Below are 116,300 nucleotides of genomic sequence, written 5' to 3'. Positions count from 1 at the left end.
GTAGTCAATTTTTCTGTAAAGAACCAGATAGTGAGTATTTTTGGCTTTATAGGCCATCAAGTATCTGCCATAACTATTCAGTGATGCCGTTGTAGTGCAAAAGCAGCCACAGCGAATATATAAATCAGTGAACATGGCAATGTTCCGATAAAACTTTATTTACAAAAAAGCAGGTGAAAGGGAGAGGTGGATTTGGCTCATCGAACATAGTTTGCAGACCCCAAAAGTAGTGGGAGGCCTGTGAATCAGCACCTAAGTCTGGTCCCAGCTCTACCTCTTCCAACTTGGGTGCAAAATTCATTGAGCTTCAATTTCTTTACTTATCAAAGGGACATTCAGAAGAGAGGTTTGCTTATTGTTTTTCTTGAGATGGGAAGGAGATGCAGGCTTGTTTGGCTCCATGAGTATAAGAAGTCATATCCTGCTCCTTCATGAACTCTGGGAAGTGCAGAGTACCTAGGGAGTGTGGTCATAGTACAGGGGGCTCCCAGCTTTGCCAAGACTCCCCAGCTTGACACGGAGGCATCAGCTTAGCCCATACTCAAAAGACTCTGTGAGCTTAGATAGTAAGGTTGGGACCAAGACTGGAAATCAGTGGTCCACCCCTAAATATTCAGGGATATTAATATATCAGATAATGTTGATGCCCTGCCCATATCTATTTACCTACTTGTAGTAGCTGCCATATCCTAGCTTCTATAAATCTTGATGAATATCAACTCACAACTTTGTCTTTCTTCGGAGGACTTCTCTCAACCATAAGGGAAGCATTTTTGCCTGGGAGGCTATGAATTGATTCCCACTCCCCAATCATTAACTTACTGACACAGGGATAAAAGATCAATTCCCTTAGCTTAAAGTGGAACATAGTTTGTCCTCCAGAGTTTCTCTGTGGATCAGTCTAAAGCTAGACTCCAACCAAGACACATTCTTGCTTAACTTTATTCCTGCCCTTTCTGGCTTCTGTTACTCCCTTTCTCCTACTTCAGAAGTTAAAGGCAATTCTTTAGCAGGTATTCATGCTAATGGGTTTCCCTGATAGCTCAGTTGGTAAAGAATCCGCCTGCAGTGCAGGAGACCCTAGTTCAGTTCCTGGGCTGGAAAGATCTGCTGGATAAAGGATAGGCTACCCCCTCCAGTATTCTTGGACTTCCCTTGTGGCTCAGCTGTTAAAGAATCCACCTACAGTGCAGGAGACTCTGGTTCGATTCCTGGGTTGGAAAGATCCCCTGAAGAAGGGAATGGCTACCCACTCCAGTATTCTGGCCTGGAGAATTCCATTGACTGTGTAGTCCATGGGGCCACAAAGAGTTGGACATGACTGAGTGACTTTCACTTTCACTTCATGCTAACAAGCTACTGGGTCTAAAGTTCTTAGGCAAGAACATTTTACAGAACAGAAAAACAAAATTATGGAGGGATTCACATATTACATCATAGGTATACCATCTGGCCCCCAACTTCATATTTTATATCAACCAACATTCCAGGGAAATGGAACAGTTTACATCTAAGCTAGAAGGAAACAGCCTGGCTGTCTTAGATAGTAGACTCAAGAGTTGTTTGAACTTGTTTTCTTGGTCAGGCCTGAGAAATCTTGGGTCATATTTCTCGAGTGGCTTTAAAACTCTTTTTATGAGTTTTGGCTGAGTGAAAAATCAAAAGGGAAAACAGAATTTAAAAGTTTCCATATTATTGGGACTTTGCTGGTGGTCCAGTGGTTAAGAATCTTCCTTCCAATGCAGGGGACATAGATTCCATCCATGGTTGGGAACTAAGATTCTACATGCTGCGGGACAACTAAGACGGCACACTGCAAGTACTGAACCCTCACGCCCACAACAAATATCCCACGTACTGCAACTAAGACCTGATGCAGCCAAAAATAAATACTTTTTTAAAAAGTTTCCACATTATTATGAAAAGATTGACTGTTTTTTGAGGTCATGGTACCGAGCAAGAATCTGTTTTAAACCTGCCTAATCAATAAATGAGAGCTCTATACCCTTGGTAACAAATCACCAGAACAGGTTTAAACACTTTTACTCAATCAGTATTGATACATCAGTCAATGACATAATGAACATGCTTTTTTTGTAAGTGAATCATTCAGTGACAGCTCTTTATTTCTAAGTCAGCCAGTCAAGACTTGACCCATCCCAACAAACATACTTCTGAATGCCAGCCAATGAACAGATTCACCCAAGAAACCGCACTTATTAAGACTATATCAACCCACTCATGCCCCTGAAAATCTACAGTCTCTGAATTCCATGCTGTCCCAAAACTCTAAGATAAACAGTCTGCTTTTCTTGGAGAAACTAAGCCTAATCAGCATGTACGTAAGTAAGCAATAAATTAAGCTTTGTATTTTTTGCTTTAGAGGCTGAGTGGTGACCTGGGGGTCTTCTCTGTTGTCACATTGAGGCTCTCTAGCTCTGAGCGGGTTCAGAATAAGAAAGTGCTTCAGCAGTGTCAGGCTACAATATAAGCAGCCTGGCTACTTGGGCCCCTTGCCCCAGCTGACTGTGTGCTACTACAAGTGTCTTTGGTAAAGAAGCATGCCATATGAGACTTCTGTTAATCCGCAGTGGGAGAGTTGTAGCTCAGACTTCTGACTCTAGAGAAAGGGTATACCATCTGGATAGAAGTGTCTGACCATAGGATGTTAAATGACCATGTAGTTTGAATTTCTCATTATGAGCTGAGTTCTATCTAACCTACCAGATTATAAGATGAAGTGGGCCCAGCAGTGATACATCATAAAGTGAAAGTGAGACATCTAGGATCAAGTCTGACCTAGTCCAGAGAGCACAAGTAAACTGCACAAAGAGTTTGGCAGGGATAATTGATGCTAATCATCATGAGGAGAGAGGGGTGTGCTACATAATGAGGACATAGAGGAATATACCTGGCACCCAGGTGATCTATTGGGGCATCTCTTGGTACTATTACACCCAGCTGAACTATAAGTTTAGCAACCATGGCCTGGTAAGGGTCTGGTGACCAACTGTCAAGACTGGACACCTTAGAAATGAGGGTGTGAATGTGTATCAAATTATCACATTGTACACCTTGGACTTATTAATGCATGGTATTATATGTCAAATATATCTCAATGAAGCTGAAGGGAAAAAAAAATTAGGAAGTGGGTCAACTTACCAGGTAAGCTAAAGGGGAGAGAGATCTGAATGAGTGGCAGGGACTTCCCTGCTGGTCCAGTGGTTGAGACTCTGCCTGCCAGTGCAGGGGACATGGGTTCGATCCCTGGTCCAGGAAGATTCTACATGCCACTGGACAACTGAGTCCATGCACCACAACTTCTGAGCCCACATGTCACCAGCTACCGAAGTCCACACGCCCTAGAGCCTGTGAAAAAGTGCAGTGAAGTCGCTCGGTCGTGTCTGACTCTTTGGGACCCCATGGACCATAGCCTACCAGGCTCCTCCATCCATGGGATTTTCCAGGCAAGAGTACTAGAGTGGGCTGCCATTTCCTTCTCCAGGGGATCTTCTCAACCCAAGGATCAAACCCGGGTCTCTTGCATTGCAGACAGACACCTTACCATCTGAGCCACCAGGGAAGCCCAGAACCTGTATTCCAGAGCAAAAGAAGCCACCGCAATGAGAAGCTAGCATACGGTAACAGTACAGCCAAAAATAAATAAATAAATAAAATAAAAAATAAATAACAAAATGGTTAAGACTCAGAGCTTCCATTGCAGGGGGTGCAGGCAAAATCTCTGGTCCAGGAACTAAGAGATCTCTGGTCCAGCCCATAGGCTGCATGGTTTGACCAAAAAAATTAAAAAAATAAAATGAGTGGTGGTAGAGGAAGATGGTGAATGCCAATTACAGCTCATAGACAAAATGTAGCAAGAGAGGCTATAGTTCATTCCACAAAACCCTACTCTTGTAAGTTTAGAATTGGTCAGTCAGAATTGTGACCAACCAGGGTCCTGAAGAAGCTATGCCTAGACAGAGTGAATTTAATATGAGAAAAAAGTAGAGCTGACTGGGGCAAAGGATGAACTGCAGACACTCTATCTGTGTAAACACCCCCCCCCCCCAAGTTACGTTGGTTGATAACAATTCACAACTGCTGTATTAGTCTGCTTGGGCTACCATACAAAAGATTACAGCCGGGGTGGCTTAAACAGTAGAAATTTATTTTCTCAGTTCTGTAGACTAGAGATCAAGGTGCCAACAAAGTTCAGTTCCTGGTGAGAGCTCTTTCCCAGGGTTACAGATGGCTGACTTGTCACTATCTCCTTACTTGGCCTTTCCTCAGAATGTGGAGAGAGAGAAAGAAAAAGACGGAGGGAGGGAGAGAGTTATATCTTCCTTTTCTCTTATAAGGCCTCTCATTCCATCATGAAGGCAAACCCTCATGACCTAATCCAATCCTAATTATCTCCCAAAGGCCCTGTCTCCAAGTATAATCATACTGGTGGTTAGGGATTCAGTATATGAATTTGGGTAGAGGACACAAACAGTCAGCCCGGAACAGCTACCTTCTTTTCTAGAGAATTATCATCCCCTCACCTGAGAGGCTGCGCTCCATCTTGAGCAATACCTCATTGACACAGGGATACAAAAGACTGGTTCTTTTGCCTCAATGGGTAACTAATTCTGAGGTCCATTTTGTGCTCCAGAGCTTTCTTGTAGAACCAGTTAAGACTGCATTCTCGCCAGCTTTTTATTCTGTCCCATCCTGCTTCTCTCACACCCTCTCCAGAAATCACTCCCCGAATAAGTCACTTGAACAAGAATCCCTATCTCAGATTCTGCATCTAGGGAATCTAAGTGAAGCCTGTGTACATTACTCAGAATTTTTGTATGATCTTAGGAAGAGGGCGAGTCCCCCAAAACATTTCTGAAGTTGACTTTCTTTTTGACCAGAGCGAGTGAGGGCTTATGTGATATTTATCAAATGTAGAAAAATGTACCACTTCTTACATGTGACTGTTATAGAGTAAAATTCACACCTGTTACCAAAGTGTATCTCTTGTCCTCTGGTTTACACCACACTCCTTCCAGTAGACAGATTTATGTTGAACAAAGTACGTCTTTTCATTGCACGATGCAAGTCAGCACTTTTAAAAAAAATACACAGTGTGATGGGAAGATGTCTCAACAGCAAGGGACCTTCTGCCAGAACCATGGTTAATTGAATGACTGTCCCCCTCCTCAAGCTTCCATGTCTCCAGTTTCATTTGCTTCTGCCAGTCAGAACCCATTTGCTTGGCACGCTCTGATGGACCTTCACTGACTATAGCTTCCCCTTTGGCCCTGTCTTTGCCTCATGGACTGGTCATGACATTCAACCACTGCTGTTTATTAGATGTCCTTGGTTTCATCTCCCAAAGCTGCCCTTGCTTCGTTGATTACATCTGAAATATGCCATCTGCCCCTCTGGAACAAGCCCTGATAGTCCCCAGGTTTTGGTCTTATTAAGCTCACATTGTGTAAAACACTCTCTTCCACATTCCAGTCCCATTCTTCTCAGCCTTGGTGGTACTTCTGAGGCTGTTCATTCATGTTGGGCAAATACATCATTTAAACAGTTCTTTTTTTTGTCTTGCATATTTTATTGATGGTTAGATACTTGAAGTCATAAGCAGCATTTCTAAATCCTTATCCTTTTGTACAAAGCACCTTTCTATATCACATCTTTGGCCTTCATAGTACCTACTTTTACTTCAGCCTGGATGTTTATCTTTCCTCTATTCTTTTTTTTTTTTTGACCACACCATACAGCTTGCAGGATCTTAGTTCCCTGAGCAGGGATCAAACCAGTGCTCTTGGCGGTGAAAGCAGGGAGTCCTAATTGTTGTTCTGCCAGGTAATTCCCTCATCACCTTTCTATTTAGCACCTTCTATGTCAGGTCAGGAAGCTTTCTTCCAAACACATGTTTCTTGGATGTCCATAAAATGATCTCTGTGCTTACCAGTGATTTTTGTCATGTTTCAGAAAACTCTGTGCCTTCAACTTGGAGACACAAGCAAATAGTGGTTAAAATCTCGTGTTTGGACATAAAACAAGTGAAAGTTTTGATCCTGGCTCGACCACTGACTAGCTGGAAGACCATGACCAAGATGCTCAACGTTTTTGAGTCTTCGTTTCATTATCTACAAAATGGAAAATAATAGCACTTACCTCAGAGAGTTGTGAGGATAAAATGAGATAAAACAAAGTGCTTAGCCTAGTGCCTGACATACCAGTATGCATTTAATAAATGATATTACTAATATGCATTCACCATCTTCAAAGGCATTTCTTCAACCTCCAGAGTTATCTGTCAGTTATGCAAAGGACCAATTAATATGTGGTAAGAAATGTCCATGAGAGCTATCCACCACTGTGGGAGTGGATGTACGAAGGATATACCAGAAGGAAGTTCATTACAGGAGAGGTTGGGTCAGAGAGAAGTGAGGCCAGACAGAATGCAGGGTACAAACCAAAGCATAGAAGCGGGAAGGCAACCATCCAAGTCTCAGCTGGAGAGGCAGGACAGGGGAGAAAGCCAGGGGTGGATGATGTTATGTTTGGGGTAACCACAGAGAGATTAAGGTACAAATGGATGAACTGCATGGATTCGGGATGGAAACCCCGAAAAGCAGTATCTTTCCTAACCGAGGTACCCTGAGGTGATAGAAGCAGTCTTAGAGGAAAAGAGCCAGGACAGATAAAAAACCTTCGCAACTTTCAGATTCTCTTTTCTGCTTCCCCACTACTGATCTGGGAAAAAGAAGTTTGGCTTTCAGTTAGCAGGTTTTGAGATTGAACCAGTCCTAGGGAAGAGGTTAAGTTAATAATCAGGAACCTAGAGACTGGAAAGAGTCTATGACTACATCTGTGCTCCAAGCCTTAGTTTCTCCATCTGGAAAGAAAGACTTGTCCTTGGAAAATCTCCCCACCGCCCATCCCTGGGTTGTGGGATTGGCCTAAACACAAACACCAGATCTGGCTGGTGTTTTTAGCAGTAGGTTCCAGCATACTGGAAGCTGTCAGACAAATGACACCTTTCTCTTCCTTGCATTACCCCAGGGACCAAAGTGGTCACATCTGCTGATGGCCAAAACACAACTCTTGTTGCAGGTCCCACAGGAGCTGATGCAGCCACAGTAGAATTGAAGTGGTCCATAATTAAGGAATCAACCTGCCTGACTTCAGACTATACTACAAAGCTACAGTCATCAAGACAATATGGTACTGGCACAAAGACAGAAATATAGATAAATGGAACAGAATAGAAAGCCCAGAGATAAATCCATGAGCCTATGGACACCTTATCTTTGACAAAGGAGGCAAGGATATACAATGGAAAAAAGACAACCTCTTTAACAAGTGGTGCTGGGAAAACTGGTCAACCACTTGTAAAAGAATGAAACTAGAACACTTTCTAACACCAAACACAAAAATAAACTCAAAATGGATTAAAGATCTAAATGTAAGACCAGAAACTATAAAACTCCTAGAGGAGAAAAGAGGCAAAACACTCTCCAACATAAATCACAGCAAGATCCCCTATGAACCACCTCCCACGATATTGGAAATAAAAGCAAAAATAAACAAATGGGACCTAATTAAACTTAAAAGCTTTTGCACAACAAAGGAAACTATAAGCAAGGTGAAAAGACAGCCCTCAGATTGGGAGAAAATAATAGCAAATGAAGCAACAGACAAAGGATTAATCTCAAAAATATACAAGCAACACCTGCAGCTCAATTCCAGAAAAATAAATGACCCAATCAAAAAATGGGCCAAAGAACTAAACAGACATTTCTCCAAAGAAGACATACAGATGGTTAACAAACACATGAAAAGATGCTCAACATCACTCATTATCAAAGAAATGCAAATCAAAACCACAACGAGGTACCATTACACGCCAGTCAGGATGGCTGCTATCCAAAAGTCTACAAGCAATAAATGCTGGAGAGGGTGTGGAGAAAAGGGAACCCTCTTACACTGTTGGTGGGAATGCAAACTATTACAGCCGTTATGGAAAACAGTGTGGAGATTTCTTAAAAAACTGGAAATAGAACTGCCATATGACCCAGCAATCCCACTTCTGGGCATACACACTGAGGAAACCAGATCTGAAAGAGACACATGCACCCCAATGTTCATCGCAGCACTGTTTATAATAGCCAGGACATGGAAGCAACCTAGATGCCCATCAGCAGATGAATGGATAAGGAAGCTGTGGTACATATACACAATGGAATATTACTCAGCCATTAAAAAGAATTCATTTGAATCAGTTCTAATGAGATGGATGAAACTGGAGCCCATTATACAGAGTGAAGTAAGCCAGAAAGATAAAGACCGATACAGTATACTAATACATATATATGGAATTTAGAAAGATGGTAACGATAACCCTATATGCAAAACAGAAAAAGAGACACAGATGTACAGAACAGACTTTTGGACTCTGTGGGAGAAGGCGAGGGTGGGATGTTTCGCGAGAACAGCATTGAAACATGTATATTATCTAGGGTGAAACAGATCATCAGCCCAGGTTGGATGCATGAGACAAGTGCTCGGGCCTGGTGCACTGGGAAGACTCAGAGGGATCGGGTGGAGAGGGAAGTGGGAGGGGAGATCGGGATGGGAAACACATGTAAATCCATGGCTGATTCATGTCAGTGTATGACAAAACCCACTACAATATTGTAAAGCAATTAGCCTCCAACTAATAAAAATAAATGGAAAAAAAAAAAAGAAGTGGTCCATAATTAGAGACCTGTTGCTACCTTGAACTGTCTGAAACTGACAGCCCCAAGCATGTCACTGGCTCGTAATTGCTATTTACCACCTATAACTCTTTCAACCTCTTGCCCAGAGGCAGGGGGATGGACCTAATGACTTTTAGAGAATTCCAGTGGCCCAAGAAGCCCATAATCATTAAATACAGTGATTCTGGGGTCCTTTAGGAAAAGTCAAAGAGGACTTATGAGAATTCTGCACAAACATCAGAAGTATCATTTGTGCCATCTGACTTTTGATCCCCAGGGAGATTAAATAGAGCTGGGAAACCTAGTGTACCTCCTCCCAGGGCTTGGAAAAATAAAGGAATTCAGAGCTATGTTAAGCTCTGCCTTATCTGTCCCCCTCCCATTCTCATTGCAAACCCATATTCCACCTGGAACCCACCCCTAAATTTCCCATCACATGGTAAGTCTCTGAGCCAACAAAAGTTGATGAACTCTTTTGCTTGGGGCCCTTTAATCTGATGGTTCCTGCTCCAAAGGACCCCTCTTCTATATCCCTGCTCCTTCATCTATCTAGGGCTTTGGACTGCAGAAACAAGACAACAGAGAAACATGCCCTGACTCCAGCCACCCAGAACTGATGTTTGGATTGCTCAGAGTCTGGGCTGAAAGCCCATCCCCAGCCTGGTCCTCTCTGCTCATCCTCTGAAAGCATTTGCTTCCCTGATGCTTCTCCTGCCATGAGGAAGTGTGGCAGGCCAGCTTGCTGCTGGCATCTGCCACGCTGTAGCATAACACCAGCACTAACAGCAGAAATAATCGTAGTGACAACAACGGCTTGGTCTACATACAGAAGGTACTTGTCATCTCCCCAGGAGCCTCCTGGCCTGGGGCTTTACTGCAGCAATGTACCTGGCCCCTGGCCCACACTGTCACAGTCACACATCAGATTCCTCTGATTGGTTGACACTATCATTACTGTCACCACCATTCTTGATTAACTATTCATTTATTCCTGAAAAACACATTCACTGAGGACAAACTGCATGCCAGGTACTGTGCAAGATTCTAAAGGAGTTACAAAGATTAACAGTTTCAAGGGGGAGTCCCCAGGGAGAAAGAGAGACATCAACCAATAATTCCAATATAGGATTGCACAGATTGCTTTTAGATGGATGGATTCTCAGTGCCTAGAAGAATGATTGGCCATATAGTGAGTGCTCAACAAGTATGTTTCATTGCATAATGAATGAATGAGTGAATGGATGGATCGATTGGTTAATTTTTAGTGAATTAATTAATATACAAAGAGCTTTGGGACCTGAGAGTGGGGAAAAGAGTAACTTTATTGGAAAGACATCAAGGAAGGCTCCAGAAGGGATGATGTTCAAGGTGAATTTTGAAAGCTGAAAAGGCAGCACAGTGTACTAGTTAAGAGCATGGAGTCTAGATTCAGAGTGCTTGGGTTTGAATACCAATTCTGTGTGATTTGAGGTAGGTTACTTAACTTCTCTGTGCCTTCATTCCCCTATCTGTAAAATGTTTACCTTCCTTATGGGGTTGTTGTAAAGATTACATTAATTAATATTTTTAAGATGCTTAGGACATAGAACTATTACTGCATAAATAGTAGCACACAGTACTACATTAAGTATGTCGTAAATAAAAACAACTGACTGAGAACTCATCAGGCTAACAGGGAAGAAAGTCAAGGATGTAAAGAAGAGCATTCCAAACAATGTAATAGTATTGGGGTTCCCAAAAGAAGGCATCTTCGAGAAATGATGGGAAAGCAGCTGGGGGCAGGGGTGTGCCAGAGGATCTTGAACATCAGGGTAAGGGGCATGGTGAGCCATTTGTGCTTTAAAATAACCTTTTTGTTTTGGAATAAATTTTAGATTTACAGAAAACTTGCAAAGTAGTGCTGAAAGTTCCAAAACATGCTTCCCTTAGTTTCCCCAAATGGGAACACCCTAAAGGAAGCCACTGCTTTTAAAGCAAGAGCACGACCTAGTCAGTGATACACTGGAGAAAAGTTGTTGTAACCTTTGTGAAGAGGAAGAATTGGAGGAGAAACTTGAGCCCAGAAGACCAATGACGAGGCTGTTAGCATCATCTGGTAGGGAATAACGCAGTCAGGACAGGGGCTGCTAAGGAAGGCCTGGACGTGAGAAAACTTCTGAATCAGAGCAGCTGGCTATAAATGTTCTGCAAGAGAAAGGAGCAAGAGCAGAGTCAGAAGACGCAGGCGCTGGGCTGGGTGGTCTGCTCTTTGAGGCAAGAAGCTGTCATGTGAGGGACTTAGCATCTCTCACCAGGAATCTCCCTGGCGAGGTCAGCAGGCTGGCAGGTCTGAGGAGTTCCAATGGCTGTGTGGAGCCCAAGGTAGGATGAGTAGAGGCCAGGACTCCTTTCCAATACCCTGGGCCCACATTTTGTGCACTGCTCTGGCTCCAGCGGAAGCTGATGAGGCTCTCCTTTTTTCATGACCTGTTAGATCTGCTCCACTTCCTGGCCTTCATCTGAGCCCAGATGGGACCGGGAAACTGATGAAGGTTCATGTGTGATTTAGGATGTTATTCATTTGTACTGATAGTATGATGTAATGGTTAAGTCCATGGGTGATTTGCCCCAAGCAGACTGGATTCAAATCTCAGATTTGACACTTAACTATATAACCTTAGGTAGATTACTTGACTTCTCTGTGCCTCAATTATCTAATCTGTAAAACATGTGTAGTAATAATATCTGCCTATAAAGATGGTATAAGAATTAAATGATTTAATTTACATATGAAGAGACTATATAACAGCTTTTAACACACATTAAATCCTATGTGTATATTTAAATTGTTTGATTATTATGCTTAAATTAAATGTGTTTTGGTTGTTTAATACTGCTACTGTTTCCATTTTCTATATGAGAAAAATTGAACAGAATGCAAGCTTCCTATGCACAGAGTTTGTATCGCTGCCTCTGTATCCTCAGCACGTATTAAAGGTACCTGTAACTGTATCACTTGATATTTACCGAATACTTTTGAATGAGTGAGTGAGTGATACTTTACCTGCAGGGTATGTGCTGTGTACAGGTGCTAATTCAGAAGCACTTCAGTAGACCTTTTCCATGGCCAAAGAACTTCCATTTCAGTGTTTGTAATTGTCCCGCTTAACGTGTCAATATTTTCACAAGATGGCTAAAAAAGACACTTAAAGCAGCAGTTGTACACTTGAGGTCTGTTCTACGTAGAGGGCTGTTTGGCAGCAAAAGCAGAAATGTGCCCAATCCAGCTTAGTAAAGGGTTGTTTACATTGGAAGAACACAGGGAAAACTCATTAACTCACTTCTAACAGGTACACTCAAGAGTATACTTGGGAACTAGGAAATCATCAGGCAGCAACTCCCCTCATTTCTGTCTCTTAGAGCCTCCTAATTTCCTGCCCCTACATTTCCTTCATGTCTGCTCCATTCTTCTCTCAGAGAACTTATTTCCTCTGTTTCCACATACACTACTACGGCTGCCCCAATACATGTGAAGTGAGAAAGAATCTGACTGGCCCAGCTTTAAGCAAATGTTTCTACTTCCATCTAGTCATCTATGATCAGGTGATAGGATTGAGAGATTCAGAGGAATTCTCCTTTTGGAAGCAGATACGCATGAGAAGACTATGAAGCTCCTCTCCTTTCCCTGAAATTAATGATGAGTACTGACAAAGTATCTGCCATTATAGGTGAGATTTCTTTTTTGAGAGTAGGAGATAAGACCAGAAACGTTCCTAGAATCCAAGAAATGTCCCTTGCCCAGGCACTCTGCCTGGCTTGGCTGGGTTCAGCTGCTGCCAGCCTGGTTTCTGCTATTTCCAAGCTCAGTTTCCAGAATCCAGTCGCCTTCACCACCATGTCTGACCATGCCAGGAGAACAAGGAGCTGTTTTTGACCTCTTAACCCAAGAGAGGAGATAAACCTTTCCTAGACCTATGTCAACAGACCTTCCCTCCCCAAATTGTCAGATCTCAAATAGAGGGCTTGAGGTGAAGTGCGAGGGCCAGGTTTGGGGAAGCAGCCTATTCTTCTAGGCTGTGCTTTATATTAGCTACATTTTGCAGTGTTTCCCAACTTTACATTCAGTAGATACAACTGGGATCCTCACAGTGACCCTGCAGATCTGAAACTTTCATTCCCGTTACACAGATGAGAAATATTGAAGTTGGAGGAGGTGAGGTGACTTGTCCAAAGTCGTACTATTAGACTGTGATCTGAGACTGGAACCAAGGTCTGTTAGAGGCCCAGCCCAGAGTTCCACTGTACTGCTCTACCTGGCAATGGTTTGGAGAGTGAGATTGTTTCTGGGGAGAATACAGAAGGCCAAAGCTTGCAGGTGGCTGGAGATGCAGAGAATTAACTCAGCATCTCAGCCCCTCAAGGATGGATAGCCTGATGAAACTGGTCAGGGATTGTAGAGAATGAGGAATCGATCTGCCATTTCATGTGAAAATGGATTGTAGCCCCAACCTGTGTGTGTCAATGGAGCTGATTAGCACTTGCGTGAGTCTCCCGCCATCGATTGGCAGGTGAGAATCATTCTGGGCGCCGCAGGGAGCCAGCCCTCTCCCACCTCCATCCCCACCAGTTTCCTCTCTCTCTGGAGCTTTCCTCCCCCTCCCTGCCACCTGAAGTCTCCAAACCTCCTCCAGCTGCCAGGCCTAATGTGTGCTCAGAGGACCTCTAGCTGCTTTTGACCAAAGAGGCGGCGTGGCTGGTACTTATCTCATTAGCTATGCTAGGTGCAGCTAGCCGATAGAAAGGCAGATGGCCTTTCCAAAATGCACTGCCTGCTTGGAGGATCCAGTGTGAGTGATTAGGTGCAGGGTTCAAGTTGCAGCTTACATCATGCAATGGAAAAAGCAAGGCTCTGCCACATACTGACCATGTGACCTTGGACAAATCATTTACCCTTCTGGGCTCTGGTTTCCATATGTGTGTGTGTGTGTGATGGTTAATTTTTTGTGTCAACTTGGCTGAGCTAAGAGATGCCCAGATAGCTGGTAAACATTTCTGAGTGAGTCTGTGAGGGTATTTACAGGAGAGAATCATTTGAATCAGTAGACTGAGTAAAGAAGATCTACCTTTACCAGCATGCAATCTGTTGATGGGCCCAAATTGAATAAAAAGACAAAGGAAGGGTAAGTAAGTTCTCTTGCTCTCTTCTTGAGCCGAGACATCCATTTTATCCTGCCCTTAAACATCAGAGCTCCTGGTGGTCAGGCTTTTGGTCTCAGGCTGAATTATACCACCAGCATTCCTGGTGCTTCAGCTTGCTAACAGCTTACTGTGAGACTTCTCAGCCTCCATAACCATGTGAGCTAATTACTACAATAAATCTCCTCATATATATATCTATATATATCCTATTGATTCTGTTCTCTGGAGCACCCTGAAAAATACAGTATGGGATAAAAATAGCCTTCTCACTGGATTGTTTGAATTAAAAAAGGAAGTGTGTGAAAAAGCATTTTGCAGACCCTGACACATAATAGGAACTAAAAAATGTTGTTTGGAAATTGACTCTCCACTCTCCGCAAGAGGCACCCACTCTGGGAAGCCCTCTCTGGCTGATCCAACTTCTGTCTCTCTTATCATCTCTTTAGGGTCATGTATAAGTGACAGCAAGTGCCTCAGTGTTTTCCCTGACCTGGAGAAGTTCTGCCTCCAAGAAAACTCAGCCCTTAGTATTGGGTTGCCTTTGGGTAAGTAAACTGTAGAGTTCCATCAAGGGAACCAGACAGGCTCAGATTCATCCCCCTCCCACAACAAGGTCCATCTAGACTTAGACATTCTATCATAAGCTTGTCACATGGTATCTAAGGATGCCCTTGGCATTCTTACACCTGCCAGGCTGTGACCTCTTCCACTGCTTCAAATTGTACATGGTCCACATGGCAGAATTCCTTCATTAGTTTTCTCTCCTGGTCTTCCAAGGCTGGAGCTCTGCCCAGTTGGTAGTGGCCTTGATTTTCTGCTTGATTTTGCCAGACTTCTCTTTAGGGGCCTGGACTTGTATACTGATGACTGGTCTTCTGTCTCAAGTTGCTTATGCCTTCTGTTACAGAGCTTGGCCTCAGTTTTGCTTGAGTTTCATACTGCAGGACCACCAAAGGTCTCTGAAGCTACATCCAGAAGAAGAGCATCTTCTTGAGTTCCCAAATTTGGAAAATGTGACTAAATTCTGATATTGACTCCAAGGGCTGTGGTGGCAGATGGAGACTGTGGTCAAAACCATGGACAGAATCAACAGGGTACTGGGTTCCTGGGGTTGAGAATGAATTCAGTGGCTCTGATTTCACGCTGAAGCAGTGAGTGGGGAGGGGCACACAGTTAGCACCATGGACAGATGCCACAGGCTCTGTTGTCTTGGAAGTAGTGTTTAAGACCTGGATTATTCATGATTCTTCCAACCACAAAAAATGGAAGCCTACTTCAAACTAGCTTAAGCTAGTCTTTGAATTACCCAGATGAGTGAGATGGTAGCACTCAATGCTGAGACTTGATGCAATAAACAGTGGGAAGTAGTAGGCACACCCCCCTTTACCTTAAAACAAGATGTGGTTTCTTTAACAGACATGAGGCTATTCAAGTTATCTATTTCTTCTTGAGTAATTCAAAGAAATCACATTTTTATCCATGCTGTCAAATTTATTAGAGATTGTTTGTGGCACCCTCTTATTATTCTTTTAATTTTTCTAGGATTTATAGTGATAACCTTTCTCTGTTCCCTGACCTTGGTACCGATAATTTGTATCTTCTCTCCATTTAAAGGCAACACACTCCAGAATTCTTGCCTGTAGAATCCCATGGACAGAGGAGCCTGGCAGGCTACAGTCCCTGGGGTTGCAAGAGTTGGATGCAACCTAGCAACTAAACCACCACCTCCATTTTTCATTAGTCTGACTAGAGGTTTATAAATGTCATTGATTTTCTTTTCATTATTCCTGCCACTGTCTCTGTTGTGCCAGTTTAGAACATTATCATTTCAATGTTGCAGCCTCATAAGAAGTGTTTATGCCCTAGCCTCCCACTCCAGCACAATCTGTATAGTGCTGCCAAATGAAGCATCCTAAAAGGCCTTTCCTATGAAGACTTTTAATAGCTCTACATCGCTTTTGAATAATTTCCAGGCCCCCTCACTTGACATTCAAGGCTCTCCTCCACCATCTGACAAGCATTCAAATCACCAGAGTTGCCCACTCCTCCCCTGCATAAGTCCTCCTCTTTTCCAGCCAAACACATCTATTTGTCATTCCTATTAATTATAGGTGATTTCTCAGCTCTGTGCTTCTACAACTCTTCAACTGTTAGCTGAAGAAAGAACACCAGACCTGGAGTCTGAAGACCAAGGTTGAAATCAATTTCTTCATCTGAAAAATGGCATAATAATGCTTGTTATCAAGACATTCCTAATTTGTTCAGCAAGTACTTGGAGGAATATGCCCTGAGACTTACTGCATGCTTGTGTGCATGTGTATGCACATGTTGCACATACATGATGAGAAGCAATGCTATTGCTCCAGCATGAAGGGATATGCCCTGGAGACAAATATAAAGAATAAAAATAGGTAGCATTTATCGAGTGCTCAGTGTATTTGTTTATTGAGTGATTATTGTGCTAGATTCCAAGGATATAGCAGTGAGCAACAGACAAAACTCCCTGTCCTCTTGGAGTTTACATTTAATCCCTACATTCTAATCCTACACCTAATCTTTTAGAAATCTGAATCAAAGGCTGAATTTTTTTAATTAAAAAAATTTTCTTTGTGGTAAAGTACACTTCTGATTTATAGACTATGCCAAAGCCTTTGACTGTGTGGACGACAACAAACTTTGGATAATTCTTAAAGAGATGGGAAAGTCAGACCACCTGACCTGCCTCCTGAGAAATCTGTATGCAGGTCAGGAAGCAACAGGTAGAACTGGACATGGAACAGCAGACTGGTTCCAAATAGGAAAGGAGTACATCAAGGCTGTATATTGTCACCCTGCTTATTTAACTTATATGCAGAGTACATCATGAGAAACGCTGGGCTGGATGAAGCACAAACTGGAATCAAGATTGCCAGGAGAAATATCAATAACCTCAAATATGCAGATGACACCACCCTTATGGCAGAAAGTGAAGAAGAACTAAAGAGCCTCTTCATGAAAGAGAAAGAGGAGAGTGAAAAAGTTGGCTTAAAACTCAACATTAAGAAAAGTAAGATCACGGCATCCAGTCCCATCGTTTCATGGCAAACAGATGGGGAAACAGTGGAAACAGTGACAGACTTTATTTTTGGGGCTCCAAAATCACTGCAGATGGTGACTGCAACCTTGAAATTAAAAGATGCTTGCTCCTTGGAAGAAAAGTTACGGCCAACCTAGACAGCATAGTAAAAAGCAGAGACGTTACTTTGCCAACAAAGGTCCGTCTAGTCAAGGCTATGGTTTTTCCAGTTGTCATGTATGGATGTGAGAGTTGGACTATAAAGAAAGCTGAGCACCGAAGAATTGGTGCTTTTGAACTGTGGTGTTGGAGAAGACTCTTGAGAGTCCCTTGGACTGCAAGGAGATCCAACCAGGCCATCCTAAAAGAAATCAGTCCTGAATATTCATGGGAAGGACTTATGTTGAAGCTGAAACTCCAATACTTTGGTCACCTGATGCGAAGAGCTGACTCATTGGAAAAGACCCTGATGCTGGGAAAGATTGAAGGCAGGAGGAGAAGGGGACAACAGAGGATGAGATGGTTGGGTGACATGACCAACTCAATGGACGTGAGTTTGAGTAAACTCTGGGAGTTGGTGATGGACAGGGAGGCCTGGCACGCTGCAGCCCATGGGGTCGCAAAGAGTTGGACATGACTGAATGACTGAACTGACCCGAACACATAAAATTGATCATGTTAACCAATTTTTAAATTATTTATATTTTTAAGTTGTGGTAAAATAAACATAAAATTTGCTGCCTTAGTCATTTTTAAGTGTGCAATTCAGCAGTATTAAGTACATTCACAGTGTCATATAGCCATTACCACCATACATCTCTAAAACTCTTTCTCATCTTGCAAAATTAAAACTCCATACTCATTAAACAACTCCCCATTCCCCTTGCCCATTAGCCCCTGTGGCCACCATTCTACTTTCTGTTTCTATGAGTTTGAATTCTCTATCTCATATGATGGGAATCACATAGTATTTGTCTCTTTTTATAACTAGCTTATTTCAGTTAGCATAATGTCCTCCAAGTTCATCAATATTGTAGCATTGTCAGAATTTTCCTCTTTTTAAAGGCTGACTAATATTCCATTGTATGTGTCCTTTATTTTTTTTTCAAAGCAAATCAATACATGTACATGGTTTTAAGATGCCAACTAGTACTACAAGTCTTATCACAAAAGACAGTAGTCATATCCCACCCCCAAGTCTTACTCCTCAAGGCAACCATTTAAAATCATTTTAGCTGTGCCTGCTGGCCAAAGAATTGATGCCTGCAAACTGTGGTGCTAGACAAAACTCTTGAGAGTCCCTTGGACAGCAAGGAGATCCAGACAGTTGATCCTAAAGGAAATCAACCCTGAACATTCATTGGAAGGACTGATACTGAAGCTGAAACTCCAATACTTTGGTCACCTGATACGAAGAGCTGACTCATTAGAAAAGACCCTGATGCTGGGAAAGATTGAGGGCAGGAGGAGAAGGGGGCAGCAGAGGTTGGATGGCATCACCGACTCAATGAACATGAGTTTGAGCAAACTCCAGGAGATGGTGAAGGACAGGGAAGCCTGGTGAGCTGCAGTCCATGGGGTCACCAAGAGTCAGACACGACTGAACAACTAAACAACAACTGGCATTTACCTCTGAGGATCTAAGTAATATGCATTTTATGCTAGGTCTTATTCTGTTATGAAAGATAATAATTTAATATACTTACAGCACATGAGCATCTCTCCCTCTTACATCCTTCTAATATAATTATATAAATTTTATTAAATCAATATTCAGGGTTTACCTTATTGATTTTACATACATGGTTCAGTGCCAAAACTAATATCATATAACCTTTCTTGTACAGATTTTTTTGTCTTCCCTCATGTTAATGACTTTGTTATTTTTTCTTTCTCCCATTTTCTGTTTCCTATATTCTTATGAATTCTTCTGAAACTCTTTAACAAAATGTGAAAAACCTTCTAAATGCTAATTTCCACATGGTGACACACATCAGGTAATCTATTAATTCCACCTTTTTGTTTTTCCTAGAGGCATCCTTCCTGGAGTCTTCCATCTCCCCCCTGTATACAGTTTTCCCTTGTTATTCTTGAGGGATTAGTTCAACAACCCCCACAAATACTGAAAGCCACCAACACTCAATAAATGGCATTGTATAAAATGGCACAGTATTTGCATTTAACCTACACACACTCTTCCACATACTTTAAATCATCTCTAGATTACTTATAATATATAATACAATGTAAATACTACATAAATGGTTGTAAACACAGTGTGAACGCTATTCAAGTTTTGCTTTTTGGAAGTTTTTTTCCAAATATTTTTGATCTGCAGTTGTTTGAGTCCACAGATGTGCAACACATAGATGTGGATTGTTGACAATACTCTGTGGGACTTTTGCACAGTCATCTGAGTCAGGGGATGGTCTTTGTAATTTTTCTGGACTGTATCGCATTTTCTGGGACCCACATCTTTTTCTTTCTTGGTTTAGTCCTTCGTTTTGATGGACCACATCCTTCAGTAGCTTCCTAAGAAAGAATGTATGAGCAGTAAAACTTTTGAAATCTTGGATTTCCGAAAATTCTTTATTCTACCTCAGAGTTGATTCATAGCTAGGCTGCTATCAGAATTCTTTAGAATTCTGAAAGCATTGCTCCAGTGTGGCTATTGAGAAGTCCATTGCCATTCCTGGTTCTGTGTTATACTTTGTATGTACCCTGTCCTTTCTGTCTGGAAACTTTTAAGATTATATATGTATCCTTGCCCATCTAAAAGTTCATGCTAATGAGACTTGTATGTGCCTATTTTCATGTAATATATTTGTCACATTTTGTGGGCCCTTTCAAGCTGGAAGCTTTCTTGGCTCTGATAACTTTTCCTTTATTATTTCTGTGAATGTCTTCTCTCCGTTTTATCGAATCTCTCTTTGAATATCTAAAGGTCTTTTGTGTGCTCAGCTTCTCCAGTGAAGAATCCACCCGTCTCCACCTGAGAGGTTATGCACCCGACCGTAAGATTCTAGAAACCGTGTCTCATGGGCCCGAGAGCCTCACCGTTCACATCTTCCATCCAGTTTCCCTCTATGTACTATGACATTCTCCCCTGATTTCCGCTGAGCCCAGTGTTCCTGGCTGGAGTCTTCCTGGTTCACTTTTTTTTAATTTATTTTTGAGTGCACTGGGTTTTCATTGCTGCATTCAGGCTTTATCTAGTTGCTACAAGTGCGGGAGTGGGCTTCTCATTGCAGTGGCTTCTCTTTTTGTGAAGCATGACCTCTAGGGTGCGAGGGTTCAATAGTTGTGGCCCACAGGCCCAGCTGCCCCGTGGCCTGTGGAATCTTCCCAGAGCAGGGATGGAACCTATGTCCCCTGCATTGGCAAGCGGACTCTCAACCACTGAACCACCAGGGAAGCCCTGGTTCACGTTTTCTTAATTGAAATATAGTTGATGTACAATATTATATATTACAAGTTTGAATATAGTGATTTACACTTTTTAAAGATTACACTGCATCTATAGTTACTGTAAAATATTGGCTATATTCTTCATGTTGTACAATATATCTTTGTAGCTTATCTTATACATAATAGTTTGTATCTCTAGTTCATGTTTTAAACAGAATAAAATCTGCCAGAGTGTGGAAGAAATAATTGGTTGTGTGACAGGGAAGGGACCTGCTTCTGTTGCAGACTTTCAACATATTCCCATGTTCTTAGCCCCATGTCTCATTCCCACCTTCTGTGATAAGTGTTGCCTCCAATGTCTCTGTTCGTCCCCTGGTCCTAGGTCTCTTATTGGCTGACTCCTTTTTAGCATCCTTTGTTGTAGCAGTTAATATGTAGCTATCTCAGTGCTGCCAACTCTTCCATCCACTTGCCCTCTTCTGAAAACGTGTTGACAACTATGGTCCACCATTTTCTCTTTTATATTCCTTTACTTTTATTTCAATGAGCTTTTTTTAAGGGAACAGATATAAATGCATGTATTCCACTTGCCACATTTAATCATAAATCCAAAGACTGTACCCTTAATTACCATGCTATATTGCCTCTTAAATGAGACAGTACCTCTGGGATCCTACAGCCAAATAAGGGTGAAATGAGATTACACACGCGAACATACTTTGTAAGCTCTGAAGAGCTAAGTGAACAAGGAGGAGAGGGCCTATATTAAATTCCCCTACAAAGTACCTTCTTCCTCCTCTCTGCTCTCTGATTCCTCCCCTTCTTCATGGTACAACTCAAGCGTTTCTCCTCCTCGGTGACTTCTCTGACCAACCCAGCTAACAAAGACGTCTCTGAGTTCTGAGCCAGCGCAGAAGTCTCTGTGCATCTCTCTTGGACCTAAGCAATGTTGCTTTATTTGATTATGAGCCCAGAGCTACTGGCCAAGATACATAGTCAAACTTGGATCTTTCAGTCTACAACAAAAAAGCCTTACTCCTTCTTCCTGTGGAGAGGTGCGCTTGGCTGAACACTGTTGAGCTTTGAGGGTAGGGAAAGAAGTGTTTTGTATCTTTGGTAGTGAGTTTAGGGGTTAAAGGGGCTTCTGCTGTCCTGCAGTCTGAGCTGTGCCATGACTCTCAAAGCTCATCTTCTTCTTCTTGCTTCCTCTTCCCTCGCCAGACCTCCCCTCCAGGCTGTGGAGGCAATGTCCGTGGCTGCACCAACAAATCTATGCCACTGTTCCAGAAGCCGTGTCCTTTAATTCCTTCCCTTTTATCAGAGCTTCACTCCCTCCCTTCTGCATTCTGAGAGATTCAATTCTTATCTCCAGAGAGTTTACTCCAGGATAGTGGAAACAGACTGGTCTCTGGCTAGAAGCAGTGATCTCTGCCTCAGAAGAAATCCTGATTAGCTGTTATTGACAATAACTAAAATGTGAAAGCAACCCAACTCCATTGATGGATGGATGGAAAAACAAAATGTGTGTATACATATTGGAATATGAGTCAGCCCTAAAAAGGAAAGCCACAACATGGAACCTTGAAGACATTATGCGAAGTGGAATAAGTCAGTCCCCAAAAGACAAAAACTGTATGATTCTATCTATATGAACTACCTAGATTAGTAAAATTCATAGAGACAGAAAGTACCATAGTGGTTGCCAGGGGCTGAGTGAATGGAGAGTTATTTGCTTAATGAGTAATTAAACTGTTTGCAGTGCTTTCCTGGTGTGGTGGTGTAGTCGCTAAGTCATGTCCGACTCTTGCGACCCCATGGACTGTAACCTGCCAGGCTTCTCTAACCATGGGATTCTCTAGGCAAGAAAACTGGAGTGGGCTGCCATTTCCTTCTCTCAGAGTTTCTCTGGTGGCTCACGGTAAAGAATCTGCCTGCAACTCAGGAGACCTGGGTTCAGTTCCTGAATCAGCAAGAGCCCCTGGGGAAGGGAATGGCTGCCTACTCCAGTTTTCTTGCCTGGAGAATTCTGTGGACAGAGGAGGCTGGCAGGCTACAGTCCACAGGGTCACAAAGAGTCGGACACAATTGAGCAATTAACACTTTCTCTTCACAAACAGTTTGCAAGATGAAAATGTTCTGCAGATGATTGATAGTGATGATTGCCCAATAGTGTAAATGTACTTAATACCACTTAACTGTACACTTAGATGGTTACGATGGTAAATTTTATGTTATATATTTTTACACAATAAAATAATTGGAAAGAGAAAAGATCCTGATTATTTTCTAAGAGATAGATTCCATCTGACAGTCCTAGCAGAACATTCCACTAGAGTGAAATGTGCCATCTCTTGGCCATTGCCTGATGTGATTATTGTGAAGGAGCCCGAGCTTTTCACATGGACTGCAGCTGCAGGAAGCTCTCTGAGGGTCAGTGCTCAGGTCCTGGAGCATCTCTGGAATGCATAGATTCACACTCACTCCCAGACAGCAAGTCACAACTCTGCGTACAGCAGAAGCACTGCACTTTCCCGTGTATATGCAGCAAGGCAGAAGACTAGTCCCTCTGGACTCTTCTCTGTCCTTCCCAGACCCCTGTCTTTTTTTTTCTTTCTTTAAGTTATTGGAGTGTAGTTGCTTTATAACATTGTGTTAGCTTCTGCTATATAGCAAAGCGAATCAGTTATACATATACATATAGCCCCTCTTTTTGGATTTTCTCCCCATTTAGGTCACCACAGAGCACGGAGTAGAGTTTCCTGTGATATACAGTAGGTTCCCATTAGTTATCTGTTTTATACATAGTAGTGTATATGTGTCAACCCCATTCTCCCTATTCATCCCACCCTTCTTCTCCCCTTGGCATCCTTAAGTTCGTTTCTCTACAACTATCTCTATTTCTGCTTTTCAAATAAGTTAATCTGTACCATTTTTCTAGAGTCTGCATATAAGTGATATGATATTTGTTTTTCTCTTCCTAACCTCCCTCTCTATGACAGTCTCTAGGCCTATCCATGTCTCTGCAAATGGCACTGTTTCATTTCTTTTTATGACTGAGTAATATTCCTTTGTATATACGTACCACATCTTCATCCATTCCTCTGTTGATGGACCCTTAGGTTGCTTCCATGTCATGGCTATTGTAAATAGTGCTGCAATGAATATTTGGGTGTATGTGTCTTTTTGAATTATTGTTTTCTCCAGGTATATGCCCAGGAGTAGAATTGCTGGATCATATGGTAATTGTATTTTTAGTTTTTAAAAGAACCACTGTAGTCTTCTCCAGAGTGGCTGTACCAACTTACATTCCCACCAACAGTGTAGGAAGGTTCCCTTCCCTCCATACCCTCTCCAGCATTTATTGTTTGTAGATTTTTTAGTGATGGTCATTGTCACCAGTGTGAGGTGATACCTCATTATAGTTTTGATTTGCAATTCTCTAACATGTAGTGATATTGAGCATCTTTTCATGTGTTTGTTAGCCATCTGTAGATCTTCTTTGGAGAAATGTCTATTTAGATTCCCCCACCCCATTTTTTGATTGCATTGTTTTTTTATAGTGAGCTGCGTGAACTGCTTGTATATTTTGGAGGTTAATCCCTGTCAGTTGCTTCATTTGCAAATATTTTCTCCCATTCTCAGGGCTGCCCAAACCCTCCACCTTGGAGACCTGTGAAGCTGAGGCTAACTCGGCTGGAAATTGCCAACAGACACAGCTAGGTGGAGTAACAGCCAAGGAGGGAAAGACAAGAAGGAGGTTGTGTCCCTCTGTTCTGCCTCTGCCCTCCTGCAGATTATCCCAGGGCTTAGTATCTCAGTTCCCCACTTTTTTTCTGTCTAGAGATGTATCATCCAATACAGGAGCCACTAGGCACTTGAAATATGACTGGAGGGACTTCCCTGGTGGTCCAGTGGTTAAGACTCTGCACTTCCAATGCGGAGGGTATGGGTTTGATCTCTGGGCAGGAAAGTTCCATGTGCCAAGTATAGCCAAAAAACAAACAAACAAAAAATACAACTAGTCCAAATTGAAATGGGCTGTAAGTGTAAAATGCATACCAGAATTTAAAGGCTTAGTCTGAGAAAAAGTAAAATAGCTCATTAAAAAATGTTTTATAATAATTGTATGCTGAATGATAGCCTTTTGGGTCAAATAAAATATATCGTTAAAGTTAATTCCATCTGTTTCTTTTTGCTTTATTTAATTACATTTGTAGTTTGCATTACATTTCTGTTGAAAGCATAGTCTGCAGCCTGTCCTAATCCCAGACTGCTTGGCTGGGTCCTGATCCCCTACTTGGATCTTATTCCTTTCCACACAAATGGGAACTTTGTCACTGTTGGGGTCCTCTGCTGAAAAATAAATGGAGAAATTCTGTACCCACTTGGTATGATATAATCTACCTGGACTCCTTCCCACTATTCCTTCTGGTTTGGGGGCCAGAACACTCCCTCCGCCCGCCCCCCTCAGTATCTATTCTGTTGAAGTCCCAGCAGATGCAGGGTCACTGGCCTAGACACAGGTCCACAACACTCCAGGAAGCCTCCTATAGGCTGGAGCCACACTATTTGCTAGGGTTAGGATAGGTGGCCAAAAAAGCCATGTCTTTTTCTTATTTTTCCTTCTTTCCTCTGTCTTGATCCCTCCTCCTCCTCCACCCAACCTTCTCTTTTTAAAAAGTCTAATTCTTTTTAAAGAATTAGAGCAGCCGGCTCTGTTCAGCCTGACTGGTTTGTTATGGCTTATAATCTGCGCCAGGATTAATTAGCTAATTACTGGCAAACGTCCGCTGGCAAGATTCTGCTCCAGCTTGTCAGCTTGAAGTGTTTAATTATTTTAATCATTTACTTTCATCTTCAAAATTTATGCTGCCAAGAGAGTTGCAGGGCATCTTTTAATTATGATTTGGGGTTTCTGCTGGGCTATGTTCTGTTCCTGGGGATAGGGGATATTATATTTTTCTTCCACTAGTCTTCCACCAGGGCCTGTACACCTTCTACCCTCAGACCTTGGAGTCATGCTCCTTGGGTGGGAGGGAGGAGGGAGCCCAGATCATCTCTGAACACCGCCCATTCTGTAGCCCTAGAACATGATGTGCACAGGAGCATAATGGGAATTTGCATTTTCCGAGTTGCTATTGTGTGCTGGGCACCATGCTAGATGTTTCTATTATTTCACATGTGTGAGCATTTGTGAGCACAAAAAGTATGGAAATAGCCTGAGAGCTGGACATATGGTATGGGGTGATCACAGATGAGAAGAAAAGCAAGGAATGGGTTTATTTACTCATTTGTCAATGGCCTAATTTAATTATAATAGAATGAGATTATTTTAATGTAAAATAAAGCTCAGTGGTGTCACATACATGTACACACCCACCTCCCACCCCCACCCCCACCACCAGATCAAGGTACCAGAGAGTATCCCTCAGGCTTCCTCCCAATCAAAACCTCCCAAAGTAAGCACTTCTGACTTCTTTCACTATAGACATTTTTCCCTAATCTTCACTTTCATGTAAATGGAGTTATATGGTATGTGCTCTTTTATGTATGACTCCTTCCACTAGACATTTTGTCTGTAAAAGGAAAGGTTATTTATTATAAATTATGTGTTAGTCACTCAGTTGTGTCCGACTCTCTGTGACCCCATGGACTGCAGCCCACCCGGCTCACCCGTCCATGGAATTCTCCAGGCAAGAACACTGGAGTGGGTTGCCATTTCCCTCTCCAGGAATATAAATTATACTTAAATGTAATATAAATTATATTATAAATTTATGTATAAATATAAATCATCTTCCCTGACCAAGGTTTTGGTTTGAGTCAAGCTAAGAGATTCAGCCCAAGTTCTTAGAGAGACTGCTTCGGTCTTCTTGCTTGCTAGCATGTCCTGAAAATGAGTTTGGATGTGACTTTTCTCCCCCATTCTCTCTCCTTCTTTACTTCCTCTTCTTTCCTCTCTTTCTCCTCCTCTCCTTTCTCTTTCTCCTTCTTTCCTTTCTCTCCTTTCTGGCCATTAACAAATCTGGCACCATGTTCTATTAGGAAGTCATTTCTGAGCTTTTAGTTCATGCTATTTGGGATGCAAATGTGTTTCCTAAAGATATGTGATGTTCAGAAGGGGATTAAGAAGGGCAAAAGATGGTCCCCTATTATAAGCTGGATTCTGTCCTGCAAAAGAGGACTACTGAAGTCCTAGCCCTCAGTACATCAGATTGTGACTGGAGCACCCAGTATATCCAAAGTGTCTGGAGGTAGGATCTTCAACAGAGGTGACCGAGTTAGGACAAGGTCAGTAGGGTAGGTGTCCTTAATAAAGGGGAAACCTGGACACAGACATGCACATGGGGAGTGCCACGTGAAGTTGGAAACAGAGATGGGGTGATATTTCTACAAGCCAAGGAATGCCAGAGATTGCCAGCAAACCATCAGAGGCTGGGTAAGATGCATGAAACAGATTTTCCCTCATAAGTGCTCAGAAGGAACAATCCTGCCCACACCCTGATCTCAGACTTCTAGATTCCGGGACTCTGAAATCATAAATTTTGTTGTTGAAGATTTGGTTGTTGAAGCCACTTAGTCTGTGATGCCTTGTGAAGGTAGTTCCAGTGAGCTAATCTACTCCCAAAGGAAGCTCTGATTGGTTTTTCTGAATCTGTTTCATGGGACCAGCAGCCTCCTTTGCAGGATCTTCTGGGCTAGAGCCACCAAGGGTTAACTCAGCTGCAGGCTGAGAATCACTGAGGCCACCGTTCAGCGCTAGGGGGCTGAAGTGAGGAGAGAGATCAGCTTAATGAGATCAGTAATACCACTAATGAGACTCCAGGCAACATCCAGGGGGCTTCTGTGATGGCTTACACCAGGGCAAGACAAGCTGAAGGGTGCCATGAAGGAGCCAGGCCATGCGGGTTCTGACGTGATGGGATCTGTCCTCTTAATGCCTCCTTCCGCAGGCCCAGAATGGGGATGCGAGTGGACGAACAAAGTCCAGGTGGCTTGGGGCTCCTGCCCCCTTCTCTGGATTTGGGGCCTGACCCTCTGCACAGCAGGGCTTCCCCAGCGGCTCAGCGATAAAGAATCCGCGGCAATGCAGGAGATGTGGGTTTGATCCCGGGGTTAGAAGGATCCCCTGGAGGAGCAAATGGTAATCCACTCCAGTATTCTTGCCATGTCCAATCCCACGGACAGAGGAGCCTGGCGGCTACAGTCCATGGGGTCACAAAAAGTCTGAGCACTCTGCACAGCATCACACTTTCTGACGCACCTCATACCTGAATCCACCCTCATACACATCTGCCTGCGACCGTGCCAGCCTCGGCAAAGGCACTCTGTATGTGCGGCCCTCCTCCCGCTCCCGCCCACCTCTGAAGTCCCATCTGGAGCAGTTTGCTTCATAGAAATGTAACTGAGTAACTTGCTAGCCTGTCTGGCAAATGCATAGGGAGCTTCCTGCCCCAATCCTACACCTTCTTTCCCTGCTCTTTCATAATAGAAATCCCCCCACCGCTCACCCCTAAGGTCAGAACCAGATTTCACTGCCTTCTACCAGAGCCAGAGACCCTACCCAACAAGCTCACTCCTCACCCTCAGCTGGGGGCTCCCCCTATTCTGTCCCTGCAGGACTGGGTGGGGTCTGTGTACGTGTTTCAGTCTGGGTCTCCTATAACTAAACCTAACTTATGGTTTACATGATGAGGGGGTGTGGGCCAGACCCCCACCGTGAGTTGTCTTAGAATCTCAATCACAGGTGAGCATGAGGCTTGTGCCTAGGGCTTTATAAATGAAGTGAACAGTGAGGAGAGAAACAGGAACGAAGCTGAGTTCTAGTCCTGGTTCTGCTTTTAAGGAAAGCCACTTTCCTCCCAAGTCTCACCTGACTTCTAAGTGTCACCTGAAAAATTAGGACAGTAAACTCTACCATACAGGATTGCGCAGAATAAGTAAGTATATAAAAGAAAGTTCACTCAGTCGTGTCCGACTCTTTGCAACTCCATGGACTATACAGTTCATGGAATTCCCCGGTCTAGAATACTGGAGTGGGTAGCCTTTCCCTTCTCCAGGGGATCTTCCCAACCTAGGGATCGAACCCAGGTCTCCCGCATTGCAGGTGGATTCTTAATCAGCTGAGACACCAGGGAAGCCCTAAGTAAGTATATAAAATATACATTGCATGTGGTATATACATACAACAGACTATTATTCAGCCTTAAGAAGGAAGGAAATTTTTTTAATGCTTTTTAAAAATTTTATTTCTTTATCTTTGACTGTGCTGGGTCTTCATTGCTGCGAGTGGGCTTTCTCTAGTTGCAGCAAGCAGGGACCACTCTGTAGTTATGGTGGTGGCTTCTCTTGCTGCGGGTTGGAGCACAGGCTCTAGGTCCTCGGGCTTCAGGAGTTGCGGCCCACGGGCTCAGTCGTTCAGCTCACAGACTTAGTTGCTCTGTGGCCTGCGGGATCTTCCCAGACTAGGGATCAAACCTGTGTCCCCTGCATTGGCAGGTGGATTGTTAACCACTGGACCAGCAGGGAAGTCCCAGGAAGGAAATTTTGACACATATTACAACATGAATATGACTTCCCTGTAGCTCAAATGGTAAGGAATCTGCCTGTGAGGCAGGAGACCAGGGTTCGATCCCTGGGTTGAGAAGTTCCTCTGGGGAAGGAAATGGCAATCCACTCCAGTATTCTTGCCTGGAGAATTCCATGGAGAGAGAAGCCTGGCAGGCTACAATTCATGGGGTCGCAAAGAGTTGGACATGATTGAGTGACTAACACACAACATGAATAAACCTTAAGGATATTTTTCACCTAAGTGAAATAAGTCAGTTGTGTCAAGTAGGCAAATCCTTGGAGACAATGCAGAATGGTGGTTGTCAGGGGCTGAGGAGGGTGCAGAGTCATGGTTGATGGGTACAGAGGTTTTTAAGCAACATGAAAAGAGTTCTGGAGCTGGTTAGTGGTGATGGTTACATGACAATGTGAGTGTGAGAAGAGGGAAGGGAGTCCAATAGGAAAGGATAGAAGTGTGGGAGTTGCAAGTGAGACATCTGGGCAGGAGACAGACTAGTGAGTTGGAAGAACATGACTTGGACATAGATGAGATTTATAGATTAAAGGAGAAGCAGATTGGAGCCTGCCCCAGCATTTGAAGGGTGGGTGGAGGAAGTGGAGAACAGGACCAAGAATGAGACCTCACAAAGGAGGATGGGAATGAGCACAGAGCCTTGTCATAGAAGCTAAGGCAGGAGAGAGTCTCAGGAGAAACACAACATCCGCAGTGTCAAATGTTTCAGACACGTGGTGAGACAGGCCATTGGGACTGACATTTACACTTACTGGTAACTCTATCAAGAGTGGTGGGGCGGGGACTTCCCTGGTAGTCCAGTGGTTAAGAATCCACCTTCCAATGCAGGGAATGTGGCTTCGATCCTTGATGGGGAACTAAGATCCCACATGCCCTGGGGGAACCCACTAAGCCTGTGCTCCACAAGAGAAGCCTACGCACCGCAGCTAGAGAAAGGCTGAGCACTGCAACAGAGACCCAGGATTGGCGCGGCAGAAGCCAGGTAGCCAGGCGTGGAAGACAGGATGGAGGGGAGAAAGTATCCATTGACCTCAACTATTCTTGCAAGAGTTTTGGTAGCAAAAGGAACCGGGGAATTGAATGACAGCTTGAGGTGAGATAAGCCTGTTTGGCAATGGAGAAAACCTAGGCAAGTTTATAGGCTAAAGAAGGGGCAGTAGAAGGTGAAGATACAGCTCTAAAGAACAGAAAGGTAAAGGACTGACCTAGGGCCAGATATGTCCAGACTTCCTATGAACATCCCCCGCCAACCCTTTGTGTGCAATGACAGAATCCAGACCAATCCAAGCTCCACCCACGCTGACAAGAGGGTACCCCTTTGTTCTTTGACATGAACAGATGCAGTCGTGTCAAGTCTGTGAAAGGGTGTGGTTGTGTCCATGGCTACACATGGCTACACGTGTGGCTGACCACAGACACCCTCACTCCCACACTCAGACTTACATACACCTTTCCAACACACTTCTAGTACACGGTGCATGCGTGCTCATTTGCCTCAATCATGTCTTACTCTTTGCAGCACCATGGACTGTAGCCTGCCAGGCTCCTCTTTACACCTGGGAAGCCTGGTACACAATAGACATAACTAATGTATCTGGGACTTTGGTTGGATATTCCATTTTATGTTCTTCACAAGTTTGTGAGGATCAAGAAAATGTGCTATAAAACTATGAATAATACAATTATTGTTTGTGTGTGTGTGTGCGGCTGCTCAGTCTTGTCCAACTCTTTGCAGCCCCATGGACTGTAGCCCACCGGGCTCCTCTGTCCATGGAATTTTCCAAACAAGAATACTTGTTTGGGTTGCCGTTTCCTACTCTGGGGCATCTTCCCAATCCAGAGATCAAACTAGCGTCTCTTGCATCATGCATTGGCAGGCAGATTCTTTACCACTAGTGACTTCCCACCTGGAAAGCCCTATTAGAATTATTATTATTGAGAAACAAGCTCATATGCATACATAAGTCCATGAAGACACGCTGAGGTTCTCATGTATCAGACTTGCACACACAGGCTCGTAAGTTCACCCTGTTTAGCAATGGCGTGTATGCTCACATGGGTCCACGAATCCACTAAGACACACTCACACACTCCCCCTTAGGCCTACACAGATATATCTGGGCTCACACACACAGTCTACCACATTGCCCTACAGCTGACATACACCCAAGTTCATAAGCACATTATCACAAACAAGCACGGTATCACAGACAAACTCATTCATATACGCCCACTTAGGCTCACATGTGTGCAAGTCCACACACACAGAGGCACACATGTCTGCTGAAAGAAGGAACCCTCCAGCCTGAAGAGGGTTGAGTTCACTCAACATTCAAGAGCCAAAGGAGGACTTCTTAGTTAGGAAATGATTTCACCAATCTGCTGCTTTGCTCCAAGACATTGCTATCAGTAGAGAATCAATCTGTCTGGAGCCAAGGCAGGGAGGCAGAGAGACAGAAGCAGACCTCTCTCCTCTCCTTCCTTGTCTGTCTCTCTCCAGATGCCCAAGGGTTCGCACTCCCATGTCCTTGAACAGAAGCTGAGGATCCTCTGAACCACAGTTCCTGTCCTCAGAGAGCCTTCAGCCCTCAGGCCAATGCCATGGTCATCAAAAACATCTCATAGGGGGACTTCCCTGGTGGTCCAGTAGTTAAGAATCACCTTGCAATGCAGGAGATGCAAGTTCGATTTCTGGTCAGGGAACTAGATCCCACGTGCTGCAGAGGAACTAAGCCTGCATGCTGTGACTAGACAGTCCATACCCATAACGCAAGGTCCTACCTGCTGCAACTAAGACCTGATGCAGACAAATAAATAGAAACTTAAAAAAAAAAAAAAAAAAACCATTTCATAGGACATCTGCACAAACTCAGCTGCCCCAGGCCCCTTTTTCCTTTCCTGGTTTCACTACTGCACATCCTGCAAGTGAGCGGTATGTAGTGGGTCCCCATGTGGGTAATGGAAACATTGAGTTTGGGGAGAGGAAGGACTTTGTCCTGGGAGTACACATTTGGTATGCTGTCATCTGGGCCTCAGCCTTGCACAGGCCTTTCACAAGCCCTGAGTCAGTTCCCAGTCATTCTCCATAACAGCTGCTTCAACCCTCTTGTCCGCATCTCCACCAGCCCCTGGCTTCACACTCAGAACATCATTTTACCTCTTTCTTTGCAGAGAACACAAATAGACGAGGGACTATCAGAAATAAAACTTTAACTTCCTAAACCCCTGCCAGTAGAAACCTACTCACATTTGTTCTCATCCTTACCTTCTCCCTTCTCAGCAGTGTCCACAGCTAATTGCTAACTGATGCTCTATATCCCCCTCCCACCTCTTCCAGAAACTTTCTCCATCAACTGTCCCCCCATCTCCTGCATCTTCAGTCCCTTGCTCTTTACTTGATTCTTCTCTTCATATAGAAATATACTCACATTTCTTCCATCCTAAGAAATAAGTTATTCTTCTATACAGTATTTTCTTCTATGTGCCACCCTGTCTCTCTCTTGTGCATTACCAATTTTCTTGAATTGTCTCCACTCACTTCTCTTCCTCTCTACACCGCTACATTCCCCAAATCACTGCTGTCTTTTGCATAAGATCTCAGTTTCCACCCACAAACAGCTGCCCAACAGGGCCACCAACCATTGCTTTTGAGTTAGACCCAGTGTCCAGTTCCCAGTGCCTATAGTTGGGACCTTTTGGCAACATGGGATATTGTTGACCTTCTCTAATTCTTGAAATGCTCTCTCCCCAGTCATCTCTCTTTGCAAGTATTGACTCTCTTTCATCATCTTCTTATCTCTCTGACCACTCATTATTGGCCTCTTTTTCCTCTATTCTTAAACTTCCCATATATGATCAATATTAATTCTGTAGCTTCTACCTCCTAAAGATTTCTAAAAGGACTCCACTTTTCTTCCCAAATAAGTCTTTCAGCTTTAGTCTAAATTCAAACAATACCTCCCTAACAGGTATTCTGGGCTCACTCTGATCTGTTCTAACTTAAACTTACAGGATCTCTGTTCTCCAACTAAGGATTGAACCCCTGGCCACAGCACTGAAAACCCAGAATCCTAACCACTAGGCCACCAGGGAACTCCTTAAGTGATCTTTTTAAAATGAAAATCTGAATATGCGTGCGTGCAAGCTAAGTAACTTCAGTCGTGTCCGACTCTGCGACCCTATGGACTCTAGCCCACCAGGCTCCTCTGTCCATAGGATTCTCCAGGCAAGAATACTGGAATGGGTTGCCATGCCTTCCTCCAGGGAATCTTCTCAACCCAGGGATCGAACCCACATTTCTTATGTTTCCTGCATTGACAGGCAAGTTCTTTACTGCTAAGCCACCGGGAAGCCCAAATCCGACTATATCCTTTTAAAAATTATATTAATTAATTAATTAATTTGGCTGTGTGAGATGAAAATATCTCCTGCCATATCAATAAACAAGAAATGTCACAGCCATCTGCGATTTCTGGCCTCCAAATGTGAAGAAGGGCTCCCAAAACTGGGATCCAGCGGATGCTGCCACCCCCACACTGTGATTGCTGAGGAGCTGGGGAGATGCAGGAAGCAAAGCGAACAGGGAAATAGGACTGGCCCAGGTAGCTGAGGTGCGTGTGAAAGAAATGAATTCAGTGAGCCCAGAGGCCTGCATCTTCCCAAACACAGACTGCTCAATTCCTTAACCTGATCCCCGATCTTTGATGTTCAGACTGCCTGCTCTCTTTGTTGCCTGACTTCCCCTCCTGCCTCCTTGGAGCAGTTTCCTCAGAGCTACTGAGATGCTGTCTCCCACGCTCAGAGGCCTAAACTTTCCCACCAAATAAATAACTCTCTACTTTCAGGTTGTGACTGTCCTTTGTAGTAGACAGCTGTATCAGGTCTTAGGTGCAGCACGTGGGATCTTCACTGAGTCCTGTGGGATTTTTCATCGTGGCTCTTTAGTTTTGGCTTGTGGGCTTCAGTAGTTGTGACCCAGACGTAGTTGCTCTGCAGCATGTGGGATCTTAGTCCCCTAATCGGGGATTGAACCACTGTCCCTTGCATTGCAAGCCAGATTCTTAACCACTAGACCACCAGGAAAGTCCAAAAATCTGACTGTTTTCTTATGCTGCATAAAATTATTCGTTGGCTTCTCCTCGTCCATAAAGATAAAAACCCAAATTCTGAAAGAGTGCTTAAGGGGGTCCTCTGCTCGGATCCCACCCTCACCTGTACCTCTTCTCTCAAACCTACCCCTTTGCCTTCTACATGCTCTCTCTGTTCAGCTGAACTGTTTTAACTTCCTCAAATACAGCAAGATTAGGGCATTTAAATATCTTTGGGCATTTAAGCATGGTACTCTCTCTGCCTAGAACACCCTCCCCTACACTCACTTCCTCTCTTTATCTAAGTACTGTCCGTCTGGGCTCAACTCAGCCATCAGTTTCTCCCTTAAACCCCCTCCCCATCCATCCATTTATTCATTTATTCAGTGAGGGTGGCCACTTGTAAACTTTAAGAACCTCAAGAAGAATGCTCAGTCCACCCAAGAATCCTCTAGGGAAGGGAAGAAAGAGGGGAAAGAACTGCAGGGTCCTAATGATTTAATGAGAGTCAAAGTTACTGAGAAAACAAGAATTCACTGAACAAAGAATGACAATGTGCGTGTGTGTGTGCTAAGCCGTTTCAGTCGTGTCTGGCTCCATGCAACCCCGTGGACTGTAGCCCGCCAGGTTCCTCTGTCCATGGGCTTCTCCAGGCAAGAATACTGAAGCGGGTTGCCATGCCGTCCTCCAGGGGATCGTCCCAACCCTGGGACTGAACCCACGTCTCCTACCTATCCTGCACTGGCTGGCGGCATTTTTTTTTTACCACTAGGGCCACCTCAGAAGCCCCTAGAATAATACAATAGAAAATGCTACACAGGAAAACAGAAACTCAAGAAGAGCTATAGGATTCCCGTTGTGTATGTTTTAGTTAGAGGTTCTCTGGCTGTAGTGAACTTACAAAGGGCCTGGAGGGAATCCTACGCTGACCAGGAATGCAGACTTAGTAACAAGTCACAGTTATTGGGCACTAGCAGTACTAGATGAAGCATGTAACATATATTATCTAACAATCCTTGTGTGTCAAAAAAGAAAAAGCATTGGGCTGGACAAAAAGTTGGTTCAAGTTTTTCTGTAATGTCTTACATGAAAACCTGAACGAACTTTTTGGCCAACCCAATGTTACTAGTCTCATTTTGCAGAGGAGGAAACAAGATTTAGAAGGTTAAATGGTTTGCACAGATTCTCATAGTGAATTAGTGGCAGAGTGGCAGAGTCAAAGTTCAAACGTAAGCCTGTCTGAACCCAAAGTCAAGTTCTCCATCTCGACATTCTTCTGCCCGTAATTACTAAGGTGGGTTTGGAGGGAGGTGCAAATGTGCCAAGGAGATGGGGAGCCCATTGGTAGTTCCCACACTTAATGTCTCCATGGCACCCATCCTGTGTGTGCTGATGGGTTGACAACTTACACAGCAGCTGCTTTGCTCGGAGGAGATCCCTTTAATTAAAATAGCACAAAGGGAGAGCACGCACAAACCGTGTCAGCAGGTAATTAAAACAAAGGAGGGCCCAGGCATACACAAATGCTCAGCCTCTACCTGTCAGAACCTAGCTTCACTCATATTCTCAGCCCGAAGTTGCCACTTTGTCCCTCTGGCCATGAGCTGTCTCCCACCTGCCTACCTCCATGGATGGGAAAGGGAAGACCTGTCCTCTGGGGCCGGAACCTGGGATACCACTCTTACTGGACTCTGACCACTCAACTTCCATTCTTTCTCTCTCTTTTTTTAAAAATTTTTTGGCCACACTGTGCAGCATGCGGGATCTTAGTTCCTCCACCAAAGATCAAGCCCATGCTTTTTGCAGTAGAAGCACAGTTTTTTTTAAAAAATATTTATTTGGCTGCATCAGGTCTTACTTGCTGCACTTGAGATCTTCATCGCATACTGCGGAGCTTTAGTCGCAGCCCGTGGGGTCTTGAGTTGTGGTGTGCATGGGCTTAGTTGCTCTAGGGCACGTATGTATGTGCTCAGTCGTGTCCGACTCTTTACAACTCCAACTCTTAAAAGTAGCCAGCCAGGCTCCTCTGACCATGGAATTTTCCAGGCAAGAATATTGGACTGGGTTGCCATTTCCTCCTAAAGGGAATCTTCCCGACCCAGGGGTCGAACCCAAGTCTCTAGGGTCTCCTGTATTGCCAGGCAGATTCTTAACCACTGGACCACAAGGGAAGTCCCTCAACCTCCTCTTAACTGTCCATGTCTCTAGGAGATCCAGAAGCCAGAATGAGTCAGAGATAAGTCATCCACAGCCTAGGAGTTCAGGGCATCATCTGTGAGGAAGTATTAGTCTTTGCCAGGACCTGCCCCATCAAGCTGATCACTGCCTTATCTCCCAGGGCAGGGGTCTTGAGTCAGCCTGCTTCTGTATACTCTGTATTGCGAAGAACTGAACCCATTCTCACCACTGCCTCTGCCCAGGGTTTGGGCTTGCTTCTCTATGGAACCTACAGCCTGGTCCTGAATCTCACTGCTCTGGGGTCCTGACCTCCTTCCTGTCATTTCTCTCATTTCATTATCACCATATTCCCAGCAGGTACACTGCAAAAGAATATTTCTCCATAACATAGATGAAGTGCAAAGTAGCAAGGTAGCTGTCCAAGGGCAAGAGAAGTTTTCCTCTCTTTGTTCAAAGGATGCACTTTTCTGGGATTCCGGCCATGGTTTCAGCTATATCTTGCCTTTCTGTTTTTTTAACAAACATTATTTTTAATAACTATAGAATTACAAAAACAGTTACAGAAGATAGTACTGGGCATTCCTGTATACCCCTTACTCACTTTCCCCATTATTACATTTTATATTGCCATGCTGTATCTGTCAAAACCAAGAAACTGACGCTGTTTACCTGGCTTTAATCAGGCTTTTAAAAAAATCTCCCTTAGAGATGAACTCTAAATTTCTCTCTTCTCTATCCAGAGATCCAGTGAAGAATGTGGATGCTTGCAATTGGCCTCTTCAGTAATACCATAGTCCCCCTGCATCCCTACTCTGCCCAAACCACCGCCCCACCCCCACCCCCGCCCAGAAAAAACCAGACAGACCATCCAAGGAGGAACAGCTCCAGGGTCAGAGGCTCAAACTCACAGGCAGTGCCCTTCAGGTGCCCCACTCATCAAGTTCCTCTTTCTATAAACCCACAGATCTACCTCTTGCCCACAAGCACTGCCTTTCCTGCCAGTTTCTTCACTAATTCTATTAATCCTTGTGGGCACCCACCCAGTATCAACTCTATCCTTAAAGCTCTCAAACAGATTCAATGCAGCAAATATTTACTGATAACATAGAAACAATTCCAGTCCAGTCCCTGACCTTGAACAGCTCTTGGTCTTTTGGGAGAATTAGACACCTCTGATTACAATAGCTGTCAGTAAGTGAAGCAGTGTAGCACAGTGGTTAAGTGCTTGAAGTCTTGAATCAGAAAGCTGTGTGACTTGAGGTTAGTGACATTAGCTTCCATGAGCATCAGCTCTCTTAACTCAAAAAGCAGAATAGTAAGACCTACTTCATAAAGTGTTTATAATCATTTAGTTAAAAAAAATCAATACCTATCATTTATGAAATAGTTACTCTATGCCAGGCACTATGCCAATTGTTTTGCCTTTTTTAAAGTCAAGGCTTACAAATAAAAGTTTACTTGCCTTTACAATCAAAGCTGAAGAAGATGGTGGCCTGAATCAAAGAATGATTTGGGAAAAGAAAGATGGATTTAAAAAACATTTTGTTCAAGAAGGAGGAGACATATGTATGCCTAAGGATGTATACCTATGGATGTATATCTATGGATGAATCATGTTGATGTGTGGCAAAAACCAACATGACATTGTAAAGCAATTATACTCCAATTAAAAATAAATAAAAGAAAACATAAAACACCTAAAACTAAGAAATAATAGTAATAAAAAATAAAAAACATTTTATAAGTAAGTAACCTATTGGATTTAGGGACAGGGAATTGAGCATGATGTCCAGATATGTAGCTTGGGCCCCTGAGCAGATACTGGTGCCAGTTATTATGAGAAGGAACCTGGAGGAGGAGCAGGTTTGGAGATGGTAGTGAATTCTGTTTGAGCATGGTGCACTAAAGGAGTCTTTGGGACATGCAAATAGAGATTCCTTCAGACAGTTGTATATATGGGTCCAGGTCAAGAATAGAAATAAAGCCCTTTGAAGCATCAGTTTATAGATGATAGTTGAAACCATTTGTGTGGATATGACTTTCCAAGTAAAATCAAAAAAGAAGATGATGAAGAAGGAGACAGAATTAGAAGGGACCACAATATTTGAAGGCGGGAGTAGAAGGGGACGACAGAGGATGAGATGATTGGATGGCATCACCGACTCAGTGGACTGAGTTTGAGTAAGGTCCAGGAGTTGGTGATGGACAGGGAAGCCAGGCGTACTGCAGTCCATGGGATCGCAAAGAGTTGGGCTGAACTGAACTGAACTGAACAATATTTAAGCGGTAAATAAAGGAATAGTTTGTCAAGAGATGAAAGAAATTTTTTTAAATATTTGGAAGCATTTTTAACTTTATTGTTTCTTACATCCTACACTTTCTTTCTGGATCTAATGTCTTTCTTGCTAATGAATATCCTTTGATAATTTTAGCAAGAGCTGTTTTTGTCTTCATGTGACTGAAATAACTTTATTTTGCTCTCACCTTTTTGTGATGGGTCAGCCAGCTATGGAACTCTAAGTAGACAGTCATTTTCTCTTAGCATTTTTATATTATTCCATTGCCTTCTAGCATCTACTGTTGCTGTTGAGAAGTTTGTGTTAGTCGCTTAGTCGTGTCTGATTCTTTGTGACCCCATGGACTATAGACCACCAGTCTCCTCTGTTCATGGAATTCTCCAGGCAGGAATACTGGAATGGGTAGCCACGCCCTTCTTCAGGGGATCTTCCTGACCCAGGGATCGAACCTGGGTCTCCCACATTGCAGGCAGATTCTTTACCATCTGAGCCACCAGGGAAACCCTGTTGAAAAGTCTACTGTTGGTCTAGTTGCCATTCCTTCTGATAGATCTTATCTTCTCTTTTTGGTAGCTTTTAAGATTTTCTATTTTTCCTTCATGTTCTCTAGTTACACTGTGAAGTATTGGGTGCAATTCTATTCATTTGTCTTGCTTCAGACACAATATTTAACTTCAATCTGATCATTCATACCATTCATCCAATTCTGAGAATTATTAGCCATTATCTCTCCCGATACTGTCTTTCCCTCATTCTCTCTGTCCTCTCCTTCTGGAATTCCTATTAGATGTATTTTGAAGCTTACCATCCTATTATCTGAGTCTTTTAACTTTTTTTTCCAGATACTTATTTTGTTATCCTAAATCTTGTTGTTTTTTTTTATCCCCCACTGATTTATGTGTTATGTGTTAGAATTCAACAATTCTCTCTTCAGTTATATCTAGCCAACTGTTTAACTCATCTACTGAATTATTTTTTTCAAAGACTACAATTTCTAGTTTTAGAACTTATTTAAAATTGACAGTTAATTTTTAAATAATGTCTTACTTACACTTCATATATTTTAGCTTCTTTCTCTCTTTGAGCATTTAAAAATCCTATTTGATTATTCTATTATCTCTGCTTTGCAGATCCCCTCCCTCTCTCTCTCTCTTTTTTTGGTGGAGTATAGCTGCTTTACAGTGTCACGTTAGTTGCTGCTGGACATCAAAGTGAATCAGCTACACATATACATTCATCCCCTCTTTTGTGGATTTCCTTCCCGTTTAGGTCCCCACAGAGCGCTGAGTCGAGTCCCCTGTGCTGTATAATCAGTTCTCACTAGTTATCTAATTTGTACACAACAGTGTATATATTGGGCTTTCCAAGTGGCACAATGGTAAAGAATCTGCCTGTCAAGCAGGAGATGTGAATCAGATCCCTGGGTCAGGAAGATCCTCTGGCATAGGAAATGGCAACCTGCTCCAGTATTCTTGCCTGGAAAATTCCATGGACAGAGGAGCCTGGCAGGCTACAGTCCAGGGGTTGCAAAGAGTTGGACACGACTGAGCAACTGAGCAGGAAGTATCTGAGACTGCCTCTTACGATATTTGATTCCCTTAGCTGCTTCGTGATTTTTATTTCTGACATCTTCTGGGACATTTTCTCCCGTTGGTGTCTATAAACAACCTGGGTTATGCACTACCTTGAGGATTGCCCATGACCACTGTGGTCCATTGGATCTGGACCAATTTTTTCCTTAGGCTGAGGCTATTTTGACATTAGAGTTTCTGTATTAGGAAGTTAATGCAGAATTTTAGTCCTGGAAGCACATATTGCTCAGGCCAGGGTTTCAGATTTCTCACAATTGACATGAATATTTCTCCTAAGCTGGACTAAGTGGCCCATTTCCACTTCTGTCCGTATCCTCCAGGCAATGGGCAGGTAGAGCTCTGTAAACCCAAATTACCAGACAAAATAGCTCTTTCCTTCCCTCAACTTTATGCAGAGAGCCCAATCCTAGCCTCTGGTCTTGACTCTTGCCCCAACATCTAATGTTGTAAATCCAGCCCCAAAGCCTAGATTTCAACATCTTCATGGGCAACAAAACTCTGACTCCAACTCATCACAGAAGTACTTTGTAGTGTTGTTTTCATATTTGAAAATTTATCTTTGCTGCTTTCAAGCTCAGCTACACACTTTTTTATAATTGGAAGGAAAAACCTGAAGTCTCCTATCCCACATTTTTATATTTTTAGAGCAAAATGCCAGCTCAATTTGACTTATTAAGTACAAATGCTAGGAAGACATTATTACAAATGTATAAGAGATAGAGACAAAGATGTCTCAAAGACAATAGAGAAACAGGTTTCAAGAAAGGGAATCAAGTGTATTATATTAAATATTGCATTGTAGACAAATGAAATAAGAGCTGAATGAAAACCATTAAATTTGAAGACATAAAGTTCATTGATTACCCTAGTGAGAACCATTTCATGGAATACAGAGAGACAAAATCCTAATTAATTGTACACTCCGGGAGTTGGTGATGGACAGGGAGGCCTGGCGTGCTGCGATTCATGGGGTCGCAGAGTCGGACACGACTGAGCGGCTGAACTGAACTGAACTGAAGAAGCGAAAGGTGGCGCTAGTGGCAAAGAACCCGCCTGCCAACAGGTGGCGCTAGTGGTAAAGAACCCGCCTGCCAATGCAGGAGATGCAGGTTTGATCCCTAGATCGGGAAGATCCCTTGGAGGAGCGCATGGCAATCCACTTCAGTATTCTTGACTGAAGAATCCTATGGACAGAGGAGCCTGGTGGGTTACAGTCCACAGTGTCGCGCAGAGTCGGACACGCCTGAAGCTACTTAGCACGTGCCAGTACTAGGAGACCGGAGATGCGAGTTCAATCCTTGGGTTGGGAAGATCTCCCGGAGGAGAAAATGGCCACCCCACTCCAGTATTCTCGCCTAGAGAATCCCATGGACAGAGGAGCCTGGCAGGCTCCAGTCCGCAGGGTAGCAAAGAATCGATCATTACTGAAGCATCTTCACGGCGTGCAGGAAGTGAAAGGGAGGCATGGAGAGAGGGAGAAAAGAAGTCGGCCTTCTGAAATGGGGCTTTGCAGAGAGGAGACTGGGCTGGTAGGGGTGGGACGAGGGGGAGTAGGGAAGGTGTTTGTGATGGTGGAAGCAGAAGAGATGGCAGATGCAGGAAAGAAAGAAGCCCATACAGGCTAGAGAAGGCAGGGGTCAAATCCAAAGTTGGTGGCCTTACCTGGAAGGAGAAATCAGAATCCAGAGGGAAAAAAGGATGAGGAGAGCACAAAGATCATTTGGAGGGGGGGGGGGGGGGGGTGTCTGGCGATGAGGAGGAGCAGAATAGGTAGGAGCTTAGGGGAGCAAAGTGGGGAAGGTCTGAGCATGTGGATGGTGTGGGAGTAGGAAAGGAAGCATCACTGAGGGCCCCTCAAGAGCAGAGAGGCCATGGGAATCCCTCCCACAATTCTCAGTGGGCAGCCTGGTGTGGCTATTAGGCAAGCAGATGGTATAAACCATCCCTGGACAGAGAATGGAAACAAGAATTATTATTATTATAAATAATAGCTGGAAGTTGAAGTTCCCAAAACCAGAGCTCGGAAATTTTTTTTGTGTGTAAGTTGTTTTGCAGTTCTGTTTGACTGGGGTTTGATCAGTAAATGAAGAATTAATGGATGAATGAAAAATAATAGATCAAAGAAAAACACAGAGAGAGAGAGACAGGATGATGGGCAAGTGGCTGAGAGAGTAGATGAGTATAAAATAGCGGGACAGACAGACTGTCTCCTCCCTAAACTTGATCTTTCTAGACTCAGTTATACTCTCTGCACACCTCTTTTTCCCTCCTCTATCTCCTCCTGTTCTCTAGGAGCTCAGCGCCAAAACTGGAGTGGGACTGGGGGGCTACTTTCTGAAGGGCTGGTTCTCAGGGCCAGCACTGGGGTGGGAGGGAGCAGCTTCAGGGACGCTGGACGGCAGATGCAGCTGAAATGGGGCGGGGGGAGGGGAAGGGGGGACAGAGGTGCCCTCGGCGTGGAAGCTGCTGAGGTGTCGGAGATGAGACTTAATGACGAGCCCGAGGTCCACCTGCACAGTTGAGTAGGGCTGGGAGGTGGGAGCTGTGGGGAAATTGGAAAAGGGACACGTTCATTTTTCAGCATCCTTCTCTCCCTCTCCTTCCACACACACACACACACACACACACACACACATCTTTAATAAAGAGCCAGAGGCTGACTCTATTCTCACTCCATTTCCACAAAGGACCCCCTGGGAAAGAGGCTGTAAAAGGGGGCAAATAGGGTCATGGGGAGGGGATGGGGCTGCTTTCTCCCCTGGCTGTCGCCAGTCTATGCACCTGCCTGGGAGAGACCTAGAGAGACAGGTCTCTGGAGAGCTGAGGTGGGGTGGGGGAGGGCTTAGAGAACCGAGAACCAGGCCGGGCGGCTGGCTGGTGCTGAGCTGGCTGCTCTCAGCACTAGAGCAGGCATTTGGCCAGAACGCAGGCCTCTGGACCCCGGCTCAGCCCCTCGGGGGAGGCCTGACTGCAGCCCTTAACTCCTCCTGAAACCGGGACAGTGGGGACAGGACCAAGCTAAACCACTGCAAGAGGGCAGAGATCATCTGCCTCTGAGGTCAGCTTCTCAGGATCCAGTTCCAACCCTCGCAGCCCACAGTCATTCACATCTGTTGTGGAAGAGTGTTGTACACCGTTGTACAACTCCCTAATCTATGAGAGTTGCACAAACACCATTCTAACAGCCGAGGGTGTCACACACAGTTCCTGGTCCTAGGGACAAAGCCTTGCCCTCTGCTCTCGCCTACTATGGAGGGGTCCAACAAATAAACATTTGCCTTTGCTTCACAAACGCACACACACCAGCAAATATACATCTGGCCACACATCAGCTGGAGACTCCCTCATGTAAACCTGTGAGGCTATCTTCAAATAACAAAACTCTTGGCCCCTATCCTGGGTAATCACAGAAGTCCATCCCCTCTCTCTTGTATTTCTGAGCACTCTGGGAGGTGTTTACATGTTCCTCTAACTCACTGCTGGCCACTCAGGGAGTTTAGTGTGGTTGTACAGGTTGTAGACTGTACAACTCTAAGGTACCATTCACATAATTGCAACCCACTCCAGTATTCTTGCCTGGAAAATCCCACAGACAGAGGAGCCTGGGAGGCTACAGTCCATGGAGTCACAGGAATCAGACATGACTTAGAGACTAAACCACCACCATGATGATCATATAACTATCTTTGTACTTTCTTCCAGTCACCACTGGCTGTTAAGTCCACTGACACCAATTCAGGTTCTTCTCTCTCTTGTTTTTCCCAAAAGTCACTGATTATCCAAGTCAAAGAGGCTAATCCTTCCAAAATCAGAACTTGAGTTTTTGTAACACCTGATTCAAGTTGTCCACTCTTGTTATTTGCAAACTTGTTTTTGGTAGTGTGTATAAGCTAATTATTTTGTTAGTTATCAGCTACAAGTAATTCATTTTTCAAACATGACTTATAAAGTGCCAGATCACCTATAACATTTTTTTTTTCACCTATAACATTTTTTGGTTCCTAAGCTCAGATGGCAGATGTACTGTGTGTGCTTGCTTGCAGCTTGCAATGCTGTTGAGTGTGGATTACTCAAAGTCACTTAGGTCTGATTGGTCCAGGCAAGTCAGGAATGGATGCACTCTCACAAGAGTGGAAATTGTGGCAATCATTTTTGGTTTGTTTGTGCGTGTGTGGTAAAATACATATAACATAAGAAATCCCCAGCGCTTCAGTGGTTGGGACTTCATGCTCTCACTACCAAGGGCCTGGGTTTGATCCCTGATTGGCCACACAGTGAGGCCAAAATAATAATAATAATAATAACATAAAATTTACCATCTTCATCATTTTTTATCTTAATCACTTTTTAGTGTACAGTTCTGTGGCATTAAATACATTAATTGTTATATAACTAAAACCACTGTCCATCTCTAGAACTCTCTTTTCATCTTGAAAAACTGAAACCCCCTACGCACTACACATTAACTCCCCATTCCTCTTGCTCCTTGGGCCCTGCCAACCACCATTCTACTTCTGTCTTTCTGAATTTAGTTATTCTATATTATCTAATATAAGAGGAATCATATTTGCCTTTTAGTGACTAGCTTATTTCTCTTAGCAAACTGTTCTCTGCTTTCCTCCGTGTTTTTGCATGTATCAAAATTTCTTTCTTCTTTATGCTGAATTACATTCATTGCTGATATATTCAAAATGTATCCATTGTATGTATAGACCATATTGTTTATCCATTCAGCCATTGATGGACACTTGAATTGCTTCCACCTTTTGATTACTGTGAGTATCACTGCTATAAACATCTTTGAGACCCTGCTTTCAATTTTTTGAGGAATTTACCCAGAGGCAACATTTTTCTGAATCATACGGTAATGCTACTTTTTTTTTTTTTTGAGGAATTGCCATATCATGTTCTATGGCAGCTGTACCATTTTGTATTCCCATCAGTGATATACAGAGGATCTCATTTCTATACATCCTCACCAACATTTGCTCTTTTCTGGTTTTATTTTCCAAATTCTGATCAGGTCAGTGATTGTTGGGCTTGCTACAGGGAGAGGTAGGAAAACCAGTGACCTGGAAAGACTTTTGGAGCAGGCTTCATATTCATGAAGGGCCTAAATTTTGTACTTTTAATTTTGTTTCCAGTGAGATTATATATAGATTGAGTTTTTTCATATCACTGTTAAAATAAGTAATTAATGGAGGTATTTATAATGATCATATTGTGGGAGTTCCCTGGTGGCCTAGTGGTTAGGACTTTATGCTTTTATTGCCGTGGCCCCAGGTTCAATCTCTAGTGGGGAACTGAGATCCCACAAACTGCATGTCATGGCCAAAAAAATAAATAAACCTTTGGGGAAAATAATCAAAAGCGGTCTGGGCTCAGTCACCCTGGAAAGGCTCAGACTGGTGGCCCCTTTAGAAAAGACCAGTCTCAACCCTACATGGTCATGCCTCTGCTCCCTTCTCTGTCTATTCGTTTTCCACCCCTTCCATGTAGGCCTTTATTCCTTAAGATGAAGTCTCTGCTCTCTGGCCCCTCATCTCCCATCATCTTGCCCACTGCCCCACATCCACCATCCTCACTATAACTAATGGTCCCCAAATCTCCATCCCTTGAACAAATTTTCTTCCCAAGCCAGATAGGTATTTCCAACTGTCTAAAGTTTGTTCCCTGAAGACAGAGTCTGAGTTGGAGATCTGCAAGCAGGAAGTGAATTGGGGAGAATTCTTGGGTGTGAACATCAGTAGGGCAGGGGAGGAAAGAGAGTTGGGCAGATGAAAGAACTAAATGGTCAAAACAAAAGCTACAGGACTTCCCTGGTGGTCCAGTGGTTAAAATCCACCTGCTAATGCAGGGGATTGCCCTAATGCTAACGCTAATCAGAGCATTATGCTCCAGCACTAATGCTCCCTGGTCCAGGAAGATTCCACATGCCTTGGGGCAACTAAGCCTGTGTGCCACAGTTCCTGTGTGTAGCCGACATCCCTAGAGCCTGTGCACCACAACAAGAGAAGCCATCATAATGAGAAGCCCGTGCACAACAATTAGACAGTAGCCCCCACTCACTGCAAGTAGAGAAAACTCCATGCAGCAACAAAGACCCAACACAACAAAAAATAACTAATTAATTCATTTAAAAAAGCTGCAACCAGTCCTACCATGAGCTCTGGAATGTGGTCCTGGCCTTGAGCAAAGGTGCTGGTCTTTGTATCTCCACACTGGTAAGTCATTGATGTCGGCTGCCGGGGAAGGCAGTCTGACCTTGGGCCAGGTGGCTCTTTTCAGCTGAGGACAAATACAGAAAGAGACTCAGCTGAGAACCCTCAGCCCCCAACACATCCAGAAATGGCGGAACAAGCATTTCAGCCCTGAAACAGGGATCTGGGCAAGGTACCACAGCATCCATGACACCAGTCACCACTTGGACATCCGTGGGCGTCTCAGAATCTACATACCCCAGATTGAATTGAACCTGCTTCTTTTCTGGGTTCTCTTATGTTATGACCAAACTTCTAGGCTTGTCAAGTCTGAGTCAGTTATCTTCCCTCTCCGTTACCCTTCATTCAACTGGTACTTCATCCTACAGAGGGTATTAGTCTTTGCCTAAAGTCTCTTGAATTCATCCCCATCTCCTCCTTTCCCACTACCACTGGCCTAGCTCAGGCCCTCATCAACCTTTCTATGGCTTCAATTACCTTCCAACAACAGGTTCGGTGGAAAGAACCACTTAGCGCACAATAGGTACTACATGAAAGGTTCATTGGGATACTGTAAAAAAGAGAGAGATACTCAACCTCATTAGGAATCAGGAAGAAAGGAAATTACTTCATACTGTTTCTCAAGAACAATAAAGATATTATGATCCAGGATGCAGGGAGGTTTAGAGGTGCTGACCCTCTGAGCAGTAGAAGATGCACATCTAACTTATAGTCCTCCCTTCCTGCTCATGGTTCATCCCTGCAGTTCTTCATGAAAGAATTCATTTACTACTGAAAAAAATCTGCATTTCAGTGCACCTGTGCGATTCAAATCTGTTTTGTTCAACAGTCAATTGTAGTCCAAAATATGATGGAAAACATGAACAAAGATGTTAATTATAAACATTGTTCATTACAATAAAAAGTTGGAAGCAACTTCAACATCTAATCGGGAATGAGTTAAGTAAGTTGTGGTTTGCTCTATGTAATGTTGTTATCGTTATTATGTCGCTAAGTCATCCAACTCTTTTGCAACCCCATGGACTGTAGCCCACCAGCTCTTCTGTCCACAGGATTTCCCTGGCAAGAATACTAGAGTGGATTGCCATTTCCTTCTCCAGGGGATCTTCCTGACCCAGAGATTGAACCTGTCTCCTGCATCGGCAGGCGGATTCTTTGCCACTGAACCACCAGGTAGTATATGTAACATTATGTGTGTGTGTGTTAGTTGCTCAGTTGTGTCCAACTCTTTGCAACTTCATGGAGTGTAGCCCACCAGGCTTCTCTGTCCATGGGATTCTCCAGGCAAGAATCTGGAGTGGGTTGCCATTCCCTTTTCTAGGGTATCTTCCTGACCCAGGGATTGAACCTTGGTCTTCTGCATTGCAGGCAGATTCTTTACAGGTCTGAGCCACTGGGGAAGCCCATAACATCATACAATCATTAAAAATAATGGTCAAAAAGTCTGTGTAACAGCATGGAAAATGACTACTGAAAGGTTAAGTAAAAAAATTAGGGTTCATCGTGAATATGTATTATGATTGCTGGTAAAAAAAAAAAAAAGACCAGAGAAAACAATCTGAAAGAAAGCACACCAGCGTGCTAAGAGTTGCTGTATCAGAAAAAAGTCATGCCTGGTATCTTTAGCCCCTCTCCCCTCACCATAATCTCCCCCTTATTCTTAGATATTGACCAAATTGTTTTCTTGGTATATAAGAAAGTGTTAGTCACTCAGTCATATATGACTTTTTGCAACCCCATGGATGGTGACTTGCCAGGCTCCTGTCCATGGAATTCTCCAGGCAAGAATACTGGAGTGAGTTGCCACAGAAATGCAACTTCAAGCCATCTATATGGAGTCGGCTATAATTACACAACCCTACTTTTCAAACTTGTAGTTGGTGGCCTTATTACTTTCAAAATATGATATATAATGAAATATAGTTATAATATAAAAATGCATCATACTACCTCTTTTTTTTTTATTGCTAGGTAATAGTCCACTGTGGGCTTCCCAGGTGGTGCTAGTGGCAAAGAACCTGGCTGCTATTGCAGGAGATGTTAGAGATGTGGGTTCTATCCCTGGGTCAGGAAGATCCCCTGGAGGAGGGCATGACAATCCAGTCCATTATTCTTGCCTGGAGAATCCCATGGACAGAGGAACCTGGCCAGCTGCGGTCCATTGGGTCGCACAGAGTCAGACATGATTGAAGTGTCTTAGCAGCTGCGGTTCACTGTATGAGTATACCACATTTATACTGGGTTGTAGAAATGTGGGTAACTCTATGTTAACCTTTTGAGGAACTGCCAGACTGTTTTCCAAGTGGCTACCTCGTTTTCCATTCCCACCAGCTAGTAATGGGAGTTCCAATTTCTCCACATCTTCATCAACACTTGTTGTTATCTGTTGTTTTGGTTATAACCATCCTTGTGGGTGTGAAGTGATTATCTCATTGTGGTTTCATTTGCATTTTTCTGCTGGCTAATGATGTTCATTATTAGTCATTTGTAACCAAAAGCAACGTTCTTATTTTCAACAAAATAAGGTTGCAACCCTACCATTATACAAGTAATTCATGCACATTATTAGATATTTCAAAAAGATTTTTTGAAAAATTAAACCACACCCAAATAGCACCATCTAGAGGTAACCACTGTAAATATTTCAGTGCATTTCCTTTGAATTTCTTTTTCTATTCTTTCCAGACTATGGTTAAAGTCATATCATGTTTGCAATTTTACTGCTGACTTTTTCACCTAATATGATAAAATGGGAATTTTCCCAACCTCTTCTTAAACATTACTAGATGTTACAATGTCCTTAGCCATTCCCCCATTAATGGGCCTTGGTTGTTTCCAAGTGTAATTAATGTCATAAAATTAAAAAAAAAAAAAAAAGCTTTGATACTGCTCTTTTTGACCTGTGTTCCATCTGTCCAGTAAAGCTGAGATCTTTCTTTTCCCTTTCAATTCTTCTCTTCCCTTTCACATCCACATCCTTCCAGGACAATATTTGGTATAAAGTAGACTTTTTTTCCCTCCAGACTTTTGAGAGATAATTGACATACAACACTGTATAAGTTTAAGGTGTACAGCATAATGATTTGGCTTATAGACATCATGAAATGATTATCACAATAAGTTTATTGAACATTCATCATCTCATTGTTGTTCAGTTGCCCAGCTGTGTCCGACTCTTTGTGGCCCTGTGGACTGCAATGCACCAGGCCTCCCTGTCCCTCCCCATCTCCTGGAGTTTGCCCAAGTTCATGTTCGTTGCCTCGGTGATGCCATCCAGCCATCTCATCTTCTGACACCCTCTTCCCCTTCTGCCTTCAATCTATCCCAGCATCAGGGACTTTTCCAATGAGTAGGCTGTTTGCATCAGATGACCAAAACACTGGAGCTTCAGCTTCAGCATCAGTCTTTCCAGTGAGTATTCAGGGTTGATTTCCCTTAAGATTGACTGGTTTGATCTCCTTGCTGTCCAAGGGACTGTCAAGAGTCTGCTCCAGCACCACAGTTAGAAGGCATCAATTTTTCAGCGCTCTACCTTCTTTACAGTCCAGCTCTCACAACCATATGTGACCACTGGGAAGACCATAGCCTTGACTATGCCGACCTTTGTTGGCAGAGTAATGTCTCTGCTTTTCAACACACTGTCTAGGTTTGTCATAGCTTTCCTGCCAAGAAGCAGCAGTCTTCTGATTTCATGGCTGCAGTCACCATCCACAGTGACTTTAGAGCCCAAGAAAAGGAAATCTGTCACTACTTCCACCTTTTCCCCTTCTATTTGCCATGCAATAATGGGACCTGATGCCATGATCTTAGGTTTTTTTTTTATATTTAGTCTTAAGCCAGCTCTTTCATTCTCCTCCTTCACTTGCATCAAGAGGTTCTTTAGTTCCTCGTCGCTTTCTGCCATTAGAGTGGTACCATCTGCCTATCTGAGGTTGTTGATGTTTCTCCCGCCTATCTTGATTTCAGCTTGCAACTCATCCAGCCTGGCATTTCTCATGATGTGCTCAGCATATAAATTAAACGATCAGGGTGACAGTAGACAACCCTGTCGTACTCCTTTCTCAATCTTGAACCAATCAGTTGTTCCATACAGCGTTCAAACTCTTGCTTCTTGACCCACGTACAGGTTTCTCAGGAGACAGATAAGATGGTCTGGTATTCCCGTCTCTCTAAGAGCTTTCCACAGTATGTCATGATCCACACATGATCCATCATCTCATATAGATACAAAATAAAAGAGATAGAAAAAAATTTCTTTGTTATGAGAACTCTTAGGACTAGCTCTCTTAACTTTCATATGTAACATACAGCAGTGTTAACTATATTTATCATGTTGTTGATTACATCCCTAGTATTTATTTATCTTCTAACTTTTACCTTTTGACTACCTTCATCCAATTCTCACTCCCTCTCCTCTGGTAATGACAAACCTGATCTTTTCCTATTAGTTAGTTTGTTTTTAAAGCATAATTGACCTACAACAGTGTTGGCTCCTGATATATAACATAGTCATTCGCTGTTTCTATACATTTCACAAATGATCACCATGATAAGTCTAGTTACCATCTGTAACCATACAAAGATATCACATAATTATTGACTGTATTCTGCACAATGTACACTTCACGCTCCTGACTCATTTATCTTATGACTGGAAGTTTCTGCCTGTTAATCTCCCTCACCTATTTCAGAGGAGACTTATTGAGTCCTTACTACAGGTAGGCACTGTTCTAAGCACTTGATATATATCAATGATTGAATCTTCACAACTTCCCTGTGATGTAAGTAATAATATTATCATCCCTATTTTCTACATGAAGAAGTTAAAGAAGTCTGTCCAAGGTCATCAGCTAGTAAGGGGCAGAGGTGGAGTTTGACTCCAGGCAGCTCAGCTCCAGAGTCGGAACCCTTAACCATCAGCCATACAGCTTCTATATGATGATGGAGGGAATGGGAACTGGAGATGGGATGACAGCTATAGGGCTTTGGGGATGGGCTAGTCCCAGATTTGAAACCTGGCACGGAAGTTCCATCCCTTAGTTGGGAAGGGAGGGTCCGGCAGGCTTGGGGAGGGAAGTGATTCGAACGCTATTCACAGGACGGGAGTTTACATCAGGCCCCAGCCTGACACCTTCCCACTAGCCCACAAAGCACCAGCGTGGCCTTTCTCAAATGCAGATCTGATCCTGTCACTTCCCTGCTTAAAGCACTCCATTGCTCTCAGGATAAAATACCAGTGCCTTGGGTGGCCTGCAACGTCCTCATTAGCTCTGGCTCCACTCCCCAGCTGGCCTCTCATCTCCACCTGGATCTTATGAACTCCACCACACTGCATCTCACACTCGTACCTTTTGGACCATTGGCCAAGAGAGCTCTTCCTTACTTTGGCCCCACTCACTCTAAGTCTCTGCTTAACCACTCTTCTCTTCTAGAAAACATGCTCCAAACCTCTCCAAACTGGGCTTCCCTGGTGACTCAGCTGGTGAAGAATCCGCCTGCAATGTGGGAGACCTGGGTTTGGTCCCTGGGTTGGGAAGATCCCCTGGAGAAGGGAATGGCAACCCACTCCAGAATTCTGGCCTGGAGAATTCCATGGAGTCGCAAAGAATCAGACACAACTGAGCAACTTTCACTTTCACTTTTCAAACCCCTCAGACTGGACTGTGTTCCCCTGCTAGACCCATACTTTCCTTCTGACACTCATCGTATTTCTTGTAACTGCTTTTCTTAAAAATAACAGTTTTTTAATTATAGAAAATTCAAATGCAAGAAAAAAAGAGAGAACTTGCCCATCACACAACTTCAGTTATCAATGCACACTGATCTGGTTTCACCTGAACTCCCAACTACATCCCTCCTCCTGTATTATTGTTAAGCAAATAATACAGATCATTTTATTGCATCTGAAAATGTTTTATTTATCAAGTGTCCCTTAAAAATCATAGCTACAATATCCTTATCATACTTTTAAAAAGCCAATTATATTTTTTCCTTTTTCAATGTTTTATTTTGAAATTTTTCAAACCTACAGAAAAGTTGCAAGAATAAGTCAATGAACAACCCTAAATTTCTCACTTAATTCCCCAATTGTTAACATTTTGCCACATTAGTTGCTGAACCATCTGACATTAAGTTGTAAATACAAGCTTTTACCTGTATACATTTCTACATATATTTCCCCCAAACAAGGATACTCTTCTATGTAACCCTAATTTGATGACCATTTCAGGAAATGTAAATAGATACAATAAAATGTGCATAAGATAACCCATATTCACAGTTTACTAAATGTCCCAATGATGTGCTTCACAGACACTGTCCTTCTCTCAAGCCAGTAAATGATCCAGGACAATGCATTTAGTTGTCTTGTCTCTTTAGCCCATTTAACCTGGAACAGTTCATTCTTCTTTCATGACATTGCTGTTTCTAAGAAGTCCCTGCCAGCTGAGCCTGACCTTGAATTTGGGTCTGTCTGATGGTTTCCTCCTTGATTCTTCATCCCTCAGATCCTGCATCTTAGGCAGGAATGCTTCCTAGGATTGGGTCCGTTTTAGGAGGTGGATATCCATTTGTCTCCCTACTTTGACACTGATTTTGGTTGCTTGATTAAGGTGTCTTATAATTGCTTTTCAAATTTTAAGTGGTCTGGGATTTTTTTTCCTGCTAGACTGTGAGTTTCATGAGGGCAGAAGCTGAGCCTGTCTTCTCCACCTCGGTATCCTCCAAGCACAGCAGATTTAAACTCTAAAGGTGCACCTACCCTGAACCAGCCCACTGGCTTTCCCTTGGTTCAGCCTCACCAGCAGCCAAGTGAAGGACTAACTGAGATCTCAGGTGAGGAAAATGAGGCTCAGAAAGAGGCAAACCCCATAGCACAGTGATTTCCTCAGACTCCTACCTGAGCTGTTCTCTCCCCTCCAAGATTCTGCCTTTGAATGACACCTGGGAAAAGCTCTCCCATTCTCCTAAAGATTGGTTTCAATGGAAACAGAAATTCCCCGAAAGAAGGAATCACATGAGCTGTCCGGGGCCTAGGGGCTGGGGGAGCGAGGTGGGAGAACCTATTTGCATTTTTTCTATTAACAAGCTAGAGTTGAGCTAGCTTGCCCGGGGAGGTAATTTGAGAGGGAAATCTTTGCATATTTTATTTAAAAGCACGCTGCGTTAGGCGGGTAATAACGCAGAGAGTGGCGATTAGGTGAGGCCTGCAGGGGGCGGGGGGTGGGGTCCTCTTTCTACTCCACCAACAGCCCTTCCCCATCCGCCTCGTCCCTCCCAGCACCCCCTCCCCTGTTAGTCCTGGGAACCAGCCTTCTTAAAGGAACAGCCTCCTTAAGCCTCAGCTTCCCTGTTGGCTCAGTCGGTAAAGTCTACCTGCAATGCAGGAGATCCGGGTTCAAACCCTGGGTTGGGAAGATCCCTTGGCGAAGGGAATAGCAGCCCACTACAGTATTTTTGCCTGGAGAATCCCATGGACAGAGGAGCCTGACAACCTACAGTCCGTGGGATCACAAAGAGTCGGACTTGACTGAGCGACTTTCACTTCACTCCCTAAGCCTCAGAGGCATGGGGGCTCAAGCTTCAGTAACTCTCGATGCTTTCTAGCTGATAGGGTCCAAGAGAAGGGTGTCCTGAAACTGCCCTGGGAGAAAAGAAGAATGGCAGGGGGTAGACAATAGGAAGAGGACCACTGTCCAAAACTGAGAAAGCTGAGACCACAGACTGTGGTTCTAAGTGGCAGGGAGGAGAGAGGACTGGGAGGGCTTTAAAAATATGTGTGTGTGTGTGCTCAGTCGTGTCCGACTCTTTGCAATCCCATAGCCTGTATCCCGTGAGGCTCCTCTGACCATGGAATTTTCCAGGCAAGAGTGCTAGAGTGGGTTGCTATTTCCTGCTCCAGAGAATCTTCTTGACCCAGGGATCAAGCCTGTTTCTCCTGCATTGGTAGGCACATTCTTTACCACTGAGCCACCTTTGACCCAACAATTAGGTAGGTAGTCCTACTGGTATCTCTTGTCTCGGGAATAAGGATGCTAAATTGGGACACTGCATTGCCTAGGAGAGTCTGACTCAAAGAATTATCCACATGTCAAGGCATTCCCACTGAGCCAGGAACCTTCCCTGCACATATGCCTCCCTTTCCTTTAAGTCCTGCCACATTGCTGCCCTGGGAATCAAAGCAGACCTGGGTGAGACCTGGGCAGCTGAGTGTTGGTTGGAAGATCAGGGTCCCGGCTCCATTGCAAGCTGTTCAACTTTGTGCAAGTCACTTAACCTCTCTGAGTGATTATTTCCTCTTCTATAAAAAGGCTTGCATCACTTACCTCCCAGCATAGTCATGAGAAAGTTATGGGAAAATAGAGGGCAGGGTTCTATAAACTACCAAACTCTGATTATGTATAAGGGGATAGTATTACAGTGGGGAGCAGAGCCATAGGCTATAATTTAGTAAGAACTCCTGCGGGTAATTATCCTTCTCTGGGCAAAGTTCATAAGGCTCATGGTGACCCTAGTCATTCTTGCCTCACTAAGTAAAGTACTCAGATAACTCCCAAGGTGAGTTAATGCTACTTGACTGAAAGGTAGGGTTGGCTATACCTACTCTATAGCCAAATAACAGAACTGGAATTGATTTGAAAAATGTTAAATATTGTGAAGAAACAAGGTACTAGAAGACTCCACAAGATAATTTTCAGATGAGTCAGCAACATCCCCCTTCTCATTTCCCTGCCTCAGTCTCCTGTCTGTTAGACGAGCATGTAGCCATTCTGACCCCTCTTCCCAAAATGCACACGTATAGGCACTCACGCACACACACAAACTAGATCTCGGTAATAATTAGGGGAGGATCTGAGTGTCTCATATAAAAGGAGATCAAGGTGGTGATTATACCTGAGAAAAGTTGGGATGGGAAGATCAGGAAATCAACCTAGAAGATTTTGCTCCTATCTGGGTGAGTTTGGGGAGTAGGAATGAATTCAGAGGTGAGGGGATTTGTGAGTCCTGGCAGGCTGTATGAGGATTTCAGGCACTCTAGGCACAAGGAGTCAGAAGAAGTAGAACCTTCTCTTCCCTGGGTTTTCCCACGTGAAGGAGGAAACAGGCATCTGGAGCATCACCCGTAAACCTGCAGCGTGAAGCAGACCCCTGCTATCATGTCTCCTCCCCTTCAATCCCAGTGACAGATTCCCACCTCTTGCTTAGTTCCACTGAACTTAGTCTTAGGTGGGTCATGGGGATGCTCCCTGGCTTAGACGACCCTTTCTGGGCACAGATAAGCCTGTTTCTCAGGCAAGGAGTCTCTAACCATATTTCTTTCAGGCCCGAGTTTGAGAACCCACCTGAAGAAACTTCGTTTTTTTCACCTATAAAATAGAATAATAGAGAAACTGCTTCCTGCGATAAACTGCTTCCTGCTTTCTTGAGAGTAAAATGGCACATAGGAAGCCTCAATACCGCTTAAACATTCTTATCTCATCTGTATCCTTTCAGGCTCTTTATCTCTACCTTGTTCACATCCACGTCCCCATCCTCTTTCCCATTCTTTATTCCTATCTCCCCTCCTTCCCATCGAGTCCTACAGCACCCTCATTCACAACCATTTCATTTGTAGGACGTCCCATGGAACATATTCCCAACCTGGTTAATAAAGCAACATTTATTTTTCTTAAGTTGTTAATAATCACAAACAATAAAGATTACCATTTCAGTAGCCTCCATTAAAATTAATTTCAAAACAGCATAAAAATTTCACTGTTTGGAAAACAAATGGTCAATTACTGAAATGAAAACATTTGCTTCTAGAAGGGGCAGAAAATAATACCAAAGCAAATTAACAGACAACACCACACTGGGCTGTAAAATATTTTGCAATTTACAAAGCAATTTCAAGAGCATTATTTAATATTCACAGCAAGCCTATGAAATAGATGGTACTTGCTTTCTTACCCCTTTTGAACAGACGAGGAAACTAAGGCTCCAAAAATTTAAGTGAATTTATTTCTTGTTCACAAGGCTAGTGAACTTGAAAAAGAATCTAGTGACTTCCCTGGTGGTCCAGTGGTTAAGAATCCGCCTTGCAATGCCATAGATGCAGGTTCACTCCCTAACCTACCGAGCCCATGTGCTATAGAGCAAATACTGAGCCTGCAAGCCACAACAAAAGACCCCACATGATCTGTGCCACAGCTGAGACTTGACACAGTCAAGTAAATATATTTTTAAAAAAAGAATCTAAAGCCAATTTTATAAGGGGTGGGAGGAAGAGAAAGGGCATAGGAATGGGAAGATTCAAAGGTTGGGTGGTGGTGATGGTGGTAACGAATGAGGATGAAATTGGGCATGGAGTTAGTGGGACGGGGATGATATGTGCAGGAAAGAATGGTAATGAGAATGAGATTGGGATGGGGTAGGATAAGGTAGGAGGAAATGAAGATGACTAAAAAGGTAGGCAGGGAATGGTTGTGGGCTTTGGGGTGGTTTGAGAATTGATTGTACAGCCAGACTGCCTGGGCTTGAATCCTGGCTCTGCCTCCTGCCAATTACGTGAATTTAGGCAAGTTGCTCCACAACTTCGGCCTCAGTTTCTTCATCCACAAATTGGGGATGATCATAGTATCTTTCTTCTAAGGATTAGGTGAATTAACACAGATAAAGCACCAAGAACAGTGGCTGCCCTGATGCAAAGTTAGCTATCTAAGAGGACACTCTTCTCCTTTTACTACCCTTTGCCTTCTCCTCTTCCTTCTTCCTTCTTTTATTGCTGATGTTGTTAGGAAGATGATTTGGGCTAAAATAGAGAAGTGAGTTAGGAAAGATGATGTTGAGAATGGGAAGAAGCAGAGCTGGCTACAGGGACAAGAATAACACAGAGATGCAAGTAGGAATAAAACCGAGGGAAGGGAATGGAGTATGGCGTTGAAACCCACCAGATGCACCAGAGGAAAGAAGATCTGGTCTTCTTCACAGGGTTTTGATACACACATATACATCTGTGTACACCTGCATGTTCTGGACTGACCCCATGTGGCGTGGTTCCCGCAGAAACAAGTTTAGTTGATATTAATCAGGGAGGGTCTTTTAAGGAAGTCTTGTTGGCTCCCATAATGAAGCCCAGTGACCTGGAGCAGAAGCCCTCTCTTCAGAGGACTGGCTTCTGGGACTCCCAGCCTGTACCCATTCCTCCTTCAGATTCTCTCAAACTGTGAAGGTTCTGGGTGTACCTGAAGACAGTGGTTCACAGATAAGTGGGATACTTTACTGACTTTATTACACTCCCTAGCACCCCAGGAAGTGATGTGATGTCTCAGGCCAAACCCCATGAGAGCAAGCACTCATAACAATTGTACAGGTAAAGCCTCACTCCTCATTGTGGTTGCTGGCTCAGAGAGACTGTTTCTGGGACAGTGCCCAGCTTCTGAACTCTTGGAGGCTCCTGGTTCTTGGCTCCCCAGGGCAAGTCCTCTTTCACTTTGCCTAGGATGCTGTCTTCCTCGCCTGCTTTTACTCATCCTTCTGGTCACATCCTCCACATCAGCTCCTCCTTGAACACTCTCCTGATCATCCCCTTTGAACTTGGAAATCTTTTACTTCCTACGCACTGGAACACGTCTTAGAAAGTGCTTCTGTAGCACCATGGACAGACTTGTATTAGCATTTATCGCACTGCACTCTTATTACCCATGTCTGGGTCTCCAGAAATTGACTGTGAAGTTCCGATGGGCGGGGACTGTGTCCGATTCATCTAGGTGACCACTGCCTACCAGAAGGTCTGGCCCATGGTGGACAGTAACAAATACCTGTTGGATATAGGGTTTTTCTGTCTATGACTAAGACGAGGACTTGAAGAGCACCTTGGAAGCAGATTCCTGGGAGGAGGTGTCTGGAGATAGTGGTGACAGGAACAGTGTGACTCAGACATGCTTGTGAAGTGTGGGGTTCTGAGTCCTCTGGGGATGTGGTCCATCCTGAGACATCTAGGACAAAAGTGGCTAGCAGCTCTGAAGATTCATGCACCTGGAGTGGCCTCAGAGGCCACGAAGACCTGAGGAAGCCCATGGAAGGGCGGAGCCACATCCACCAGGGAGGAGACCTGCTGTCCTGCGTGGGGCAGGCATATTGTGGGCAAGGCTGGGCCAGCATGCACCGCCTCTGGAAGGTCTGCCTTCCCACTGCCCTGTAGTTCCCCAGACCTTGGGGCTCTGAAGGATGGTTCTTGAGGGGCAAGGCTACTCAGAGATTTCATGGGAAAAATCTCCAGGAAGGCTCTTGAGGAAGGTCTTTGTGGACTAGACAGTAACTTGAGAACTCTAGACCCTGAGGAAAGATCAGGCCAGTGGAGATATAGGAAGCCGTCAGGGAAGGCCTTGCATTTCCAGCTAAGCAAGCTGAGCCACTGGAGAGCCTTGGAAAGGTTGTAATTTCAAGGAATCAGATGGAAGCCCCACTCTAGAGCAGTGTGAAGGGGAACAGAGGGAGAAGACCAGAGCCCTTCTAGTTGTCCAGGTGAGAGATGCGTGCATGCATGCTAAGTCGCTTCAGTTGCGTCCAACTCTGCACGACCCCACAGACTGTAACCTGCCAGGCTCCTCTGTCCATGGGATTCTCCAGGCAAGAATACTGCAGTGGGTTGCTATGCCCTCCTCCAGGGGATCTTCCAAATCCAGGGATCGAACCCACCTCTCTTATGTCTCCTGCATTGGCAAGCAGGTTCTTTACCATTAGCGCCACCTGAGATGACCATGGCCTGAACCAAGGTGGGGAAATTGGAGTGGACAGGAAGGCACAGGCTGGAGAAGTGTTTGCTAGGAGGAAGGGACAGGACCTGGTGATGGGTGTGAGGCGTGACCAGGAGGACCAAGGCTCACACCCCAGACGACTGAGTGGGGTGAGCAGGTTTGTGGGAAGGGGTAGATGAATTCAGTTTTGGACATGGGAGGTTTGAGGGGCTGTGGGTCCTCTGGGTGGAGCTGTCCAGGGGGCAGTTGGAGGCAGAGGCCCTGCTGGAGTCCAGGAGATAGGCAGAGGCTAAGGCCCAGAGTGGAGGTGATCCTGGGAGGAGTGTAGAGAGAGGAGGTCCCAGGGCAATCCATCAAGGTCTAGGGAGTTTCTTGCCCCGAGAGTTGTCTGAACACTGAATGTTGGAGGCTGGCCAGAGGAGTCCAAGCAGGAGTAACAAACCCGGGTCCCTCCAGCCCTCTAAGTTGCACTCGCTCACACGTGTCACCCATGGCTCCAGTCCCACATCTAAGTTCTCACTTGCAGGCCACATCACCGGCAAAGCGCAGCCCCCTCTCTCTCTTCCCTCCACAGTCCCACCCCTCCCTGCAGACCCTAGGGTTAATCCTCCTCCTCCCCCAGATTAGGGGCGCTGCCCCTCTTTGTGCAGCCCCAGCGCCCGAGGCGAGAGCCCTGGGAGGCTTGCGGCCCTCCGGGCAGCTGAGGTGGGGAGGGCGGAGAGGGGCGCGGGGGAGGAGACACAAAAGGGGGGAGGGATCCCGGCTGCAGCTGCCCCGCGAGGGGCCGGACAAAGGGCCTGCTGGCGGGCCGCTGGAGCCGTTTTCATGCTTGTTGGGATTAGGCGCAGGAAACGTCGCTCCCAATCGTGCGGATCAGCAGTCCCGTGCGCGCCGGCGCGTGGGGTGTCCTCGGTTCCACCCGCCCCTCGCTTTGTGCTGAGTCCCCGGCTTGAGGCGGCGCGGGGGTCCGGGGAGGCTGCCTCTTTGTCTGTGCCTTTCGGGGGCCGAGCCCCGCCCGGGGACCGCTGAACACCCGCTGAACGCAGTCCTCCGGCCCTCACCCTCCTCCCCAGCGCGGAGCTCTCGCGCTCCACCTCGCGCCCCATTGTAGGGCAGGGTCTCGGCCCCCCACAGCAGGAGCCCCTAGGACCGCCCCCTCCCACGGCCCAAGCCCTTTTTCATCCGCCGTGTGTGTGTGGCTTGTGCAGTTCCTTGGGGGGCCTAGCCCCTCCCCCGGCGCTGACCTTAGTACGACGATCCCCCTTTTCCAAGAGCTACCTCCCTCCTCCCTCTGGCCCGTCTCATCTCAAATTTACAGGTGACCAAAGAGAATGGGGCTATTAGAGGACCCATTGCTTCTGAGCCTAGCGGTTTGGGCGGAGGATCGGGAAAGGATAAGGTTTGGCTAGGGAAGCCTTCAGGCCTAGAGAAGAAGAGCAGACACATTTTTAGCTGTTCCGTGCTGGGGCTGGGAGAGTCAGAGGTCTGACCGGTGCAGAATTCCCCCACCCCTCACTCCCCTACCTCCTTCACCCACCCCCTCCCCCGCCAGGCTAGGTGCAGTTTTCTTTACGAGAGGGGTGGGGGAAGGAGGAGGAAGGACGCGTGTGGGTCTGTGCCCAGGAGTGAGTGAGTGCTTGTGTGTGTCTGTGTGCACGCCTGCATAGGCCTGGGGTCTGGTGGGTGTGGACATGTATATGAGTGTGGATCTGAGGTCTGGTTTGGAACACTCCCATCTCATGCTCCTCTTCTCACCACCAGCATCCCATTAAACTCATAAATCTGGAATTCAAGGCCCTTTAGTAATGATTTTTCGTATACAGCACAACTCGCAGTGCCCCTCGTGGCTCAGTGGTAAAGAATCCGCCTGCCAAAGCCGAAGAGGTAGGTTTGATCCCTTGGTGGGGAAGATCCCATGGAGAAGGAAATGGCAACCCACTGCAGTATTCCTGCCTGGGAAACCATGGACAGAGGAACCTGGGGGCTATAGTCCATTGGGTCACAAGGAATCAGACATTACTTAGTGACTAAACAACAACAACACACAACAAAACTGCCCAGCTGCATCTTCTCCTCTGATGGCCTCCTCATCCTCTCCCAGTCCATGAACAAGTCTAACATTTATGGATTCGTTCCTCTGTGCCAGCCTCAGTTCTAAGCCCTATACATCTGTAAACTTACTGAACTCTCACATAACGCTATGAGAAAAGCACTAATTGACTCATTTCACAGTTGAAAAAAGTGAGGCACAGCTAGTAACTGGAGGATCCAAGATATTTGGGTCCAGTCTGCCCTAGGAATCACTATCCTCTGTTGTCTCAACTTCCCCTCATTCTCTAGGCTCTACTTCCTCCAGGAAGTCTTCCTTGAGGACGTTCAGAGATGTCATTGCTTTCCTGTCTCTGGTCCCTGTTCATACTGTGTTTAGGAGGAAACACTAACACTGGCTTTGGGGTGAGGCCTGTAGAGACTGGCCAGTGCATCACGAGGCCTTGCTCAAGTCATGTATATGTTGTTATGCCCAACTCTTGCAACCCTGTGGACTAGAGCCCACCAGGCTTCTCTGTCCATGGAAATTTCTAGGCAAGAATACTGGAGTGGGTTGCCATTCCCTTCTCCAGGAGATCTTCCCAACCCAGGGATTGAATCCACATCTCCTGCATTGGCAGGCAGGTTCTTTACCACTGAGCCCCCTGGGAAGCAGTCTGTAAGGTGGCCCCAGGTGATCTCGACCTCCCAGGACTCAGAGGCTTGTGTCATATTCCCCCTTAAGTAACTTGTTTTTAACCAATGGAATCTGGCAACATTGAGGGATTTCACTTCAGTGATTAGGTTGCAGTAAATTGAGACTTCTGTCTTGCTAGTACTCATATCTTTCTTGGCTTGCATGCTTTGATGAAGCAAGCTGCCATCTTCCTGGAACTGAATGCTCCCAACAAAGTAGACCGTGGACCTTGGACTGATGTCTTGACTGTAGCCTGGTGAGAAAGTCCTGACCTACAGAAATGGTGAGATAACAAATGTGCATTGTTTGAAGTCACTGAGTTTTAGGGTAATTTGTTATGCGGTAGATAACTACAGGTGACTCTTCAACAACACAGGTTTGAACTGCATGTATCCACTTAAATGTAGATTTTTTTCAGCAGTAAATATTACAGTACTATGTGATTCACAGTTGGTTGAATCCAAGGATGCAGAACCATAAATATGAAGGGACCGCATATATGGAGGGCTGACTGTAAGTTACACACAAAGTTTCGACAGTGTGGAGGTTCGGTGCTCCCAACCCCTGCGTTGTTCAAGGGTCAACTGCAATATACTTTCTTTATATAAGTACTAAATTTTTGAATTTTTAGTACTTTAAAAAAGTACTGGATTTTTGAGAAATGAATTAATGACTCATCATACAAACTAATGTAAAATAGAATATCTTATCTAGATTGGCATCAATAAAGATCTGAAATCATGTACATGTTTTATAATTACATCTGTATCAGAACCATCTAAGGACCCTAACTCAATCTTTTACAGTCAGGCTTCCACCTCCTTCAGGGAAGTGGTGTCTCTAGAGCAGATCTGAATATGTGAGCATGCTTGTATGAATGTGGGGCATGCATGTGTCCCTCACAATTGACACCCCTCCCTTTTAGGCCTAAAGGTGCCTTAGGACAAGGACAATCTCTTGGGCAGAAGCCAAAGTCTCCCCTGTTGGACTGAGAGGCCCCCAAGGAGAGATCCCCCCACACCCACCTCCCCATAAACCCCCATGAGACTGCCAGCCATAGCAGACTGAATTCTTCCTCCCAGTATCTTCCTTCCACCCACCCACCCCAGCTCGGAGTCCAGAACCCAGCTCAAAAAGGGAGCTCAGACAGTGTGGAAAAGAGGCCTCCTGATAACAGGTAGGGTAGAAACACAAACCCAAGAAATGCATTTCTTTGCCTCGGTTTATTCTTCCCGGCTTTGGTCCAGAGGCCAGGTTCATACTCACCGTGTAAGAGTCCCCAGGCCCATTGCTTCAGCCTCATGCCCTGTACCTTTCACCTACTCACCCACACATTTGGCAGATAGGGAGACAGGTCAGAGGTGACGTCAGAGACCTCCAGGTCACTGCTCACCCATCAGGGTCTTGTATCCTCTTGGCTCACAAAAGCAAAGCAGGGAGCTCAGCTACCTTAGTCCTTGGTTCTCCCTAGAACCTACCCGCTCTCTACCTCACAGAGGCTCTGCAGGAGCCCATCAACCCCATATAATGACATAAGGGGGTATGGCCCAGCATCCTAAGAGCTTCCAGGAGCTGGACTGACACTGCCCACTGCCCACTCTGGAAGGCTGAACTGTGGCTCCTCCTGGCCCAGACAGTCCGATTTCAGGGACATAGACCAAATTAATTTGACATCCAGTGTTGTGAAAGCCGGAAAGGTACAGCAAGTAGAAACTCAGAGAATGAAGTAAGGTTTTCCCCAACAGCCTTAGAACACCTGTCCATTCCTTGCAAGCTTAGAAAGCACACATTCCTTTTCTTTTTTTATTGTGGTGTAATTGACATATGACATTATATCAACACAGATTCCTTTTCATCAGAAGTTTAAGCCAATATGGTTTGCAACAGATCCTCTGCAGTGGAGGGGTGTGATTTGTTTGGAACTGGTATTTTAGAATTCCCATTCTCCCAGTCTTCTCAGGATCCTAACATTGTCATCTCCTCCATCTCCATCTCACATGTGCCCAATGGCAGAGTTCAAGCAGGACAGTCCTCTATCTTCTTCTCTGATCTCGCCCCCATGCCTGCCATGGTGTCAATCACCATCCTAGTTCTCTTTCCTGATAGCAGTTCTCCACCAATTGCCCTGGAAAAATTGCAGCCAAAAAGCCATGGTTGGCCAGAGCAGGAAATCCATCAGGAACAACAGCCTTAGCAGAGCAAGGTCTTGGAGGAGTGAAGGATCGAAAGAGTTAGCCTGAGAAATTCCAAGAGAATGGATCGATCAGCCACAACCTTCAGATAAATGAGAGCAGGCTAGCCCTTTCTCCAGGGAGCAGTGGGACCCTGTGGAGACAAAAGGGTAGTGTAGACCACAGGTAACATAGGGTATGGATGGATGCCCTACATGTACAATTGAACATACATGCTCCTAATATGCATATCCCATGCACACACCTGCACACATGTACCCCTACACATAGGCCTGTACACACTTGAGGGCTCATTCACAAATACCCACCAGAAATCTGCACACTCAAACTCACTCATATGTAAACACACATCTTTTGCATATCTATCTTCACTCATGCACACAGATACACACCATGGGGTACCCATCCATGCATGCACATACAAATTTACTTCCTTCTACATATATACTATGGGCTTCCCTGGTAACTCAGGTGGTAAAGAATCCACCTGCCAATACAGAAGACATAGGTTTGATCCCTGGGTCAGGAAGATCCCTGGAAGAAGGAAATGGCAACCCACTCCAGTATTCTTGCCTGGGAAATCCCATGGACACAGGAGCCTGGTATGCTACAGTCCACAGGGTCACAAAAAAGTAGGACATGACTTAGCAACTAAACAATAACAACAACATACATACTATACATACACATACGTACATACTCACACATAGGCTTGTGTGTCCACACAGCACACATACTAATGCACAGGTGCAGATTCACACGTGGCCTGTGCACATCTGCCTACATGTTAGCACTGACATACTCACTTATGCTTCCCTGCACTTGTACCAGCAAATGATCTGTACTTGCTTGTGCATAACCACACACATGTCTGCAAATATATACATAAACTCTTGCACCCCTGTACAGAGACACCCTTAGTCTTGGTCCTGGGGCCTGGATGGTACTGCCCTCTGTTGGAGACAGCGGATAAGCTCCTTCCGGTTGTCTAAAATGGTGTCAAAGCTCTCCTGCAGACGGGCCTGCTGGTCAACCAACTGGTGCTGCAGGCCCCGGATCCACTGGAGCAGGGCCAGGCGACGGTACATCACCAAGTGCACGTGGTGCTTCTCCTTCTCCTGCTCCTTGTAGCGCTCTTGAGCCTGCAGCTGCAGCACGGCCTGGGCCACTGAGGGCGGAAGGTGGTCTGAAGGGCCAGAAGGGGTCCCACAGGCAGACTCAGGGCTGCAGCTGGGGCTGTCAACGCTCAGGGAGCTGCTGGCATAGCCGTTGTCCTCCAGCGGGGAGCAGGCTGTGCTGACACCACCCGTCTTCTCAGGCCCGGCTCCAGGAATCTCTGCCCCCTCTGGCGGGCTGCGGACCTCCCCCTCAGGGAGTCCAGGAGCCTGGAAATCCTGGTTGTCAGAGGGCAAGTCGGAGGAGCTCCTCATTAGTACGGGTTCCACTTGGCCTGGCATCCCGTGCCAATTCTCATTGGCATCCTTGGCACTCGTCATGAAGTTGGAGTTGCTGTCTGGTTGAAGTTCGGGTGGACATACTCCAGGAGGTGGGCCCCCCAGGAACTGACCCCCCTCAGCTGCCCCTGGCTGGATGGCGAACATCTGGTCTGTGGAGGGGAAGCAAAAGAATGAGTCGGAGCAGGTGAAGGTGGGGTGCCTGAAGTCGGGACCCAAGCAACAGACACAAGGCCTTTGCCTTGACTGTTAACGCCTCCCTGGGTTGTCCTCTTCCCTCCCTGACCGCCGATTCTCAGTCTCCTCACAGGCTCTCCCTCAGCCCTGAGGCAAGCCGTCCTCTCCTCTAGACACTTCTCCCCAGACGACCTCATCTTCTGCCGGAGGTTCAAGAACTACCGTGTGCTGGTGACTCTCGGATCTGTCTGAGAGTCAGATCCAACTGCTACCGAGTTCTGCAACCAACCATGGGCTCCTCAGATGCTACACAGCCTCTGCCCTGCTCTCCCTATTCAGTGTCCTCAGCAAAGCAGGCCCGCTCTCCAGCCAGTCACGCCGACCGGAAACTGCGGGCACATACGCATGCATGCGCATGTACATACATCTCCCCTTTCTCTTCGTTTGGGCCATTTCTAACCTGGATTACTGACTGCTACGACTTTTTCACTGACCTCTCCGCCTCTAGTTAAAAATGTAAATTTGTCACGGCTCCCGCCCTATCCTCCTGCTGAACCTCTCCCCGGCCTAAGAGGCTGTGTTTCTTCTGGCCCCTGCTCACTGCCTCAGACCCGCCTCTTACCACTCAGCCCCTCCCACCATCCCAAACTGCTCAGAGATCTCAGAGATCTCAGGACACACCATTACTCTCCTCCCACAATCCCCTTGGCCCAATATATCCTTCCTCTCCCCTTCCATCCCAGCTCTTTGCCTCTCCATTGGCATATTCCTTTCCGTATACTAAGTGAAGTGAAAGCCGCTCAGTCGTGTCCGACACTTCGAGACCCCATGGACTATAAAGTCCATGGAATTCTCCAAGCCAGAATACTGGAGTGGGCAGAATTTACCTTCTCCAGGGGATCTTCCCAACACAAGGATCGAACCCAGGTCTCCTGCACTGCAGGCGGATTCTTTCCCAGCTGAGCCACAAGGGAAGTCTTTGTATGCTAAGACTCAGCTCTAATATCCCCACCTCCCTGAAGCCATCCTGGCGTTCTCCCCATGGCCCCTATGTACAAACACACACAGTTAACAGTGCCTTCCTCTGGACCCTCACTGCTTGGATACATGCTGTCTTATGCCTGTTTGTTTCCTGTCCCCAGCACGTAGTTGATGGTCAGTAAATGTCTATTCAACTTGTTTTTATTTCCTCTATCTTGTAATAGAGGCCTACTGGCCCCCCTACTGGACATGGAATTCCTCTCTGTAACCTCCACCATGTTCAGGAGCCAGCACAGAACCTGTGCATCCTTGCCAAGTGAGTGAGTAGGGCAGTTGGATCTGGGCTGCTGACTGCTCAGGGCTGGAAGAGCTGAGTTGGGTTCCTTCCCCTGCCCAGTGAGGAAGCCCTTCTCCCACTGACAAGCCTCTCTTCTGACCTCACCCCTTCCTTCCATGTTTATTACTATCCTGAGTCCTTGCCTCTATCTAGCTCCATCCTGAGGCCCTGGAGAGAGGACACACCACATTATTCTTTCCTTCCAATAACCGACTTCTCCCCAAATCTGGATTTAAATTGACAAGAAGTTTCTACTGACCATAAATTACTAGGATTAGAAAAATGGAATCAGTAAGAGGAAGGTGGAGTGTCAGTGAATGTGGCAGGGACCCTCCCACATCCAGGACAGTACTGGGAAGAAGTCCTGGGGGCAACAGTGTAGGGACAGTCCCTTGGTAACCTACAGACTCCATCCCGCTAAGCAAGGTGCCTGGAGATCGTCCCCGCCCAAATGTTTTCTTTTTTTCTAAACTTGGGCGGGGCCGTGAAGCAAGCTGCAAACAGGCGGGGGTGATGGAAAGATCAAGGGGGCCTCAGGGAAGGTAAAATGGGAACCGAGACTTCCTGGCATCAGGCTTCTTTCCAAGCTAATCCGCAGTTTGTCGGGGGTGGGTGGGGTGGGGCGGGGATGGTGGAGGTGGGAAGTGGGTGGGGGGGTGGTAAGGATGAGCGGAGGCGGCTTCCCTTCCTGCCTAGACTTGCGGGAGAGGGAGACCGTCCCCAGGAGACAGAGGATCCAGACCATCATTCCCTAATCCCACCCCCACCCGAGCCCCCCCCAGCAAAAGGCAGCTGGGCAGAGGCAACGACCCCCGCCCCTTGCGGCTGGGGTCCAAACCCTCCCGCTCCGGCCCCGACTCACGGCCTGGAGGCGCCGCCCCGCCCGGCTGGCTCCGGTGGCGAGGTCCCCGCGGCGGGAACTGCTCCCTCCGGGCTGGGGAGGTGGTCCCTCGGCCTGGGCGTCCCCGCGGGTCGGGGCGTGGAGTGCGGGTTCCCGGGCGCTGCGCCCAGCCCAGGCCCGGACTGCGGAGCCGGGCGGCGTCAGCACGGCGGGGCGGGGCGGCCTGGCCCACGTGGGCCGGTTCGGTTTTCTGCGGAGCCGCTGGCGGGTCCGAGCGCCGGAACCGCCTCCCCCGCCCCCGGCAGCCTGGACCCAACCTTGCAGGTCCTATTTTAATTTCTTAGCTGCATTCACTGGTTCTCACTGATCGGTTTGCCTCACAGTGACACTTTCAGAATGAAAATCTGATCGTGACACCACCACCCTCCAGCCTGAAAGCCATCAGGGGCTTCCGCATTGCCGCTTAAATCCTTAAGGCAGCTGCCGCGGGGCTCAGCATCCTGCCCTCTCGCTCCAGCTTCAGCCTTTGCTCTTGGGCTCTGCAACTGAGAAGCCTCGCGCTCCTTTCTGCCGCACTGTTCCTCTGCCTAAAATTCTCTCTCCTCTCATATCTCAGATCCCTTCTCAGGTAAACCTTCTCTGACCTCCTAGGCCGGATAGTTCCCTTATTATATTATCCCAAGGCTTTTTTTTTTTTTTTTTTCTTTCACATTTTGAAGTTATATGTTCGTTTTGTGCTTATTTCATTAAAGTCACTTAGTGAACAGAGTAATTGCTGACTCTAATGATAAAACCTCCCTTAGGGAGAGGCAGCCCCAGAAAGACGTCTATGACAAATTTAGCCTTTAGGGCGAGTGAGCTTCCAGGAGGTCCCTTCCATACCCACAGCTTTACTGAGTAAACCCAGCAATTTGCTATACCTTTCTCATGCTCCCCACTCCATGCCACCAATTAAATATACACCAATCCTAATACGTTTAAAAATACCCTGGGAAGGCAGAGGAACCAGAAATCAAATAGCCAGCATTCACTGGATCATAGAGAAAGCGAAGGGATTTCAGAAAAACATCTACCTGTTTCATTGACTATGCTAAAGCCTTCGAGTGTGTAGATTATAACAAACTGTGGAAAGCTCTTAAGGAGATGGGAACACCAGACCATCTTAGCTGTCTCCTGAGAAACCTGTATGTGGGCCAAGAAGCGGCAGTTAGAACCTTGTATGGAACAACTGATTGGCTCAAGACGGAGCAAGAAGTAGTGGTACAGCAAGGCTGTCTGCCGTCACTCTGTTTAATTTATACGCTGAGCACATCATGAGAAATGGGGGGCTGGATAAGTTACAAGCTGAAATCAAGATAGGCGGGAGAAACATCAACAACCTCAGATATACGGATGATACCACTCTAATGGCAAAAAGCGAGGAGGAACTGAGGAGCCTCTGGATGAGGGGAAAGGAGGAGAGTGAAAGAACCGGCTTAAAACTAAATATTAAAAAACTAAGATCATGGCATCCAGCCCCATTACTTCATGACAGATAGAAAGGGAAAAGGTGGAAGTAGTGACAGATTTCCTCTTCTTGGGCTCTAAAGTCACTGTGGATGGTGACTGCAGCCATGAAATCAGAAGACTGCTGCTTCTTGGCAGGAAAGCTATGACAAACCTAGACAGTGTGTTGAAAAGCAGAGACATTACTCTGCCCACAAAGGTTCAAATAGTCAAGGCTGTGGTCTTCCCAGTGGTCTTGTATGGTTCTGAGAGCTGGACCATAAAGAAGGCAGAGCTCCAAAGAATTGATGCCTTCGAACTGTGGTGCTGGAAAAAACTCTTCAAAGTCCCTATAGAGCAAGGAGATCAAACCAGTCAATCTTAAGGGCAATCAACCCTGAATACTCATTGGAAGGACAGATGCTGAAGCTGAAGCTCCAGTATTTTGGTCATCTGATGTGAACAGCTGACACATTGCAGAAGTCTCTGATACTGGGAAAGATTGAGGGCAGAAGGGGAAGAGGGTGTCAGAGGATGAGATGGCTGGATGGCATCACCGATGAACTGGGATAAACTTGGGCAAATTTCAGGAGATGGTGAGGGACAGGGAGGCCTGGCATGCTGCAGTCCATGGAGTCAAAAAAAGTCAGACACAACTGGGTGACCGAACAACAACAACCAGTGGTTTGGATCTGTGCTTTCACTGCCAAGGGTTCCGATTCCATCCCTGGGTGGAGAACTAAAATCCCACAAGCTGTGCCTGGAGGCCAAAAAAGTACCCTTGTCTTTCCCTCTTCCCTTTCTTTTGCTTTTTTTTTTTTTTTTTTTCTTTAAGAGGAAGAATTTGTTTCTAATCTCCATGATAAGCCATCCTCTTCCATTTCCAACTTAATTCCAATTTACCATTCTGCAACCTAGAGAGTTCTCTGGTGGCTCAGCTGGTAAAGAATCTGCCTGCTATACAGGAGACCTGGGTTTAGTCCTTGGGTTGGGAAGATCCTCTGGAGAAGAAAATAGCAACCCACTCCAGTATTCTTGCCTGTAGGATTCCACAGACAGAGGCGCCTAGCAGGCTATATAGTCCACAGGGTGGCAAAGAGTCAGACACATTGAGTGACTAGCACAACCTAGAGAGTAAATGGCAAATTAAATCACACCAACAAATCCTATATACAAAATAAGGGAAATAGAAAAGAAAAAAATATAATTATGAAAATTCTTATTTTAAGAGGGAAGAGGAAATAAAAAGGACAAGGCAGAAGTAACTCAAGCTTTGGACACCCCTCCAGCTAAAAATATACATGCAGAGACCTCAGTTCCATTTCCACATCGGGTACTGAGGCCTAACTAGCCCCCTTTTTCCCTTGTCTACTGCAAGTTCCCCTTACCTTCAAATGGAGTTTTCTTCCTTCAGATGTGACCCAAATCCTCACTTGTAAAGTGTCTGAGCTTTGGTGGTCTGCAGTGATGCAGGTCTTCCATGTCATACAGTCACAGCCTTGTCTAATTATTTGTTTGGTGATTCCTGAAAAGCTCCTCCTGCCTCTCCTTTGGGCCTGGTCTCTCCCAGCTCTAACTGGGTGGATCTCATGGAAGTTTGAGGCGCCTAGGATTACGACTCCCACTCTGGGTGAGTCGGAGGCCTTCTCTGGGACTTTCTGAAATAAAATTAAAGGAAGGCAAAGCAAGGAAGATGTGAGCCTAGGGCCACAGCAGTCACCTTCCTTGCCAAATAGAAGTCAGCCTATTTGTAGGAGAAAGTAGTCTGCACCCAGACACAGAAGGACAGAAGTCCTGGTAATAGTCCTGCCCTTGTTTCCTGAGGCCTTATTTTTCCAAGCCTGACTCGAAGGGAGTTTCTCTGACTGGCAGTTGAAAGAATCTTGATTAATACAAGAGTACAGAGTGGTCCCCTGGGTCCCACTCAGGTACCTCTCAGCCCTCATTAAGTAGTAGCAACTCTATTTCCCCTTAATAGTCATTATCAGTCCAGCCTACAGTGTGACCTCCTTTTTCCTATTCCTCTAGTATTATGAGGAGCCCAAAATGTAGTGGAATCAGCTTTGCATTCCCTGGTTAGAAACATTTCTCCCTAGATGCTAAAACCTCCCGAACTGCAGAATGTAGAATGTCAGAAACAGGAGACAGACTCTGAGAAAGTCATTAGGTACAATCCTGTAACATGCCACACCTACCTCTACCTCTTCCTATGTATTCTGGCTACAAAAAAATAAAAAATAATTATATACCGATTGTTTATTTAAAGCCTATTTTACTCGGTGTGCAATAACCTGACATGGCTAAGTCATCAATTGGTCACTCCATTGTTCTATAAAGCTGGTTATTTCTAAATAACAATACCTGACAAGTGAATTCCAAGGGCATCTCTTTCCTTAGCCAAGGATCAAGTTGGGTGGGATACTCTGACACTGTGTGATTAACAAAGTAAGTGCTCGTCTGACAGTGGTCCTGGCAACTCCAGGATTTTCAGGCAGCTGGAAGCCTAGACGACAAAAACCCCTCTGGGAGGGAAGAGGAGTCCATGACTACAGAAAGGCAGACACTTAGATGTCTGTTATGGGCTTCCCTGGTGGATTAGCAGTAAAGAATCCGCCTGAAATGCAGGAGATATGGGTTCAATCCCTGGGTGGGGATGATGCCCTGGAAAGAAAATGGCAACCCACTCCAGTATACTTGCCTGGGAAATCCCATGGACAGAGGAGCCTGATGGGCTACAGTCCATGAGGCTGCAAGAGTCGGACATGACTGAGCGTCTAAACTACCACCACCAGCTGTCTGTTCTGCAGTCACCAGAGGCTTCCCTAGTCAGGCTGCCAGGGGACCAGTCTCCCCAGGTGAAGGGGAGTCTGTGGCTGTGTCCACCCAGCCACAGAGGTTGCAGGGACTTAACTGGCAGGGACACAAAGATCACCCGAGATGGACAGTACCAGCCTGAACAGGGCCCTGTAGCAGGCCAGCCCATCATGAAGATCCAGCAGTGGCAGTGAACTGATCTCTTGGTGAGCAGACAGATACCAGAGCTAAGATTGGCTAGCAAGGAGTAACCAGATCCAGGCCCAAGGGGCCAGGGATGTCAGACAAGGAGACAAGGGAATATGAGAGAAATTTCTACTTCAGGTAATAGAATCGACATGAGTTCCTCAATAGGTGGATAATTTCTCAGTGTCAGTACTCCTGGAAGAAAGAGATGGGTAGGATCAACGTGTTTCGGTCTCAAGCACCTTGCCCCTTCCCATCCATTCATTCACATTCAGCACCCAGTTACCTGCTTTGTGCCAGGGAATGAATCAGCGCAGAATCAGGATTGGTGGTGGCCTCGGACAGCGCTGTGTTTAGAAAGGGAAATAGTCAGAAAAGAGTGGGCTATACAATGGGACAGATCCTGCAACAGAGCTGGAAGACAAAATTAATGAGCCCAAAAGAGGGTGAGGAAAGGCTTCACAGGGGTAATATTTGAAGGCCTTGAAGGATGAATAGAAGCTCACCAAGAGCAAGCAAGCGAAGGCAGAGGAAACCGTATGCGGAGTGTGTGTTCAGATAACACAGAGGAGGTCAGTGTGGCTGGAGCTTGAGGGGTAAATGGTGATGGCAGAAGAGGATGAAGGATAAATCTGGACCAGTTGTGAAAGGCCTTGACCACCATTCCAGGGACCTTGGGCTTCATATTGTGGATGGCAGGAAGGTGGATGAGGAAGCTCCCAAAGATTCCACATCAAAACTAAGCACTGGCATCTAATCTTGGGGAATTGCGCTGGCCACAGAGTTTGTTCCGGGTTTTCCATTACACTCTGTGGAAAAGCCTGAGTGAACTTTTTGGCCAACCCAATACACTGTGACCTGTTTTCTTCTTTTTCCTGAGCTCATATTATCTGTTAACTTTCCACATGACTTTGGGAACTTGGGCAAATCAAAGCATTTTAAACTTTTTAGGTTAAATAAAGATAAGATGCCTTGAACATTGTTAAATAACATTAAGATTATGAACATTGTTACTTGGGCTCCTAAGGCCAGGCACAGCCCTGCAGGACCTTTGAAGTACCAAAGAGCCCTTAAGGCAGGAAGAAAAACCGTTCCTCAGACTTAGCTCATCTCAGGGAAGGAAGGCCTAGGAAGCTGGTGACCTAGTTGTTCTATTCATTCATTTCTCCACCACCTCTTAAAGGCATAGTGCCATTCTAGTCTAGCCAAAAACTACTGTGTGATCACCTTAGGTAAGACATGTCCAGGGGCTCCCCTGGTGCCTCAGTTGGTAAAGAAGACACAGGAGACATGGGTTTGATCCTGGGTTGGGAAGATCCCCTGAAGGAGGAAATGGCAACCCACTCCAGTATTGTTGCTTGGAGAATCCCATGGACAGAGGAGGTCTGTAGGTCCATGGGGTCTCAAAGAGCCAGACTCGACTGCACAACTGAGCATACAGCATAAGACAAGTCCAGTCTCCAGCCCCACATGGCTGTTTTCTCAGATGTAAAATGAGGAGGTAGTACATCAAATATGAAGTTTTGAGGCTTTTTTTTTTAAAGTCTTAAAATCATCCTTTTCCAACAAAATCTTTGTCATATACCCAGTTTGAGATCTCTCCTACCCTGAACCCTCCACCCTGCACAGCTCCTGAGAGGCCTCCCAGGAAGCTTTTAAAGCTCAGTGGTGGTGGTGGTGGTGTTCAGTCGCCCAGTTGTATCCGACCCTTTACAACCCCATGGACTGCAGCACACCAGGATTCCCTATCCCCTAGTGTCTCCCAGAATTTGCCCAAGTTCATTTTCATTGCATTGGTAATGCCATCCAGCTATCTCATCCTCTGAAGCCCTCTTCTTCTGCCCTTGATTGATCTTTCCCAGCGAGTCGTCTGTTCACATTAGATGACCAAAATACTGGAGCTTCAGCTTCAGCATCAGTCCTTCCAGTGAATATTCAGAGTTGATCTCAGTGGGGCAGTTCCAAATCCAGTGCTCCATAGGAACCTAGCAGATGGATTTGTCGACCACCCCCACCACCCACATCCTCTCTTCTGACCCTGAAGGGAAAAAGGAGAAACTTAGGGGTGTTTTAGAGGCGCTGGAAGCAGGAAAGGTAGTACAGATGCTTTCTCCCCTATCCACCCAAGTGGTAAGTGGCCTCTCCTCCACCAGGAGCCCAGAGAGGCCAAACCTAAGGTCCCAGAGCACACAGCAGAGAGAGTGAGGAAGAGAAGCTGATCTGAAGGGGGAATGAGAGAAGGGAGTGTCTGTTCCACCTCCTTCCTAGCAGCTGCCTCCATAATCCCCAGCCCTCGCCCCCACCCCAGCCTCTGGCCGCCCACCTCTCCTCCACCCACCCATTCATCAGTAGGAGGGCACAGTATCAGCACAGCCTTTCAGGGCCTGACAGGTCCTTTCTGGGTGTCCCCCACATGTAACCACTTAACCTCCAGCACAAAGGGCCAGGCTGAATGGGCCTGGAGCCGGTGGCTCGTGCAAAGGGGGAGGCCTCAATAGGATTTGGGGAGCTGGGTGTATAAAGCGCTCTGCTCCAGCAGTCCTCAATGGAGAGGCTGGAGTCCGGGCATGTGCCGAGGGGAGGAGCCCGGCAGCTGCATCCCACCCCTGAACAATGATTTATTCATTCTCCTGGCACACACAGAGAAAACAGGCTGGGGAAAACGTGGCCCCGCAAATCGCCCTTGGCCTCAGCTGACTCCCTCTGCAGCCAGGCAATCACTGTGCCCCCCTCCCACTTGTAGTCTAAAGTCTGGAAGTAGCCTGAAGGGGCCGGTAGCAGCCTGAAGGTCAGGCTGACATGTTTTTGGAATAGGTTCCACTCAATCTCACTCTCTGATGGCTTCCTTGTCAGCTTTTCCTCATACCCATTTCACAGCCAGAAAATCTCCTGCAAGAACAAAAAAAAACATAGCTTGGCCTGTCTCAGAACTGCCCCAGGGGAAGGGCTGAGAAAGAAGCAGGAAGTTGGGGAGCTCAGCCTGGAAAATAACTGCCCAATTATGGGAATGCAATAAAAGCTTGCTGATATATAATGGCACCCGCTAGCCACATCTGGCTCCAATTCCTGAAAGAACCTTTGGAAGAACTTTGGGGAATAGGGAACTGAATGAAGGCAGGTAAGCAAAGATGCTAAAACTAGCGGATTAAAAAAAAAATGTCAAGTGGGTGGTTTCAAGAAGCTAAATTGTGACAAGAATAAATTTGCTTTTGCCCTCTCACCTCCATAGCTCATGTCACCAGAGCCAGGTCACACAGAAAAATCATCATAATAAATAACAGAAAAAAAAAAATCAATAATGCTAGCAGAACAGGGAGAACCAGATTGAAGTGACCATCTTCAGACTGGCCCCTGGGCCCCCCTGGCCCCAAGCTCATAATTACTTTGTCACACAGAAAACAAATCTATTGTGGATGGTGAGTGTGGAGAGGTGGGAGATCCTCGACAAGGAGGTTGCCAGCTGCGGGGGAAGGGGTCCACACTGTGAAGACAAATTTGCCTTGGCACTGGGGTGGGAGGGGCTCGTGCTGAGACTGACAAGTAAGGCTTAGACAGTTTCCCAAAGTTGTCTTCCCTTAGGCGGGTGGGCGTATGGAGGGAGGTCATCCTGCCTTATACTGAATGGGGCGGGGAGGGGGTGTAGTTGGAGGGGGATGGGGGGAAGACCCCCAAGCCCACGTCCCTGAGCCTCAGGACAGGTTGCTATGCTGATGTTGCCCTCTGGTGGACATATTCATAAAAAGGCTGCAGGGACACCTCCCACGCTGGGAACGCATGCTGGAAACTGCAAAGGAGTCTCTGTCCCTTCTTGTCCTAAAGCCTTGGCCACAGGACTAGCACAGTCATAGGCTGGATTCCTCAGGAGACAGACTCAGACAGTTTAGGATGTAGATAGTTACTAAGAAGTGCCCTTGGGATCAAAGTCTGTGGAAGGGAGGGGCCAGCAGCTGAGCTACCACACAGGTCCATGATGGAGGCTCAGTCAACCCCTCAGGGAGCTCTGAAGCAAGAACGGGCCCTTTAGAATTGTCCTGAAATGAGCCAACATGGCCAGGGCTTTACACTTCTGTCATCGCAGGATGTGGGCTGTGCAGGGAAGGGATGTGGGTGTTGGGTGAGGTGTCCTCTGAAACTGAGGCATTCTCCTGACTAAAGGCTGTCTGCAGCCAGGCCAGCAAGGCCTTCAATAAAGGGGTTGGGATGGTACATCACGGGGTCTACCCCACGCACTACAGAAACTCAATAAACACGTGTTGAATGAATGGCAGGGTTAGGTCATGCCTCAGGCTCCGGGCTCCACAGGACAGCCCCCAAGCCTGTTATTCAAGCTCTTACACACTGACCTTTGGAAATGGTCAAGGGAGCCTTAATGCTCTGCTTCATGGGTTCATTCATTCAACAAGCATTCGTTGAGGTTTCCTAGGTGCCGGGCTTGGAGGCAGACGCTTTACAAATTTCTCAAATTTTAATCCTCACAACTGCGGAGTTAGTATTAACTCAGATTATACAGATCAAGTTATTAAGTGGCTTTCACAGTCCAGTGACGCTTTGAAAAATGACCCCCACAATGGGACAAGTGCTCTTGCTGTTGCCAAAGATTCTTCAGGCCAGAAAGGCTCTTGGCTCTGTTGTGTGTGTGCATGTGTGCATGCAGAGAGAGGACTCTGTGCTTTCAGACAGAACATTTCCTCTGCTGCACCCTAGAGTCATGCCTCCAGAGCCTCCTACTTCAGCTCCCTCCTGATAATGCTGCCCTATACTGCTGCTTGTTACAGAAAAAAGCTTTAAAAATTCCTAGTTGTATCTACAGAACTAGTTCCCTCCCTGGACATTTAATGGACAGACAAGCCTCAACTCCCAATGTCCTTTATTATTTTTTTTTAATATTTATTTATTTGGCTGCGTTGGGTCTTAGTTGTGGCATGCAGGGTCTTCTTTGCATCATGCAGGATCTTTCATTGCAGCACATGGACTCTCTAGTTTTGGCACATGGCCTCAGCTGCTCCACAGAGTGTGAGATCTTAGTTCCCTGATCAGGGATGAAACCCACATCCCCTGCATTGCAAGGCTGATTCTTTTTTTTTTTTTAATATTTATTTATTTGGCTGCACTGGGTCTTAGTTGTGGCACACTTTTAGTTTGGACAGGTGGGATCTAGTTCCCTGACCAGGAATCGAACCCAGGCCCCCTGAATTGGGAGCACTGAGTCTTAACCTCTGGACCACCAGGAAGTCCCACCTCCAGTGTTCTTTGGCCATATCATCGTCAGAAAGTTATGAAAGGGTAAGTTCTTCCCCTAATGTCTAATTTCCATCCCTGCTATGATCGTTTTGGGATGCTAACACTGAAAGGACAAGAGATAGACCAGATTTCTGCTCCAGAAACTTCTCTGTACCTGAAACTCTGGCTAACCCAGTGTATCTGTGGGAGGAGGCGAGGGCAGGAGAGCTAGAGAAAGCTGTCAGCCGCTGTTCTGCTACAGCCCTGACATGTTCTCATCCTTGGCCAATTAAACCTTTCCACACTCCCAGCCACCAACGTCAAGATTTCAGTTTTCTCATTTAGTTTGTAATCATAAAGAACTTGAAGAAAAAAGAGGGAGGAGGAGAGCTTGGATGTGATGGAGCAATTTCTGGGTCTGACTGCAGAAACATAAAGTACTCTCAATACTCCTCACCCCCTCCCAAACACACACACACACACACACACACACACACACACACACACACACACATTCATACGCCTTTCCTCCTGGGCCCCCAGAACCTAATTTTTCACGTTTGGAAAACCCAGATGATTTTTGCCTGGGTCCATCTGGTTTCCCAAATAACCTGTCTTTTTGATAAATAACATAAGTTAAATTAGACAAGACAAAGAGAAGGGTGGGCAGTCAGTTTTTTTCCTTCCTTCAGCCGCTGAGAAAAAAAGAGATGAGGACTGAAAAAGCTACAGGACTCTCCCAGTCCTGCTGCAGCACCTTCCACCCCTCGGACCGGGCCCAGTGACTCTCCAGCCAGGAGCTGGGAGCTGCCCCACCAGCCATCAAGAATACCAGGTCGTGGCTCCTTCTAAAGCGAAGGGAAGGAACCCCAGTGTCCAACCCCACAGCTTCCTCCAATCACCCTTAGGCTGAAGCTACTTCAAACCCCCTTTTCCCATTGTGTATCCCACCCCAGGGAAGAACTGGATCAATAAACTGAAAATGAAAAAGCTTTCAGGTGAGAGAAGAGCGGAGAGAATGAGGGGCTGGGAAGGACGTGGGTAGTACAGACCAAGCTGATACATCCACAAGGGTCAGAGATCTGGCATCTGGGCCTCAAAAGGTAGACCCTGAGGTGACACTGGCGGTACACAGAGCTGCCGCTGTTTCCCCAGCTCACTGAGACTCCAGGCCCACAAGCAGACCTCCCGCCCGACCCTCTCAGGGGGCCCAGCGCAGAGCGAGGCACCGCTGGGCCTGGGCCAGGCCCGTGCGCTGGCAGCTATGGGGCTTTGGCAGGACCTGGCTTCTCCTTCCCATCAGCTAGACCGTGATGAGCCCCACCCTCCCTCAGCAGTGGGCCAGTCAGCACGGGCACAGCCTCTTAAACCTGCTCACTCATCTCACATTAGTCATACCCATGATCCTAACCATAACCCTGGGAGCTAAACCAAGCCAGTTCACTTTAGCTTCATTTTCCAGCTGAGGACAATTTCAGAACGACTTGTTCCAGGGTCATGCCGTGTAAGCTGCAGAGGAAGGGCTTAAGATCTCACAGCAACCACCTCTATCTAGTCCATCCCGCATTAGAAAGCATCCTTGTAAACCATTCAGCTCCTGGCTCTTCACCATGAGCTCTTCCAGCCTTCAGATCATTGATTGCTCAATACAATTTTATTAATAATGCTACGTGCTAGGCATGGTGCTACCTGAAACATACATTTTTAAGAACAAAATAGATATGTTCTCTGTTTTCATAGAATCTAGTCTAATGGGGGAAAGCTGACCTAAACATGCATTAAAGTGGTAAACTGTGATAAAATACCCAAAAGGAAAAAAAAAAAAAAACAGGAAACAGAGGCAACCTAATTAAGAAAGAGGTTGTAATGGAGGCATCTCTGAAGAAGTTAGATTTAAGCTAACAGTAGACAAAGAAGGAGGGTGGAAACAAGGACCTATTGTACAGTACATGGACTTCTGCTCAATGTTATGTGGCAGCCTGGATGGGAAGGGAGTTTGGGGGAGAATGGATACATGTATATGTTTGGCTGAGGCCCTTTGCATGCGTGCATCTCAGTCACTTCAGTCATGTCCAGCTCTTTGTGGCCCCATGGGCTGTAGCCACCAGGTTTCTCTGTCCATAGGGACTCTCCAGGCAAGAATACTGGAGTGGGTTGCTATGTCCTCCTTCCCGACCCAGGGACTGAACCAGTGTCTCTTATGTCTCCTGCATTGGCAGGCGGGTTCTTTACCACTAGTGCCACCTGAGTCCGTTTGCTGTTCACCCGAAATCACCACAACATTGTTCATCGGCTATGCCCCCATGCAAGATAAAAAGTTAAAAAAAAAAAAAAGACAGTGGAGAGATCATTCCAGGAAAAGGGAAGGATACTTAGGAAGCCCCTGAAGCTGAGTATAATGTGACTGGAGGGTGGAAGGCACAGTTATGTCATGGAGGGTCTTGTAGGCCATGGGGAGCTTGAACTTAATTCTGAATGCATTGGAAGACACAGAAAGGTTTTGAGTGAGGGACTGGCATCCTCTAATTTAATTATATAAATGTTACCCTTTGGCCACTGTGCAGATTGGATGGAAAGGAGGCAAAAATATGAGTGGGGAGATCAGGAGGATGCTGCCAACAGCTGGTAAGAAATTATGAAATCTTGGATCAGGGCATTGGCTATAGAGGTGATTCAAGATGTAGTGTGAAAGTAGAAATAACAGGACTTATAGATAGTTTGATTATGGGAGTAAGGAAGGAGGGATCGAGAATGTCCTTCAGGTTTCCAGCCTGAGTGACTGGGTATGTGGAGGTCTCCTTTACTGAGATGGAAAACACAGGAGGAAGAACAGGTTTTTAGAGAAGGAAGATCACATTTTTAAAGATGTTAAGTTTGAGATGCTTATGAGACCACAGGCCTTTGAGGAGTGGCCCACAAAACATGATGCACTTGTGCTATTGACAAATCTATATGCTTGAAGAGTAGCGCTGGACATAATACATCCACATACATCTTCCAACATGCCTCACAGCAACTCTGAGACAGGCAGGAATGACTATTTTCATTTGACAGACATAAATGGTGGCTCTGAAAGGGGTAGTCTTTCTCATTCAACATTTATTAGGCAATACCATGTTCCAGGCCCCATGCCAGGCAGTGAGCAGGACACAAAGGTAGTCCATCTCAGGAATGCTATAATCAGAGTATCACAATAAAGTGAAAGTCGCTCAGTCGTGTCCAACTCTTTGCGACACCATGGACTATACTGTCCATGGAATTCTCCAGGCCAGAATACTGGAGTGGGTAACCGTTCCTTTCTCCTGGGGATCTTCCCAACTCAGGGATTGAACCCAGGTCTGCTGCATTGTAGGTGGATTTACCAGCTGAGCCATCAAGATCACAATATTCCTCCCTCCCCAATATTCCTCCCCCAAATACTTTCCCCTGTTTTTCAGAGTATAAACCTCAGGAGAGGAAGCCCCAAAAGTTATTGGATAGACCTGTGGGAGATAAAACCCCGAGACACCCACTCTGAGCCATTTGGGAGTCTCAAAGCAGGGTGAAGTTTGTAGAGAGGCAGCTGAGAATTTGCACAAGAAATTCTGAGCACCTTATCTCCACTGCACTCGGGTGAGTATAACCTGATGCTTTATGGAAGAGACTCAAGTATGGTTTGTGCGGCTGTGGACTGAATTAATATTAGAAACCTATTTAAATCAAGTACCGTGTGTTCCTACCCCAGTGTACGGAACACGAAGTAAGACACTGAGGACCCCAATCTCCCAGACTCACAGGCTCTCATCTCTCCAGTATGTGATTCCCAAGCTAGTGAAGCTGACCCTAGCAGCAGCCGCAGCACAGGCCCTGGGCTTGCTTCATTAGAAGGGAGCTGGAGCTGATGGCTCAGTGCTCTGGGCAGAGGGTGTGTGGTCAGCTCACCGCTCTCTGCTTCAGTCATACCAGGGTCAAAGTTTAGCTTGCCTTTCGATAGCTATACTGGCACGCAGAAAAGTAACGCAGAACTTAAGCTCCAACTTTTCTGTCTCCAAAGAGTGCTTTCTTTTTAGAGCTTAGAATAGAAACCCTTTGCTCCCTAGATTTCTCAGGTACTGATTTTCTTATCCTTAGTGGTCAACTCCAAAATCCTCTTCTCCATCTCTCCCCCTCAAAAAAGGATACGGGAAAGGAAGAGGGGAGAAATATCCGGCCCTTGCCCCTAGTTCTGTGTTGCCCAGCTAGGGCTGCCAAGCCTTGGGCACTGTTTAGAGCACTCAATGGGAGGGGCAATGATGATCACCTTGGACCCACAGCTGTCAATCAAAGGGCTGTAATATATATGTAAGCTCTCCTCCCCGTACACCCAGACCACTTGGTAAGTTAACGTGATCAATTCACCAGAGTTGAGAAGACATTGAGGGGACAACAGCAGTAGCCTCTCACACCAGGCCCAGAGAGGCCTTCCCTGGGAGAGAGAGATACCCTAAAAACAAAATGCTCAGCATTAGACAGGTATCTGACCTAAGAATGAGCATTTAGTCTGGACATCAAATCGTGCCTTCAAGGCACTGGATTTATTGAAAAATTACACACATATTAAAACATCTTTATATACATTTTCTCCATTACAAGATTACAAATATACAAATGCAAATTCCATCAAAGTCAGCATCTTGTATATTAGAAACAATTGTAGAAAACCTATATCCTAATTCCATCAGTTAAACTGGTATTCCTCAACTGCCAGTTAAAAAAAAACTGGCACAGCTCACCCAGCTTCCCAAGTCCAGCTCATGACAGTGAAACCAGTGTTTGCATGGGACGTTTTTCCAAGGAAGCAGTGACATTTGGTTCCGAGGGGGGAAAAATATCTGTTTAAAATTCTGAGAGCCTCATGGTGGTTCGGAGAAAACTGGGACTGGTGGCAATCCTCTGAACAACATTTTGATGAAACTCCATGATGGTCTTCTCTCAAAATAAGTAATGAAGTTATTAAATTGTCCCCTGACTGGTCAGGGCAATGTACTCAACCCAGTTGAATGCAATAAATAATGATTTTACATATAATTCTTCGGTCAGAATGAGAAGGAAGGTCCTTGAGCAACAGTGTTTCAAATTGAAAATTTAGGTCCTAGAAGAGAGGTCTCTGCTCCACAGAATATCTAATGTGGATGGCCACTGGGTGTAACCTTCTATCTTCATCCTCATGCTCCAGAAAATCTGCTCATTCTGACTTGGGTACCAGTCCTTATTTGAGTTCTTATTATAAAGGAAGCAAAGGTTAACTGGAAATTTGAGACTGCCTTGGAAAGAGCCAAGAAGGAAAATGGAAGGGGCGGGACTTATAAAATAGCCCATCTGTTGATTCTTAGGTCCTCTAAGAAGTCTCTCTTTCACTGAGTCCTGGTCACCATCCTGCACATTGTAGGGGTGTGAAGGCATCATCTCAGTTTCAATATTCACTGCTTTCTGTAATTTTCTGTCCTGTCACATTTTTTTCTTCCTCCAACTACCCCTTTCACCAAAAGGAATCAATCCAGGAAGTTGCTAGGGTAAAATGTCAAATATTTAATGGAGGACACCCAGGTATCCCATAAGTGGCTGTTGTAAACACTACAGAATTGTTAGTGGCCAACCCAGGAAGTAATACTAGGAAAGAGATGTCCAGAGCCACACGGTGGAAAGAACTGGAATCTCTGTTCTCAATCTTAATGCACTGATTGTGAAGGAAGTGGGGATCATCCACGTGAGCAGCAATTCCAGCCTTCAGTGCCAGATACTTCTCAGTGGAGTCCCAAGAGAGGTGCTGGCGCCCTCGTAGTGTTAGCTTTCCAAGTAACGGAAGATGCTTTGCTTCGATTCTGAAGTACTATCATCTGTTTTGAGGCGCTTAGGTGAAGTGGATGTCATTAAAGACGGACCCCTTCTCCGTACCTACACAGCAGAGAAAGAGACAAGAATCAACTCAAGACCTTCATACAAGCTGTGGTTCACTCACACTTAGCTTCAGTTAGCTCTTAAGCAGCTCACAGTTCAATCACGGATAATTAGGAAAAAAGAAGTTGAAAATTTCCAGGCAAGTCTCACAGCTGATTATACTTACTAGGGGGTAGCAATCCCCTCGTACCTTATTGGGTATGCAAGATTAACACTACAGCATAAATCTTTATGCTGTAAAGATGCCAGAAATACATGTATATTTTCAATTCAATTCACTCATTCATTCAATCTGCTTTGGAGAGTCACCAAATCAGTTCTCAAATTCCCTACCCGAGGTTTAGATGATTCCTTTGCTGCCTCAGCCTTGACAGGAGAAAGTGTATGGAAGATAAAGTTTCTTGAATTTCGGGGAGCACTGGGGTTGAGGTCAGAGAGGGCAGCCAGTTTCTGAAGCACAGCCTTGGGCTGGTTGAGCAGTGAGCCTGTCTTCAGCTGAGAAAAGAAGAGTCATCTGGTATCAAATTCCAAGCACCAAGAAAGGGGAAGCCAGCTCCTCCCTGCGCCTGCCAGGTATGGAGGGGTCACATTCCCACCCTGCTCAAACAGAAAAGAAACAGCAGGCTTCTTTGACACCTACTTCCATTTCCCGCAACTACCTCCCTCCCCTAATGACAGAGCATTCCCCTAACCTGACTGAGGCCTTTGTAACATTGCAAATCATGACTTCAGGTGAACAAGGTCCCCAACCAACCTGGTTGTCACTTCCCGGTTTGATGGCTTCAAAAGGATTTCTGAATAAAGACTTTGATTCTTGAATAACCACAGTGTGACTGACTGAAAAGACAAGACAGAGAGGCTTGCTCTGGGCAAAACTGGGTAGAATTAATTTTAAATCTAAGCAAACTAACAGGCCCTTAACTAAACTAATAAACTGAGGCCACAGGAACACTGATTATTTTATAATCATGATTTGAAAGTACAGTAAGTGGTTAAGACAGACAATTCAGCTAAACTTATTGTCTAATTAATAGTAATAAGAAAAAACAACAGTGGTAAGATAAATTCCAGTTCTAACACTTAGGTATATAATCCTGGGCAACTAAATGAAGAAGGCAGAATTCACTCCTCTGAGCTGCCTTACAGGGCTTCCCAGGTGGCGCTAATGGTAAAGAACCTGCCTGCCAATGCAGGAGATGTAAGAGATGTGGGTTTGATCCCTGTGTTGGGAAGATCCTCCGGAGGAGGGCATGGGAACCCACTCCAGTATTCTTGCCTGGAGAATCCCATGGACAGAGGAGCGTGGTGGACTACAGTCCATGGGGTCACAAAGAGTCAGACATGACTAAAGCAACTTAGCATGCACACACGCACAAGCTGCCTTAGAACATAAGGCAGAACCCGCTATGCACACTCTCCACTACAATATCTACTATCCAATAGAATTGGATTGAAAGAATATTGTCTCTCCCCATCCGAGGGGCCCCTTTAAGATAGCATTAGACACAGGTCCGTGACTAAGTTGCAACAGTCGCTGAAGGCTGGAGTCACCTCCAAGGCTCCAGCACGAACAATCCGGGGGGACAGCCCCTGTGAAGGGCTAAGAGCTCACCATTCTTCTGCAGAGCTTTGGCTGTAACCTTCTTGGCCAGCATCATAAACTGACTGTCTTCCCCAATCTCTTCTTCATCTTCAGCTGCAATTTTCCCCTGCTGTGCCTGAGAATAAAAATCAGGCAGCATTAACAGAAGCCCACGGTTCCCCCAAAGACCCAAAGAATTAGCATAGCCTGGAAGCTAGAGTACTTGGGATAGCATTAGTTTTCCTTTTTGCTACTTTCTGTTGCTTCAGACCAAAAAAAAAAGTATTGTGGACAAAAACATGAATAGAATTGCCTGTGGTAATCTTTTCAAAGCACAAAAGAAAATTCAAGGATTAAAAGGGACAGCAATACACTGCCCAAGGTTTTGACAACTATCATGACAAGCTGGGTGACTGAGGTGACCCTCAGAACTAGGGATGGAATAGGCGAATCTCTTGCAGGCTTCCTACATGGTCCCGAAGCCACTGCTCTCGTTCAATTCGCTCCTTTCTCCATCTGGCTTCCGTCTCGTCAAGCTGTTCTTCAATCTGATCATCATCAGAGTCTCTGTGGAACAAGTCCATCTGGGAAGCATCATCTAAAGCAAAGAGTTAAGGCTATTAGCATTCTGCAATCCCCACAAGAGACGGTGTCTTGACAGACACTTGTGAACCCTGTTCATTTACAATATACTGACACAAGCTTTTCCCATCCACTAATGGAAAATAAAGGTCAAGGCCAGGTCCTCCACAGCTGTCTGCTATAGTTTTGAACTCCTCTTGCTGGCTTAAACTGGACAAACATGGACCTTGTACCATTTGCTTCTAAAGGCAATGATCAAGATACCTATGTTTTTCCATCGGAATCTCCTCATTCGTCCAGGACCATCGCTGTGCAGGTCCCCATCAGCAAGGTACCTTTCTTGGTACAAACGTAGCTGGCGTTTATCATCATCTAACATTGTTTTCCTATGACGGGAGAAATACGTTGTTCAAAACCAGGACCACTCTGGCTGGTTATAGGGCCTGCCTTAAGATGCACCCCACTGCTCAGAAGGGCTTGTCGGGATACTGACATGTGTATTTTCTTGACTTGACGCTGTAGTTCCTCATCAGAAGGAAGTACTTCGTCAATTACATCCTCTTCATATTCATCAAGCTCTTCCCCATCATACTCATCTTCACTTCCCATGTCACTCCCTGACACCTCTGCCTCATCCTCCAGGTACTTCTTCAATCTCCTGGAAAACAATATTGAAAATTGGAAAATACAACAATAAATATACGCACAGTAATGAAAAAAGCAGAACACACAGCCATCTCTAATAACAAGCATAAAAATTAATAATACATTTTTATAATACTTAAAAGCCTGTGCCAATGCATTATCTCAGGAAGTGGTATTATTATTGTTCCCTTTGATTTATAGTTGAAGGAACTGAAACTCAGAGAGTAAACAACTTACTGATGGCCACGCAGCTGGGAGGCAGCAGAGTCTGGATTCAACCTAGGTTGGTGACTCTGAAGCCAAAACTCTCCATCTCCTCTATATATTTGAGACATACCTGCCAGAAGGTTCATACTATTTTGTTTTGTATTTAAGCTTACCAGCTTCAGGAGATAGACTAGGGATAGTATGGTATGGAAAGGTAACAGACTGGGGTCTTCCTACAGCCTGCCAAATCTTGACCCCCAAGGTACAGATATGAATGAGGCTCATTTGTTGCTGTTTAGTCACTCAGTCGTGTCCAACTCTTTGTGACCCCATGGACTGCAGTGCACCAGGCTTCCCTGTTCTTTACTGTCTCTGGGGGATTGCTCAGAGTCATGTCCACTGAGTCAGTGATGCCATCCAACCATCTCATCCTCGGCCACCCCCTCCTCTTCTTGCCCTCAATCTTTTCCAGCATCATGGTCTTTTCCAATAAGTCAGCTGCTCACATCAGGTGGCCAAAGTATTGGAGCTTCAGCTTTAGCATCAGTCCTTCCAGTGAATATTCGGGCTCAGTTAGTGGTAATCAAAACCACCACAAGTTAGTTTTTCTGACTTCAGGTCATACTGAAAACAAATCTGCTGTCACCCTGAGTTCAAACTGCTGTTATCTATGGTCAAGAATGGCAGAAGCTTGATGGCTTTCTGAAAGGTGATTTTTATCAAAGACTTGCATTATTATTTTAAAGCTGAGTTCCTCTAAATCCTAGGGTTCCTAAGGAATTCCTTCAGGGGCCAAAAGCCACCAAGTCCTCAATCGTCCCATCTAACCCTCTTTGAGCAGCTCAACTTTTAGCTGCCATTCTTTATAAGACTTCATTTGAACAAAGGACACTATAGTTAAATAAGGTTTAAGAACCACTGCCTTAGAAAAAAAATCTATAGATGACCCAAAGCTGTATGAGATGGTTAATTTGACAGGTGACAAATTAGAATCCAAAACTGATCTCAACAGAATGGAATGATGGGCTAAACACAACAAAATAAATCTAATAAGGATCAATATGATGTCCTATATTTGAAATCTAAAAGTCATCCACATACAATAAAATGTGAAATACCTACTAAAACGGTTTTTATACAATTTTCAATATCATAGAAAAATATTTACAGATAAAGTGGGGGAAAAAGCAAGATGCAAAACTGTATATATAAAAAAATTTTACAGATCTCAACCATATGAAAATATATGCCTGACAAAGGTTATGAGGCAATAATAACCACTACCACCACTTTCACAAATATTCTGAATGGTGGACATGAATGACTTATCTATATCTTTCTGTATTCTTTTAAATATTCTAAAATAAATGGCTTACTTTCATAATCAAAACAACAAAATACTTAAAAAATTAATGGGGGGTCATTTGCCTGAAACTAGGATGAGGAAGACCTGGAATGTTGGTAATTCAAAGGAAAAAAGACATATGGAATTTTAATCATCTACTAGATCCTCAGGCCTTCCAGTGACTCACTCCTGTGCTCGTTGGTTACTTTACAAGTAGTAGGCAACCAGAGCAAGGGATGTGGCTGCACCACCACAAAGGGCGGTAGTCAGACCACACCTGAAGATAAAGAGAGAATCCACACATGCGAAGAGTCTGGAAGCAACGTCACGTGAGAAAAAGCAGAAGAACTAGGGATGTTTAGTACAGAAATCACTTGAAGAGGATGTGACTATCTTTGAATACTCAAAAGATATCATGTAAATGGATGTTATTCAATCTGTGTTAACCACAAAAAGCAAAAATAGAACCAGTAAATGTAGGTAAAATGGTGGTGGCAAGGTACAGCTCAACTGTCAGAACTTTCTTGCAACGGAAGGAAGGGATGTAACACCTACATTTGCCTTTTTGACTTCTCCGATTGCTGCAGGAGGTCTTCCTCATCATCATCTTCATGGTCTTCCAGTGTCAGGTCCTCCTTGTCAGAATCACTGTGTTCATCCTGCAAAATTATACAGTATCACATGCAAAGTTACACAGAATAAAATGTGTCCTCAGCTAAGACAGGATTCAGAAACTTCTGCCCAAATATTTCATTCTAGGAAATTGCTTCTGATAACATGCCAAACAGACTTCTCAAGAATTCAAACTACAAATCAAACAAAAATCCCCAGCAGCTATACATGGAGTTCAGTTATGATCACTTTGTTCCCTTCAAACTCACCTCATCACTATCAAACTCCTTATCATTTGGGACAAGCCGAAAGTCTCCAAATTCCTCCTCTTCACCTTCTTCTTCCCTAAGATGCAAATCAACAAATCCATAAACATGTTGTTGAAAGCCAACTATAAGGAGTCAACCAACTTAGGGACTGAAAATATCTTACAGCCCCAACAATCTCTTCAAGAAACAGGAAATAAGATATCTTGCCTTTCAAAAAAAAATATTTTTTTTAAATTGTGATAAAATACATACAACATGAACTTTACAATCTTAACCATTTTAAGTGTACAGTTCATTAGTGTTAAGTACATTCATTTAACACTAACACAAATAAGTGTTATCCAACCAAGCTCTAGAATGCTTTTCCTCTTAAAAAGCTAAAACTCTATACCCTTTCAATACCAACCTCCTATTCTCACTGCCCCACAGCCCCTGGCACCCACCTTCCTACTTCCTGTCTCTATGAATCTGACTACACTAAGCACCTCATATAAATGGAATCATACAGTATTTGCATATTTGTGAATGGCTCATTTCACTTAGCATAATCTCCTCACAGTTCCTCCATGTCTTAGCATGCATCAGAATCTGCTTCCCTTTTAAAGGGTAATATTCCACTATGTATGCATTCACTTGGGATGCTTCCACCTTTTGACTATTATGAATAATGCTGCTATGAACATGGGTGTACAAATATCTACTAAGAAACTGTGTTCTCAGTTCTTTTGTGTATATACCCAAAAGTGGAATAATGGCTGGCAGTGAGGAATTATTCAAAAAATGGGGTTTTGATTTGTATTTCCTTAATTATTAGTGATGTTGAGAACGTCCATGTGCTTTTTCTTGCCTTTTTAACCCTGTTCCCTATCAACTAAATGAAAGTATTATAATGAATAATTTCTTCACTATGCAAATATGAGGCTCAAACCCACTGCAAGACTCTCAGACAGGATATAAAGCCCCTAAGATGACCATTTATTGCTAAGTCCAGAGAAGCTACCCCTGTACTTTATCAGAAGATGGAACTTGCCAAATTCCCTCAGATCACCGAGACTCACCGGTCTGTTGGGAAAGAGCCTGAGCAAAGAGCGAGTGCTTCTTCCATTGGATCACCCAGGCTACTCTCCTTCTCCTGCTTATTTAACTCTGATGGATCCAGAGTAGAGACATCTATATCACAACAAAGAAAAAGATTTGTCACCAAGAACTGACAGCTTTATCTTCTTTCCCCAGCCATCTGAAGACATGCCAGCTCAACATAGTTCTAAGGTAAGCTTGCCAAAAAGAGCTCACCATCCATTCATTCAACAAATCCTTATTTAGTGCTTACTATGTGCCAGGCACCAGGGAGACAGCAGTGAATAAAGCAAAGATCCCAGATCCCAAAGAGCTTACATTCTAGCAGGGGTGTGAGGAGGAGAAAGGGGTACGCAGGTGGAAGTAATAACTTAGCATTTATATGAAATTTACTATGCAGCAGACACCGCTCTAAGCTTTGCACATATTCTGGCCATAAATGACAAGTCATGTGGCGAAAGTTAAAGCAATCTTAAGGTGATACTTCCCCATCCTAAAAAAGTAAGAGCGCTAATGTCAGGAGCTAAGCAGTGAATTCAGCCTCGGCTCAAGAATCCACCAAGGCTGTTTTCTGTGAACTTTTCACCTGAGACTAAAGGACTTCTTCACATGGACACTGACTTAAGATATTTGAGTGGGTGAGACTTGCTGCTCTGTTGGATAATTACCCTGAGAAGTAAATTTTCCTGAACAAAGATCCAGAAGTTCCTCCATGTTCTCTTTCTTGTCACTCTTCCCAGGCAGAGGCTTTTCAGTCTGAGATGCAAACTTTCCAGTACACAAATCCAACAGTTCATCCATGTTGGCATCCATGGCATTCTCATCCATACTGGCCAATGGCAACCGAGGCTTCAAATCTTGGTACTGATTCCTGTGGTTTCTAACATTTAAGAACCTACAAGCCCAATGAAGAGTGTAAGAAATAATGCTCCAGGGGAAAAAGGTAGTGGGGGAAAAGCCTCAACTCATTTCCAATAGCAAAGTTAGAAGCTGAATTCTGAACCAGAAGACACGAGTGTCAGACTTTAGCCTGTGATAACCTTAAGAGGGAGGGGGGTGTTTATGAAAGAATAAAGGCTATTTAGAAGATAAAGGGTAGAGGCTAATTTGGGGCTTCAGATGGTGCTAGAGTAGGGCCTGGTGTTATGGCCATGTAATGTGCCACAGAGATGTCAATTCTCGATGCCACCCAAAAGTCCTAACATAGTGGGATGAAGGTGAAAGTGTTGGTCACTCAGTCATGTCCAACTCTTTGCAACGCCACGGACTGGGGCCCATCAGGCTCCTCTGTCCATGGAATTCTCCAGGCAAGAATACTGGAGCGGGTTGCCGTTTCCTTCTCCAGAGGATCTTCCCGACCTAGGGATCAAACCCAGGTCTCCCACATTGCAGGCAGATTCTTTACCATTTGAGCCCCCAGGGATATGGATACAGGGCAATTTGATGACCTTGTAAGAGTTATGCAGGTCTAATAAGGTAGAAATTGAAGGATCAGAACACTAGCAAGGCTATTTACTTTTTATTTTCTAGATAGGCTTTGTTCAAACTTGTAGAATGTAATACTAATGGTCTGCACACCTCTCTTTCTCAGAAGAGAAAGCACAGATGGAGTGACAGAAGCTCGCTTTATTTTTAAACAAAATTAAGCAGTACCCAGCACCATCCCACCCACAGAAACATAAAACTACCTACCCATCTGCATCCAACAGTTGGCTCTGAGTGTCATCTTCTAAGCAGAACTGGAAGTCTCCTGCTCCTAGGAAAAGTGTCTTAGGTTCTGGGGAGGCGTTATACAGATCTTGGGAATCCTCTATGGGAAGTGAAGGCTCAGACAGCTTTCCTGAACTCTGGCACCAAAACAAAACCAAACAAAAACAAAACATTTTACAAATGTCATTCACTGTCATGACAACAACAGAAGCTGCTATTTGTAAAATTTAATCTATTCTCAGGCAATTGCAGTTGGGGAGGACAATGCATAGCCAAGGGAAGCATAAAAAAAAACATCCTCAAGAAAGAACCCTGGATGAGGCTTGTTTTTAATACACAAAGGGGGTGGACTTTTTAAACTGAACATACATAATGTGGTGGGAGTTTTTGGCATGGACACACTTTATTTAGCAATGTGGGAAGCAAAAGGGGGAGGAGATTAGAAAACTATTACCATCTCACCTTAGAGGCTGAACTGACCAAACTGGCTCGAAATAGCCCTGGGGAAGGAGATCTGAATCCTCCTGCTGTAGGGAAAAGACTGGTCCCACGGCCTGTTTGTCTGTTATAAGGCTGATAGGATGGAAGTGTGGAGCCTATCAGCTCAAAGCTGCTATTGTGGCTGCTCTCCTTTGTCAGTAATGAGCATGAATCATCTTCATCTAAAGAAAGACAACTTTTAAGTGCATGATTCCCAGAAATAAGTCAGATTTGTTTAGGAAAAGAGTTGAGAATGAAACTGTCTGGTAAGATCCACTGGTAAACCTCTCAAGTTACATGTTCCAAAACATTACATTAAAGATCAGTAATGGTATAAGATAGCATCATACAATCAGGGTTTATCACTCTGACCTAAGTGACACCTCAAAGTTCCTGTCTTTCTCTCACCTTCCCTAATGCCTATGATTACCCTTTCCATTATCTAATCACTTATACATCTTCCTCTGATCTACATGATAGAAATGTTTCATGTTTCACTCAATCAACACATTCTCTAATGACCTATTAAATGCTCAGGGTCAACTGTAAAGAAACTGCACATAAGATTTCAAAAACTGGACAAAGAAAAATATTGGGGATTTTTTGTTTGTTTCTTGGCTGCACCATGCAACTTGTGAGATCTTAGTTCCCCGACCAGGAAATGAACCTGGGCCCTCAACAGTGAAAGTATGGAGCCCTAACCACTGGACCGTGAGGGAATTCCCAAGAAAAACATTATAGTTGATAAATTCTTATCACTCTCACAGGTAAGACTGGGAAAAGTTCACTAAGGTTCAGAAAAATAGAACCTTGTGGAATTGTAGTCCTTAAATGTTAAAGCAGGAGGATCAGAGAAAAATCAAGTTTCAAGTTCTACATAAGAGTCACTACTTACCTAATTTGCTAGGTCTTTTGCCTGAGTTTTCATCTATTTCTGATTTTTCTTCACTAGGAGAGTAACTACAAAATAAGTAGGTAAATTGAATATCTGTTTCTACTTCTTCCAAGAGGGGCAAATTCCCTGGTATTTACCAGGGAATCTTATCTTTCCTTAGAGAGAATTACTTACCCCATCTTGGAAGAGCTGTCCTTGAATAGAAGGAAGGTAGAATCCGATGAGAGAGGCTTGGGGACAGAGAGGCCAACTGACTTGCCAATTTCACCACTGCCATCATCATTGTTTTCTTTATCTATTTCTTTCTCATCTTTGGTTTCTATCTCTTCACCACCGAGAAGGAATTCTGCAGTCTTTACCAATCACGCCACCCAAAAACAAAATAGTACAAGTCAAAAATTTTAAAAGCAAACATACTAGTCTGAAATATGGCTGCTTAGTTACAAGTCACATCTTAAATCTGAAAAGGTAAACCTGAAGGAAGCTCAGTCCAACCATCATCATTAACACAATTTATTAGTTGTAGACACTTCTAGAGCTCTTTTATACTTTGTTACTTTACCTTTTACCCTTTCAAAACTGCTACAAGACTCTGAACTAACTGGATTATCATTTAACTGAGTCAATGAGAGACTGCATGATTAGCCTGAGATTGGAGGACAACTCCTGGCCTCCAACCACAGACTGTGACACCCTGCTCAGTTCAGCCATGGCTTTCCTCTTCCTTTACCCAGGGTTAAACATTAACCAGCCTTTCAAATGACTCCACTGTTCAAACAAGGACACTTTTCTTTTTCCCAATACCAAAAATCCTATCATCACCTGTCTTCTCTAGGTGGAAAACAATACCTTAGAACAAGGGCAAGAGGCCCATCTACAAATACCTTCTTCGACAATTAACTTGGGACAATTAACAATTAATTAACTCCTGGCCTGAGAATTTATTCCAGACCTCAACCCGGCCAAGGCTAAAAGTGTTGTTTTTTTTTTTCTAAATAGAGAAATCTAAATGAACAACAAAGATAAAAGTCTTTAATAGAAAGCCATTTCGATATCAGCATTATAGTACAATATGTAAACCAACAGGCAGAAGCCAGGGCATGACTGTGAACTGCAGGTGTTCCACGGGGCTGAAAGAACTGAATGCACTAAGATTTAGTACACATGAGCTACCATCATCTCTGACCCTGAAATCTCTTCTACAGTCGAACGTGCTCATCATCCTCTTGCTTAGATCTGATTTTCTCTTTCCCTTATTCATCCTGACCTAGTAACAAAACCACATAATTGCCAGCAACCTCCTCATTGCTTTCTTCCTCCTCTTCCTCCTCTTTCTCCTCTTCTTCCTCTAAGGCTTCCTCTCCCTCCTCTTCTCCATCTTCCTCGGACTCATCTGTCATTTCTTCTTCCTCCTCCTCCTCCTCTTCCTCCTCAAATCCATCCTCATTATCTAACTTGAGTAATGCTTGGCGTTTTTGACGCTCCTCCAACCTTCGGAGTTTCATTGCTTCTTGAAGTTTAGCTTTCAGCACCTGAAGCTTTTCCCCTGAACAAAAGTATGAAGAGATGCTTTAGATGCAATGACCGACTACACACAACAACACAAGTGTCCATTTTAGGCAATTCCAGAAGTGTTCTAGGCACATCACAAAAGGAAAATCAGAGACCTTCGTATTTTAGGCTTTTGTTATCTTAACAAATGGGGACTATTAGGAATTGAGTGTAACTCAATAACTCTCATAATTATGTTCTATACCTTGGGATATTACAGAGATTATAAAATTACTATTTAAAAAAGCAAAAGAAAAGAAAAGGAATGGGGGCAGGAAGAAACAGGAACTCTTACACACTGTCATTCAGAGTGAAAATTGGTGCAACTTATTTTGATGGACAATGTGTCTAGGACTCAGTGATTCTACTGTAAGGAATTTTGCATCAAGATTTACTAACATATATGTGATACTAGGATGCAATATTGTGTGAAATACTAAAACTGAAACAAACATGATGTCCCTTAACAGAAATATCGTTAAACAAATCATGTTATACCTGTACAATGGAATATCATGTGATGTTAAAAAAAACCCTCAAAAGCAATATGTATATCTGAACTCTTGAGTTAGATGGTCTGGATTAGACTACTAGTTCTCTTACTTACTAGTTATATAACTTTGAACAAGTTGTTTAAATGCTTTGTATATCAGTTTCCTTACATATAAAGTAAGGACACTGATGTTATTTACTGTAAAGCACCTAGAGCAGTGTCTGGCAGAGAGGAAGTATTCAGTGTCTCTCGCACACACTCACACAATAGTACATGCATATGCATTTTCCTAAGACACACAAGAAATCGTTAAGCTGCCTCTGGGAAAACTAATTTTTTTTTAATTTATCTTTTAATTGAAAGATAATTGCTTTAAAGAATTTTGTTTTCTGTCAAACATCAACATGAATCAACCATAAGTATACATATGTCCCCTCCCTAATTTTTCATTTTATACTTTTTCCTGAGTGTTCAATTTTTTTATATGTGATAAATTGCTCATATATTCAAAGTGGGAGTGGGAACAACAGACCTGTCCCTAATACAGATTACAAAGCAGAATGCATGATGTATGACTGCATTATTATTTTGTTTTTCAAACAGACATGTACATGCATGCAAAAAGTTTAAAGGGACATACAACATGGTTACAGAAGATGTCTCTGACAGAAAAACATTTTTGTTTATTCCAGAAATTCTGTTTACTACAGAAAGTTGTTGTTTATTCCATTTGTATTCTACAATGGGTATCTTTTAAAACAATAAGACAAAAACTATTTTAAGAAATAAAGTCATCTTACCCACCCCATACAACGAGGCCATATCTAATCTCCGGAGTATCCAAGGAAAAAGATTCTACAACTTCTCACTATAGGGTCTTCAGCAGCCATAAAGACCAGTCACAGTACAAGAGTCAGGCACCCCACCCCACTCATGGCCAGTAAAAATATACAAATAAAACAACTCCATGAACTCAAATACCTGGTTTTGTGTGGCTTGCCCCATCCAGCTTCTCAGCTGCCAAAGTCACGGGCACCACATCTGCCTTGAGCTCTTCCTTCCCGTCAGTGCCCACATCTTTCACTATGATGTTCACAATCACCTTCTGACCAGCCCTGGGTTTGGCTGCTGGATTAGCATGCTTCCAGAAACGCTGCTTCAAGGCTTCCAGTTCTAAACCAAGCACCAACCAGTATGTCAGTTTGCCTTTTAGATTCTAGTTAAGAAGTACAAGCTAGGTTTTCTTAAGTTCAACAAACTTGTAAGGAAAAAAAAATACACAGAGACACCAAAAACTCCTTTGCTACCAACACCTGTGTCCAATTCATATAACTTAACCCAAATTAATGGACTACTGCAACTGTTCTTCCTCAATATACTTTAAAACTCATTTTAGGGTAGAAATTTACAACTAAAGTTTCTAAATATGTGCAATTCTTTTTAAAAAAGCTTTAAGCTGGTAGAAAAATACCATACTGCTTAACTATGCAAGGGCTTAATTTGTCACAGATTTCAGTCTCTTTTTAAAATATTCCATATTTTGAACATCTGTTTATTAGCAATCTCTCTAAATACAAGCAAGGTCTATTTAAAAAATGGAAAAAGAGGAAATTCCCTGGTAATCCAGTGGTTAAGACTCTGAGTTTTCATTGCTGAGGGCCCAGGTTCAATCCCTGGGGTGGAACTAAGATCCTAAAGCCATGTGGTGTGGCCAAAAAAAAAAAAAAAAAAACAATAAGAAAATAATAATCAAAGCAATTAGTGATGTAACTTGGCAGCAGGGCTGGAAGTTTCTTCATGAAACTTTTAAATGAATATAATCAGTACAATGAGAAAGGAAATCCCAATGAGAGGTGATCCCTGGGTTTCGCTGGTGGCTCAGATGGTAAAGAATCTGACTGCAACGTGGGAGCCCTAGGTTCGATCCCTGGGTTGGTAAGATCCCCTGGGGAAGGGAATGGCTACCCACTCCAATATTCTTGCCGGGAAAATTCCATGGACCGAGGAGCCTGGCGGGCTACAGTCCATGTGGCTGTAAAGAGTCAGACATGACTGAGCGACTTTCACCACCCGCCAACTTATATACAAATGGGAACACACACAGGCAGTATGAGTGCAGTGGTCCAATGGCAATACGGCCTTTCCCTTCTTCCCCACCGCTCTTGCTCAGAACTTTCTTTCCTTTCTCCCTCAGCCAGCTATCACCTGGTACCATCCCCTACTCACTGTATAACAAGCCAGTCATACCATAATGGGATCTGTTATAAGAGAGCTGACAGTTATAAACAGAAAAGAAAGGAAAAGAAGAACAGTTTCTTTGGGTTCGGGGATGCTGGCTATTCTCATATGCTATGCCTTCTCTTCCATAATAATATGTCCAGGATACTCCAAGTTTGGTTCTTTTTTCTAAAATTCACTCAACTGATACTTTGGTAGTTTTGTGGTTAGCATCCAGACGTGGTTTTTCCTTCCCTAAAGGGTCTTAGTAGAAAAAGAGAAGAACTGGAAAGAAACCTTTCTCAATCTGAGTCCCTGACATTATTTATTGGGCTTCCCAAGTGGCGCAGTGGAAAAGAATCCACCTGTAATGCAGGAGATGCGGGAGAAGTGGGTTCAACCCCTGGGTTGGGAAGATCCCCTGGATAAATGAAATGGCAACCCACTCCAGGACTCTTGCCTGGGAAATCCCATGGACAGAGGAGCCTGGTGGGCTACAGTCCATGGGGTCACAAAGAGTCAGACATGACTTAGTGACAAAACAACATCATTTATTTAGTTGCAAAAATCCAACTCCAAAGGGATGGCATGTTTACACTGCAAACCAAAGAGTGGGGAGAGAAGCTATAAGTCTGCATCCCATTTCTTATTAGTTCAGTAAGCTGGAAACAACAGGCAGTGGCAGTGGGAAGGCAACACAAGTAGGGAGGTCATCATTGGTGCCAAGAGAATAAAAGAAATGGAAGGGGAGGACGATTACTCAGGACCTAAAAAAAGAGTGAGGCAGGAGTAGCTTTCATTCTTCTGGGGAAAGCCAGGCCCCTCACCCCCAAAAATCTTCATCCCCTAGCCCAATGGAGCACCCACTTCCCTTGTCCATTACTACGTAACTCAATCACCACCCTCCTCATCACAGAACCTCTATTCAAGCTTCTCTCCCTCCTTCAGTCTTGTCCCAGCGTTCATCTCCTCTTTAAGTGAAACATCTCCACTCCAGCTCATGTCTCCACCTAAAAGCCCTGCATCCTCTGGCCTCTGCACCAACCACCTTACAATCTTCACCTCAGCTAACCAGAGCATCCTCAGTTTCCTCTTGTCTCTGCGTCTTCTGCAGGTCTGTCCCCTTCACCAAGAAAGCCTTCCCTCACCTCTCTGCCTTGTACCTCCTACTGAAGCTTCAGGACTCAGCTCAGGTATCAACTCCTTCTAGAAGCTTCCCTGACTCCAGGTGAGGAACTCTTTCTCTAGGCTCAAAGTACGCACAGCACTTAATATCCAATTTTCCTGCCTGTGACTCCTACTAGATTTTAAATTCCTTGAGAACAGGGACTACATCTTACAAGCAACACCATGCTAAATCAAAGTTTACTGCATAAATGAATGAACGCTGACCCTAACTTCATATATATCAAGAAACAGAGTGATCTGGAAACCTGACATTCATGTCAAATATTAGTTCTGAAGGAAAACATACCCTGAGTTAAAAATAAGTGCCTATTATGAGCCAGGCATTGTGCTAGCTCCCTGTATAAGCCAATTGCAATGTTGGAAAAATTACCCAACTTCTCCAAACATCATTTTCTTCATTTATAAAATAATACTTGGGGTTATGAGAATTAAGAAAGATAACTACAAAAAAAAAAAAAAAAGAAAAAAGAAAACTATCAGTATCTAATACATTAGGTATGCAAAAAGGAGGTTTCTTCCCTTTCCTGTTTCTCAGTCGGAGATGATAAAGAAAACTTCTATTCCCATATAACAAGATTTCATAGTGTCTAGTATAAGTACTCAAAAAAAGTTTCTTCCTCACCTGTTAGTCTGAGGCTATTTAGGTAACTTCTAGTCCCACACAACAAAACTTTCTCTCCCTGTTCTGGGCACCAGCTTATTCCCACGCTTCTTTGCTAATGGAGCTAGGCTAGGTCTGTTACACAGCTCTTCCACCCCACCACCTGCTCTGGTCAAACGGACTTACACATCCTCCCAGTATGTACCACACAGAACTCTTTCTGTCCCTCCCAAGAACGTCCTCTCCATTTCCACAGAGTCCACCCACTCAATCAACAATGACTTAACTGGTACTGTGGCTGACCTAGCACCTGCCAGCCATATGCTACTTAATGAAGCAGCATCTCGATGTAAATAATTTCACTAATAATAAAAAGAACAGCTACCATTTGAGTGTTTCTTTATGCTTTCCATCTGTATGTGTTATTAACATATCTTCACTATAGTGCTGCACTGTGAACCAAAAGTGTTATTTCATTTTTTTTTTAAAGTTGCCTTGGAGAGGTCAAATAGCATACTTAAGTTTAAACAGTGAGTAATGTCATCCAGATTCAAATTCCGATCTTGCTACCATGCCTGAGCTCTTAATTATCATATGACACTGCCTCAAAGTAGAGGAGAGAAACCCAATTTTAGCTACAAATCAGGAAATCTACCCCAAGTGGGGAATACCTGAGTTCTCTTTTTTTATTTTTTGGTCACACCATGCAGCATACCGGATTTTAGTTCCCTGACTAGGAACAGAACCTGTGCCCCCTGCGGTGGAAGTGTGGAGTCTTAACCACTGGACCTCCAGGAAAGTCCCCTGGGCTCTCTCTTGAAGAATCCTTCATTCACTCCTTAATTCATTCAGTAAACATGGCTGCCTAACGTGCCATCGCCTATGGAAGCACAGGGGATAGAGGAGGAACAAGCCAGAAGATCCTCACTGAAGTATAACGAGGAAGAAAGTGAACAAGTAATTACATCTGATTATTCTTCAAGCCTTCCTTTAACCACCTATTGTAAGAAACATCCCTTCTCTGAACTCCCATGCTTTATTCTAAATATTTCTTTCAGCAAAGAATACCTTTTTTCCCATGTTAATATTTTCCAATTATCAGTGACACATGTTCCTGATAGAAGATGCCACTTTCCTGTATTACAGCTATTTGCCTACTTCTTATCTCCCCTGCTAGACTCTAAGCAGCTTAGTTAGTTAAGTCGTTCAGTCGTGTCCAAGTGTAGGATAAATGTCAGATTTCTCAAGTATGCCTTACAGCATGTTGCATGAAGTGAGTAGTTTAATATTTGTTGAATGAGTGAAAAAAAAAAAGAAAGAAAAGAAATTCAGTTTTGCAGGCAATTTGCTGATGTTTCTGTGAAAAACTGAATTGAATAATGCTTTTATCAATGTCATACCACAAAACAACAGCAATGTACCCTCCTTTGTACATTAACTATCAACAGGTTTCCCTTTTAAACAAGGTTCAGAATGTTCTGATACCTTGCCAAATGTGCCTAATGATTTTTATCCATATCTGGTACATCAGTATTAAGACCATGTGTGGTTATGTGTCTCTCCTGTGTTCCCTGTCCTCCACAGTGGCAAATAATAGAAGCTGCCAGAACAAATCACTCTAGAGAAGCTCCCCACAATTCAAAGAATTACCTCTGTTGGTTTCAGGTTCTTCAAGTATCACAAAGGAATCTCTGTCAGCACCCAGCCGAGGTTTACCGAAAACATCTACTCCCAGTTGCTTAAGTCTATCCACAGTGAACCGCCTCGCTTTTTCAGGTGGCACCGCTGCTGTTGATTCATTTTGCTGGCTGGGCTCTTCCGCTTTCTCATCAGCTTCTTCTGTTTTTCTCAGGCCTTTTTCTTCCTCTAGGCCATGAGGTTCAGGTGCCACAAGCCCTTCAGTCTGACAGTCCTCACTGTCCTTGTTCCCCAGGACGCCGCATTCTTGCTGTGCCACCGAGATGTCCCCAGGTGAAGGTCTAGCATCACTTTGCTCCTGTTTCTCGGGAATTTCTAGCTCCTCACTTCCTGTCAAATCTTTACCGCAAGGCTCATGGGATTCAGTAGTGATCTGGGGTTCCTTTGAAACCGCAGGGAGTGCGTTAATTTCCATTTCACATCCCGCACCTGTTGTCTGCGCAGAGTCTTTGCTGTGGTCACCACTCACCGCAGTTGTATTTTCAGTATCTATGGTTTCTTCGTGATGGCTTGCCTGATACTTAGTGGACCTAGAGAAAACAAGCTGGAGTTGAACATTCTCCTAAATGAAAAACATTCCCAACCCTTTGCACATAATGAATTGGTTAGTTTTAAGGGAGCGAGGAATCTGAACTCTCTACTCCCAGGTGTTTGCCTCAAAACTGAATGTTTATGAAAATTATAATCACAAGGAAAGAAGGTTCTTACTTCAGGAGCGCCATGGCGTTTCCCTGGCAAGTGGGCCGGGGTTTACGTTTGAAGAATTCATGAACGGTTTTATTCTCGGGCATGTGATATGGAAGATTAAGTGCAGACTCTATAAAACGGAACAGAACAAGCAAATGCATATACTGTATAGTCTGAATGTTGCTTTACATTCAGTTAATTAAACAGTACAACCAAAGCCATCACCAGAAATAGAGAACAATCCTGCCTTTAACATAAAACAGGATCTAAGTACAAAAAAATTCCATAAAGACCAGTGGCTTTTAAAAACTAGCTGTGAAATCAACTGATTCAAGAAGTTTTTTAAAAATACAAATTCTTGAACCCCATTTCAAGTCTATTGAGTCAGAATTTCTGTGGGGCCTAAGAATTTATAAATTTGGTTTGTAAAAGGGATCCTGATGCAGCCAGACCATAGACAACCCTTTAAAAATCTCCCTCCCGGGACTTCCCTGGTGATCCAGTGATTAAAACTCTGCACTGCTGAAGCAGGGGACTCAGGTCTGATTCCTGGTTGAGGAACTAAGATCCCATATGCTGCGTGGCCAAAACATTTTTAAAAAGTTTTAAACAAATTTTAAAAATGAAAAATTCCCTTCTTACCACTACTAGTTCTAGAACTTTTCTTAGTTTATATTAATGTTCCAGAGGCTTTAGAACCAAGACCATTCATCAAGATCAATTTTAAACTTCAGTGTTTACCATATAGGTTTCTTTACCTCGAATAAGGCGCTGAGTCTCACTATGCAACATTTTTAATGCTTCCTTACTTAATTTGGCTGCCTTTCTTTCCTTAAAGAAAACAAAAAGTGAGACTACATTAATACTTTTGCCAAGAAAGACAGATAGATATCCTTTAAGAGTTTGCTGTCCCCAAGAAAAGAGGATAGAGAAGAAACAGTCATCTCTAGTAAACTCGATACAATATAAACTTCAAGAGCTCATTTATTTGCAAGTCTCTTAGAACTGATTCAACCTAATTCATATCTGTGTCTCTACTATGTACAAAGCAATATCCTGGGAATCAGAGAAATACAACAGACACAATAAAATTCCTGAGAAATCCACAATCTCCTGGCAAAAGAGCTCAGCATGACAACTATTAATATCCAGGGCTCTGTCTCACCTTCCTCGTGGTGCCTTTTGACAACTCAGTTTCTTCTTCAAATGAATAGACCCCACTCTCCAAAGACAGTTCTTTTTTCTAAAAGAGAAGGTTGCAAATGGATTGATAGAGACAAAAATTAAACCGACACAAGAGGATGTTGCTTACGCAAAAATTGTTTTTTGCACTCCAACATCACATCATGCTACATTAATAATAAATCAATAATTACTAAACACAAAATGTTAAGATACACAACATACTATAATGCCTAGAAAATAAATTAGATGTCTCCAATGGAGCTTGGGCCCGCATTTCTTACACCTCTGTATTTCCCTAAGGAGGGACAATGACCCCCAGGGAGCTAAAAAATAATCTTAGGAAGAACAATTATGCTTCCAAACACTCAGGACAAGGATGCTTTGACTGATGCTTCTCTTTCATAGCCTTCCTAAAACCCTATAGGTTCATTTCCCAGAGGCCATTAAATTCTAAAATTTACATCTCTTCCCCCTTTGCACCTGTTTCTTATACAACATGAAGTATCTTATGGGACTTCCCTGGTGGTGTGGTGTTAAGAATCCGCCTGCCAACGCTGGTGACATGGGTTTGGTCCCTGGTCTGGGGCCACAGAGCAACTAACCCACGCACCACGACTACTGAGCTTGTGCTCCAGACCCCGCAGCAGCAACGACCAAGCCCTCAGGCCTAGAGCCCGTGCTCCGCAAGAGAAGCCAGCACAATGAGGGGCCCAGCACCGCAGCTGGAGGAGCCCCCGGGCACCGCAATTAGAGAAAACGCAGGCACAGCGATGGAGACCCGGCGCAGCCAAACTAAATAGACAAAATAAAGTACCTTACTTTTTGCCTCAAAAAGTAATAAAAATACTAGTTTGTGATAAATAAGGAGCTGGAGGAAAAGCAGACGTAAAGCCAAAGCAAAAACGTGAGAAAGAAGAGCGAAAGATGAAAAAAAGTAGGCAGCTGAAAAAAAAGGAAATAAAAAATGAGGTACATTTGAAAGAAGAATTTGCTGTTTCCAAGGCAGATTAACCAGTGTTTCTGCACTCAGAATATAGCTTTGACTTGATCAGGACAGTGAAAATACTAGTTTCCAAACAAGTTAGCATGTCTGTCACTTGTACTGCATGGTTCCAAAATTAACAGCTGAAAAATTTCTATCAATTGACATGAGTTTTTCTTCCGTCAAAAAAAAAATGGAGGTTCCATCAGTAACCCAGAACACAACGCAAAGGTTGGAAGCCGTGGGTCAGCTCTTACTGCAATCATTTCTCACTTGCCTTGTGCTTCTTCACTTTCTTTTTCACAGCCGCCCTTATTGATTCTAACGACTCTTCATCTTCTAACGGAGAGTGATTTTCCTCCTCCAACCCAGTTTCAAAAAGGTCTTTATCCACAAGTAGACAGCCACTGTCATTAAATGGCTGTTTCACATCATCTTCCTGGATAACACATAAGGAAAAAACAAGATGCAATCATTTGAAATCCAGTATTTTACTACATCATACAGCAATTTGCATCAGGACAGAAAAGTCCACACTTCATGAGCAGACAAATATATGGCATCCTAAAACACTATCACTGGTTCCTTTGTCATCCTTTGAAATCCATGCTGTGATCTGATGCAATCATCCAAAACTAACTTAATAAACAGTACCTTTGTTTTTGAAAAGTCAATTAACAGTTCATTAAGCAACTAGTTTATAAAATTTGAGGACAGTTCTTCTAGTTAGCAAATAAGACTTCCGATTGATGGATGCATGAAAATTCCTCCTATGGAAGCTAATTTTCATCAGACCAGAAATAGCAAAGAGTAACTCTGCATGCTCACAAAGAAAATCAGAAACCTATTTATTTAGAAATGTCCTCTTGTATCCAAAATGGAGAATGAGACCAACAAACAACTTACATACCTCATTGCAAAACAATCAACTCAAAGTTATATTCTGAGTGCAGAAACAACCTCCAAGAACTAAAAGCAACTCTTTTTTTCTAAAACATTAATCTGCCCTGGAAACAGCAAATTATTCTTTCAAATGTACCTCATCTTTTGTTTCCTTCTTTTTCAGCTGCCTAATTTTTTCCATCTTTCGCTCTTCTTTCTCAAGTCTTCGCTTTGATTTTACTTTTGCTTTTCCTCCAATTCCTTCTCTACCACAAATGGGCTTTTTGGAAATCTTTCTGTCAACTGTAAAGTCCACAGAGTTTTCAGACTGGAGACCCAGCTCTAAGCAAGGTGTCACTTGGGTTTCAGAATTCTCCTGACATAAAGACTCCTCAATGTCACTTTCATCACTGTCCGCCAGAGTTTTATAAATCCTTCTGACTTTTCCCTTCTTTCCAGCATACAGGTTCTCTTTATCTTCCTCTTCAGCATCGTCATAGGCAGTTTCCTCTGGAGACACATCTGGGTCTTCTCTTTCAGAATCACTCTCTTGTAGTACCTTCCTGCTTTTCAATTTCCTGCTCACAAATATCTCTTCATCTGAATCTGGAGGAAACACAGTTTTCTTTTTTTAGAGGTCTACTGTCATTTGGCCTTCCTCCTAGTCCCACCACTCCTCAAAAACATATCCAATTATCCAAGTGATATATCACCTTGTGAAATTATGTAACTAAGAACTAATTGTAGCAAAGCAAATCTAAAAATACATTTTGAAAAACATTTTCCCTGGAAAAATATCTCTTACTGAGAAATGTAATTATATATATTTACAAGGTGTAAAGCTGTTCTGATCCTTCTGGCAGGTGTTAAAAATCCTTTTATTACAGAATGAATGCATTTAACCAGGCAATGTGCTAGCTTTTAGATACTTTATACATTCAATAATATAATAGAAGTGGTTACGTTCAAAACAGTACATGCACTATTATTTTGCTTTTATAATAAACAGAACAAACAACAAGGTGAGGCATTAATAATTTTAAAAATCAAGAGAACAATTTAATTAATCCAGTCCACTTACAACCCACACTCCCACATTCTATTCCTAAAAATAAAAGTAATAAAAGTACTGACTGTTACAAACCTTGTTCACTCAAGGGCCCAATTGTTTCACAGCTGCCTTGTCCACTGTCTGAAGGACTGTCTGTTTCCTCTTGTGAAATGAGTTTTGAATCATTGATTTCTAGGTGAACCTAGAAAATGAGAATATACTTTGTATTAACCAGCAAGTGACAGAACACTCTAAGTACATAAAGATACATAAATCATCATGGGATCATCAGACTGAAATAAGGGGAAAAAACCAATACAATGGTTTAACAAAAGGATGACATTAAAAATTACTGGCTAGAAAAAACAAACTAAAATGCATTGTTCATCGTTGAAGGATACTGCAGAGGCAACACTTTATTTTGAGTTATGGTAAATAAGAATCAAGCATTATTGTGCTTTTCTGTGTGAACTATTTCTCAGTGTATCCACATGACCTGTTAAGTATCATCACACAGAGGCAATCCAGATACGGGAAGCTCTACAGGACAAACTATGTCGTTTCTTTAACAATAAATTGCAAGAATAAAAAGAGGGAGGGGGACTTACAAAAAGAGTTAAGATATTTACACATACATACAAAGATACAGCAACACCTGCAATATGCAGGCTTTGTCTTAATGCTAATTCAAACAAACTGAAAGTATGTGTAAGAGTCAAAGAAATCTGAACTCTGATCATTTAATATTAAGCAATAATTCTAAATTTTTTAGGTATGGTAATAATATTATAGTTATCTTTTTTTGGAATGCACTTACCTTTTAGAGATGTATGATGACATATTTGTGGATGACGTATGTGTGGAAATTTGCTGTCAAATAATCCAGTAAGGGGGGGAAGTATATGGGGGTGTAAATGAAACAAGATTGGCACGACTTGGTAACTGCAGAAGTTCGGTGATGGGTTCATTATAACAGCTTTTCTATGTTTGTTTATGTCTGAAATTCAGCCCCCAACTACCCCCTCCAATTTTTTAAGTCACAAGTGAAAAATCTAAGGAGAAGGGAGTTAGTTGGATGACTTGACTAGTTAGTGATCAAGCTAACCCTAGATGCCAGTTCCCCCACAACCTTGGTGTTCCCAGGACTCTGAATCAACTTATTAAGAAGGGGGAAAATACATCTGTAATGTAATGGGGCACAAGACCACACTCAAACAGTTTCTGAGACAACTATTAAGTTGATTTGAATGTTTAGTGCAAATATTAAAATAATATAAAATTTAAAACATAATAAAAAAATAATAAATTTAAAAAAAAAATAAATAACACAAACAGAGGAATCATTGAGGATCATGATGTATGCTGTTGATTCTCCCAACAACTCAAAGCAGTAATACTACTTGTGGATATGGAAACTGAGTTTAGGTAACCACAAGGCTCACTACAAGGTGATGCCTAATCACTCTATTCTGGGCAATTTGGAGCAGAACCAGCAATAATCAGGGCCAGGAACACAGTGAGGTTAGGAGGTCTCAAAACACTCAGTAATCAAAAGGATTTTTGTGCAAAATTAAATTAAAAAAATCAATGGGTAAATTATGGCCCATGAGGTCAGCTGCATGCTTTTGTAAAGTTTTTTTGGAACCTGGGCCAGGCTGAGAGTGAGGTGAGTAAGACTGTGTAGTGCAGATACAGGGTTGGATTGTGCCTTCATTTCAGTTTGATATCTTGTTCAAAAACAAATTATGGAATGTGTTTGCATTAATTTTTATTTTAAAACACTGCATAAAATATTATCTTGAACAACAAAGTCCTACTGTATACCACAGGGAACTCTGTTTAATATCCTGTGATAAACCATAGTGGGAAAGGATATGAAAAAGAACGTGTATGTAAGTGTAACTGAGTCACTCTGCTGTACTGTAGTAATTAACACAACATGGTAATTCAACTATACTTCAATAAAAAACGTTTAAAAACTTATTTTGATTACTGAGTATTTTAGCGCCCCGTTAAATTTTGCCCCAGACTGTCTCACTCCAGCCCCAGCTCCAAAAAAGAACACAGATTTGGAAAGATGCTTCTATGCCAGTTCCGAGAACGATCAGCCAGTCACCGCTCGGAAGGCTTTCAAGAGGCTTTTCAAGAGGCTTTCAAGAAGGCTTTCAAGAAGGTACCTTCCCTTCTCGGGACCCAGGGCGATGACTTCAGAGGCCTCTTCCAGACCCAGTTTGGAACTCCCTAAGACTCCCGCCGTCCATTTACAGAGAATTATGCTTTCCCGACCTTCCCTAGTGGCTCAGACTGTGAAGCGTCTGCCTACAATGCGGGAAACCCGGGTTCATTCAATCCCTGGGTCGGGAAGATCTCCTGGAGAAGGAAATGGCAACCCATTCCAGTTATCTTGCCTGGAAAATCCCATGGACGGAGGAGTCTGGTGGGCTACAGTCCATGGGGTCGCAAAGAGTTGGACACGACTGAGCGACTTCACTTTCCCTGTCCTTATGCTACCCCGACAGAGGAGCTTGGCGGGTTACGGTCCATGGGGTCGCAGAGTCGGACACGACTGAGCGACTAAGCATGCACAGCACACAGCACCCTAGCGGTCCGGTTCGGCTGGGTCCTTCCTCTTTGGAGGGCGCTGTTGGAGGAAGGGCTCCCGCCGCCGGAAACGCGCCAAAGGGGCGGGCGGAGCAGGCTGAGCTGGGGCTGGCGGCCGGCTGAGCGCGACGCAAAAACCGGGTACAACCCAGCCGAGAGACTGAGGCGAGAGAGACCCAGAGCCGGGGAGGTCCGCTGGGTCCCCAGCGCGCGGAGCCCGCGGATTTATCTCCGCGCGGGTAGAGAAGCCGAGGCGCCGCGGTGTGCGCCGGGAACTGTAGTCCTCCCGCCTCCCCGACCGGATCGGGCGGCTCGACCCCTGCTCCCCCACACCCCTCGGCGCCGGGCCCCCGCAGCTACGAATGGAGGCAAGGGCACGAACTCACCTCGGAAACTACTTCACCCGTCATGACCCCGACCTCCTCAGCGCGCCGCTCGAGATGAAACAGGTCCCCAGTTCCCTTACCCGTCAGGACGCAGCCGCTCCCGCCGTCTCCAGCCAGGCAGCGGCGTTCGAGCTTTCGCGCCCAGCCGGAGTGGAGGCCTCGCCCTCGATGATTTGCACCAATCCGGAGGAGGCTTTCTGCGTGAGACCACGCCCCCAGGCTGTCCTACCAATCACGGAACGCCTTCGGCCAGCCCCTTGAATATAGTTTGGGTGAGGTTGGCGGGTTGCGGCTCTTCTTGTCAATTCAGGCTGGGGGAGGCTGGAGGTGTCCTGCCTCACTTGCGGCCAGACCCTCTGGCCTTGCAAGAGGATACCGTGCTAGGGGTGGTCTTTGACCTTTGACCTTTATCGTAGGGGGACAGTTCCCATCAACCGCAATTTGAGGAATGAGCCCTCCAGACAGGAAGTGAGCCGGAAGCAGATACCTAGGCACCTGAGGTCGTCCTCGGTGGCGATTTCCTCCAGGACTTCCTTTCTTGGAGCAGCTGAATCCTACCTGCTCGTTCTTGTACTTGGCACTCACGACACTGGACATCAGAAAAGTTTTGTGGCTGTTCAGATACCAAAGAATATCCTTGGATAAGGTTTGTAATTTTATTTAAGGTTAATCCAAGTATGCAGAAAACACCCACCCATCCCACTCCCAGACTCTTTGAACAAGGCAGGTTAAAAAAAAAAAAAAATGTCTGGAGTCAGACTAATCCCAGACAGTTCTAAGTCCTTGTCATTGTGCTGGTTACTATTTGCCCCTTTAGGTCCATTCTGTCTCTTTCGTTATCCTGCTCTATCCAGGCAAGACTGACTTCCCACTGCATTATTCAAGCTTCCTTGCCCTCCAGATTCTTGTTGAGTCTCACTACTAGAAGATATTTACAAGGTTACTGTAAGGAAGAGATGAGTGCACCAAAAAGAAAGGTCACAGTTACCTCCCTGACTTCACCAACGATGATCCTATCCATTGATAGGATGAACAACTTGTTTCTATTTTCCCAGGACTATCCCAGTTTTAGTATTAAAAGTACCACCTCCTCAGTCCCAGGCAAACCAGGATAGTTACTCACCGTATCCACTGGCCGCCTCCAAATTTCCAGCAGTAGCTGGGTTCAAATAAATGTTCATCCTTATTTCTTCACCTCCTCACCAGTTTCCAACCCACCTCTGCTCCCACCAATAAGATCCCATCATCCATTCTCTTTTCTGACATCTCAGTCTATCTACCTTTTCATGCACTTTACTATTAACATTTACTCTGATGATTCCCAAATATACATCTAGCTTTCCTGGTGGCTCAGTGGTAAAGAATCCACCTGCCAAGCAGGAGACGCAGGTTCAATCCCTGGATCGGGAAGATACCCTGGAGAAGGAACTGGCAACCCAGTCCAGTGTTCTTGCCTGGGAAATCCCATGGACAGAGGAGCAGGGTGGGCTACAGTCCATGTGGTTGCAAGGAGTTGGATACAACTTAGCAATTAAACAACAACAAATATACATCTATACACTCTTTCATCATATATGGAGGGCTAACATGTATGCAGGTCAGGAAGCAACAGTTAGAACTGGACATGGAACAACAGACTGGTTCCAAATAGGAAAAGGTGTATGTCAAGGCTGTATATTGTCACCCTGCTTATTTAACTTATATGCAGAGTACATCATGAGAAACGCTGGGCTGGAGGAAGCACAAGCTGGCATCAAGATTGCTGGGAGAAATATCAATAAGCTCAGATATGCAGATGACACCACCCTTATGGCAGAAAGTGAAGAAGAACTAAAGAGCCTCTTGATGAAAGTGAAAGAGAAGAGTGAAAAAGTTGGCTTAAAGCTCAACATTCAGAAAACTAAGATCATGGCATCTGGTCCCATCACTTCATGGCAAATCGATGGGGAAACTGTGGAAACAGTGGCTGACTTTATTTTTCTGGGCTCCAAAATCACTGCAGATAGTGATTGTAGCCATGAAATTAAAAGACACTTACTCCTTGGAAGGAAAGTTATGACCAACCTAGACAGCATCTTAAAAAGTAGAGACATTACTTTGCCAACAAAGGTCCGTCTAGTCAAGGCTATGGTTTTTCCAGTAGTCATGTATGGATATGACAGTTGGACTGTAAAGAAAGCTGAGTGCTGAAGAATTGGTGCTTTTGAACTGTGGTGTTGGAGAAAACTCTTGAGAGTCCCTTGGACTGCAAGGAGATCCAACCAGTCCATCCTAAAGGAGATCAGTCCTGGGTGTTCATTGGAAGGACTGATGTTGAAGCTGAAACTCCAATACTTTGGCCACCTGATGCAAAGAGCTGACTCATTTGAGAAGACCCTGATGCTGGGAAAGATTGAGGGCAGGAGGAGAAGGGGATGACAGAGGATTAGATGGTTGGATGGCATCACCGACTCAATGGACGTGGGTTTGGGTGGACTCTGGCAGTTGGTGATGGATAGGGAGGCTTGGCATGCTGCAGTTAATGGGGTCGCAAAGAGGCAGACACAACTGAGCGACTGAACGGAACTGAACATTAATTGGGGGCTTACTTGAGACAGAAAGTTACAAGAATTTTGCAAATATTATCTTACTTAATCTTTAGAGTAATGTAATAATATATTTCCATTTTAGCAGATGAGGAAACTAAACCTTTAAAAGGTTAGTAACTGCTGGAGCCAGTATTCACATCCTGCTCAGTCTGACTCCAGAACTCATACTCCTCAGAGAGACCTTGCTTGCACACCCTGTACATTCTTCCACCATCCTCTGTACTGGTTTTCTGGACAGCACTTACCTCTGCTTGGAGTTTTATTTTTGTCTATTTGTATATTGATACTTCAAGGGGACAAGCACTTTTTTTTAATACCACATTCTCTGTATTCTAAAATCAGTTCAGTTCAGTCACTCGGTCGTGTCCGGCTCTTTGCGACCCCATGAATCGCAGCACGCCAGGCCTCCCTGTCCATTACAAACTCCCAGAGATTACACAGACTCCCGGAGATTACTCAAACTCATGTCCATCGAGTCAGTGATGCCATCCAGCCATCTCATCCTCTGTCATCCCCTTCTCCTCCTGCCCCCAATCCCTCCCAGCATCAGGGTCTTTTCCAATGAGTCAACTCTTCGCATGAGGTGGCCAAAGTATTAAGAGTTTCAGCTTCAACATCAGTCCTTCCAATGAACACCCAGGACTGATCTCCTTTAGGATGGACTGGTTGGATCTCCTAGCAGTCCAAGGGACTCTCGAGAGACTTCTCCAACACACAGTTCAAAAGCACCAATTCTTCAGCACTCAGCTTTCTTTACAGTCCAACTGTCATATCCATACATGACTACTGGAAAAACCATAGCCTTGACTAGACGCACCTTTGTTGGCAAAGTAATGTCTCTGCTTTTTAAGATGCTGTCTAGGTTGGTCATAACTTCCCTTCCAAGGAGTAAGTGTCTTTTAATTTCATGGCTGCAATCACCATCTGCAGTGATTTTGGAGCCCCAAAAAATAAACTCTGACAGTGTTTCCACTGCTTCCCCGCCCCGTCTATTTCCCATGAAGCGATGGGACCAGATGCCATGATCTTAGTTTTCTGAATATTGAGCTTTAAGCCAACTTTTTCACTCTCCTCTTTCACTTTGATCAAGAGGCTTTTTAGTTCCTCTTCACTTTCTTCCTTAAGGGTGGTGTCATCTGCATAGATCTGATAGACAGAGAGCCTGATGAACTATGGACGGAGGTTCGTGACATTGTACAGGAGACAGGGATCAAGACCATCCCCATGGAAAAGAAATGCAAAAAGGCAAAATGGTTGTCTGAGGAGGCCTTACAAATAGCTGTGAAAGGAAGAGAAACGAGAAGCAAAGGAGAAAAGGAAAGATATTCCCATTTGAATGCAGAGTTCCAAAGAATATCTAGGAGAGATAAGAAAGCCTTCCTCAGCGGTCAATGCAAAGAAATAGAGGGAAACAACAGAATGGGAAAGACTAGAGATCTCTTCAAGAAAATTAGAGATACCAAGGGAACATTTCATGCAAAGATGGGCTCGATAAAGGACAGAAAAGAAAAAAAAAAAGGACAGAAATGGTATGGACCTAACAGAAGCAGAAGATATTAAGAAGAGGTGGCAAGAATACACAGAAAAACTATACAAAAAAGATCTTCACAACCCAGATAATCACGATGGTGTGATCACTCACCTAGAGCCAGACATCCTGGAATGTGAAGTCAAGTGGGCCTTAGGAAGCATCACTACAAACAAAGCTAGTGGAGGTGATGGAATTCCAGTTGAGCTATTTCAAATCCTGAAAGATGATGCTATGAAAGTGCTGCAGGCAATATGCCAGCAAATTTGGAAAACTCAGCAGTGGCCACAGAACTGGAAAAGGTCAGTTTTCATTCCAATCCCGAAGAAAGGTCATCCCAAAGAATGCTCAAACTACCACACGATTGTACTCATCTCACATGCTAGTAAAGTATTCTAAAATAGTCATTTTCAAACTTGAACATGTGTCAAAATGACCTGAAGGGCCCCTAAAAACAGACTTTTGGGCTCCATTCCCAGAATTTCTGGTTTAGTATGTCTGATGTGAGGCCCAAGAATTTGCATTTCTAACAAGTTCCCAGGTAATAATTCAGCTGGTATGGCAACCATACTTTGAGAACCAGTGGCTTAGAACATACCTGAATCATGGTAGAGAAATCAATCCATTTTTATTAAACTAATTAACTCAGTCACTTGACAACTACATTCTTTTTTTTTTTTTTTTTTGCTGCACTGGATCTTCACTGCTGATCGGGGACTTTCTTTTAGTTGCCACAGTCAGGGGCTACTCTGTAGTTACCAAGTGCCAGCTTCTCACTGCAGTGGCTTCTCTTGTTGCAGAGCATGGGCTCTAGGGCTCAAGTTCAGTAGTGGTGGTGCATGGGCTTAGTTGCCCTGTGGCATGTGGAATCTTCCTGGACCAGGGATTGAGCCTGTGTCCCCTGCCTTGGCAGGCAGATACTTAACCACTGGACCACCAGGGAAATGTATTATTCTTGAACTCCCTCTGGAGAGTGAATAAATGGAATAATACTCCTGATATTAGCATTTTCAGAACAAATTAGCATTTTCCTCTCTTTGGGGAGCACTTCTTCAGTCACCTAGGAAACTAAGCTCTGGTTTGGAAAAAAGGTGGAAGGATTGAGGTAGCTAGGGGAAAGCTTTTATTCTGTATATTAACTTGTGCCAAGCTAAAGCTCTGTATTTGAAATTAGCATCTGTATTCTCAATTTTGCTGGGAATATAGCACCATAATCCAAGCCACCATTTCAGAAATCTGAAAGTCACCTCGACTCTTCTCTGTCTCTTGATTCTCAAGGTTAACCATCCAACAAAGTATATGTGTTCACTTTACAGGGGTTAGACTGAACCTATCCCAGAAATTTGTCACCCTGCTTATTTAACTTATATGCAGAGTACATCATTCAACATGCCAGACTGGATGAAGCACAAGCTGGAATGAAGATTGCCAGGAGAAGTATCAATAACCTCAGATATACAGATGACACCACCCTTATGGCAGAAAGTGAAGAAGAACTAAATAGAGCCTCTTGATGAAAGTGAAAGAGGAGAGTGAAAAAGTTGGCTTAAAGCTCAACATTAAAAAAACTAAGATCATGGCATCCATCCTATCACTTCACAGAAAATAGATGGGGAAACAATGGAAATAGTGACAGACTTTATTTTCTTGGGCTCCCAAATCACTGTGCATGGTGATTGCAGCCATGAAATTAAAAGATGCCTGCTCCTTGGAAGAAAAGCAATGACAAACCTAGACAGTATATTAAAAATCAGACACATTATTTTGCCAAAAAAGGTCCATATAGTCAAAACTAGAGCTTTTCCAGTAGTCATGTATGGATGTGAGAGCTGGACAATAAAAAAGGCTGAGCGCCGAAGAATTGATGCTTTTGAACTGTGGTGCTGGAGAAGACGCTTGAAAGCCCCTTGGACTGAAAGGAGATCAAACCAGTCCATCCTAAAGGAGATCAGTCCTGAATATTCATTGGCAGGACTGATGCTGAAGCTGAAGCTCCAATACGTTGGCCACCTGATGTGAAGAGCCGACTCATTGGAAAAGACCCTGATGCATGGGAAGATTGAAGGTAGGAGGAGAAGGGGACGACAGAGGATGAGATAGTTGGATGGCATCACTAACTCAATGGACATAAGTGAGGAATCTCTGGGAGATGATGATGGACAGGGAAGCCTGGCAGTCCATGGGATGCAGAGAGTCTGACATGACTGAGCAACTGAACAACAACAAATCCTATAAATGGCTTTGTGATCTTAGGTAATTCATTTAGCTTCTTGGAGCCTTGTTTTCCTTATTTGTAATTAGAAAACATTGGATTAGATCATTATTCTTAAATGAGTTTCACTGGTAGGGCACCTGGAAGTAAGGTGCTCTACAGGAAATACTTTGCCATACTGACATTTATTTTGGTTGTATAAATTGGGAAAATTTTCATTAGTAGGATCTATCATTATATCACACAAAATCAATATAAACAGTAATTATGAAAAAATAAGCCATGTAATTTACCACTGTTCAGCCTATTCCAAAGTTTCATTTAATATACGGGCTTCCTAGGTGGCGCTAGTTTTAAAGAACCTGCTTGCCAATGCAGGAGACATAAGAGATGCTACTTCAATCCCTGGATCAGGAAGATCCCCCTGGAGTAGGAAATGGCAACCCACAAAATCAAGTATCCCATGGACAGAGGCGCCTGGTGGGCTACAGTCCATAGGATCACAAAGAGGTAGACACAACTGAAGCGACTTAGCACACATGCAGACAAACAAAAGCAGATTCCCAAGGCCCACAAAAGTTTGGAGGGAGAAGGTTAATTAAATTATATCTTTAATATAATTGAGTCAAATTGAGTCTACGATGCTGAGTTTTTAGTACTCCCCTTCCTCTGGAGTTGAGAGTGAGAACTGTTTCTTTTCTGAAGTCCTAGGGCACTAGTGAACTTCATCCCTGGAGATGTACTGCCACCACGTGGCAGGGATTGGTCATGTCAGTCCATCTGTGACCTGTAGCCTCTTTATCCTAGCCATGCCCCCCACCACCATGTTTTTCATTTTATAATTATTCAACGAGCTGTTTATACTTCCCTTTGGAATAGTGAAATAATTAGAACTCCCAAAATCTGCTTTCAAAAATAATTTTGTACTATAATTCCGTATAGTTAAAAGCTTCTCTTGGAGAGTACCTGCTTGAAGGTCAAGGCTATTTTTCTTGCTTAATGTCGTGTATCTTGACCTTTACCAATGGCACAAGACCTAACACATAGTGAATGCTTAATAAATCATTGTTTATTGAATGATTAAAATACATCTAAGAAAACAAAACTGAAAAATACCAGGGCTTCTTTCCAAAGCATAACAGCACACACAACATCAGCTATTTTGTATGCAAACGTTCGTTCACTGTAACTTTTGGCAAGCTAAAGTACCTATAAAATATTCATCCACTCCTTCTTAAGCCCCTATTTAAGCCTATGCTAGACTCAGAAAATATAAAGATAAATAAAATACAGTCTTGTTCTCAGCTTCCCATTGCTGGTTGAAGACAAGCAAATAAATAGGCATGTGTAATAAAATAATAATAGAAGTAAATAGACATGTGTAAGACAAGTAGCTATGGGGCCCCGATTTGTCTGGGGGCAATTCAGGGGGAGAGGACTCCTGAACTGAGTTTCAAAGATGGACTGGAATTCTCCTGGCTGGCACAGGGCGGAGAAGGCATTCCAGGTATGTGTAGGGGCTTGATAAAGCATGTTGTGTTGGGGAACTGAAAGTAGGTCATGCAACTCGAGCACAGGGTGTGTGCTTGAGGGAGGCAGAGGGATGGCCAGAAGGAAGGCAGAAAGTTAAACAG

The 116,300-nt window shown here is 44.3% G+C and overlaps 2 protein-coding genes across 2 annotated transcripts; both read right to left on the bottom strand.

Annotated features, from left to right (window-relative positions):
- Positions 1–63,598: 63,598 nt before the first annotated feature.
- Positions 63,599–67,968, bottom strand: C20H1orf216 (chromosome 20 C1orf216 homolog). Its single transcript, XM_061122417.1, has 2 exons — positions 67,813–67,968; positions 63,599–65,607 (listed from the first exon to the last, which is right to left on the bottom strand). Exon 2 carries the CDS (start codon positions 65,600–65,602, stop codon positions 64,919–64,921), a length of 684 nt encoding a protein of 227 aa, XP_060978400.1. The 5' UTR covers positions 65,603–65,607; positions 67,813–67,968; the 3' UTR covers positions 63,599–64,918.
- Positions 67,969–83,019: 15,051 nt separating this feature from the next.
- On the bottom strand, positions 83,020–108,481 carry CLSPN (claspin). The gene is made up of 25 exons (XM_061122416.1): positions 108,339–108,481; positions 105,445–105,553; positions 104,458–104,906; positions 103,696–103,857; positions 102,417–102,494; positions 102,010–102,082; positions 101,273–101,381; positions 100,517–101,094; positions 95,842–96,033; positions 94,115–94,362; positions 92,991–93,169; positions 92,817–92,881; positions 91,904–92,103; positions 91,424–91,578; positions 90,400–90,626; positions 89,713–89,824; positions 88,655–88,730; positions 88,329–88,432; positions 86,070–86,234; positions 85,841–85,962; positions 85,465–85,592; positions 85,025–85,130; positions 84,167–84,249; positions 83,746–83,907; positions 83,020–83,409 (listed from the first exon to the last, which is right to left on the bottom strand). The coding sequence occupies exons 1-25, from the start codon at positions 108,360–108,362 to the stop codon at positions 83,299–83,301; spliced, it is 4,017 nt and encodes a 1,338-aa protein (XP_060978399.1). The 5' UTR covers positions 108,363–108,481; the 3' UTR covers positions 83,020–83,298.
- Between the last annotated feature and the right edge of the window lie 7,819 nt (positions 108,482–116,300).

The sequence above is a fragment of the Dama dama genome, chromosome 20 (genome assembly GCF_033118175.1).
Source record: "Dama dama isolate Ldn47 chromosome 20, ASM3311817v1, whole genome shotgun sequence".
Classification (NCBI taxonomy): Eukaryota; Metazoa; Chordata; class Mammalia; order Artiodactyla; family Cervidae; genus Dama; species Dama dama.
Note: the sequence above shows the minus strand (reverse complement) of the source record. Positions and strands in the feature narration are given on the sequence as shown.

What these genes read in the sequence shown, in the direction of transcription:
- C20H1orf216 (XM_061122417.1), bottom strand. Translation starts at nt 65,602, where the DNA reads ATGTTCGCCATCCAGCCAGGGGCAGCTGAGGGGGGTCAGTTCCTGGGG.
- CLSPN (XM_061122416.1), bottom strand. Translation starts at nt 108,362, where the DNA reads ATGACGGGTGAAGTAGTTTCCGAG. An exon ending in CGGGTGAAGTAGTTTCCGAG is followed by an intron (nt 105,554 to 108,338) that starts GTGAGTTCGTGC and finishes CTCATTTTCTAG; the next exon opens with GTTCACCTAGAAATCAATGA. An exon ending in CAAAAGGCACCACGAGGAAG is followed by an intron (nt 102,083 to 102,416) that starts GTGAGACAGAGC and finishes GTTTTCTTTAAG; the next exon opens with GAAAGAAAGGCAGCCAAATT.